Here is a 144,179-nt window from a genome sequence, read left to right as displayed (position 1 = left end):
CCCTCTTCTCCTTTGTCAGCAGCATTTTACAGGATGATCCAAGTATGTTTTCCAATGACCTGCTGGATTAGGCTCTCTGAACACTCAGCACAACAATGTCTCCCCACAGACTCTGTTAGGTTTTAGAAATCTGTTTAGCACTGTTAACATATATATGTGTGGGCATTCAAACATAACTTAGAGAAGGTATATAACCACTTTTGATAATAAATATAGTGATATTAATTATTACAATATGATATATAATATTATATCGTGATAATTATATTTAGGCAAAGGCTTAATTATAGATCTACATTCAGTCATGAAAATTTGAGACACATTCAAAGTGTGTCCTTTTTAATATTTTCAAGTTCTGCAGCCTCTAGGTTGTTGAGGTGTGATTTTCTTGTGGTTTTTTTTTTTTATATAGTTGCAGTCATTGAAAGTATTTTTTCCCATAAAAGCTGGGAAATAGGATGAGAAAGAGACTCTCTGAATGAAATAGTTCATAATTATCTTTGTCATTTTTACCTACTTTATGTTTCTAATTTGCTACATCAAACTAAATCATGATGTGTTTCACTACCAGCAGCACATATTTAGAGCAGGCTGACATTCGCGAGTCCATTTCACTGATGTTCACAGACGTCAATGACCAATTGTCTGAAGAGCCATTCTTCCCACATAAGTATTAAAAAGATAATTGTATTACTCTGGAGATAACAGTGAAAGGTGCAATATATCTCCCTGGAGAGGAAAAAGATATTTCAACCAAAGCTTTTAAGACAATATCCTGAACAACATCAAACTGAATTTAATAATTTAATTATTTAATTTAGGATTCAGTTTTGCTGTCACGGTATAACTGGGAGCTTTGTTAGTACGCTTAATGGAGAAATAATAACAGGTAAGATAGAAAATACTCAGTAGAGAGCAATACTGAAACAGATGCTCAGAACAACACACAGAGCTCCCCTGAAGAGTGGCCACAGATCAGAAGACCCAATCACCTCCTCCCAGCAACAGCTCCATGCAGCTCTTCAGATTCTCTCTCTCCATTCTCATTTCCTTGGCTGCCAAAAAGGTTGCTAAAAATCTTCTTTAAATATAGGCTACTAAACACAGTCAAAGAAACACAATTGAGAGATTTGACTTTTAAAATCCAACTTGGTAGAGCAGGCTGTCAAAATTAATGACTGAAAACACTGAACCAATCTTCTTCACGGATGCTTTTGTATGGTTCACTGGGGTTTAAAAATAAAACCACATGTGACGAAGGCATGCATGTACTGTGACTCTGTGCTACTGTTTACAAGCAATTCAATTTATTCATTGTGATGAAATCATGTATAGAGATATTTCTAAAAGAACAGGGAGAACTGAATTGGAAATATTGGTCTCATTTTCAAGTTCAGAAACTTGGAAAACCTTCTGCCAGTTTGAAGGAAGCAAATATGTAGGACATAATTGTTGTGATGGAGAAAGTAACCCAGGGTGGTAGCAATGCCCTGGTGGAGTTAAATTATGTAGAGGACCAAAAAGTCTTTAAGAGAATGACCCACCATATCCTGAATAGCCTTTCCATCTGAACTTTGTAAGAAAAAATGTATCAATAAATTGCACAAGGAGGGGTTTAATTCTGAATAATCATTTTACAAAAAGACAGGATATTGGGGGAGCCCAGAGAAGGTCATTGGGGACTTATGATGAGCCACCATTTTATTTTTTTTGAAGAGGATGGGCCAAAGTCTGCAGAAAGAAAATATCAGTGTAACAAGACAGTGACTCCATATTTTAGCAGGTGCACTTATGACAGCATCAGTGCCATTTTTCAACACAGGCATGGAAGGTATCAGTGCAGAAAGAAAAAAGGAGCTGGCCAAAGGCCAGCCAGATGGAAAGTAACAATGTAGATAGTCAAATGGAAACCTGAAGAACAGAGGGCAAACAGCACTTATGGATAATAGAGTGATCACAAAGGACAAAAAACAGGGAGATATTGTCAGTCACCTCATTCACCTTGTCCTGGATGAATAAGAATCAAAGAGCTCCAGAGACACCAAGAGAAACTCCAGTGGTCTCAAAATAAAAAAGTGGCTCCTCCTCCAAATCCTCCACCTGACAAACACTCATGGCTGTAATACTCCCTGAACATAACAGTTTTCTCCAGAGTAGCCTCAGGCAGGTGTCTCTCTCATGTCATTATCCTGGTGTGCATGAATATTAATTCAGCAGAATTCAGATAGTCAGACTGGATAGGCATGTTAGTAAGAGCTCCATTGTCATGCCAGGGAAATCTCTTTGACAGAATTCCAGCTACATGAGTTATGAGACGCCAATAGCTATTTTCATGTAATTTCTATTTGTATTTAGATAGGGTTCCTCATTTCTTGTAATTAAGCAGCTTCATTAAGGCTGTTTTCAAAACCAGGTCCTGCCACTGAAAAAAGTCTTAATTATTTCTGCAAACCCGTAGCAGGAACTATATCCTGGTTTTTGACATCATCCTTGTCACTTCCCTTTCTTTCTCTGGATTAATACTTTTGTTTCTTCACTCTCCAGTGGGCTGCTAATACCTCATCTTCAGCTGTTGGCTTCAGGAGTATCCAGGTGGACATTGCTGGCCTTGAACTGTATTCTGGTCCATGTTCATGCTTTCTGCTGGCACCAATCCCTGGTGTGCTCCAAAACAATTCTGAACCAGGAATCTAGATTTTAAATTTTTTTAGATTGATGAGCACAGAGGAACACACTGAGGAAAGCAGAATAAATGGTTGGCGTGGGGAGCAGCTTTGTATGAAATTTCCTCTTACTCTCATGCCCAGCTACCTCCGGAGCCTGGTATGTGTGACGTACTGCTTCTCTCTTTCACTTGTCCCTTTCTTCTGCTGCCAGACTAAGGTTGTGCAAGGAGGAATCCATGAGTACATTTACTTACCCTCTAAATGGAGTTGCCATGCATTAATATTGTTTTGATTTTTTTTTCCTAGTAAGATTTTCCTGAGGTCAGTTCTTAGGGGTAATGCAGCCTCTGTTTTAACTATGTAGAAAAGCAGACACGCAGACACTCCTGATAAACATCCTCTGACCTGACATAAACAGTTTGTTCTGAAATGAGGTTTGTAATTCATGGATGAAGACATTATCTCAATTTTAGAATGAGAAAAGGGACAGCTGGAGTCTTTTCACTGCAGAAGATGTTTTCAGGGGAATGGCCTTCAATTAGTCAAGAGAAAAGGTCTATGCTGGATTAAACCAAAAGATATTCTCTTATCAACATTCATGTAAAGATAATCAATGACTGTTTTACTAAAAACTGAAATAGTGGAGGACACAAAGAAAATTCACAGAAAGGCATTATGAAAAGTTAGGGAGCAACAGCTGAAATACCTGTAATGAAAAAATTGTATAAAACCAGAAGTAGATTATATTAGGGAGCTGTTGGTAACATAGCACCTATAGGACCTGAATTTTAATAAGCCATAACAGAAGGCACCAGAGAGCACCAAGGGAAACAGAAAAAACAAAGTAAAGAGAGTAAGAGCATGAGAAACCATTAGCATATACCACCTCATACACATTGCATCTTATTTTGTGCTGCTACAGAAATACTTTAGCACATCTAGAGCATTTCTTTTTTACAAGATCCCACTAAATCCCATACAAGGTTTACAGAATGTGTTTAGCAATATATACATGGAGCTAGAAAATGAACATGAAAAATAACATAGGAAGGAACATCACAGAAAGGTTGTTCACTGAGAACATGTCAAATGTGGAGAAAAAGCACCATCAGAACCATGAAAATCTTACAAAAACTAATGTTTGGTAACACAGCATCTGCAGTGTTATTTTAAGATGAGCTGGTGAATAATATATTCCCTAAATGTAATGAACACTCCAAATCTAAATTGCAATGGTTAGGTAGATGTTAACTGAAATACTTTCTTTTGTACCTCACAGCCAGATAAAGGGATTAATCAAGAAAACCTATTTCTTTTGCAGAAAGTGAATAAGCACAGCCTGCTTACTAGACTTTATCAAGTTAACAAAAACAAAAGTATAACAGTTGAGATGAACATGTTTTCCTTCCTTAAAGAAAGATGCAGCATGGATTGAGACAGAAGGAGTCTTTCCTTTTATCTGCATTCCCAGCAATCTCTGTGTTGAAGGCCAAAGAGAAAAAAAACCAAAACACCAATAAGCAGGTCTAAAGACAGCAAAGGTTTTGACAAAACAGAAGTAGGTTGTTTTAGCAGTACCAATTGAAAACCAGTGCTTCACAGAACACAGTAAAAGACAATCATCACCAAGTAAGGTTTAGCAGGAATGCACTGTGGCTGAATCATCTCAGTCTTACCTAAATTTTTGTTTTAATAACAGGTATTGAGAAAGAACTAAGTGACCAAAGGCAGAAAAAAAGAAGTATGTTACAGAAATAGTACATCCTTTCCTGCAGTGATGATCTGATCCTTCACCACTGGTGGGAGGAGAAGAGTAGGATGGTGCTACCAAAGCACCACAATTTCAGAGAAATAAGTGAATCTTAATAAACACCTTTTTTTTTCTTTTTTTTTTCACATTCAAAGGATCTCATTTCAGTTTTCTCCTTATGATTATTTTTAACTTTAACCTTGTAAAACACAGACAACCTGCCACAGCATCTTATTTGACATGGAATTAAATGTCTAAAACACTAGTAAAAGCAAACCCAAACCAACAGATACAATGAATAATAATTGCTGTTCTCTGTTTTAGCTTGTACTGACTACATGTGGGGTCCAAAGCCTTACAGTATGTCTACACAGTAATAAGAAGTGTGACTACAACTAATGTAGAAGCTGGAAAACCAGCTCTGCACTGTCTGCATTGGGTGGTAGCCACGCAGACACAGCACCAAGGCCTGGTGCAGCTTTGAGTTAAGTATTTACAAAGATTTGGAGAGCTTGCACTGCACTTCATGCCACAGCAGCAGCAGCAGCACAGCTGGAAGCACCTGAGCCAGCAAGCTCACAGCTGGGACATTTTTACACAAATTGCCAACAGACTTCTGGCATTCTGTAGCATTGACATTCCCATACAGCTTCAGGATTTGTATTCATTTTGTATGGTTTTGCTTGAATGTGAAAAATAAGAGATCTTGTGGCCCATCTCAAGGCAAGATAACTAGAACACTTAAAACTCAAACATATTTTAAGAAGAAATATGACATAAAGGAGTTGAACAGTGGTTGTATTAGACTGGAAAAAAAGACCAAAACCCCTAAGGGAGAAAAAACTGTAAATAATTTGTGTCTTGGTGTTCCTGTTCTGTCTTCCTTCTGTGTTTAATTTCTTAAAGTACCATACCCCAGACATCAATCACATAACACAGGAATCTGGAATTGTGTGCACATGTAAACCATAGATATGGCACAAGACTTTCAACTGAATGTTCAAAAGGTGTGATAGTAGCTCCTGCTATTACTTTGATTAAACAAAGTTGTTTAATCAAATCAAATTGTCCAGCCATCTGCAGTGAGTATTCACAGGGGGGGAAAAAAAAGGTAAAACAGACAGTATTTGAAGGACAACCCATAGGCAAAGGAGAGTAACATTGTTATTCAGTTCATTTTTTAGTTCTAGTGGAAATATACATTTCTTGAAACATACTTCTGTAGCAATTGTTTGATAGGTATTACCCCTAATCTTACTAGGCAGAAAGACAAAGTGATTATCTTTCATGTTGTCTACCAAAGAAAACAAAAAAATTGCTGGACAGGAATCAAACTGAAAATGTACTGTATTTTGATGTTTTAACCCCATAAACTTCTTCATACTTGATTATCATCATATTTGTTTTTAAGTATCTGCCCTTCTATTTTTGTTCAGACTCTAAAATGTTTCAAGTGAAAGACACCTTAAGTTAAAAACCTCAAAGTTTCCATCTACAGAGGCAGAATTAATAACCTCCAGGAGAAATGACTGCCTAATTCTTACCTAATACAGTCCTGGTTATCAGCCAACCAGGGCCATTTTTCACCAGTTGTTCCTGAGACACTACCTTCACAAAAATATGATATTACTAAGTGGACGGGACATTTTATATCATGTGTCACAAACAAATATATCTTGTCAGTGTAAAACACCTCCATGCACACTCCCTTTCCATAGCTGATTGTGAAGGAAAGTGAACACTTAAAAAGAATTAAAGAATTAAAGTATTCTGGAGGGAACAGGAGTTGAAGACAAGCAGGGAGTAAGCAGAGGTTAAAATATGAAAAACTAGCAATTTAAACTGATTACAGTCTCAAAGTCCCAACCTGCTTCTTTAATAGCTGCATGAGACCTGTTAGCCACTTCCTAGGGGGAAACATTAAACAGGGATATTCCATAGTTCAAGCTTATTTTATATATGAGCAAAAGTAAGTTGAAACTGGATGATAGCTTAGGAACTGGCACTGAGAACTCAGTTTTTGGCAGCAACGAGAAAAATATGAATCATTCACAGAACATAAAAGAAAAAGAAGAGCAAAGGTCACAAATACAATGGTGACATGCAAAATTTCAGATGGTCAAGAGAAGATTTCAACTGTTTGTCAGTGTTCTTTCACGGAATTTTATTTCCCACTGGGAAGATTATTTGCATGCCCTTTCACTCTAAATTTTTTAGAGGAAGAAGATTCTGTAATCGACATATGTAAAAATAATTAATCCATTCACCAACAGTAACAAGACAATCCAGGATATATATTATTCTGTTAATAAAGAAAACTTCAGATAGCTAAAAATATTGCACTTAGCAAGTCATGGCTCTAAAGTCAGTGCTGTGAGAAGGACATGGCTTACTCTTGCCTAGCCTATGGAACACAGGAAGGACTGGGGACTGCAACAGTCTGCCAGGGTGAGTCAGAAAGAAAACACATCATGTATGAAAGGTAAGGGACTAAAAAGATATCAGTACCTCTGGGTTTCACCTACATTGTTCAGCTGCTGAGTCCACCAGCCAAGAAACAACACATCTTAGCTTTACAGAGTTCCAATGAACCTTATCAGTGTAGGAAGAATATTTACAGGCTTCCATGAGTAACAGTCTGCAAAGCAACTGCAGAGAAGGCCACATTTCCTTGCTGGGTTTCACAGAGCATGAAAAAACCTCAGAATTCTCTGCTAATTTGTGATATATCAAATCTATTTAACAGAACTAGAGTTTTTTGGTTTGATTTTGGTTTTAGGGGGTTTTTAAGACTTGTGAAAGACTGCTCATGCAGAAGCCAGGAGGTTGCTATGGGATAGATATGTCTTGTTAACACTCAACCTAGCACTCCAAGTAAGTATTTCAGTAGGACCAGGAACCTCTCTGTAAACTTCCATTTCTCCCTGTAGATCTATTGGCTTGGCTAGCAGTTTGATTTTTCAGTGCAACATGTTGCAGTAATCACACTTGGCAATCACAAACGTGGATTAGCATAGCCAAGCGTAGGAAGACAGGGTGCAGTTTCCTGCCCAGCCTCAGGCAGAAGGGACATTTTGCACAGCTGGCATTGGGCATGTTTGCAAAAGCAACATAAACACGCAAAAAGCCCCTCAGGCTTCACATTGTGACACATCCCAAAGTTCAGTCTAGTTGAAGTGTTACCTTATGCCAAATGAAACCGAACCTTACTGTGGAAAGATAAACACCACCACATATTAAGAAACCCAGAACATTCAGTCTAGCAGAAAACTAGAAGTTGTGTCAAAAGCTAGATCAATATCTCTTGCTACAGCTGTATTTCCTAGAAGAGGGAAAAAACGTATGATGAGAAATGCTGAACTGCCTGCAGATTTCCTTTTTGATAACCATTCCCTCTACTCTCTCATCTCTAAGTAATTTCAGCTTTATCAAATTAGAAAGCACCACTGGTAAAAGATCTTCTATACAGTGGATGTAGTTTTTCACAGCTGGTACAGTGATCCTGGATTTACTAGCAATATTTTACTGAGGGAAGAAGAAATAACTGCAGTTCTAGTAAGACTGAGGGAGACTTACTCTCTTCCTTGGTAAGATAACTACTGTTTGAGCCTGCCTCTGACCCATAATCAAACTCTTATTTCAAAACTAAATTTTAAAAGTTTCATCTGAAATTTGACTGCTATATAGCTAACCTTTCCTTTATGAAGGAGCATAGGTTTTATCTATAGTTATTTCTCTACAGAGCCAAGCATGATGTATGCACGAGTAGCCAGTCAATACCGGATGCTTTAAAGAAAGACATAAAAACTAAAGCTGATAGATGATTTTTCATCAAAACATATTCTAGAAGAAAAGTGAGATTTTTGGTAAGATATCTTCTAGGTATCAACTGAAAAATGCAGCAATGCTTTCACTAAAAAGAGTAAATACAAAGTGGTGGGGAGCAACAACAAACTCTGGAGATACTTTTCAGAGAACTGATGAAAAGGGGGAGGAAAAACCTTTGAAACTGCCCCAGGACAACCATGGGAGTATTTTTGGACCAGTCCTGGACAAAACCCATCATGCAATTAAGCAAGATTCCTGGTGCAAAGTGTTTGTCAGTAAGAGGGCCTATGTGCTGTATTTGCAATAAAATTTATGAAACCCTACACTTAACCCTCTTTCTCAGCCCAGTTGTTTGTATATGTTAACGTGCCATAAAGAACAGAAGCTTTTTATGCACTGGGAACTAATGCCAAAGAGTGTGTGATTTCACTAACCCACATTCTGAAATGGAAAGCACTTAGTGAATTACTCAGCTGTTTAGAAAGATCAGCTTCAGGTTTTACCAGCAGAGACATTTCACATGTGACAGTCTCTGAGTCCTTATCCAGTCTAAATCCTTATAAATGACACAGCAAGGAACATACACATTATTTTCCATTAATCTCTTTTCTAAGGGTTTGGTTTTTTCCAGGAAATTTTAATATTGTCTTCTGCTTGTTGCTCCATAGACATGCCCCCAGGCAATGCTTATCAAGGATATGCTCTACCAGAGTACCCTCTTAAATCAGGGTCACTATATCTGTGATATTCTACATAATCACATAGCTCTGACAAGATAATCTACCCAATTATCACCATTAACACCTTCTCAATTGTATTTTTGCCTGCTGGATTCTGTTCTACAGCATAGCATTGGGGATATCCCATCCAAGAAGCAAAAGTGGGCAGATGGGACTACTCTCACCAGCACTGGTATTGTCAGCCAGATGTGTAACCAACACCGCCACAAATGTGCTGTTAAAGTTTTCAATAATTGGTATCCTTTGATATTTCTAAGCTGCTGTAGGAGGCCTTTACATAGAAGCTCTCCAAAGAAAAACTTCTGAGGTCTGCAGTGGGTTTAGGATCAGACTAAACCAACCCTAAGCAATAAATACTCTCTAATTCTGCATTTATTTCACTTACGAGAACCAAGGATAATCATAACTTACGTGAAAAGAGACGTCACTTTTTTCTTTGATTTTTTCTGTTTGTTTTTGAAAGCACGTACAGTTTCATGCGCAAGTTTTCCTGCATGATAAAGAGAACAGAGATTTAATAAACAGACTCACAGAATAAATGAGGTTAGAAGAAACCTCAGGAGGCCCAGCTTCCTCTACAAATCAAAGCTAACATTGAATTTGCATCAGTATCTCAAGGTTTTGAAAACCTCACAGACTCCACAGACTCTCTGCACAACCTGTTCCAGTATCTGACAATCCCAACAAAAGAAAACAAAACACAAACCGACCTTATATCAAGTCAGATAGTCCCATTTGATTTAATAAGCACTACCTCCAGTTCTCACAGCATGGATCTCAGTAAAAAAAAGACTTTTCAAAGAAATGAAAATTCATTTTTAAAGGAAGGAAAAGCCAAGGAATAAAATCTTGTTGTCTTCTTGTGTGTTTTGATGAATAATTATTTAAGGCTACACTATATTTTGCATTTATCCTTCAGTTCCAACACGTCCCTAAAGTGGCATGTGACAGCTTTCTTCTCTTTGCTCTTCTGTGATCTGTCTGCTTTCCCAGCAATCACTTGCTTTGTTCTCTAAATTTTCTACCCTATATCTAAGTTGTAAGCATACTTCCAATTAAACATTAATTCATGAACAGCCTGACAGGAAGCCTTTAATGAATCATGCCAGTATAGCTTTTTCACCATTTCTATTTTCGTGCAAAACTTCTGAAAAGCATGTCCAGTCCCTATGCTCCAACTTTCTGTGACAAGGCAGCACAGAATGCAGAGGGCCCATAAAACCACGGGTCTACCAGGTAGAGCTGATATGTGCAGTCTCCTGTTTCTCTTTCATATCATAACATGAACATGAACCACTCTTTTTTTGTCTCCATTCTATAAACAAGCAGACCTCTGTAGGCCTTGCATGTTTGTCTGTGTAGAGATTTATAAGGTACTGAAGTAATGAGTCAGGGAACTGGATTGCTTCTAATGTCCTTTCAAAACAAGAAAATGGAGAAGCTCAGTTACTGAGGCTCAGTACTGCTCTCACTGCTAGTTATACAGACTATTTAAAAATCCTAAATAGTCTTCTCAAAGAAAAAAAAAAACCCAGCCCTTTCATTATTATTCCATTTTATGTATGTTCTCTTCCATCTTAGCCTCTTAGTGCCCTGATTTTCTTTGGTCTTCAAACTCATCTTCCCTCCCATCTCCTTTTTCAAAAAGGATAGTGTGAAACCTATCTCAGCTTTGGTGTCTGAATTCCTTTTATTTGCCTAAATAGTGTAAAAGGGAAAAAAAAGTAAAAGATGTTCAATAAGTATTTTCTTTCCTGCCTTTAGTACACCTTTCCCTTTAATTTTCTTCTAATAGTTTTAGTTCATTTTCTTCTATAGTATTCACTTTTTCTTTCTCTCAAGGGTGCCTGATCTTTCTGAATGTAATATCATTTTCCCTTTTACAGTATCCTTTATTGCTCACAAGGACGGCTTTTGATGTCTCAGACCTTTTCTCTATAAGTTCACCTTTCATTCTGCTTTTCAGAACTATTCAGCCAACAAAAGTCCAAGCCCCTGTTATTATAAGCAAAAAAACTTAAAAATCTTCATTTTGTGTGTTTGAATTACACTATCATTTTCTCTGAAAAGATAAATAAATATTCCAGATAACTAGTCATAGACTAGACTAAATCTAGCACATCTTTATGTATGTATAACATGTTCTTATCCAAATATATAAGTATATGCAATATCAGACACAGTCATGTGGTCTTACATCCAGATGGCCAACAACTGGAAAGGCTGAGGCCAGAATGAAGATAAACTCCAGTTCTCCTGAAATCATAAGCAAAAGCATGCATTTATCTTCATTTCATGGGGGCCTGGCACTACCTTATTGCACTAGACATTGCTAGAAATATATGCATCTAGACAGCAGATCTTCTATATGTTTCTGCCATCACTCTCTAACTAGCATGGCCTCTGTATGCCTTGCTGAACAAGGACACATACACAGCAAACTGAGGACCGCAGATTTTATATTGAAAGAAATATGGCTCCACTGTTTGTTGTAAGTGCCATGCACTACAGCTTAACAGCTAGTTAAGAATTAATAAAAAAGAAAATCAATTACAAATATATTTCTTTTCAGTAAACTTTGGCTTTGACAGTGAGACTATGTACTTCATGTAGTTTTTAAGTACTGGACATTACAGAGAATAACCCTAATTATTTTTACATATATTTACAGATTTCCCTTTTATGCTTGCGTGTAAGGTAAATGTTTAAAGAATTTTGGAAGGATTTTATCCAATGACTATTTTAAAACAAAATACATAGACAGTCCAGAAATAGAAAACTGAAAGGATCTTGTGAACAGTTGATGGAATCCAAATATCCACATTGTCCAATCAACTGCCTGAAATACTGCACTATGTCCCCCCATGCCTTCTGGTATAGTCAGAGGAATTTTTTAATTCCTTCCTTCTCCGGTGGCCCAGCTTGTCAGGAGAAGTGGAAAATGCTTGCATTCAGTGCAGGTGGCAGCCTAGCACCTAGGGCAAGTCCTGACGGTGGGGGACTCAAGATGAAGAGAAAGGCAGAGCCCATGCCCCCTCTTTAGTGGTTAAATGCTGTAAGCAGTAACTTACTGGTTACCAGTAAGCTGTGAGGTAGGGGGTGGGCACTGACACGAACATGGATAGAGCCTCTCTGCGCATCTGGCAAGCTCAGAAGTCACACCAGGATAGACATCACTCTGCTCAGTGTTCCAGTCCAAGCAAGGCAGGGAGGCAAGGGCAGAGGGGCAGCTCTGGCTATGGGGCCAACACTGATTATTCCCATCAGTAAATTGCTCCCATCAGCAGAATGTGTCACTACTTCAGAGACCGTTACCTGAGATAGTTCTGGGATTACTTTACCACAAGCAGAGCTTTTCAGATCACAGTGATGAACTCCAATGTCCCTGGCTCTCCTAGATCCTCTTTTAAGTCTTTCCTATTAATAGAGAAATAACTCACAGAGTTAATATTTTGTTTCATAATGTACACAACATGATTCTAGGCACTTTAAAAATTATAAAATATAAAAGAAATAATGCACAGTAAAGGAAATAAACTCCCACAAAGAAACCTTCCCTTTCAATTGTGTCATGACCCCATTTTTCCTAATGAATGTGCTACTGAAGATTTCAAGGGCACCTAAGCATGCTTTGAAATTAAGTGAGGTATGTTTTGAATATACTAGTTTTGAATAGATATATCTTGAATATAGAAATGATAACTGATATTGGTAAATCATTCAGTATTACCGATTTTTAACCCTAGAAGTGTAAGTTGGGGGAGATGAGACAAAGCTGGTGGCAAGTAATGGCTTTTTCTTGATTATGTTAATGTTTGAGAGCAATCAGAGTTTCTTCCCAGAAGTCTTAAAGCAAACAATTCTGAGTCCATGTGTCTCCCAGTATAGCCATTTGCTTTGTCATTATCATTCACCTTTTCATTCTCCAAGCTTTATTCCACCAACATCAATACTGTACATTTAGAAGGACAAAGGCAGCTGGGATGTACATTATACACAGTGAATTTATTTATCCAGCCATGCACTGGTCATGGCTAGCAGGTGTGAAGCCTGTAGCAACTACATTGTTTTGTACAGTTCCATTTAGAAAAGAAAGTCCATCATGATTTCCCAGTCTAGCATAGGACAGCAACGTGCCAGGTTACCAACATATAAATGAAACCATCAGCATTTGAGGGTCAAATCAAGGCCCACCGTTCACATCACCCATCTCACTTAACAACTCATCAAAACCACTCTCTGAAGGTTCATCTTAAAAGTCTGAAAAACTGGATGGCCACCCAGGCTGTGTTTTTACTGCACCTCTGGAATCCTGACAGGCAGATCTAGCCCTACCTCACAGTCTCTGCTGTGAGGTGTTCATCTGGGTCCCTTCCAGCAGCAAGCAGAGACATATACACACACACACACACATTCAGGGATTGTGTTGTTAGAGGCCGGAGCAGAAGCGGGCTCAGGAAGCCCAAAACCAGCTACAATAGTGAGGCACTGTCCTGCTGAGCGTGGATCCTCTCCCCTGAAAATGGCCAGCTGAAGATGTCTGGAGATTGCTCTAAAAAAAAAAGTCTATGTATATCTCCACAGTGGCCAGACGTGTGCCTTCTGAGTCTGCATCCCAACCAGATTTTCTTCTAGTCACCAATTGAGTTATTCTTTATGAATTCAAGGAATTGCTTTAGAAACCCATTAATGCTTTTAGCCCTCTCAAGATTGCACTAGGAATGCATTCACAACATAACGGTACATTGTGTGAAAAAGTACTTAATTTATTTTTAAATCAAATAGTTCCATTGACTGAGTTGAGTCCCTGTATTTTGAGAAACAGTGATTAAATTATTTCGCACTGCCATTTTTCATGCCAGTCCTGATTTTATGGCTCTCTGTGATACCCTGTCCTTTTCCAGGCAGGAAGGTGTGAAATTTTACCTTGTTCAGAACATATTCCCTGCTGCTGACTGACCTCATTGCAATTAATCTAGATGAGTTATGAAAAGAGCAGTGTAAATGTGATTAAAACTAAACTTGAATAATGTTCACACCCCAAATTTTGAATTCTAATCCCCTCCAACAGAGCCTTGAATAGCTAAAGTTGACACTCAGGCCTCGCACACTAACAAATAGTTGGACTGTTTGCAAGATTTTCAGGCAATCTTGCCAAGGTGGACAGAAGCAGCTCCAATTCGAAAAGTGCTGATTATATTCACCTCAGCATAGCACTTTCAGAGCAGAGCTGCCCTAGGGCAAAGCAGAGTGCAGATTGCCAAAAAAGCTGGGTAGGCAGATTGCACAGTGCACAAAGGAGATTATGGCAGAAAGGCAGAAGCATCCCTGATGTGAAGTGGGAAGCAATGCATGTGGGAAAGCCTGCCCTCATGAATACACAGCCAGAGTGTTCCTTTGGAGAGAGAGGGAGCTGAACTGCGTGCAGCCTTCAAGATCTGACTTCAAGGACACAGCTCTAGAACTAGGACCCAGAGAAAAAACCCCTGCCAGAAGTTTTAATGAGTAGTATTTTTTTCCTAAATTAAAATTCTAGAAAAGTATCTTGGTTTTATTTGGCATGTCATTATTTTTCTGTAGTTTGTCCCAAGGAATAACAATAATTCACTGTTTTCTGCCAGGACACAATTATTTTTATAATAAAAAAAAATTTAACATTTGTCAAAAGTTTTAAATTCTTCAATAGAAAACAAAAAAAATATATCATTATATGTTGTTACTAAGTGCATTTTTTTAATGAAGATTTATTTCAAAATACATCTTCCATAATAATTAAGGGGGAAAGGCATTTATTTTTAAAAGTCCAAACCCATGGTCCTAATTTAATATGGTTTTATGATGATTGACTTCAACTGCTCCTTTTACAACTTTTACAAAGAAAACCCAACAAATAAACAAAAACCTACAGTGGCCTCAGCAAACATCTAGTTTTGACTAAGTAAATAAGTACATTGAAGCTAAGGGAATCACCTGCATGCAAGATTTAGCTACTTATGGATGTGGTGTCAAAGCTGATTTGTCAACACTTGGAAGAATGAGAGAACACAAGCAACAGGACTACAGAGCAGACGTTCACCAGGGAAATATGCAGGTGAAATGTTGTTTTAAGGAGAAAAAAATTAGAATACATTTTCCACCACCAAGAAAAGGGAAAAAAGTGCTGTAGAAGTAATGACAGAGCACCAGGATTTCCTGCCTATGAGAAAGTGGGAACATTCAACAGATGCCCAGAGAATGCCTTGGGACTTCACATTTTGGTGCCATTAATCATTCCCAAAGCAACAGCACACAAAACATCTAATGATCATCCAGTAATTAATATAGCGACAACTGGTATAATCACAGAAATATGTCAGTTGACCCAGCAAAATACTTGTTTGCAGTTCAAAATGGAATATTTCAAGATATTGTAGTTGACTAAAACTACCAACTAATAGCGTTTAATATTAACTCTCAAGTCCGGAAAATAGTGGGTTCCCTTCAAATTTCCTTGAAAATGCCAACATTTGACAGTGCTGTCTTTTTATGGAAACAGCCACAAAACTGGAGCAAATATCAGATGGTGATTTAGAATCCTATGCACTTGCATTGGAATGGTTTTTTTGTTATTATTTTGGGTTTTTTTAAAGACTAGACTAAGCCATTCTGCAGCTGGAGGCGAAATTCTCACCCTTGATTCAAGAGCTTACTTGAATACCCAGCCTACAAATACTAAATTCTCCAAATTGTCAATAAAAGGAGTCAATAGAGTTCCAGAGAGGGATCTCCTTTCTGAAGAAATTTTTGTAGAATTGGTTTAAGTCTCTCTTCCAATTCTAAGTTCTTTCCCAAGGAGCAAATATAATAGACTGGTGAGACAGTTTTTCCTCACTGCATTTTGTGAAGGTGAGCCTCGATGTTCATCAGGACAGCAATCAGTAGAACTTCCCAGCATGCAAAATTTTGCATTCGTATTTTAAGTTTACTGGTGTGCATTTATAGCATAGATAGTTAGGTGGTATCTGTACCTGGCCCATGACACAAATAGAATTTGTTTTACACTTGTCATCTAGACTTGAGATCAACATTCCATGTCATTTTTGAAATTGTCAGGCACAGTTGTCTAAACTCAGCTGGGAAGTAAAGATGGTTCATCTTTAAAAAAAGGTATATCATTCTTTAAAAAATAAAGGAATTGCAACACATATAAAAAAAAACCACACACAAACCAAACAACAAAATATAATAAAAATGCAAGAACAAACTATCTACGTAAGAGAAATAACACTCTTTTTGCAGATGTGCTGTCTAATGCCAGGATCTATGGGAAAATCCCAAGGGAAACATGGAGGTGGAAAGGCAGAAACATCAGAAGTGCATCTGCCTATCATGAAGCAAAATCACTCCCAGTTCAGACCTTCTTGTGACCCAGAACCCACTCCCTCCTCTGTTATCTTCCCTGGTACTGCTGGTACTGTTGTAACTTTTTACCTGCAGAAAGTCAAGTTATAAAGCTCTAAAGTCTGATGCCACACTCTGGCCACTTTTCTGGTAACAGGAGAAGGCTGCTCTAAACTCTTCTATCCAGGGATGAGTAAAGACCAACTTCACGGCACTGGTGAGCCGGAATATGACACCTTCAAAGAGCATCACATAGGATGGGTGGCTTGAGGGCTTCACGGCCTACACGATTTCTACTCTTTCCAGGTTCCCTTTGTTCTGAAATAACATCCTATCTTGCTTTGTAGAAAATGGGGAGAACATACGGATGAACTGGAATGGCCTGCCACAGTATCAGAAGCTTTGCCTTCATGCTGGCAATGTCCAGTTTGAAGGGGTCTGGTCCCTTTTCTTATTGCCAGCAGAAAGACTGAGAGCGTTTCCTCCAAGGAGAAGGAATTCAAGAACAATACATTAGTGACCTCTTCCAAGCTGAACAGCACACAATGAACTCCAACACAACACAGCTATAAAGTGTTTGGCAAGGAAGTAGTGCCTCAAAAATACAACAGCCAAAGCAAAAATATCAAAGAAGAAGGGAGCTGAATTCCAGGAAGTATAAGAAAGGGCTTGTAACTCAGTGCAGTGTCTTTGATGCAATGGCACTTGGAAGAGATTATACGGGATGCAGCATTTTTCAGAGTCATGATCTGAAGAACCTGACCTGTCAGCACTTTGAGGTAAAGTTAAATTTCCTTTTTCTAATGATTGAGCTATTAATGATCTAGCTCAGAATATCTCTAAGGCTTTGGACCTGGACATGCTTTAAGAATAAAAAGTCTTCATGAGGCTGGTGATAGATGGCTCCTCTGCAGAGAGAGCACAGTTTTTAACTATGATGTTCCACCTAGACAGTGGGTATATCATCCAGTTTTGGAAACTGCCCTCTCTCTGGTTAAGAATATTTATCTTCTCAACCAGGCTGAGTGAGAAAAAAAAAGCATTAAGTTTGGAAAGACCTCTGAGATAAGATCTCAGAAGGAGTATAGGCAAATTTATATATTTTATCATTAATTTAAGCTATTTTATATACTATACAGACCTAATGCTTATTTTTAAGCTTGGTCTACAAGTGAGACTAAGGTAAAATATTCTTCTTTGACTCACCAAACTGAATTTTATTTCAAAAATAATCCTAATATAAAACAAACTTGTAAAATTATTTAACAAATATAACTATAATTATTATGGCATCCCACAGTGACAGGGAGGAGAAGAGAGATCCAGAAGGCAGGAATTGTGCAGCAAGATTGATTTATTTAATTATTTTACAAACTCTTTTATAGACTTTTTTCTTCAAAGTCTAATTGGACAAAGGATCAGCCACCCCTTGGGGGTGATTGGCTAAAATCCTAAAACATCCATTGTCAAAATATTTTTCTACTGTACCATAAACAAAGCTCTGCAAGGTTGCAGGTGTTCATAGTTTACAGAACCCTGCAAATATCTTCATGAGAGAGAAAAGTATCTCACGGGTCTAGAAAGAAGCAGGAAAATTTCTTGCTAACAGCATTTTTGTATCCACATACAATGTTTTTCATAGAATATATGCAGAGAAGTCATTAGCTAGTTAGAGGGATCAAAAGCTATCAATTTTTCTAAAGTTTATTTTTAGGTATTAAAAGCCGTATTATAATTCTTCTCAGTAGCAACTTGTAAATACTTTGGAAAAAAAAAATCAGCAACCAGATCAGATGATCTTGAAACAGAATTTTAAGTGATTCCATTACAATTTTTTCTTGTCATATTTTGTTGTTAGTTGCAAAGGCAAGTAATTGCACATAATTCTCCCTCCATGGGTTATGAAAGGAGAACATACTCATTAACTTCATTGCTGACATAAAGTTATGATGGTTGCCACTCTTACTTCAGAATGGCTCCCTGCTTCAGCTGTGCTTCTGCTAATAAGTTACTGATATAGAGACAGACACCTGTCAGAACTTGCTGCCCGAGACAGTGGTAAAACCATTTCTCTTCCTCTGTGTCTGTGCTGAGCAGCTTCAGAGTTAAAAGGCACAAAGACAGAAAAACTGAACATCCTAGAATTGTATTTTCAAATGTATTTATCAAGTGCAAATGATGACACTGGGGTAACTGTTGTTCTTCTTTGCTTCTAATGCCAATCTTAAAACTTATCATAAATTGAACAAACTAGTTTGGAATAATGGGCTCTAATTTTAAGTTTGTGACTTGTGACTGATTTGCTGGGAACTCAAATCCCTCATTACTCCAGCTTTCTTTTTTGTAGAATCTATCTGGTAGTTCATACCTAATTCTCAGGGCTCTCAGGGTGGGGGAAGAAGATCTGATTTGTAACTTAACCTTCAAGAAGCTGCAAATGATTTACTAAAGTTCTCCATTTTCTTGAAGGAAGTCTCTATAAAATGCAAACTAATGCTGTGTACAGATCTGCACAAACACTCAGACAAGGAGTAAACTTAAGTGGAGCCCAGCTACCTACCCTACAACCAGTTTCTGTCAGAGAGCATTGTAACTATTTTCTTTTTGTAATCCCTTCTTTCCCCACTCTTTGCAAGCTAAGTTAGCTCAAGTATTTGTAGCAGATATAACCCAGGTTCTTTTTGTTACATGATTTTATAGAAACCATTAGGTGATTTGTGCTGTGCAGAGACTGAGTAAAGCAAGCAAACAAACCAACAAAAAAGATGATTTTGTGACGGCTTTTGTGTTTGAAAAACATACCCTGTCACAGCCAAAGTTGCTGAAGAGAGACTGTTAAGGTAACTTCAGTCACAGTATCTTTTTCTAGCAATACATTTTTTGTTTATTAACATTAACTGATGGAACACACTGCATCCAATAAACTGCAACATAGATCTCCTTTTGTGTCTGGTTTAGTTAAAAAGTTTAGAAACAAAGCCTTCTGACCAACTACTGAAATGTAATAATCAAAGATATTAAACTAAAAGTTGTGAAAATACAAAAAAAAAAAAAAAAAAAAAAAGGAAAAAGAAAAAAGAAAAAAGAAAAAGAAGAAAAAAAACACCCAAAAAACCCCAAACCAAAAAAACAAACCAACTCTGCTCTTTGAAATCTTATATGTGGAAATGAAGATTTCTTTCTCTGACTGGAAATGGAGTCATCATAAATGGCTTTTTTTCCCACTGTTCTGAACAACAAGACATTGAACACTTCAAAGCTGTGTTTTTAATGAACTTACACAAAGATGGAAATAAATCTGAAGGGATTCTTTTGTTACAACTTGTGCAGAAAAATGTGGTATGATGCTCAGAGAAAAGTCACTGTGAAAATTCAGAAGAATTACACATGAATTTCCAGTGAGTGAATGGATTTCCAGTCAGGTCCTGCCCAGAATAAGGGGGTTGTTTTCCATCTTCATATTAAAGAGGAGAAACTGCTCACTGGAACTTAAGATTTGGGAAACACAGGGGAGGAAAATTACCCAAGTAAAATGTCATAAGGGGTCTTTTGAGGAAAATTATCACAGTAATTAATCTCATAATCCTCACCAAATACATTCTGTTTCATATAAATTAAATATCCACTTTAATACACAAGTGTTTCCCTGCATTAAAGGTTTTCCCTGAATTGTGTTTTGCTGTTGCTGTGGAATCACTGTCAAGCTCTTCTTCTGTGTAAGTGTTCTGTGCAGCTGACTAGGCTATAACCATCCAGTCTCCACAGTCATTCACAATGTCATGAAGGAATCATTGTTTCAGAAAGGAGGGAGGCAAAAGTAACACAGGCTGTCCAGGAGACCTTGTGGTCTGGCAGCTGGAACTAAGCAGGAGACCAGAAGACACCTAAAATTGCCCAAGACACCTAAGTCTAGGTACATGATAGGATCCCCAAACAGCAGCCACTGGTAAAGCATTACATGCACAGTCTTCAAGAACCATGATAAAATACAGGATGATCTTGAAAGCATCTCTTACTCCTGTTCCCTAAAATCTGCCATTAGTCTAGTCAATGATATGGTCAATGTACAGTCTTAGTAAAGAGAGTTTGTGGGACGTGACACTTGTTTGGCATTATCTGATCATCGATCCCCCCAAAGCAAGGATGGACACATTACCCTTCAGCTTACAGAAATGTACTTCATGCACCATTTTTTGCTTTTCCCCTCACTATCATGATGCATTTCACCTTCAATTTCAATGCCTGACTGGAATTAGCTCCATTATTAAGGCAGGTGGGAGCCAGTGAGGTGCACAGCCCTGACTACAGCAATTTGCACATTGATCTAATACTTCCCAAAGCTCCTCAGAGGCTACAAAATGTTCTGCCTCCTGGCCCATACATAAAATGCTTGTCAAAGTTTCGCCCATCATACCCTCAAGCCTCTCTGTGATGGACAGAGAAGTTCACAAAAAGCTGTACTTACAGTAGAACTAAATAAAAATTAGTGCCTTGCGCAGCAGCAGCGGGAGCTAAAGAAGAACTCTGCCCACATGCAGAAAAGTTCCATGTGAAACCTGACATGAAAGCACACACATTACTGTGTGTATAATCTTTGTATTGAAGCAAGTAGATAGTTTACTCAGATCTAGCATATCCTTGGTGCTCTAAACATTCGTGAGTTTGCCAGCTGTTGCAGAAGGATCTCATGAAGATGAGCAACTGGGCAAGAGAAGAGCAGCTGAAATTCAGTGTCAATAAATGTATGTAATGAGCAACCCTGGCTGCACATGCAGTAACCAATGAGCTTGCTGCTCTCAAGGAGGAGGTCTTATATTAACTGCAGATAGCTCTGTGGAAACAAATGGCAAAACGCTCACCGGTGACCAGAAAGACGACAGAACACTAGAAAATAAGTAGAGCACAAAACAGAGACCCTTATGCCATAGTATATATCAGTAATGTGCTCAAATCCAGAACTATCTGCTCCTCTGCATTCAACAAATAGACTACTACTACAAAAAGAAAAAAAAATTATAACAACACCTCTGTGTAAAAAAACCCAATGGAACACAATTAGATGCTGCAGAGAGGAGAAGGAATGATAAAAGGGATACAGCAGAAGATGATAAAATGGATACAAAGAGCAGCATGTGGTGGATGAATAGGGAGTAGCTATTCACTGATGGTAATTGAAGTGCTGAGTGTCACCTGATGAAAAATATCAGTCATTGGGCTCAAACCAAATACGCTTAACTATTCTTTTCACACAGCAAAATCAAACAGCCTAGCTGCATTAGGATTTTCTTGAATATTAAAACTTATTTCAAAAAACAAGGATTAGGCAAACCAATGGAAGAAAATTTTGTCCTGAACAGTGAAACATGAAGTGATACAAACACTGGCTCAGGAAATCCTTACAGCAGTTTGGAAATCCTACAGTGAATTTATTGTAAAGAAGTAGTCAAATCTACTGCAAACAACTTATCTTTGTAAATTTGCAGGAATCCAACAGGATTACATCTAGAAGCACATGATACTCTGAATTTGAAGTGCACAACTGGTCTTATAATTAAAATCACATTTCTTTTGCTCCACAACTGAAATAAACAGCAGGGGATTTGAAAGACCTCATCAGGACAACAACTCCCACAGAGTGAAGGTGAGACAATTTGAAGGGGAATCAGGAGGAAATTCCGGGATATTATAAAACCCTTTCACTTTATACTTCATATAAATTTTGCATGGGACACAGTTTCAATAAAAATTAATTCACAGCCCAGTAGCCAGGGCATTATTTCAAAAACCCAGAAAACTTCATCCTCCCCTTTTTAACTCTGCTGCTGATTTACTGCAAAACTCCCTCACATCCTTCATGCTTTAATTATCTCACCTACAAAACAGAGATAAAATATTTTACAAAAAACAGACACTTTATTGAGATCTATGAATTAAATACTTTTTTATTGATCATCAGCCTATAAAATAAACCTGACAGAGCAGCTCTATTTTGAGACAATGATGGACTAATTTGAGTAAGCTGGCAGAAGTTAAAGAGAGTGATTAAACCAGCTCTAAAAGGTGCCTTTTACGGAAGACTCTCTACGTTTTCCTGATGACCCTCTTTGCAAGATTTCTAGAAGATTATTCTCTGAGCTTTTAATGAAGTTTAGCTCAATATATATGTTCTCTTTTTTTTTCTGAAAAATTGAAAGATAATAGAAGAAGGAGACTGGTCTCTGTTGACAGTCTGGTTATATTTGCATCTCATTTCCATTATCTATCTTATTGCCCATGTTTTCTTAGGATGACAGCAACTTGCTTGAAGTACTTTTCCAGTATTAGATACTTTAATGCTGCATAAGCAATGTCTTATTTATTCAAGTAAGGCCTTCAGAATACGTGCCAAGATTTAACTTAATAATAATAATAATAATAATAATAATAATAATAATAAGGTTTTGTCCATCACCAAGCAACTATCCAATTCAAGAAAAATTTTATTAGCTACTAAATGCAATATTTTAAGTCCATTTTTATGCAACAATACACTTTTGATAGGTTTTTTCCTAGTTTAAAAAAAAAAATAGTCTGCATGTCTGTCAACCAAGATCTTATTAACACTCGATAGTTCTAATTTTGGTTGAATAATGTAACACTACTGGTGGAGAACAGGGTGGCCTTCCTGATACTGGGTTGATATTTGTGCTGGTTTTAGCTGGAAAAAAAAGTTAAATTTCTTCATAACATAGCTAGTATGGGGCAATGTTTTGGATTTGTGCTGGAAACAGGTCTGACAACTCAGGGATGTTTTAGCTCTTGCTGAGCAGTTTTTACATAGAGCCAAGGCTTTCCCTGCTCCTCACCTCAGCCCAACACCAAGGTGCACAAGGAGTTGAGAGGGGACACAGCCAGGACAGCTGTCCTCGACTGACCCAAGGGACATTCCAAGCCATACATCATCTTTTTCAGTATATAAACCTGGAGGAAGAAGGAGGTAAATGGAACGATAACATTTGTCTTCCCAAGTCACTGTTACTAGTGATGGAGCCCTGCTTTCCTGGGAACACCTGAACACCTGCTTGCCCATGGGAAGAGGTGAATGAGTTTCTTGTTTTGCTTTGCTTGCATGCTTTACCTGTTAAACTGTCTTTAGCTCAACCCATGAGTTTCCTCACTTTTACCCTTCCAACCCTCTCCCCCATCCTTCTGGAAGTGGAAGAGGGGAGTGAAGGAGCAGCTGTGTGGAGCTTAGTTGTTGCCTGGGGTTAAAACCCAACAACATTACACCAAGTCTCTCTAGAGTTTCCTAGTTTTCTGTTCCCCATATACATAAATCATATATAAATCATAAGTATAAATATATAAATCATAAGCCTTTATATATTCCTGTACAGTATGACTTACAGTATGACTTAGCTTTCTAAGAGATAACTCATTCTTTTCCCTGTACTCTAAAAAATATAACCAACTTGGTCATGCAACCTTACTTTGTTGAGACCTGTTGTGGACTGTTTTCAGTTGAGAATATTTGATTCTGAAACATGTATTTACCCACAGAGCCCATGTGATGTGTGTACTTTTAGCCTGCAGGACACTGGGAGAATCATGTTACAATGAAACAAACATTACAAAACCCAGTCAGATTACAGTCACATATCTCCTCAAGGCTCATTGCTCAAACCTTCATAAAAATATAAACCCAGGAAGAGATATGTATTTTGAAAAAATGCAGTATACCCAGGATTGTTTTATGTATCCTTAGATATAAGGATAGAACAAAACATATCAAAGTGCTGATATACAGACCTATCAAGATGACTACTTTTTAGATACAGAAATATACCGGTATGAAACAGTGAACTTGCCATAGTTCAAATATGATTAAAACAAGTGTGTTTATATTTCTTAAGCTGTCTCACATTCCATTTGTCTCCCAACTAGAAAATATAAAGTGTTCATATGCTATGTCAGGACAATACCTGTGTGGTAGAAAATTTATATTTATATGGCAGAGAATGTGGCATGCTTACATTGACAAATGAAAATACACAGAGTCAATTTGAACAGTAAATTCAAATTAATGACCGATCTCAGCAACTGTATATGTGGAATAGACACTCCAGAAAGCCCTCAAAATGAAACAAATTTACCTTACAAGGAATAATAGGCTGAATGCCAAAGACTGAATTAAAGTTTCACCGTGGTTGTTATTGTATGACATGCTCTGGTGAGAGTTCAGCTCCACATGACAAGGGCTCATTTGAAGCTGGAAGTGGTGTCATGAAGAGCACTAAGGAGGAGGAAAAAGTGAAAGGAAGGGAGCTAATTCTAAAGCAGAATAACAACCATCATCCCCTGATACCCATATTGGCAGTGCATAGCCTCAGTTGCCTGAATCTGAGCTAGACCTTATCAAAACTTATTTACCTTAAGATTTCACTGACATTGAAAACGCAGCAGTAGTTTTAAGAAAAATATTGCTTGCTATATCCAGTTCAGTTTTCAATGTGGAGATTTTTTAAATAATGCTGAAGACACACAGTGCTGCATGTCAGCTTGGTAAGACTTTATTAAGCTAACTCAAATCTAAAGACAATGAAAGGCCAACACTGAATTTCTAATCCATTTTTCCAGTTTTTATTAGGTTATAAACATATGCATGAGTACACATAACCTCTCCCAGTACAAAAGAAGCAAAAACAAATTTCAAGAAAGAGATTATGAAGACCTAAAGCAATCTTAAGACATCTGCTTTTAGATTCTTAACTTTAATTTTTTTTTTTGAGGCCCTTAATTTAAACTTTATTTTTTCCTTTTTAAACACCAGCTGGCCACAGTTCTCTCTTGTTTTTGCTCCAAGAAATTTTAGGCAATTTACATATAATTTTCAATCATACTCACTAAAAGTCTTTGAGGACGATCTTTTAGAACTTGTCTTGAAAAGCATGACCAAACTTCATATTATTCTAAAAGCATAACTTAAACGTTAATTAGAAAAATTAATTAATCATAGATTTTAACCACATTTGCATAGAATAAATTATTTTTAGAGTTCTTAATATCATGTGCTTTGTCTCTCCTAGTAGTCCTACAGATTATTGTTACAAATGTGTTGTTCAGCTAAAAGTTCATACAAACCTGATGTGGAAGTAGCTGAACCTGGAATGACATGGCTTACAAATGTACAAGTTTGGGCAAGAACAAACAGGCGGTGCATGGTAAGTGACAGTGCTGGTACCAAATGCATCCCCCATAAAAGTCAATGCATTTAAGTACTTTGAAAATGTTAAAACATTAGCAAGAACAGTAAAGGTGTGTACTGATTTTGGCTTGGGTAGAGTTAATTTTCTTCACGGTAACTGGTAGGGCAATGTGTTTTGGATTTGTGCTGAACAAAGGGTTGAAAATATGGAGATGTTTTGGGTTTTGCTGAGCAGGGCTTACACAGAGCCAAGGCCTTTGCTGCTTCTCACACTGCCACACTGGTGAGGGGGCTGGGGGTGCTTGGGAGGTTGGAAGGAGTCACAACCAGGACAGGTGACCCCAGCTGACCAAATGGATATTCCAGACCATGTGATTCCAGATCATGCTCATTATATAAATGTGGGGAAAGAAGGAATTATGGAGTTATGGCATTTATCTTCCCAAGTCCCCATTATGTGTGACGGAACCCTTTATTCCTGAGGATGGCTGAGCACCTGCCTACCCATGGGAAGCAGCGAATTAATTCCTTGTTTTACTTTGTGTGTGTGGCTTTTGCTTTACCAGTTAAACTGTCTTTATCTCAACCCACAAATTTTCTACCTTTTACCCTTCCAATTCTCTGCCTGATCCTGCTGGTGGGGAAATGAGCAAACAGCTGCATGGGGCTTGGTTGCTGGCTGGGGTTAAACCAAAACAAGGTGATACAAAAAAAAAATTAATAAAAATGTAGAGGCAAATGTGCAATAGCCATAAACAAAAGAGCAAGACTGGTAGAATGGCTTTTTGATTGTTATGACAGGCTTTGGTTTCAGTAAAAAGTGAGTTTTTCCATGACCAGAATCACTAGACCCTCATGGGCTCAGTAGCCCTATTCAAAAACAAACATATGGATTTCAGTGCAATAAGGAACCACATGCACCTAGAAAATATAACAAATTTCTGTTGGAATAAAAGCCATCTGGAAGTTTGCTTTGAAATCATTATGAGAAGGAACCAAAGTAAACTTGCCTTTCTAGCTACTGAGGTCTGTCAGTGCAACTTTGAACAGAAACACGAGTGCTTAAATTGGTTTCTTAAAATCTTAGCTCACCTAAGTCTAATGCAGAGCATTCATTGGAGTTGAAAAATATTATAGTCATTTATTTGTGTGTCGGTCAAAATGAAAATACTTAAATCCTACTGATACAATGTTTTAGTATGCTGGATCTGTAACTTTAATAGAATAAACCTAAGGAATTTACAACAGCATATTGTATTAGAGAGATCTCAAATTCTAATAATTTTACTGTGATGGACACTGTTTAATTTTTGCTCTCAGACTCTGTACATATTAAATTAAAAACAACTGACTGGTGTCGGCAACCCAGCAGGAGAAGGGAGGAAGGAGTGCATTTTTAAGAAACAATGGACTCTATTCAGGGACAGCAGTCTCCGAGCTCCAATGGAGAGCTTAGAGAAAGGAGAAAGTGGGTGCAGTGTTACAGTAAGCAGCTACAGTGTTGCAGCAACTGTAAAAGAAAGGCTGCAAAGCATCAGACATCTTGAATATAGAAAAAAAATTAAGAAGTCTTTTGAAACATTGCAGACACTCCATAACATACGCCGCAATCCACACTACCAGCAAACTCAGAGAAGCAAAGCCTGAGAGCAAGGATTCACAGGCAAGGGGAGAGTTACTTATGAATTCTTCTTATTTCTAACCTGTTCTACGTCTTCACAATTTCCCAGTCTATTTAAAGGTTCTTCCTAAGCAATATTCTAATAAAAGTCAGCTCTTTGAGTTTAAAAGCCATTTTGGTCATTGTCTTTGGGGAGTCAGTTAATAAGTTAGTAATCTATGATAGGTGCACTTCAAAGCTGTGACCAAGACAGTACATTGCACTTAAAAAATGCTTTCTGAAGTATGGCTGTAATAAAGCTGGACTTAGACTCTCTCTAAAAATAGAACTCAAACAAGTTACAAAGGTTATAGATTTCCTTTGATTCTGAAGATCTAGACCATATCATTTCTAGTATCTTTTTTCAAATAATTCTTGCTTGAAACTGGTTGTTAAATTGTTTATGAATCACATCCACTCTGTGACATTTATCAGTTGGCTTCATACAGCAGCAGTGTTCTCCATGAAGCTATGCCCATAAAACAGTTAATCCTCAAATCAGGCGAAGTTTTAACTCAAATAGAACACCACCAAGTAGGACTGAATGTAAAAGAGGATTTTTTTTTTTTTTTTTTTTTTTTTTTTTTTTTTTTTTTTTTGAGGAGTGGAAAGCTGCTAGCTTTTAGGATAAGTTATGTGAAGAAAAAGACCTTAAAGTGGAGGGCTTTTTTCCAGTTAATGATGTATTTGGAAAATTAGTAGTGATTAAAACACCACTGGCTGCAATGAAAATAAATATCAGGATTGAGACTTTAGGTTTTAAAACAGACACACTGGAGAGAATCTGCCTACTGTAATCATTAGGAATCTCCAGGCACAACTCACCTGAACAGAGAGGATTAGATTTTAAGACTATATTCAAATGTGAGAAATTATGTTTTTACTTTCCTAAAAGAAAGAAAATTTAAAGTAAAAAAAAAAAAAAAAAGATAAGAGTATCTCAAGTCAATTACCAAAAAGGCTCTGCTCAGACACAGTAAATGGTGAAGAGTTGTACCTTGCTAACTGATGTCTTATTGGGACAGGATGCAGCCATCTGTTGAACTCCCTTGACTCAGGCAAAAGTCTGTTTACTAGGTGGGGATGCAATGAATGTATTTTAGGTGCATAGTTTCTGAACTGGCCATAACCTCTACAAATGAAACAGTATGATACCACATAAGCATCATTAGTTCCACAGCAAGACAAGTCAACACAAACAGAAGCCTAAACGAGCAAGCAGAGCTAAGGCATGGCATGGTACATTGCTGGCTATCCAGTTAGGATGTTTAATCACACCCCTCATCAGCTCCTGTGCTTTAGGACAGTTCAGTCCTTTGTCATCTGTGCAGCACCTTGGCTTGGGAACAACTCTCACAACTGAAGTTTGCCTGCACCCAGCTTAATACAAATCAGATTTGTTGATGCAGGATTACTGGAGTACAAATGCTTCAGCAACAGCTTTCTCCTCATGCGTGCTGATTCCTCCTGTGCAAGACCTGAACAATATTCCATGCAACACAAATCTCCTGCAGCCCCGTCAGGGGCAGTTGCTGTGTGGTTCAAAAGGGACAGTGAGAAGGCTGGTTGAAAAGTTACCTCTTCCTATCAAGTTGGGAGAAAGTCAATGTCTACAAATCAGGTTGTTTTGGGCTTAATTCAGAAGGTGCATGCACTACCCAGAAGAAGCACCTGTACTGCAGTAAAAACCAACAGTGCAGCCCATGCTGCCACATCTGATTTAATTTCACTAGCTCACATACCAGCAGCTTCAGCAGGAGAGGCATAGTTACCACTGGTGTAAGGACTGCAACAACCACAATAATGGACCTAAAACAGAAGTGAGCACTTTCAGGCGGCTGGACGGCAGAGACCCATTTTGGCCATGACATAAAGGTTTGTGTCAGCCCCACCACGCCACTGCCAGGAGCAAGGTTCCTGTGGGCATCTTCTAACCAGCTTCAGGCAGTCAGGCATGAGCAGTTTGAATAAGAGGTGGGAGATAACTTCGTTTAGTTTGCTTGAAGCAACTGGTTGTCAGAAAAGGGAAGGAAAACCAGTATCAGATAATAAAAACTTCACATTTTTCTAAAAACAAATGACTCTGTTCCTCCTCTCCTAAACAAACCAAAGAAACTGGTGGAGGCCAGCACAGCCACTGAGTGCCACTGCCAGTCCCCTAAGGGCAGCATGTTGTATACACCAAAGCAAAGCCCTTCTTCAATTAGAAAGGGTGAAAATAGCACTTTGTATTTTTTGTGAGATCACTGACAAAATATTTGGCAATAATAAAAAGCAAACCCAAACCCAAACCAACCATGACTGAACTTATCTCACAAGATTTATTCCAAGTGATGGTTCACATTCACAAACCTGATGTGACAGGTGGGACTCCGTGTACCCACCATTTTTCTTCCCCATTCTGAAACCAGAGCTGAGATGCCATTGAGAAGTGAGTCCCAGAATAAAAAGGTTCACATTTCTTTCCTCTTTTCAGTTCAAAATCCTGCACAACTTTATCACACTTGCCTTGCCATCGCTTAAAAACCAGTCCAGTTATCTAAATACCAACTATTATTTCTCCTAAGCCTCACATCTCTACTCTGATGGACAGGAAAAGAGACACCTAAAGAAAGTCATTGTAGATTTTCACAGAGGAAGCTTAATGAAGAACATTAAGAACAAAGTGGTGGGGGCTTGTGGTTTGTTTTTTTAAAGAACGGGACATTTTTAATACACAGCTCTAAGGCTAAGACAGGAGAAATAACTGAGCATCCAGGTAAGCATGAATCATCAACCATATGTGTCAATGGGTTTATTCATCAACAGATACTAAGCTCAGGGGAGTGATCAACAGCCTTGAGGGCAGTGCTGCTCTTTTGTCACACCTCAAGGCTGGATATGAGGCCTGACATTAGCCTTAAAAAGCTCAGCAGCAAGACACAAATGAGAAAGCAAAAATCCTGCAGCCAAGAGAGAAAAACCTTAGCCTCAGCACCCACTGGCTAAGGAAGTGCTGCAGAAAAACAAAGTTCACAAGTTAAACATGAGTTAGCAATATGCCCTTGTGTTGAAGAGGGCTAAACACGGACCAGGATGCCTCAGCAAACAAACCACAAGAGAAGGGATTATTCCTTCTAGTCAAGACCTGTGAGATTACACCAGGAGTCCCATGTCCAGTTTTGGCATCCCCAGGCAAGAAAGAAGTTATTTTAAGAAGGACAGACAATTGTTTCTTCTTTAAGTAACTTCATTGATGATTTTGAGAATTATGGTTGATGTGGAGTGTTTTTATTGAAGCCAGCCTGATAGATGAGTGGGCAGCTGGAACACGTGGCACCCAAGAAAAGCCAGAAAGAAGTTGTCAAGCATTAAGAAACTAACCATGAAGTTGGTTACACACTGGCATAGTTGCCCAGAGATGCTGTGAAATATCTACCCCTAGAGATACTGAAACCTCAGTGAGACAAAGCTATTAAAAGCAACTTCACCTTAGTTTTCCCTTCTTTATTTGAGGATTGGACTCTAAAATAGGATCTTCACAGGTCTTTTCCAATCAATATCATTATGTGATAATAAGCTCAGTTCATTAATACTCTTCTTTCATATCCTCCAGAATACATCCTTCCTTTCAAATAAATGCTTTTTCTACTCCCATTTACTTTCTTTGCTTAAAAAAACCCAAAACCCAACCAACCACCACCAAAAAAAACCCACTAAAAAAGCTAAAACTCCATAAAACTTTTCCCAGATTCTCCTTTTTTCTTTTGCTTCTTACATGAAGTATCAAAACACCTTCTTATATCAGAAAAGTTCTTTGTAATCTTCTTGGTTTTGCACCCTGACTTGCCAACTAACAGCACGTCTCTGACATCTAAGGAATCCATTAGCATCCAGCCAGTTCAATAGGATTAGGTTTCTTCAGAGCAAAGACTAAACTGTAAAGGTGACTTAGCTTGTTAGAAGCTGTCCTTCTATAGATTAGAAGTTATTTTAAGGACAGACAATTGTTTCTTCTTTAAGTAACTTCATTGATGATTTTGAGAATTATGGTTGATGTGTAGTGTTTCCCTTGCTAGCTAAGAAAATAATTCTTCAACAAACTGAAAGTGGGGTTTCTGTTTCAAAAATTCATCTTTCTTTCATCATTGTTTACTGTGTCTTTTGTAACATGGAACAAGGTGTTTAATTATCCCAGCACACAATCAATATAAATATTTCCACGTACAACAATGTCTGCAATGTCATCGTAGAGGAAGTTGAACAATATTCTGTATTACAAACTACTCTCAATTATATCACTACTTTCATCTGCCCAGAACAAATGGTTCTTTTTCTATTAGTAGTTTTATGTTTCTAGAGTTTCTTCTGGTTTGCTTTGGATTTCTTTCTTTATCATTCATTTCAAGTTCTTCTGGGCTACCACTTAAACCAGGATACTGAGATCAGGATTTATTTCCCGCAAAATTATGAAGAGTATTACATATGAGAAAAAATATAGGACAGACAGTTCTGACTGCTAGTAAAGTTGTATTTTCTGTAATATATTTTAGGTGTTATTTTATTTCTATTTCATTCAGTAATTTAAGAACTGAGATAGAAATCTCATGAAAGTTAGGAATGCATTAGGTGGTCAGAGAAGAACTAAAATATGCAGTGTAACTAGTAGACAGGAGAGCAATTAAGAACATCAAAAGCAGTGTTCCTCGGTTCAGACTTGTACCTAAAACTATGCATTGCATAACATTTGCAGATTTTTTTTTTCTATTATGCACTGTCTATATAGCACAGTTCACACAAGTCATTAGAAGGTTCATACACATAAGGTTCACGAGGACATAAGGTACATACAGTAAAATGCTTCAGGGTTCTTCAACTTGTTTTAGCTAAACTACATCTATTCCAGCACAACAAAGCAGTTCAACTGACAATTACAAATTAATTCACCTATATCATGTTTCTCAGGTCAACAGAGAAATTGACACTAATCACCAACTTGCTGCTCCAGCTATTTCACTAACAATAGTAATAAGCTGGCATTACTTTTAACGGAATAAAATCCTGATGTAAACAAACTGTCCATCAATATTTAATTAAAATATAATGAGGAACAGGAAATGCAGTTCTGGGTGCTATTTAAGGTTGCATGGCATCATTTAAATGTTGCTTTGTGTGCCACATCTCCTTATTGACAAGGAAGTGTATGTGACACCTGAGAACAGAGTTACTGAGTTGACACCACACATTTTAATATTCATTCCTCATTTGGGGCATGTTGAGGAAAGAATCATTTTACCCTTTGCATTTCTGCACAGATTAACCATGAACACAAGGGTCTTGACAAAATCCTTAAGAAGCCTGTGAAAATCTTTCCTTTAATGTCCGTGGGATTTTAATCATGTTATGTATTATTGCCCCAAAATGGAGAATATTTTTTACATTTTTTCTCAAATCACATATACTTTTTGTATATTTTGCAAGCAAATTAAATTGTTTGTTTGTTTCACTTAAAAACCACACAAAAATTTGGGAAGAAAGTGAAGAAAATCAAGTGCAAGCCCTTTGGTTTTAATTCATACAGCTTCTTAATGTCAAAAAGTCACCAAAATCAATTTCATCATACAGAAATGAACTTATTTGATTTTATATATTACTTGGGTCAGTTATTTATTGAGTTTTAATGGGCAAATTCACATATTTGGGACCAAAATTAATCACAGAGTAAAAATTTTCATACCTTGCGGGCTTTATACCTCTAAACTAAGATCTCTGCAGCATTACCAATTTTCCCAGGGTTCCTCTCACTCACACCCAAACAGAAGAGTGTAAGTGTAAGGTAGGGCTTTGTTTACATTCTTTCTGTAATACCCTAAAACATGAACCTGGATGCAAAAACATGAAGCAATTATAATATTATTTTATTATTCTGAATAGTCATCAGAGATAAGTGTATCATGTAAAATATATCGTAAATCAGTTACTAAAAAACTGACTAGGACTAAGAAGTTCTTTGTTTATAAATTGTTTCAAATAGTACCTATCTGAGAGCCTAAACCTATCTAACAAGACAAACCCTTTTTCTTACAGAAAAACAAAAACTTCAAGTCACTCCTGCATTATAAGAATTCACCTCCAAAGTGAGTATGGTCAATAAGCCAGCTCAGTTCCAGAAAGTGTGGGAAAATGGACTATAAAGCCAAGGATGGAGAGGTGGATGTTGATCCTGGCAGTGCAGGGCTGCAAGGGGTGACTCACCAGCAAGCACCAAGAACCAGCTTGGAGCCAGTGACACAACACTCACCTGTGAGATTCGGTGATTGAACTGATGCAGTGGGTGAGTACACAAGCACCAGCCTGCACAGAAGTTATACACACCTCAGTTCAGTTAGGGTCAAACTGTAAATCTAAATTATTTCCTTGACAAACCCTGACAATAATAACAAGGAACTGTTTCTTTTCACTCAGAGCAACCCGTAAATGAATTTGGGCTCAGCTCAAGGGCACTGGAGCCACCAGGCTGGTGCCACTGCCTCTGACCAGAAGAGTCCAAATGAGGAATGGGACTGCTGGTTCCTAGTCTCCACTAAGGACAGATTTCAGAGTGCCTTCATATACCTCATAACCTGTACCTTGGGCTGAGCTCCAATACATACTTCTGCTGAGCTCCAAAACATACTCCTGGCTCTTCAACAGATGCACTTAAAGCACCAATTTAGCTTATTTAACCAAGGGAAATTTCTGAAACCACCAACTGCTGCACTCTTATATAACTGCAGATCACCTCAGGCAGTCCTTCCATACCCCAGGTGATCGAGCTAATCACTGAGTAAAAGGAGGATAAAGGAATACACTCTTTCCTTTCAGGTTGTGTTATCTAAAAGGCTTCCAGACTTCCCATTTAAATTATTTTTTAAAATTCAGCTAGAAGTTGAAGTAGTTCTGGTTGAACAAAATTGTATTTCTAGAAAAAAATTACTAATATAAATAAAAATACTTTTCCAGAGACACATAAAATAACCTGCTTCTGGCCTAAAGAATTCAGGGTGTAAGAATTTAAAAGCAGTAATTTCATTACATCATAGTATGTTTTCTTCTTGTTGGGGGTCAGTTGACCCCAAATATCTTAACAAAAACATTTATTCTTAAGCTTAAACCACAACAATATTATCTGTTGTTTCTCAAACAAAGAAGTGCTGAAAATCTACCAGTAAAGTAACGTTCAGAAATATAAATTATGAACTCCTATATAACTTATGGAGAATCTTAAGGAATTTTATCCAACCCCACAAGCTCGTTTCTTCTGAGAGACTATTTAGGTATGCCTCTGACTTCCTAGATACTGACTTACTAAATACCATTTCAAAAGCAGTGAGGATTAGTGCAAGACATCTCCTTCCTTTACAGAGGGTATTTTTTTCCTATTTTTATTGCCACTTACAGAAAGCCAATACAACATGTCACAGCACTACAGTGACAAGGGATCCATAATACTCCTTCCAACTTTATGTGCTTCATTAATCAGTCCCTAAAACAGGATCCATTGAATGCATCTCATAGTTAGATAAATGGACTACCTATTTTATATGCAACCCTAGAAATATGTGATCATCTTTCCTGGATTTTATCTCTTAGCTTTCATTTTGGTCATGCCTACTGTCAATACCCTTCTCTTACTGAAGCTCCGTTTTGTGATACAGTAAGTGGGCTGCTTGCTGCTCGGCACTCAGTTCACAGCATCTTGAAAATTCTCCTGTTGGCTGAGCAAAGACTGGAGAAAGAGGAGGTGAAGTAACACATACATCAGTCCCCAATGTGGACAACACAGACCAGAGTCCTTTCCCTAACACTTTCCCCGATGGCTACAGCTGAACGGTGATGGCAGCAGAATTCATGGTTTTCTTTCCCTATCGCTTGACAGGGAAGAAAACAGGGAAGGTACCTGCAGCACACTGGATCAGGGTTATTGCTTGTCTGTTCTGTGCATTCTCTATTTGATTTTTCTCCCTAGTAGTTTCATCCACAGAAAAATCATACTGCTCATGCCCGCCTTTCTGTATATTACATTCCACGCTCTCAGCAAATTTTAAGACTGAAATACATGCTGATTATACCTTGAAACTTAAAGTTCAAGCCCCAAAAGAATAACATAGGTAAAGAGCATTTCAGCAGTCAGTATTAACTTGGACATGTATATCATGTTTCACCTTCCCATCCTTTTCTGTTTCTCCTCCTCTCCTCCAATCCTGAACTGCTTACATGAGCAAAGAGAGCTCAGATATAATTTCTCTCAAACCTCCAATGCACTAGACATTTTTCAAACTTTTGGAGTCTGAATAACAGCTGTGATTTCATCATTTTTAGTGTTCTACATTTGAATTTCACCCAAAAGTGGAAGCAAAAATTACGATATTTCCAGATACATCTTTGATAACTATCAGCAATGTGTTTGTGCTACATGGGACACAATGATAGACACTGTCCATATCAGTTGCTTAAAGACTCACATGGGAATATGTTCTGGCAACAGTTCTGTTTCACTCGCCTGCCTAAAATCTATCACTGATCTTTGGAACAAAAAACTCATCTGTATGCATTTTCATGTACATAAAACCTTCATCTCATTACAATGCCGAGATAACTGCATAAGTGAACAGACACACTTCAGACGTGCCAGAGTTCTGCAAAATGCAGATTCATACTACACAAAACGTCAGGACTCAGGTTGGATTCACAACCTTAGAAACTGATGCCACAAAAATAATAATTCATTAACTTGGATCAATTTTGGTAGTAGCAATTAAACCAATCCAAACAAAAAATGATAAAATTTTTGCATATCTGCCTCACAACATGCATAAAGCCAATGCAATGTCTGAGCAAAGCAACTGTAGGACTGACATTCAGCAGAAAATTTTTCATGAAGAGGAACGATCTTAAAACTCTATCTTTCCAGTTTATAGAAAGCCAACTGTATTCAATAGGATTCAGGAGCCTGTAGATTGTATGGGGTTTGGATTATAACTTTAGTTCTTCTGGATGCCTGGATACACTGATTCACAGAGAAATTGATTCTATCTGTGAAACGGGTAGAGAAATAAATAATTTTGCCTTTTAACTTTATCTGTACAAGTAAATAAATAAATCCACTGGTTTACGTTACATGTAAACCACCCCCCCCACCCCCCCCCCCCCCATGTCATAATTTCTATTGCTTCTGTGATAAAATCCTTTCTTACCTAGAGATACTATGCCCCCATGGGAAACTACAAAGTCACACTTAGCATGCCTGAAATTTCCCTTTTGACAGGAACATGGGAACATAGAGAGACAGGACTATTCTCTGTAACAATACATGTGGCATCTTGCACACCTTCAAAGCATGAAGGACACATCTGATCAGACGTTTTAAGGCTTTTAGGACTGAAGAGAGAAGACAAACAGCAATCAAAGGAGAAACACAAAAATCACTTCCAGACACAGAGTGTCTTGCTTTTTCTGACACTTGTGCTACATTAATGGTGCAGTAAATACAAACTAAATACTTACAGAAAATACCATGAATAGGAAAAGAAATTGTTAATGCTATGGGAAGTTTGAATTAGAAGCTTTACTTACTGAACAAGGCTTCATCAATTAAAACACTGCTAATTCTAATCCAGTTCATATCTTCAATCTGCTTTTTAGCATCAAGCTACTAAATTATTGTACTTGTCTTCTCACTCTCACTGTTACTGTCTCATCCTCTACCAATTCTTTTACTTTACTCAGTTTGGGAACATGCTCTACTCTTCTTAATTTAGCCCCTATTAACCCTACATCTACCCATGTGTCTGTGTCTCTGCTTCCTTTCATGACTAGGCAGAGCTTTTACATTCTCAAAATCTGTTTCTCTGCTTCCTATTAGTTATCAGCTGAGCAATCTAAACTGTAGTATAGTCAAGCCACTCAACCAAAATTGTTTTTCATGTTTTTAAACTTCCTTATCTGTGTTCAGTCCTCATCTATTTCACATCTTTTTGTGGTTACTGACTGTATGTATTTTCCTGCTATTTTCCATAAACTGCTAGAGCAATGTCCTGGCATGGCTCTTCATTTACTTTGCTGCCTGCCATTTTTGTGGTTGCTTTCCCTACTTGCCACTCATCACATCCTAAGGGACCCAAAAGAAAGTTCTGCTTTCTGCCTGCCAGCAGTAGTTTCAGTGAGATGATTAAAAAGTCATCTATAGGCAGAGAACATGATTTTCTTTCCCTGCTACAATCCCTCTTCATCCAGATCTATCCTGTCCTCTGTGTAGCAGAGCTTGCCAGCATGGCAAAAGCAGAGCACATTCATGAATATCTTGTCAAGGGGAGGAAACCCTTGGGACTTGGTGTCCCATAGAGCACCCTTCCCAGGCCCTCACTAGACAGCACAATAGCCCCATGTAACCAGCCTGGAGCACGCACTCTTCTCATTGAAGTCACCACCATCAACACTGCTGGGCCTGGCCACAGCTTCCCCCACCCTCAGCACAAGGACAGACTTCTGAAGACCTCAGGCCACATTTAAGATGGACCATTCAGCTCCCCTGCTGTGCTTGCCCATCCACACTGCTGTACCCGCAACAGGAGAGGGACAGAGGGACAGCCCCTACATTAGTCACACAAGGACTCAGTAGAGACGATTGATTCTCACTGCCGATGTAAATGCAGGGAGCAAAAGAAGTTTGTCCTTGACAGTAAACATGTTTCTCTTGGTAGAAACAAAGTGGTATTGAACTAATCCTTTTTCCCAGACTTGCTGCCCTGGGGAGGCAACTCAACCTATGAACACTGCTAGCAAGCCAGCCCAGCCTCTGCCACCACACTAATCATCTCTGCACACTTTCGACCAGATCTACAGACTATATCTGAGGTAAAGCACATTCAGGGAAATCATGAAGACAACAGGCATGCCAGGATCCAGTATGACCCTGGTATCTCAAGGAAAGTGAGGAACTCGCTGTTCTTTGCAGACTTTCAGGATGGTCTAGCAGTAGGAGCAAGTGCTTGATACTGTTCCTTCCATAGCTGAAGTCCTCTCAGATCTCAGCCCTCAGTTTTCTTTGCCCTCTGCCTTAGTGATCTCTTCGTCCTATTTTGTTTTGTGCCATCTCAGAGGCAAGGTTAACCATTTTACTCCTCATGATACCACTAGATCTGCAGGTTCTTTCAACAGAAATGTTTAAAAATCCCTTGTAATAATTAAATTATTTCTTTCCCCTTCCCCGCTTCCAGATATTTTCTGAAACATCCTTTATACAGGTTTTCCTCATATTTCCATGTCTCAGTCTCTCTTTCTTTGTTCATATTCTTTACTTCTTCCAGGAAACACATACATTAAGAAAATGAAAATCAAGCAATAACCGCATGCTCCCTTTCGGATCTCTGTCCTTATTTACCTTAGCAACATCCCATTATAATGAATGATTCATAGCTTTAAGAACCAGTCAGTGTAAAGCCAGCTTAATTTGGCCCTAAAATGGACAGATAGATAGTGAAGAATAGTTGGAGGACTAACATTTGCAGAGAGAACAGCTGTTTCTGAAAGAACATGTTTCTCCAAGACTTAATTTACTCATGTGAAGTTTCACTGAGTAGGACAAAAAATGCTCAACATGTGTAAAGTACCTGGTTATGTAAGAAGATGAAAGACTTTCTTGAGCCCAAAGAATGTTCAAAGTATCAGCCACTAAATACTTACAGACTTGTACCCACTGAAGTTTCCAAAGTATTTTAGTCTTTCATGTTACTTTAAATGCAGCTTACTGTGGCCATTGAAGATGATGAAAAACTCATTTTGATAAAGAAAACATGAAGTAATTAGCATGATGTAAGACAGTCAAAGCAACACCTTGTAATGTACAACATATACAAAGAAGGTTTTCTCTGTCTTTGAGAAAATAAAACCACCTTGAGAATCTTAATGTAAGAACACAGATTTTTTTAAAATTTATTATTTTATTTCAGCACTTGTCTTAGAAATTAATTCTCATTTTGTTGCTGCATCTTGTAATACCACTTAGGAAATACTTCAATGATTGCTTCAGAAATAGTTGCCACCCCCAGACCATCAAGGATTTTTACTTTGATGTTAGAGTGTTATGATCACACATACAAAATTCATTGTGTTAATTTTGCTTATCAGCGTATGAATACAATGATCTCCTCTCTTGCAAATCAGTAACTTTATTCTACATACATCATTGTTCAATTAAACAATCTTATAGCACAGTGATGAAAAAGGGGGCGTTTTACTTGTCAAAAGAAGAAAATCCAGTTAACAGTGTATGCTTAAGGAAACTCACAGGTGCCACTGTAAAAGAAAATTGTCACCAACATTTGTCTTCTGCATTTAGTTCCCTCATTAATCACAGTTCAACATGCAGCTCTGAAAAATATGCAAAGGCAGACTGAGAAAAGTCTTTAATCTATTCTTTAAGCAATAATTCTAATACAGTTCCAAGTGTTGCCTCTTGGCTTTATGATCGTGCCAGACTGACATTTAGGGTCAACAGATTATTGCCTTTGACACGGACCAGATAAAACTACAGTGTTCAACCGTGGTTTCACACACCATCACCTACAATCTACGGTCTAGTTTTTGCCTTACATGTGAGCCCAGGACACCACAAAACTTAAGGAATGTCCTAACAGTTCAGAACAATGGTTCATCAAGCCCAGTGTTGCCTCTGCAACAGAGCAGTAAGAGATGCTCTTTCTACAATCTATTCCCTCCTCCAGCGTCTAAACTTAATGGATTAGAAATGGTGGACAGTACTAACCTCCCCTGTGATCTTACTATCCATTTATGAAGCTGCTGCTCATAAATTCAAGCAACTTTCTTAAATCTGCTGATACTATCCATCTCCACTGTTTCCTGTACTAGTAAATGCCAAAAGTTTGTAACCTTCAGCGAAAAATACTTTCTTTTGAGTGCTTGAAATTTATCTACTGCTATTTTTGTCTAGTGTCCTTCAATTCTTGCAATTTGAAATTGATGAGCAACAATTCCAATAACCCTTATGTGTTGCCTTTGTGACAGTTTATTGTTTGGTGACTTCACACCTCAACCTTTGCTCCAAACTGAAGAAGCCTGGATCTTTGTAAGTCCCTCCTCAGTCTGTTTCATCCACTTTATCATTTTAGTTGCCCTGCCCTCTGTTCCTTCTGAAGTGATAGTTTATCCTCCCTCAAGTAAGAAGGCCAAAACTGCACGGTACTCAAGATGAGAGTGCATGAAGATCTTACACAACAGCAAAATGATGCAGACCCTTTTGTCTTTAAAATCCTTCTTGATGATGGCCAAGATTTTTATATTTTTAAAAACCTCTTTTTTGGCTTCTGCTTCAAAATAAGCTAATGGATTTCAGAGAACTGTGGAGGCAGTCATGACAACTCCAAGTGCTCCTTCCTGAGCTGCAACTGCCAGTTATGAGTATATTAAATATTATGTTCCGAGTGTCCCGACTTCATCAGTAAAGCTTTATTAATAAGCCCCTGCCTTTCCAAATGTGCTCTGTCAATGAAATCTTGGGCTGTGAAGAGTTAAAGCATACTTGTATATTTGAGCTTAGCTTCTATTTATAAACAGCCTCGTACAGCCCTCTGATCCCCACAGTCTAGGCAATCTTTATGCAGGAAACCTCTCTCACGTCTTTCTAACCTGGCTCCTTGAAGAAGCAAATCTCAGTTACACTATATCTGCACGTGAGAATTTGCCATTCCATTCCCCAGTTACCTTTGAACCTACTAACCAATTTCAAATACATTAAACAGGAGGATAAAAATCTCCAATGCCATTACATCCTTAAGTTCAATGGAACTAGAAAACTGGAAAGAAAAAAGGCCTCCACTAAAGGACAAGTTATAACATGCAGTGATCCTTAGCAAAAATTTTTCCCAGGAAGAGATTTTCAGGACCTCAATTGCATAAGAAGTTTCATTTGGTGTTCTTACTCCAGCAGACATCAGAAGATGTAGTCATAAGATACAAATCCTTCAGAGACCAGTCTTCATTAATTCTAACACTCACAGAAGCACATATCAATTCGCCTCGGGTAATGACTCACAGGAAGCCACTTAAATTGCTTCATGGCAGGAGAGAAGCCTGGACCAGATGCAGCCTCAGCTGGAGTTGCCAACAGCCCCACTGCTCTAGTCTGAAGATGCTCTAGGATAAAATTTTCTTGTTAATAGTGGAACTAGTGCCCCACAGACCAGGACAGCAGAAGAAAACAAAGAAAAGCATAAGATAACAACTTCTATTTACTTCACCAAATCCATGCTTGTCCAACACAATTGCATCAATTTACAGAACAGTGGTGGGCAGTCACCTTTGGAAAACAGGATTAGGAGTAGGAAGAAAGAGGTGCATTGTCCCATGTTTTCCACTGAGCAGCCTTGCATTGGGAACTTCATCAGCAAATTGGTCAGAGCTCATCTCCAGCATCAGCAAAACCCTGCCAATGGCTGAGGCAGCAGCCCTCAGCCCATGGTGAGTGATTTGGCTGTGCTGGAAGACCTTCAGGAGAGACAGCATCCTCCCCTTCCCACTCTGTCCCAATCTCAGCAGGGATTGAATATCCAGGTGTTAGAAAGATAAACAACATGTCAGTAGAATTGCCTTGTTAAGGTTTAGGGCTTGACATGCTTCAGTGATCTCAGACTTAGGGGGAGGTTAACAAACCTTGGGAAGAAGGATGTCCACCACTGATAGGGGACACACAGAATGCAGAATTTAAGGGCCACAAAGACATCTGGTGGAACTCCCAAGACAGTGAAGAAACTACCAAAGCCAACTCAGCATCTGTGCTGAAATCAGCTCTGTCTGGGTAAAAGGTAATTCTGGCAGGGGCAGATTGCAACCACCAACTCACAGACCACCAACCCAAGAAACCCAGCGACTCAAAAGAAGAGAAACACTGAGCATGCACATTGACTAGCACAAGAAGCGAGGTAATCATTTAGCCAACAGAAGACAGAATACTAATTAATAAGAGAATTATCTTCAGCGTTAAAGTCAAATACACCTCTAAAAGGACACCCGCTCATACGCACATTTTGATAGGCTGACAACAAGTGTCATAACTTTTCCTTGAGGAGAGCAATTCTTTGCTATTGGTTGTAAGTATAAAAGGTTTGTTGTAAGGATAAAGGGGTTTTTTGGTTTGGGTTTATTGGGGGGGGTTTTTTTGGATTTTTTTTTTTACTTTTTTTTAATTGCTGTTGATATCCTTGTTTTCTTTTTGTTGATACCTTTGTTTTCCCCCTCTGTCTGATCAAAACACGTTTTTTCTAAACACCTGATATACCATAATGTACAGTAACCTTCTACAGTATCAACGAAAATCAAGTATTTCTGTCACTGAAGGAACTCGTTTTCTTGTACAGTTACTATCAAAAGATTTAGTTGACTTAGACTTATATTTTCAAATTCTTATTACGCCCTTGATAATTTCAATAAGGTTATTAAATTAGCTCTTTATGTACGTACGTAGGCATGTGAGGAGAGGTGACTGGCACCAGATGATGCAATGCAAGTGGGAAAAGAGAGAAGTTATCAAACAGCAATAGTTTTCCTCTTCTTTTTGGCAAACCAATAACTGGGATGATCTGTGTTAGTGACACTATACTAACGCTGCACCAACATCATCTGATATTTCAAGCTAAATGAAAAATAGGTATTTAATTTCTGCCTTTAGAAAAATTAACTAGAACCCCATAGAATCAATAATTATAATTTTCATTAATTTTATACATTAATCCCTGATGGAGAACAGCATGAACGTTGACTGCATGTGTGTCCTATGACAAGACAGTTGTTGCACATAACAGAACAAGTTACATTTTATTATCCAGATCTGCATCATGTCCTAGCAAGATGCTTTTACATTCAAAAACACAAAAAAGGAAGGAACTGCTAATATGGCTTCAGAAAAAAGCAGTGCAGAATGCATAATCTGTCCCAAAAAGGGAGAGTGATTGATTGGTTATTTTTAAAACAGATAATTTTCATGCAACAATTCAGACAGGTGTCACCAAAAAAAAACCAAAAAAACCCCAAACCACTACATAATTAAAAGAGCAACAGTATTCTCTTGTGGTGGCAGTGGTCTAGGTAGCAGTAGGAATGGGAAGAGAAAGAGACTTGAAAGTGAAAGGCTAAAGATTAAATTAGATTTGTATAACAGCAGCTGAAAATCAACTCAGGACATCATTCACTTGCACAGAGTCTGAAACAGCAGAGGCAAAAAAGATAAATATGGCTCCTGTCAGCTTTAATGGCCTGTTAACAATACGGGGTTTGTGAATTCGGCCTCTTTATTGCTGATGATTTTAGCAGTAGCATTCTACCAGTGAGCTCATTATACAGTCCAAAGTTAACTCCCTCTAACACTTCTCTGGGAGGAAAGATCCAACAGAAACACAAACAGCAGCCAGTGTTTTCAGCTACCCTTCACCTAGTATTTTTTATGGTGCAGTCAAAAGTTTCAAGACATGGTGGAATCACACCAAAAAGTAAAACTGAATTCCACAGCAGATACACTGATTATGCTTTGCTAAAGACCATAATGTGAACACACAAAGTTGCTGCAGAAATCTCTCAGAGTTGAAGAGCCCAAGGATATTTGCTGTACAGCACAGCTGGGGCCCTCAGCAGAGAGGAATTAACCAAAGCTGAGTATAATGCTGTGACCCACACAGTTGGTAAATCCCTAATCATAAAGGATGCACAGCAAGACATTATGAATCAATGAGGCAGCACAGGAAAACATTTGCAGTTGGATTTTATAGATGCACTTTGTCTCTTTTTCTCTAAAATAACAAGACAATCATTCTGCACCCAGAATTTAAAATCAGACTTTATCAGGAACAATATTTTACTAGTAATTAGTGCTAGTGGAAATGTGTGACTCTTTTACTTCTGTTCAAAACATCTTTCCTGTTAATAATCTCCAGATTTTTACATCCTTCACTTTTTCAAATCGCTAATACTTTGTTAGGAGGAACCAGGCTAAAGTGGATCTTAGAAATGGCACAAATTTAAAGTCCTGGAAATGCAATCCTTACTCATGCTGTTGACTGTTCATTAAAAGCAACTCTATTAAAATTTGTCATGATCCTTGGGTGAATTCACCAAACACAGAAGAGCAGCTCAGGGACACAGAGGGTATGTTCCACAGTAAAGAGATTACATAAAGCTATCAGTATACTTAGGAATAACCCTGGTACTGAAAAAACTTTCCCTGCAGTCATGTCAACTTAATTCTGCCTTGGAAACACCTGAGGACAAGAAACACACAAGGAATAACACAGGCAGGGTATTGCAGGCTCCTGACTCCGTACTATAATTGCTACAGCCTTTCACAGGATATAATAATGTAAGTTATTTTGAAGTACAAACCATAAGAATTGGAGGAAGCCAGAAAATCTGGTCGTCTTGTCCTGATACCTGCCAAGATCCCACATCTGTATCTCAGCTCAAAAGGCTGTTATCCTGTGAGCCTATTCCAGAATTGTAAGTTAACATGAATCCAAACCATGGATCTAAACATGGATTAATATCTTTGTTCTCTAGTGGTAAACTGAAAATAGAATAGTTCTTCTTGGCTTAGACCAAGTTAAAAAGCAATATAAATGTAAGATTTTACTTATTTTGTTTACAGCAAGATTCTCATGGGAAATAGCATTTCTGATGCTTGTGATATTTTTGTGTGTTTTTATATCATTTCTCAAAGCTCTCTGCATTTCAGCCCAATCTACCTTTATTTTCCCATTTCCTACAAGATCATCAGAAACTGGCTTTATTCTGTTACAGAATGTCTCTTTGACAAGAGATAAGCTGCAAGTGACAAATCAAGAAAAAAAACCCAGAAAGTTTTGCAGAAAGGAAATATGTCGTAAGGCAGCAGGGACAACCTGATGAGAACACATCTGTGAGATCATGAAGAGATACTTTTTTGTCTGGTTACATAAAATAGCATTACAGTAAGTTACAACGATTGTAAGAACAGCAACTGTATCAGAGTTAAAAATAAGAGCATGATTGCTTGTGATTCCCCAACCACAGCAGACAGAAGAGAATTTAAACTTTTAAGTTTACTGTATGTTCTTACTGCTTTTGTGAAATTCTAGGATATTCTTTGAAAAAAAAGGTAGACTTTTGGCAAGTATGCCTCAAGCAGTATCTTCCCCCTGATGGCCTCTGTGGCACTAGTTCTTAGTCTTGAGGATTGATTTCAAGTTTTAGTAAGACTAATCAAGGTGACCTTTATCAGACTCTAGTTTAAATGAAGGTCATTTAAAAAAAATCTTGTATTGTAAGAAAAGCTGATCAATGCTGACCCTTAATATTCTCGTGCACTGGAATACTAGTTGAATTTACTATTCTGCCTTAGTTGATGAAGTCAGAAGCACTATTTTCTTTGTCTTCCCTTGCTACGTGGATTATTATGCATACACTTAGCTCATAACTGCTGTTTAAAATGCTCACTACATACCTATTTACTTATGGCTGTTCATTGGCTGCACACACAGCAACACAACTTGCAAAATCTTTGTGTTAGGAGCACAGTCATGAGGAATACTTTGTATATGCACTTTCCTGCAGAGCCTTGAGAAACAAATAACCTTCACCTAACTACCTTTCTTTTATATGAGTATTTTCCTTCAGCTCACAAAGTGTATCTTTTTGTTTGCCACCCTGACATCCAAGCTGACTAATGAATGCCTTCATGCCAATAACCAACAAAAACACAGCAAGCTCTCCTTAATCTGCAAGACTGCCACAAACATACGTAAATCTTTCTTAATGAATCCTAATTTGTACTTTTTAATTCTGTTAGAACTTACATGCCATGACCTAAAAATTGCACTTCCCCAAAATAGGACTGGCTTTCTAATTCTGCAAATAAATGAACTAACCTCAAGGCCAAACTGGTGGAGTCAAACGGAAAAAACATCCAAAACCAAAACAACAATAAAATATCCCAACAGAAAACCACCACACATAAACACTGCATACATGGATACATACTTATTTTCCACACATTTTCAGACTTACCTTTCATAAGTCTAAACTAGTGATTCAACCATTTTCTCAAAGACTGACAAGAGCACAATAGCTTTACTCTCTCAGAACAGAGCAGCTGAGAAGGAGAGAGAGTCTTTCAAAGCCTGCTGGATTTTGATGCACACCTCACGGAGCTACAACAGGACCATACAGGAAAGGTACTCGGTAAGCAACTTGTTTAAAACAATTCTAAATTTTTCAATAGGAGGCAGGATAAGAAGCTTTTGAGAGGGGGGGTTAAATATTTTCACACTTATCCTCCAAGTTTACCAGCAAGAAAAAGGAAAACAAAATGAAAAAATAAAAAAAAAAAAAAAGGAGGAAAGAGGTATCCACATCCAACTAAAAGTTACAAACCTATCTTCCTCTATAAAGGAGACTGAGACAATGAGGAGGGTTGTAGCTTTAGTTTTATGAAGAAAAGTTAATGCAATATCTTATCAGCATAAAAAGTCCTGGGTGTTTCTGGAACAGTTGTACAGTAGTAGTGGTATGTTTCTAATAATGTACTTTTAGTTTTACTAACTGGTCAAATTACATTAAAGTACAGCACAGATGGGCAATATTATTTTAACTCTATCTAAACACAGCTGTAAAGACTTTTTTCTAGCCAAGGTACTTTGATATCTACAATAAATTTATTCATGCAGATCTTTTTGGAGTATCATGCAATAAAGAATGGTTTCCAGCCTTTTTTAACCCATGACAGCTGTGCTTCAAACCATACACTACATCTTATGAATTAATCACTATTCATACAAAGTTCCAGTTATGGTTCCTAACTTTAAGAAATGGGAAAGTCAGTGTACACATTTTAGGTTTAGCTTTTTTTGGAAGAAGTTTTTGAAGAAAAATACAGTTACTTTGCAAGATTACGAGATTTAGTCACTTTTATCCATTTCCTGGAGCCTATTTGTCTCACTGTGAGGAGAATTAGACCATTAAAAATATTAGATTCACAGGCACAAGTGAGAAAGAAAATAATGGCATTTGATTTACAAAACAGGAGGAACAGACATCTTTGTAATTACAAGGCAGTACTGCCGAAAATAAGTCAATTCTCTCTACAGAGAGAATACAAAAGTGATCTCCAGAAAATATTAGTTAGATGTGGTTAAAGTGAGGCCCCATGAATAGGCTGGTCATTTAGTTGAGTTCGTATCTTGAAATAAACTGCAAAGCACTTTGCTGTTCTAAATGCTTTCAGAAACTACCAAAATCACCAGCTTCCCAAAAGAACTGTTTGAAACATGACTTACATTTTGTTCCTCCTGCCTTCCTCGTATTTTGTTTTACACCTTCTGTCCCTGCCTGTTGCACAGATTCCCACTCAGCTGAACATCCATTTTCCCATGGATTTTCTCCTGGCAGCATTTGGCAGCTCCAGTTTGACTGTTTCAGCAGAAGGTGAAAGCAAATGGCTGCTCAGGCTCCACTGGGGCCAGAGGGAGAGAGTGGGGCATTTACTCTGCCACAGCAGATGGATGCTTTTTCAGTTCAACCTAGGATTTGGCTTACATTTCTCATTTAAAAGTCCAAGATGCTGCTTTGTGCTAAATAGCCAGAGGGAGGGCTGCTCCTGGAGAAATAGAAAACAAGTAGCTGGTCCAGCTGCACCCAGGATGAGGGTGATAGGAGGTCCTGGCCACCAACACAGCACACTACAAATTTCTCTCTCCCTTCTGATGCAGGGCTGCAAATACAAGTTTCTTGATGCTCTCTTTCTAGAGTTACAGTAGTTAAGGTGTTTAGGTTTTTGCTGCACTAAAAAAAAGCCATCTGGGAACCGTTTAATTTTTCTGACTACACTTGTCAGTAGAAGTGAAAAGGACCTGCTGAAGAAAGTTTTGTGAGATATGAAAGAAAAGCTGAGCTACACGTGTGCAAGTAGTAGAGTTTGGGGTAGCTCAGGAACCTTAAAAAGCATCTGGAAAACAATTCTTATAAAACAGAAGTGAAAACTGTGTATGTTGTTAACTCTAACAAGCTGACACTTGAAGGGAAAATCTCTTCAGAAGGCCCAAAGATAAACATTCATTCATGTAACCAGAATGTAAAAATGAAACAGAAAACCTGATTATGCAAGTGACATTGACTCTTCAACCCACCCTTAGGAGCATTTTCAGGTCATCAGGTCTAATCATAGAATCACAGAATCAAAAATCATAGAATGGCCTGTGTTGGAAGGGACCATGAAGATTATCTAGTTCCAGCCCCTTTCCAAGGGCGGGGACATCCTCTTCTACCAGGTTGCTCAAAGCCCCATTCAACCTGACCTTGAACACTTCCAGGGATGGGGCAGCCACAGCTTCTTTGGGCAGCTTGTGCCAGTACCTCACCACCCTCACAGTAAAGAATTTCTTCCTAATATCTAGTCTCATTCAGTTTGAAGCCATTCCCTCTTGTTCTATCACTATATGCCCTTGTAAAATTCTCTCTCCAGCTTTCATGTAGGTCCTCTTTAGGTACTGGAAGGTGCTATAAGGTGACCCTGGAATTTCTCTTCTCCAGGCTGCACTCTGCTTTTTCCTGATGCCATCTCATATAAATATGTAATGTCAAGCTTCACGTAGAAAACATTTTAATTCATTGAACAGACACGTGGAGGGGTGTGGGTGATATTTTGTAGGTTTTTTGTTTGTTGGTGGTTTTTTTTGTTGTTGGAGGATGGGGTTTAAGAATAAAGTGATTTAGACTCATGAATTGGGGTTCTGACAGATGAACTTTGACAAATTAAGCAGTTTTAATCTACCACCATTCCTAACTCCCCCTGTCATTCTTCTGTAGAGGTTAGCACACCGTAACAGACAGAAATGAATGACTCAATTATTCCAGTTCACAGTGCAGAATATCAGCTTAAGGCGCTAATGAAGGTGTGGTTTGTGCTAAGACATCAGACCATGAACTGAACCTAAAAATGCTGCGCACACATATTTCACCAAGTCTGAAGGGGTGATGGCAAGTTTTGGGATGGCAAACTAGATGCAGCAGCATCTTTATCCACTCAGAAAATGAGAGCAGGACCCCTCAGCCAGATGGGAACACTTCTGAGATGAGCTGGCAACACTTGCATTCTCCAGTTTCCTAACTATCTTCTGTTCATCCCTTTGTTTCTGCTGGCTCACTGGACTGGTTTGTATCTCCTGCAAAAGGCTAAGCAGAAGTCAGATATCCCAAGGCTTTCAGTGGCTGATACAAAACTCTTAAAAATATATATATATAAATTAATCATTTTAAGTCGTTCAGAATTAGATTTTTCTGAGAACGAAACCAGAAATTTACTGCTTAAATCTCTATATCCCTTTTCCTGCTGTCACATTTAGAGATCCTCCATTTTACATAATTTCCAAGTGCATGTTACGACTGAAGGAAGATTATTTCAAGTCTAATCTAACCCTTTCTGATTAATTTCTCCCCAATTTCCTATAAATGTCCCCAGAGAAACTGTAAAGAAAATCAGTGGTTAACAGAGATAAGTTCTACTCGCTTTCAAATTCAGTTACCAAATAGAGAATTCTGATTAAAAAAAAATCTGAGAGGAAATTTAGAAAATAAATTTGTTTGATTTCTATTTTTGATTTCTATACTTATGCATGGCAGTATGTTTAAAAACAGAGATACTGAAATGTGTTAACTTCATAATAAATCAAAACTTATTTTCACCTGAAAATATCCATTGAGCTAAAAAAAAAAAAATTAGTTGGAAAAATCAAATTAAGATGTAAAAGGTGTCAGCAAGCTCCGTGGCATTTCATTCTTCCTCAATATAACTTGTCTGATGTAGGTAAGAAGGAGTTTTAACCAATTTTCTGTAAGACTTAGAAAAGTAAATTTAAAACCCCATGGGACTAGAATTTGTTTAATGTTCAAATACTGAATATCATTCTGCTGTCAGTCCTGCTCAGTCCTAGCTAATCTACTTAGTTTTTAATAATTCCTCTATGATGCTGAATTGTCAAAACCTGTAAGTAGTATCCTAAATGACTGCTACTAGTGCATTCAATAAAATAACAGCTCACTTATAATGCACAAAATCTTACAGGTAATAATGTTAACAGCACACAAAAATCACTGATAAAATATACTTTGTGGGTTTATATATGCTACGTAGAATTCATTGAATTTAGCAGGCAAAACCAGGTAAAAAATTTTCCCTATTCTCCCAAGAAACAGTAGATACGAAAACCACGGCTTTGAAAAGGTAAACTACTCTGCATTGATGGACATATAAAGAAAAGTGGAAAAAGTAGTGATGAAATGGCTGGACCATACATTTGAAGTAAAATAGATTTTGTGTTTGGAATCAAAGTAGAATTCAACACGCCTTGTAATTCCCTTCTTTCTCTGTACCTCTCATGGAATGAGCACTCAGTTAGAAAAGGCAATACTGGAAAGGGTGAAATCTTTAGAGTTGGTTTAGTTGTACCACTATCTCTCAGCTGCAGAGTAGCTTTCCAGGCCTGCCCTCTTTGTTTCCCTTTTCTCTTCTTCCCTTGCACACACACTTCTGTGCCCAGTGCTACTGAAAGCTGAAAGGTCTGCATCTGCTCCCAGATCAAAACCAGTTCCTCATTAAATTATAGCTTTAAACAAAAAGACAAAACACACTAAAAAAGGGAGGAGAGTGATAACTGGGAATATCTGTATTTTCCTCTGCCTTCCTGTCCCTAACATCACCAGAAAATAATAGTTTCCCTGAAGTGTACTTACAAGTCTGAAAAGGAAGAGCTGTGAAGTTTAAGGAGACATCTGAAAAGAAGTCAAATAACAACCACTAAGAGGAGTAAAACATGTTGTTCCATGCACTGAACAAAAGCACAGCTAGTACTTAAGACACAGTAATAAAAACTCATCTTAGGTGCTCATGGAGGGAAGAAAATGATTTTGTACCCAGCTTACTCACTTGGATCAAAGAATCCCCCTGCATCCAGCTCAGACCTTTCCTCAGCCCTTCCTTGGAAGTCTGCTAGCATACACAGACCAATAGATATCTTCATATGTCTCAAGACAGGTTCCAGATCTAGCTAACCTACCTCAGTCTGTGATGTCCTTGTGCACCCCATTCCCTTCCTTCCCAGTCTTCTTCAATTAAGGTTAAGAATTTTAGGGAAGCACATGGGTGCAGGTGATGGACTGTTTCCCACAGTTCCCAATCCTATTCATTCTCGTCATTTTTCATACGTAAATCTGATCAGAAGTGTACTTCTACAAGAGGAGCACCCAGCAGGAGTGATCCACCATCTCTCAGGTGAGTCGTGTTTTGCTTTTGCACCCTAAACTTGCAGATATCTGTCCCCTTTCCACAGCTGTCCTCTACTCATCCTTTAGGTTAAAGGTTTAGCACCTCGTTTTCACTGATCCCCTCATTATGCATTGCTCATAGTAGTTTTAATCTGTGGGTACTGTTCAGACTAGGTTTATTTTTCTCTTCCAGTATTTCACTATTTGTGTATGTGTCATCTAATGTAAGGGTTGCAGTGGTAATTGCTACCCTTCTGTAGAAATACTCAGTAATCACTGCATAAACCTTGCATAACATCCAGAAAGCAGCTTAGAGTTGGCTCCAAGCAGCCTTAATTTACATACCCAAGCATATTTTTGTAAAGCTAAACTAAATGCGTGTTTGTCAGAGAAGTCATACACTCAAAACTACCACGGCCTCAGTCTCTTTTCCACAAAAAAGTTGTCTGTAGAAGGGAGCTGGAACTTACTACCAGGCTGTCAGCTACTGTCAAGCAGAAGCCCTTCTGCCCAGAGAACACACAATAATCCCATTCCCAAACCAAACCTCAAATGAACCTTGGGCAAGATACTGTCCACGTTGCATAACCAGTTATATCCACCAGGACAAAAAGAAAACAAAACATACAAACAAAACCCAAACCCAACACAAAAAGAAATCCAGAAGAAAAAAACATACAACAATTATTTCCCCTAGGATGACTCAGTTCTTTTGCCCATCTATCATCTCAGTAGGTTTTTGGTGATTACTGACATAATACACAGCAAAAAAGAGGCCAAACAGCAAGGCAGAAAAAAATTGCTGATGGAATACAATTGTAAATTATTTAATTTAATTAATCACTTAAAAAATTATGATGATCTAAGTCATCAGAACAGAGCAAGTGGTATTAAGGATCAAACTCTCCATCACAATTAGACAGTACCTCATCATGCCAAATATATTCAGAGAAACTATTTACAAAGGGGATTTAATCAATAGCTGACAATAATAATGCCCACTAGATTGAATAATGTGAATAGCAATATATGCAAACACATGCCTTTGTTTTTTTGGAGAAACAACCTTCTTCAAAAAAAAAAAAATAGTAGGAAAATGACAGTAAATGAGCTATAGTTCCCTCCAGCCAAAATAAATAATAAAAAAAAAGGTTATAAGAGCAGCACAAAAGTGGAACCTTAATTAAAAGCTTCAAAAGCAAATATTAGCCAAATAATAAAAAAAATACATATATGAAAAAAAAAAATAAGTAGAGAATGTGAAGTGTTACAGCATCACAAGGAAGGAAAAAGCCCATGAAGGGCAACAGTGAGAACAAGAGAATTGAAAGTAAAAGTGCACTATGCTCTATAAAACTGAGATGAAAGAAGACAATTTAAAGATGCCTTGTTTTTCACTAGTGTCCTAAATTAACACAGGCTGAAGAAATACTTTCTTGAGTAAATGTGTAGCATAACTTTAAAAAATTATAAAGCTATTCCCAGTGGAAAAAATTGAAGAACACATTTCAGAAAGGTGTTGGTACTGAAATGCTTAATAACAAATCTACTTACTGCAGATTTGTATTTCTGGAGGTAAATTTAAAAAATGTAGGTACATAAAATGGGACTAAAGCAAAACTGAAAGCAACTAGACTCCAGAACTGCGCCTTCTCTGTTTCCCACTCAGTTGACACCTAATCTCAAAGGCATCTAGACACTACGTGCACTTCAGTCGCTGATCTCAAATCCAGGAAGAGTAACTGCATGTCCAGAAGTGTCTCAGGTCTATACAGCAGCCTTTCCCATACCAGCTCTCTTGTTGGCACATCATTCATGCCACAGCTTGAACGAGATTCGGAAACTGGGAGTTCTACACTACTCCAGTTTGCTAAGCAATAGCGTGATTATCGTCTCCGAGTATGCCAAAGCAACCACAACTCTGGGAATGCAACTGGAGCTCTCAGCCTTGCTTGAAGATTTTATATTGAATTTTGTGTTAAACAGGCTTCAGAGAAAATACAGAAATTGACCTGGAAGCAAGGACAGAAAGACCATACATTCCCAGCTGAACTCCAAGAATAGAATTCATCTCCTAATGCAGGTGTCTGGGTTTCCCCTGCAGTCAAGAAGGGGCTAAGCAGCACAGCCAGAGGGTTCCAGACAGCAACTCACTCATCCTACAGCAGACATGTTGGTCAAAGGAATCACTGCTGACTAGCTGACTCCATCACTGGCTGTGGCAGAGTTTTGACACCTGACTAAAATCAAAACCCACTTGCTGGCGCCTAAAGTCCTACCTCTGCTAGGTAATCTACTGTAGATTAATTGCCCCTTGATTCATTCACTCACATCCAGAAAAGGCCCCCTTCCTTGTTGTACACTGGTAGAGACGCAACTGGAGAGGAGAAGTTCCTTATCCAAGACTTGTGTGGCAACAAGTGCACATCAATATAAGATGAGAATTAAAGTTATAATCCTTTTCAACGAGTAATGTAGCAGCGCCAACATTCTCCCTATCCTGAAACACTATCCCCACCTCTTTATTAGGAAAAGATGCATCAGTTGTTTAAGTCATTTCAGGAATGAAGACAAAGCTGAAATCCTCAGCACCCTGTTCTTGAATTCACTGATAGAATGGTTGAGAAGTGCACTGTACTTGTCCAAAATTAACAGATCTAGAGGCTGTCTGGTTAAAAGTGGCATCTGTACCTGAATCAGCTCTCACTTTGATCTGCAAAATGAAATCCCGAGACATTCCTGAATTTGATTCTGAAGGAAGGTTAACTAAGAGTACAAACAGTAGCACTGAGCAAGAACAGCTCTGGGAGTAGCTTTTTCACACACTTCTAAATAGTCTTCCCTCAAAAAAGCATAAAGTGGTTCCGTGGTTATTTCTAAGGTAAGGAAGATGATGATACAGAGGTTTAGTAGATCCCATGTCTGTACAGGACTCTCATAGTCCAGAGAGAAACCCTGACTTTTTGGAGGAGATGTACAAGTTATTTTAAATGAAGATGATAGAGCTGAGTGATAGATGGGGCTTTTATCTATTCTCTATTTTTATGTCTTTATGTAGTATGTATTATATCAATATTTACTTTTTTCTGTATAAAATAAAAACAGCTCTTCTGTCCTGATTAAAGAACTTTCAATAAAAAATGCTGTCAGAAGTTTCAGAATGAGCCAGTCACATAGCTATGATTGGTTCATAGCAGCAATGTATGCTGAATGCATTAAGGGAGAAACATATTGTCTAGGTGAAGTAAAACTGGAAAAATAATCCAGATTGGTAGACATGAATGATCTGTCATCAACGAGCTGTAGAAAGAGGTTGCAGGAAAGGTGAGGGGAAGAAGATAATTGCTTGAAGGATGAGAAGCCAGAGAGTCCACTGCAACCACAAGCTGGCATTTAAAAACTGCTGACTGAGAAGACAATGCTTTACAGAAAGAATTGCCAGACCATTAGCAAAAGTCCACAACCTTTTATAGAGCAGTTTGACAAGATGCTGGGAGGAAAGAAAACAGACAGGAACTGACACAGAATTTATGGTGTAAGGCTACAAGAGTTAAGAGACGCCAAGGAACGGTCTATCTGAGGTGAGCTGGCAAGAGGGCGTGATACCCCCCTAGTGAGCTTCAGCTTACTCCAATACTAGCATGACATAATTTAGTCCACAAATAGTTACCACTTTGGAAGTTCCCAGAACCTTTAATTGTACCTGTTAACATGGACAAAGGTAAAAGCACACTCTACCAGGCAATCAACATTCTACAGAAAGCGTCAATCCCATGCAGAATCTTCATGGCACAGAACAGCAATCTATTTTGCAACCCAGATGTGAAGTTCCTGTTCCACCCTTTGCTGTTAATGGACAAATTCATCAGCCTTCTTACAGACAACATTGTTACCTTTTCAACTGTATGCATCGTCCTTAATAAATCCTAGTGAAAGAGAAAAATAGGACAGACAGCAAATGAAAAGATGTAAGGCTTTTTTGGCCTTTCTCAACCCAAATTTGTTATAGAAATGCAGTGATCCATCTCTTCACGCCAGAATATTTTATATTAAAAAAAGTCTAGTTCTTTATCTTTATACTATGAACATAGAATACAACATGTGTACGACACTTGCTGTGCCACGAAGCAAGGTCATTTGAGGCAAGGGCTACCAAGATTTAAAAGAATGTCATTAATGGCCATCATCAAAACAGAAGAATGGAGTGTATTGTTTAGTGTGACAAATCAGACTCCAGTCCTGTCACCTATAAACAATGTTTTTCATAACTTTCTAGTACATGTTTTTCAGTGATTTCTGCCATTCCGTATGCAGAACATTAATCATATACAGTAAGTTCCTTCCTCCTCATTGCAGTTGTTCAGTCTCTGTCCTGGACTCAAGGTAGCAAATTCTTTCAGCACTCAGAGAGAAAAACAGAGAAAGAAGTGTCCTACAGGAGAAATAAGGATAGATTAATAATTGCTAGAATACAAACAAGCAAACCCAGCCCTATTGACAGTCATTATCAGTCACAGAATGCACTACTTTGACATTTTTAAAATCAGTTACTGGGCTGTAATTCTGAAACTCAGACTAAGTTAAATACATTGATATTAATAAAATATAACAAAGTTTTTATGTAATAGTATTCCTTTGTAGTATGCATTTATTAGCTAAGAATATCTCACATTACACAGTTTTGCACAAGCATGGGATAAAGAATCCTCCCACACACATTTACTGAGGCAGGATGAACTTATGGAGGAATATTTACTCTGATTCTTGTAGGAATAAAATCACAGTCTAAATCTATCTTTTCCAAGTATTACTAAACTTTATCACTACACAGAATTGCAGTATAAAAAATGATGGACCAGTATCTTTTTAATTTGAAACACTTCATTGTGAATGATAATTACTGATCAGCTTTATGAACAATGCAATGTCACATTCAATGGCCCTCACAGACTCAGCTGGATAATAGATGTTGATATTTTCATGCTGGGCTAAAATAAATGCAAAATTTCACATGACAACACAATAGAAACTGATCCTAGCTTACAGTCTTAAGCTATTAATTTTTTGAAAATGCCAAGGAAGCCTGCCTAGTACATCAAAATAGCTTGCAAAGCACTACCATGTGCTCCCAAGGTTAATAAATTCAAGTTTGGCCACTTATTTTCAAATTCTGAATGGTACTAGAAGGAACTCACTTTTCCGCATTTAGACAAATCTCTTTTTAGAAAGTTCAAAGAAACAGAGACAGCAATTGGTGAAATGAATCCATAATTAAATCAAGACATGAACTGTAAAGATTTTTTATTTTTTTAAGGATGGAAAGACATTTAACAAATCCTCTTGTAACTTAATGAACATCTTAAAGATATTCCTATCTGATCAAATAATAATAGCTCAGCTATCTTTGTTTGCTGTGTTTAAAGACAGCTGTATATGAGCAAACTTAATGGCTGGACAGCTTTATCTATACTATGCAATTTCTAAAGTAAACAGTTTTATTTCATGCCAGAAATGAGCACATTAAGAGCAGAAGCCACAAATGTTTATGAATAAAATCAACCATGAGTGAAGAGATGTAAAGACAATTATCTTTCTGCTTTGCAGCTTAACCTTTAAAGCAAATGTCCCACCATTGAGAAAAAAACAGATCACTTTTGGGAAACAAGAAATTACCTTCATATATATAATGATATTATCGAGCCGAGCAAGGTTGCCTGCATCTAAGTGAAAAATAGGGGCTTGTGGTGCAAAGCAACAATTTCCAGCAATTACAGAGATGCAGGGTCCACATCCAGCTTCATGAATGCTGTCAGCAGCCAAGCCCTTGCTAGAGCTCCAGGAAGCAGCCTTAGACACAGTTGCATGAATACAGTCCCCAGAAAGCTGCTTTAAAGGACTGAGCAGGACATCAGACTCCTGGAGCATGGGGACACTGAGCAGCTGCTTTGTAGAGAGTGGCCCAGCCTAGGGCCATCACTAAGGGCTGGTAAGACATTTCTGCTGAGCAGCTAATATCCACTGGATTGGGCATTGGAAATGCAACAAAGGTTGGTTGCAGGCTACTGATAAATCCCCATGATCTCACCCAAAATGATCTGAAGAAGCAGGGATTAATTTGGGTGCAGAGGGTATTAAAGAGGGCTGACAGGCTGCAAGGTACCCCCATACTCTAGCCATAGCCCTGCAAGACCTGGAGGTCACATAGGAGTGGTGGGAAGGCTGAGCAGCTGATCCATGAGGGACAACCAGCCAGGAGCCAAGAGCAACTACAGCACAGGCAGGGTCCGCCCTCACTGTGGCACAGATCCCCAGCGGGCAAGCAGAGCAAGGTGGCTGAGAACAGCACGATTCACCAGCAGACCAGCAGTCACCAGACAAGGGCAAGGCAGCAAATCAGGTCTGGTGTCAAGCTGGGAAATCCAAATGACAGATTGGGAGTAGCAGAGGACAGAATTCTGCACAGACACGTGCAGCACAGCTCAGGCACAGAGGAACAGTGGTCGGGGCCGTGAAGGCCCATTAGTGCCCTCAGGGCCCAGACACAGCCCAGGTGCACAGGGAAGCAGACAAATGTCATCTGAAACATTCTACAATCCACAGAACAATAATGTTTCTGGATTGTGGCTCAGTCCTTTTTTTGCTTGGTTGTAAGAGAGTGACCACAATACTCGGAGACACTCTCCCCTCAGCTTCTTAACTCTTCTAATTTATAGATTCTGCTATTTAGCTCCTTGTACAACTACTGTTCCACCATTGCATGTGGCACAGAGATACAGCCTGGACTGAGTTCTTGGAGAACAGAGGAAAAACAACAAACCTGAGTTGGTTCTCAGAATGAACAGACTATGTTCATTTTTCATGAACTTCAGAGACATGCTTAGACTACAAACTATACAGTGCTAAGATAGTATCTTAATTGATATACCTGCTTTTGCTTTGAAAAAATGCATAGTGTATTTAGAGAAAAAAAGAAAAGAAATTCAATACAGTATTACAATGACAGTCAGAGATCAAAAATAAATTACAAATAAACAAATAAATTACACGGTTAGGCAAAACAGCCACTATGCACATTGAAAAGTTTTCAAAAGGGTGACATGTCCTGCCACCATTAAGCCACTGATAAATAGCCATTCAAAAAATTCAAGAGTCCTAGATTTTATTTACATGGCAGAGTTTACAGATTACTTGCATAAAATAAATACTTCTATTCACTGTTCCCTGTGTCCTTCTTCCCTCTGACCCAGAAAGTTATAAAGATATGAATGTCTGTTCAAAGGCAGAACAAACCTCTGTGGTTTCTGAACACCCAAGCAGTAAATAATCACATCATACTTAAGAGCACAGAATGGTGAGCAATTGTTATGATAATGGTGGATACCTCTGAAATAAGTGAAATTTGTGCTGTAAGAACAGGTTCTACGCTGACACATGTTTACTCAGACAATTTTTCTACCCCATCCAAACTTTACTTAAATGTTTAATGTGTGCCCCATCAAAACTCCACTTAAATCTTCAAAATATGTATTAAATAGTAATCATGAATCCTAATGCTCTCATCCACTCAAGTATTCACCTTTTTTCAAGAAAGGTTGAACATAAAAAATTAATTCTCTGATACTTTATATGATTGACAGCTCATTATGACAGAATTCAGTTGAATTTCTAAACAACTAAAGTCTGTGAAAAAGTATTTCAAGAGATGATGAGAAGTCATACAAAATAACACAAAAATAGTTGTCTTTTCCTGACAATTCAGTGTTTTACAGGAGAGACGGGGCTCCCATATGCTAGTTTTTTCTTTCTTTGTTTTAATCTTCCTTATGGAGTTCTGCTATTTGAAACACACAGAAGCATACCAGATTTTTAACTGATAATTGAAGATTCATTGGGCTGGTTCCTACCTCAACAATGCCAGTCTCTAAAAGCATAGAAGATACTTCAAAATGAATTCCATATCATTCAGGTTTGATTGAACTTGATTAATGTGATAACCTGAACTTTAAGAAAGTCAATGCAGGCATGTTAAGCCACAGTTCTCTTCTGAATCTGAAATTAAGATACCAAGTTCCATGGCAAAGGTGGAATGGGAAAGAATAGTTACCATGTTTTCAAGGGAAGAGCATGCGCTACTGGCCAGCTCAGCACAGCAAAGGCACAACCCTGACTGCTCTTTTCCCTTTGTCCTAACTATTAGAAAGGCTGTAATTAAGTCTACACTCTGAAAGAGTAAAACAAAGTAAAAGTTCCCTACACCCTCCTTTCAGGTATCCACAAGGAAGAGCTCTGTTTCAGTCTCACATACCATGATAAAAATATGGGTTTAGAAAAAGAAAAAAAAAAGAAAAATAAAAAGAAGATGTTCTCTAGAGCCTTGTCAACACAAACGTAGTAGAACTAGGGAGTTGGTTTGCATTTCCATATGTAGTCAAGCCGCAGAATGAAGGTGTTACCAAAAGCAAATAACTGTGGAAGTTTTTGCCCAGATTAAAAATGTTGCAGATAACATGAAGATTTGCATTAAAATGTCTGGAAAATATAATTTTATTATCAGCCTATAGCACAAGAAATGCTGAAAGGGGACTAGTGTGACTTTTTCATTGTCTCCTGCACAAGAGATCTGCAAAGAAGGTCTCATGTAAGAGGTTTGTGGGAACCAAAGCAAATCTGTCAAGGTCACAGGTACAAACATTTTAGAAATCTCTGCACTTTTCTTGTGAGCTTTGCCCCTCCTGTCCTTTCTCAGATTTCACCTCAACTCCTCTGTAACTTCAGACTATCTGTTCTGGGATATATGGGTCACCCCAGCAGAAGTCTCTGTGTTAGGTAACCTGATTGTCTTCAGCATCCAGAGGAGTGTCATACGAGAGGCAGATGGACAAACTGGCTGATTTTTTCACTGTGTTGCCTGAAGAATACAAAGCAGCAAATGCAACCTACAGCTCCCAGTTTGTATTCAAAATATCTACAGCCTGATTTTTCACCGGAAAGATTAGATTAGCTTTCATAGAACAACATAAAAAGAACTTCAGTCCATTCCTCTGTCATTACAAAAACAAAAACCAAAACAGCCAAAAACCCCAAAACAAACCAACAAAAAAAACCAGAAGAGAATTTGACCAGCCTGTTTTCAAAGACATACAGTGAGAAGTAGTTCCAGAGCCCCACTAGGCAAGCATTTCCATGTCTTCAGGGTTCTTATCATCTAATCTGAATTTTCTTTTCTGACATTTAGGCCCATTGGTACCTTTCCCAGACACAGTAAACAGTTTATTTCCTTCTTCATTATTAATAACAGAAAAAGAGTTATAACATGAGTTCATTACTTGAGACAGGAAACTACCGACATATGGTACCAGAAAGGAGGAATTTTTAATAAAACATAAAGAAAAAAATATATCAACCATGATAATTGCTCAGTTTTAGAAGAGGCTATATTAATAGCATAGAAATTCAGCATTAGAGAGAGAAGAAATGGCTCAGCTAAATTAAATATTCTACAGCTGTTCAGTTTGGACAAATTTCATGTAAAAATACTTAAAAACCTGGCTGATGTATAACAATTAAATTACTATCTCTAGGAGCTCATGGAAAAACAAAATATCTAGGGGGAAAAAAACATAGGACATATCTTTACAAAGGGTGTAAGGAAAGATTTGGGGAATTTTTGATTAAGATAAATTCCTAGAAGTCCTAAATTCTAAGTCTTAGAATAAAAAACATTGTAAGTGCAAAGATAGCCCAAAAAGTAAATCACAATTAAGACAGGTTCCTTCTATGAATAAGTCACATGAAATCAAAGTTATGTGCATCTTTAGCAGAATGTTGTGCCCTGTGAATAGTGGAAAGGCAATGGAATTTATAAATTATAAAGATTTTGGCAGGATCTCATGTTGAATTTTCACAAGGTTGTGAGGCAACCAAGATCAAAAGCTGCAAAAGGTGTGAAACTGATAGTCACAGTACTGCTAACAAGGCTAACAAGGCTCCACATTAGTCTGCTCGGTATTGTTGGAGATTTTCATTAATCATCTAAATAATGCAAGAGAAAGTCTATTGTTACTAAATTCAAAGATGTCAGCAAACTGGGTTGTAGGAATGAATGGACTCGGAAGGATCTTAAGATATCGCTATGCAGTAGTGATTAATATCCAGTGGTACAGTGCAATTCCTGGGATGGCAAACCTCAGTATAAGCATCCTTACTACGCTAATCTTAGAAGCATTTAGAGTGTTACAGGAGTATTAAGTGGAAACTGAAATATAATGAAACAGGCATGTTAGTTTCTGTTTTACACAAACTGCAGTGGAAGGAGGAAAGTACTACAATACAAAACCACACAGGATTTATGTTGCGTTTCAGGCTGTTTCCAAAGTTACAGCGTAAAGCTCTCAAGCTCTGATGTAATATACTGGTCTAATCAACAAAAATGAGGCTAAAACAGAAATACAAGGTCACAGCAAGCACTTGGAAATGGATTTAAGTCAGGCTTAAGGATACAACTCATTCTTATTCACCTTCAGAAGTCTACTGAACACAAAATTACATCTGAGACAGGTGCCTAGAGCACCTTTATAGCCAATAAGCAGATGCAGGCACATCAAAGTAGAGTTTATCTCATCCTAGGATACACACCAGACCATGAGTCATACCCTACTGCTGGACTCTTCTCTCCATGAATCATAAGGGAGACTGCACCACTAGCTCTACCCAGGCATCTGAAGTTAAAGAAGTATTGTCTTGTCCTCAGTATTCAGGCAGATGCTCTGAATCATCCATGTTGTTAGAAGAACATCAGAATGGTGACACAGCTCTGGGGTTTTTTTAAATCTAGGTTACTGCAAAACAAATGAACACATCAGGCTGCTGTTTTCAGCCTAGATTTCTGTTGCCAGTTAGGCGGAAACTGGTACAAGGAGGTCATGTAGAGTCGTAAATGTGCCTTAATAACTCTGAGCTCATTTTTTCCAAAGCACACAGCTGATGTCCTGGCCTTCTAAGATTTCTGTGGTTTCTACAATTACAGATGCTGATTTCTGTGCTACTTTAGGAAAAAATCCCATGTTTGATCCCTTTCTCCTACAGTTCACTTCTCTATCAAATGGTTTGGGAGAGAGCAGCATTCTCGTGGCTCTTTTTAAGGTGGTTAGGACTGCTCAAACTCTCCCACCATTGATTTCAGTAGCACTGAAATTTCACTCACACAGGTTTTGGGCATGGATGAATATCGGTGTGATGTTCAGCATTGTACAGAGACGGAGAACTCAAAAAAAGGGAGTCTTCTCCCATAGCTCCTCTCTAATATACATTTTCAGTAGAGACATACTGCTGGATGATTATTGTCACAAATTTGTAAAAAATTATATTAAAATGGGCAATAAAATCACTCAACAGCACTTTAGGGTGATCAGAATAAAACAACTGCCACCTGTTCTTCAGAAAGTTACCTTCTCATGTTATGCCCATTTGCTACTGATATCCACTTTCTAAATAACTGCTTAATACCGTGTACCCAGAGGTAAACTTAGCTAGTTCTTCCAAGCAGGAGGTTTGTTGCTATTCACCAATACTTTGGTGTTGGTAGGGGAGACAAGACAACACTCTGTATTTCAGGGGTAATTGTATACATATCCCTTTCACTCCATACAAGAGCTACTTCCAATTGTCATTGACTTCAAGACCTCAAAAATCCCCAACAGTGATTTTAGAGAGAAAATTAAACATACCACATCATCGTAGTTCAGTCATGTGCTGAAGAACTGATGACAACTGTGGCTGTAAATGTAACACATAAAACATTACCCTTTGATATAAAGGATTATGGAAACCTGAGTGAAATTCAGGGTTACAAGTCAAGCTTCACAAACTTTTGCCTGATTTTAAAGGCAAACTGAGTGACTTCGTAAAGGATCATGAACTTAACCTTACAGACCGTACATACAACAGCATAGTAAGTTACATGACAGCAAGTAGAATGCAGTACAGAAGCCCTTGAAACATCCAGGAGTGGGTTTCTGAGAATGAGAAGGTAAGGCTGTGCAATACTGGGGCCATAGTTCCAGCTCTGACTACTTTATATTTCTTCTTTGGCAGCAGATGTTTTGGCCTTCATGGGAGGCTTTACTCCCAGACAATTTCTCTTTGATTTAATTTTTTCCCTCATTTTTCTAAAGATACATATTTTTATGAATGTTTCAACCTTAGATTTATTATTTTCCTCACAATGGCCCATTCTTCTCAGAGGCATGAATTTCTGAAAATCAGATAAAACCCCAATATCCATACTTTCTGCACTTAGGGAAAGAAAAATCTAGCCATGTCACCAGATACTACTAATGCACTATGTCAGCAGAATACATGAAAAAGGCATGATTTTGAGTGCCTGGAGGAAATGGTCCCAAAGGACAAATAAATGGTTTCTTCCCCTCTTTTCTGAAGATAAGTAGAGACACGATTACAATTTATAATCCCTGGAAAGCATAGGTACTGGGCTGCTAATTTCCCAAGGCATTATCACTCATATCCTTGGCATAGTGGCAGAAATAAAGAGCTCTGCTGTGGGTTAAATATTTGGGGTTCAGTGCCATGCTGCTAATACAGTCCAAAAATCCCCTGAAGCACAACATATACCCACATGAGGAATTGGTTTATTTTTAAATTGTCCCCAATACGGTGCTGCTTTCTTGCCTTAATTATCACACCTAGTTTTCAAAGACTACAATAAAAGAACTTGAAGTAATCCTGAAATTGCTCCACACACAAAATTCAGTCTTCGCAAAGAAAGATTCCAAGACTCCCAGGAAAATGGAGGTCACATAACAGTCCTCCAGATATTAATCCGACAGAGAAGAAAAAGTTTGCCTGTGTATGCAGACAAAAGACTGTTTACCATCAATTGTCCCCTCTTTCAAAGCACAAAATGGAAATTGAAAAATAGGTTTCTGCACCTAATGACCAATATCTAAGAGAATATGTTATGCCACACTTGCCCAATTCTTTCTCATTTAGCATTCCATACCTGTTGTAATACAAAATAGCCACCTGAAGTAACTAGACCTTCCTATATTGGAGGTTATTGTTTTTCTAAAGGTGCTCTGCTCTAAGAATGAGTAGGTAAAAAAAAGTAGAAGAAAGTAAATGCAGATAAATATTGAAAAGATTATACCATACCAGTACCACCTAATCAACATATACACTTTCAATTATAATGATACAGCTTTAATTTGGATCCACCTTTGCACATATCCATGCATAAATATTTTTTCTCTTTTCAGTACTTCTCAGAACTCAATTCAAGTTAGCAGAACTCAATTCAAGTGACTAAACTTATCCATAAACTTATCCATAAACTTATCCATAATGGTAATAAACTGTTAGTAATTTAGAAATAAGATAAAATAATATTATTTGCTTCCGAAGCTGAGATCCCTTACAGAATCCCTCCCAATTTTCACATTCAGTAATTTCCTTCATCATGAAATAAAGAGCTTTGAGAATACCAGAAGGGAGAAAATCACAGGTATTTTCACACAGATTCCGTCTCTGATACTGTTCCAATTTCCCTTTGTATTACAGACATTTTTACCTCCATAGTAAAGTAACTTCATGGTGGGAAGGGGAGAGAAGCATTCTTCCATTACTTTAAAGGTCAAGATGGACTTTTAAAAGCTGTATTACTTCATGGAATTCCAAAACTGGCAAATATTTTCTACTTTCCTCACTGCTTAGTATAATAAAACAGTATAATAAAAAATACACATAAATTAATTAAGTCTTTTGGTAAAAATGCCTGGGGCAATTTTTAAGAAAGACAAGTTCAACAAAAATGAGATGGTAAAAATTAAGTGCAATCACAGCTTCAATATCCCTGCCAGATATCTAACCTCAAATTTGTTTCAATCTTAAACGCTTAGAAACTTTTGAGAAAGTATTTTAGCCTTTTTCTCAATAACAAAGTGAGGGTAGCTCATTCTTTTATTTAAGCCTCAAGCACCTGTTATATTAGGTACTGGAATAATAAACTTCATCTAGATATATTGCAAGAATACAGATCTGGATTCAGCCACAGCTCTGGATAGATCAGCTTAAACATGACAATGTCACAGAGCCAGGTTCAATAACCTGGCTCAAGAACTGGGATGTGATTAGATTATGGTTAGGCTTTAGTCCAAAGCCTGCAAGAAGGAGCCTTTGACTGAGTAGTCAAAATTAAGTAGAATCTGTATTCCTAATTCACTGTTCATCTTCATCTTCCAGGGAAAAATAAATAAAAACAAAAGCAAACAAAGAGACAAACAAAAGTTCTCTTATAGTCTTTGGAAAAAAAAAAGAAAAAAAACAAACCTGTAGGAAAAAAAGAAAGAAAGAAAATATTATTAGGATAAAACTGACAAAACCAAGTTTGAATCTTTTATTATTTAAGTTGAAGAATTGCTAACAAATGCATATGATAGAGTGACTGCAGTTGCACTGGCCAGTTAAAAAATGCAAATCTCTTCCAATAGCAACTAAACACATTCTGTGAAGCACTCAGTTTCAGGAGCATTTCTCTGAATACATTTTGCAGAGGAAAGGGAAAGTAGAAATTTCTAGACATTGCCAACAAAATTACTGGCATTTCCTTTCTTTCCTTTAAGCTTTCAGTGCCTTGGGTTTTTAGCTTCACATCTCTTACTGGTGATGCTTTGACATGCTGCTGGTGAAATAATTCAAACCTAAGCTTGAAGAAAAAGCCTATTTCAGGAGTACATGAATAAATATGCTGATTAAAGAAAGATAAATTCTATCATTTCCTTCATTATTATGGATTTCTGCAACAAAAAGGAAAAAGAAAGGAGCAATCAGGGACTGATTTTAAAATACAGCACCCTCTGACATATGACTAAGCATCTCTTTTCTGCTGCTCGAATCTTGGGTAAAGGAAGAAACTCAGAAAAATTCCCTGTGATCTTTCAAGCTCATTGTTGCCAGCAGCAATTTTTCCTGCTCTTATCAAAACTTACTGTTAAATTAGTGTCATGGTTCTGGCCAGGACATGTTTAATTTTTGCAGTAGGCAGGAGGGGGCATGGCCAGGACCTTGAGGTTATTTTATACTGCATAATGCCATTGCCAAGGACGTAGGGAAGAGAGTCTCTTCTGGGAGAAGGGGCTCCTTCTGGTCAAGTAAGCATGATAGAGAGAGAAGTGGGGTGCAAGGATCTGTTAAACCATTGCTTTTCCTATTTCACACGTTCCCACTCTTCCCTCCCTGGCCTTGGCCCCTCCCTCGGTTTCTCCCTATTGGTTTCCATGTCCCAAGCCAACCCAAGGACTGCCCCTCGGCCCCTGACAAAACCATCCCACAACCAGACCAAGCTGTCTTTCCACCTCTGAACATTGGGGGGACAAGATGTGATTAAAGCCATCTCAAACCCTCATGAGAGACCCTTCTCTGCCTTCTTTACCACCACTGCGTTGTAACGCTGCCGGCTGCCAGATCGCAGGGCTGTCCCAAATGGACTCTGGGATGCGACTGATTGCATGGCCCGAGGAAACCCTCGCTGAGCTCTCAGGGAGCAGCAGCCTGCTAGGCAGAGTCCAGCGGTTACAACAGTGGGGTAAACTCAATCCTGAGAATTTTGAACGTGAATCCACTCACCTCTCCCTTGGACAATTTTGTTATTAATATTTTTGCTGTTACTGTTTGTTTTCTTATCTCGTTGCTGTTTCCAGTAAATTGTTCTTATCTCAACCCATGATCTTTGCCTTTTGTGCCTTCGATTCTCCTCTCCAACCCAGCACAGGGGGGAGAGGGAGAGGGGGAGTGAGTGTGGTTTGGAGAGTCTTAGTGGGAGCACTAAATTGGGGAATGCCATTCCTAAACCATCGCAGTTAGTCACATAAGCAATGCAATTGACACGACCTCTGTGAAGTGACATCTGTTGCAAGACAGAGCCTGCCTGCCCCACACATCGCTTCAGCATCAAGGGCAGAATGCTTGTGCTGCAAAGTGTTAATGTTCCCTCTTTCCTTCTGAAAGACAGCATGGTGAGAAACACAGTCAAGCTCTGGGAGGTGAAATGAGTCATACAGTGCCTGCTGCTTTCTGCCTTTGTTACAGTGAGATAAAGGTCAGCAATACTAAGGTTTAACTTACACCATAAACAGGCTCAAACACATTCTATTGTCACCCTTTTATTTTTTCTTTTCTTGGTTATAATATCATCCTTCTTGTTAGAGCAGAAATTCTTACGTCAGTCCTGATATGAAAACAAACAGGAAACCAACTCCCAGAAAAGTCTGGAAGAATTAAAAAGCTCACAGATAATTTTTTAATGTCATCTTACCTCAAACAAAGGTGGCCCTGGATCTCAGGAAAATATTAGGGAAAAAAAATAAACCGAGCATAAAATACTGTCAAAAACCAGTTGATTATCAAATATATCAAACTATTAAGTGAAACACCAATCTTTCCAAAGCTTTTTCATGCTTTTATGTGACATATTTATCACTTCTAATAATGTCAGTACACCCCACCTCCTCAAAAGTGACCAGTGAGACAGCATTCAATGTACATCTGCACTCAGTTAACAGCTTAAATGAGAAATTGCTTACTCATGTCTGCCTCAGAAAACTGAATGAAGGATCTTCCTCGGGGCATGATCAGCGATTCCTCATTGATGGGCAAGGAGTTCCAGGTCCCTAACAAATGCTATGTCTGTCTATGTGGGTATTTGCTTCTACAAGATGAGGCTGAGGCGTCTTCTTTAGTGCTCTAGAAATGCTCAGAAAATAAATCTTCAAACTAGTGTTGTTCATCCAACAAAAAAATATAAACTAGCAGTTCCTGTGCATGCTTGGAGAGAAGTCCAAAGGTCAAGGAACTTGAGTAGAGTCTTGAGGGCAGGATAGAGTGTCTGCATAAATGTGACAGCAGTACTGCAACTAACACTATGTATGATATGCAAATTTCCTGTTTTCAGTGGAGGATTTCTCCTTCAAACAAGGCCAAAAATTAGAAGAAGGGGAAAAAAAGAAAAAAAAAAGAGAGAAAGTGAGAATAATTCATCTTTCTAGTGAAACTCCAGGATGGTCTAGAGCTGGCTGAAGGCCGAAAACACTTTTCAGTAAACAGAATCACACCAGTCATGGTCAATGCTGTAAGTATTGCCAAGAAGAATCTATATCAAATGACTGGGGGCAAAGTGTGAAATAGAACAGGAGAACCAGCTACTCAGATGACAGGGACAGACTGGAGCAGAGGTGGTATTTCCCTGATGGTCTGAGATCCCATGCTGTGGAACAGAAGGATGACGTCACCTCAGCAAGGACCAGTGAAAGACAGACCAGGAGTAGGTTCAGCCAGTATTGGTGGAAAAGCCTTGGTCAGGGTTGCTCTTGGCAGCACAAGGAACACAGAGAGGAATGGGATTTCCCCCAGGTATGGTAATGTTTGCCTCAGCCTGGCAGCCTGAAGCCACAGAAGGTGGGGAAGCACAAGTCAGACTCTGAATCTTACAATCTCCTGTAGATGCCAGAGAGGCTGAAATGTCCCTGGGTCACCGTACAGTTTTAAAAGTCTATCTTTACTGACACAAAACTACTTACTAAGTATGCTTAAACCATCTTGATCCTAGAATTAGGATTCTAGATATGAAATGCAGATGCAGCAAGTATCTGCAAGGGACGGTATCCTTTGCTGTTTGCCTGAATTTACACCCCTGTTCTCACTGCTTACAGTTCTTCCAGACTGACACTATCTGCAAGGAGGCCAAATATTTTTGACATTGATACACCATTGTTTGAGTCATACATAAGAGAAGTTCTCATGCCTGCAATTCACCCTTTGTCTCCAGGGCCTATTCAGCTTTTCATAAGAATCACACATGCTATGTTAATAAAGTTCGGAAATTCCATACTCGACATTTTTTTTCTAAATTACTTCCCCACTGCTCACATGGCTGCTTGCTTTGGTCAGTTTGGGAAGTTCATGCAATCACAGCCACTAAATGAATGATGCTGTCAGAGCGTAATGTGGACAGAAAGCCCTCCAACTTTCAATTCTTACTCAATAACCTACAAGTACTTTCTTCTTATCTTCCAACTTGACAAATTGGGGGAAAAAAGAGTGAGTGAAGATCCCAAGTACACAGAAAATTTTAAGATCGTTCTGTGAAGCCAAAGCAAAGCACAGCATGCATGCTCATTTAGTTTCCAAGTAGCATGTTTTCCTAGAAACACAGAATAGTACAGGCTTGAGATATCTAAAACACTTGCTCAAAGCAGGTCTCATCAGATGAGGTTGCTCAGGCTGTGACCCACCAAGCCCTGAAAACAGTGGAGATTCTACAGTCTTCCAGGCAACCTGTTCCTGCATGTAATAACATTCATGGTAAACAATACCATTAATGGTAAACAACTATATCTAATTACTTTCCCATTTTTCAGCTTTTGTCTTTTGCATATCATCCTACCATTGCACACCACTAAGAGGACTCTGGCTTCATCTTCTCTATATTTTCCAGTTAGTCAGTTGAAGGAATAGGAAGATCTCTCCCAAGCCTTCCCTTACCTAGTCATCTCCTCATATTTCATGTGTTCCACTTCCCAGGCAATCCTGATGGCCCTTCAATGGACTCATTCCCATATGTCAATCCTTTATTTTGGGAAACCCAAAAATTGACACCATACTCCAGATACAGTCTCACAAGTGTCAAGAGGTGAAAGATCCCTTCCCTGGAACTGTTGGATATATTCATGCTGATACAACCCAGGAAGTGATTGGTCTTTGGTGCTTTGATTGAATGGAATTTTTTTCTTAAATTAGTTTTATTTCTGTTCTAAATAGATTCCAATTCTATTTCTAAATCTTTAGTTCACTGAAACTTAAAATAATACTTTCAAAGTCTCTGCACAGGGGTTGTCAGTGTTTTAAATACAGTCAGGAGGAATTGGTGCAATTTCTGCACATACTTACACCTGAGTCTTTGTTTATAACCGAGAGTTGTGCTAGTTTTACCAGCATGATTCTACATCTTACTCTTTGGACACAAATCAGCTTAAGAGCATTTCAGCAATTAAACTGAAGGTATTTTCAAGCCACTGCCACTAGACTGACTTCTTACCTTAGGGCAAATGAGAGTTAAGTTCCAAGAGGTGCTGAGTAGAAATTACATTGACAGCAATAAATGCAGTGCACACTGGTAGCAATCCCCCACCACTCCGGACCCATACAATAAACCCTGTCGTGGAAGTGCAAAGACTTTTCGAACTAGTGATACTTTTCAAATTAGTAGGGCATTGCCAGATGATGGCTTAAATAATGACTTACTTTTTCACACAAAAAGGCATCGTACTCATTTACTTCTTTAAGAATAGTAGACATGAAGATCTGTCACATAGAAGGAAATTATGCTTTTTTCTGAAACCACTTTAATAAAAACAAAGACATTAAAGTTTTATACTGAACATTCTAAAATGCTGAAGTATTAATTCACGGTAATAACTCCTATAAGCATTACTGAATTATGCATTTTAAATTACAATTTTCAAAAAATGGCAGTGGGTATATTATAAAACTGAAAATAAATTTCACAAAACCTATTCTAAGTATTTTCTATGCAATGATTTGTGTGAATTATTTAACATTTTCATTAACATTGTCTGGAAATGTACAAGTTTATCTGACTCCTATCTTGAGATCCTTGAAATGTTAAAGGACCTAGTTCTGCAAGTTTTCCTGCATAGGCTGGCCACTAAATGGACACATACACATTTCTAGAACTCAGGATATTCAGTACTGAAACTACAAACTGGTGCTGAATGTTAACACCATTTGAATTGCACTGTATTTACATTATGCACTGTATGTTTATTTTTCCATACTACATTAAAGAAAAACACAAACTCATAAGCTTTTGCCTGGTTTTCATACTTTTTCAGAAGCATATAAAATTTAGGCTTAGAAATGGAGACAGAATTCTATCAAAGGAAGGTGTTCCTCTAAAAATTCAAGTATATCATGTGCCCAGTTAAGAAAGAGAAAAGAATAGCATTTCTTAGTGCAGCATCTGTTTTGAAAGAGATATGGCAGAACAAATAATTAAATCAGAAGTATTCAAGCACCAATTAACATTTGACTTGAACTTCAAGTAAAGATTTAAACTACATCTTATGTTATCAGGACCATCCAGACCATCTCTAATACATGAGGGAGTGAGACACAGACAGATGATAACAGCCATTGAAAATTAAGGCTGCTTAATTGTTTACTGTTGCAGTGGGGATCCTGCAACACGCATATATCAAACCAGGAGTCCCGTGGAAAGGAAATATATATGGACAGACAGATTCTTGATAGCTGTTTCAGAGAGATGTTTATTTCTCCAGCCGCATGGCCGGAGCTCTGCTGAGGAACTGTTCCAGTCACAGGACCAAGGGTCCTTCTGCCCGCGCAGGGAACACAAACCAACCAATGGGAACGAGGCTGAGCAGGGGCAGGGAAGCCCCGTGTCTGTGCCCTCAGGGCCCCCTCTCCCAGGGCTACACGGCAGGGGAGGGACCCCAACACCTCACCCGTTTTATTTTAATAAAAGGAGAATGAAAACAACTGGATAAACATAACAAGAACAGTTTCAAAACAAAACAAGCCACCCTCCTGAGTCTTTAAATGTCCAAACAGATTCTCTGGAACATCTTAGGGCTGACAGAAGGGAGACAGAACTCTCTGAGCATGCTTTGTGGGGAAACTGAGGCAGGAGAGGGTTTAACTTCTTCCCTCCCCCTTTTCATCCCCCACTCGGCATTGGAAAGGGATTTTTGGGGAAACAATTGGCAAAAGCATGGTTTTGTGAGGGAAACCATGGATGAAAAAACGGATTGGGAGTACACTGGGGGTAATAGGATATAGGGTAAAAGGGAAAGGTGGGATTAGGAAAGGGAAACTGTAGGGGGGGCTTACAATGGAGATACTGTCTAACATGACTACGATTTTTTGCATATATACTGCCTTTTACAGGAACACCATCAGGCCCAGTGACCTGCGATGCTTGTAACCCTTTTCTCCCTAGTACAATATTAAATTCCACCACCTCTCCATCTCCCAAGCTTGGGATGCATTTTTCAGGGTTATTCTTTTTAATAGCAGTTCTATGCACAAATATGTCTTGCTGGTTGTCACACCTTGTTATAAAACCATAATTTTGCTTAACATTATACCATTTTACTATCCCTAAGGTCTTAGTTGCTATGATCTTTTCCTTTTTCCGAGTGGCTGCTGTTTTCTGTCTCGCTGCGTCTTTGTTCTCTCTTTCGGTCGCTCCCGTGTTGGAATTGTCGGGGCTGCTCGTGCCTGCGCGCTCTTCCCGGGGTCGCGTTCGGGGCTGCGTGGGCCGGGCCGGGCCACGCCGCTCAGTTCTCCGTGCGTCGCCTCCTCTGGTCGCAGCTTCGCTGCCGATGTCGGGCGCTGCACCCACGTCTCGGCCGGGCCCCCGAGCGACGACTCCCCCGCGCCCCGCTCCAGCGCGCGTCTCGGCTGGGCGCGGCTCCGTTCCACCGCCACCGCCGCCAGCCGCCGCCCGCGCGCCGCCCCTCTCGGTCGGGCATTCCCGGGGCTCGCTCCACCACGCGCTGCACAGGACCGGGCGGGCACCGCCGGGTCCCGCCGCGCCTCGCTCCGCCACCGACACTGCGGCTCGCGTGGCTCCGCCCGCGCACGGGAACTGCCTCGCTGCTGCTCTCAGAGCGCTCGGTGCACGTGGCCTGGGCCGCACGGTCCCTGCGCCAGGATTCCCTTCGCCAGGACACAGCTGACATTGCTCAACAGTCTCGGTAACTAAATAATATTCACGAAAATATTCTTCCATCGGCATATATTTTGACTCCAGTATTAACTGTGTCCAAACGGTTTTCCAAAAGCCCTTGGTAAGAATTAAATCCCAAGAAACATAGAAAAAGTTCTTAAACAACCATGCCAGGAAGTGTTTCAGTTCTTTTTGAGCTTGAATCAAGCTAAAATTTACAAATCGTTGTTCAAGAATCATTTTAAGTTTAAGATAAATGTCCATATGCGGCTCTGAGAGCCAAGAGTCTTCCCACGGTTCCTCCATAGTTTAGATATGGAATAGCAAAGCAAAACCAAGAAGAGGAATCCAAAGTTTCCAGGGTTTACTCACACAAATCAGTCGCTTAGGGATCGGGGATCGTTCTGCTCACAAATCTCCACCATTTGTTGCAGTGGGGATCCTGCAACACGCATATATCAAACCAGGAGTCCCGTGGAAAGGAAATATATATGGACAGACAGATTCTTGATAGCTGTTTCAGAGAGATGTTTATTTCTCCAGCCGCATGGCCGGAGCTCTGCCGAGGAACTGTTCCAGTCACAGGACCAAGGGTCCTTCTGCCCGCGCAGGGAACACAAACCAACCAATGGGAACGAGGCTGAGCAGGGACAGGGTAGCCCCGTGTCTGTGCCCTCAGGGCCCCTCTCCCAGGGCTACACGGCAGGGGAGGGACCCCAACAGTTTACATCAAGTAGAAGGCAGTTGATGGTAAAATTTCCACAGGAATTTTTGACCTAGATATGCAGAGGGGAACTAGGTGCCTCAGTGAGCCATACTAGATGCTGAAACATTCTTAGATAGATCCTTTTTTACTGGTGAGCTTTGCTGATATCTAAAACCTCTATGCACATATGCCTCTATCAGTTAAAATTCAGATCAGTTAGCAGCCAGTAATGAGTGCTGCTGATTATGCTCACAAATTACTTCAGTTTGCTACTCTAAAACCCATACACTGACTGGGAAAATAAACAAAGCTCAGGTTTTCCTGTCCCAAGTGAATCTGCCCTATAAACCCAGTACATCCATTTCTCTTTTTCCAACATTAAACTTTCCAGTTGCTGCCACTTCTCCTTTTCAGCAGCTCCCAAATAAATGGACTGAATTGAGCCTTTCTAATTAACACAAGTGAATAAACCCCAAATATGGGATTTTATTGCATTAGCTTAAGATATGCATATCATTTTTATTCACAGGGCTACAAAAATTTCCATCTGGCAAAAACCAGCTAAAATGAGGGAGAGTAAGAAGTGTTCACCTTTGCTACAACTCAGCAGACATGAACAATGCAAAGCATTTTGTATGGATTTCTCAAAGGATATATCAAGAACTATCTTCGGCATGCTGAAGATTATGAGTAAGGCTTAATTTGGGGTATTAATAGCTATCCTGACAATTTCATCTCTGCAAATCTTATTACTGTTACAGGAAAAAAAAACCTCTATATCCATTTTGCTGAGGCATTAGCCTAGAGCTTCATGTGGTGAGAGGTGTTTCTTGCTTAGAATTTGAATTAATTTGCACAGTACGTATTTTGGGGAAAAAAAAAAAAGAAGAAAAAAAAAGAGAGCACACTGGTTTCCAGCTTTTTTATGAGAGAAAAGAAATAAAGATTCTTTTAAGCTTTGCCTTTACTTTTGCACTCATATGTTACAGGTACCTGTATGTAACATTATGTGGGGGCACATTCAGTATTACCACTTAAATATTTAACTTCATAATATGCCTATCTATACAGGATGTCTAAATGAGGAATCTTGTACTCACAGTATGTCATTACACAAAATCTCACTCGAAATAATTCTGCCCACAAATCTGTAGCTGTAGAGATGGAGAATAGGAATATTTCTAAATGAAACTCCATGTCAATGTCAACAGTTTTCTACTCATTAGTGATTGCTTATTACATGATTTCATATCTTATGGTAGTCCAGTTAAAAGTCATAATCTCAAACCACAAATGCTTGATGTTACAAAGATAGGGGACACAGATATAAATCTGTAGAAGAACCTGTGAAACCATGAAATAAAATTACATATTTTCCAGAGAAAATGCCTGTGACCCACTAGTATTACAAAGAAAACAAAATAAATGAAGTGCAAAGGACCTACCAAAAAAACCTTTGAAGATGTTACAATGCATTGACTCAGTGAAGTAGTACAGGCTTATACTACAAAAGACCCTCACACCCTAGTTGGTAAGAAGCTCAAACTCACCCAAATCAGGTGCACTAACATCCTTGATTAGCATAACGTGGAGAAAGAAAGTGTCAAAAATCATACTGAAGCTATTTTTTAAACTATTAGATCAATAAAATTAATGTTTATTATTTCTTTCAAAGTTGATTACTGCAAGGAAAAAAAATCCTTCAGTACTTATATGTAAATATGTTTTTAATATAATGCCTAAATAAGAAAAATTATGTTACTATTCTCTCACAGTAATTCTACACAAAAACTCAAGTTAAAATATGAATAGAATCCTGTCATTTACATTTTGTACTCAAAAGGCACAACAATATTTATTCTTAGCTAGAAGTCACTCTAAGTGCAGTCATTGCAAGACTTAATACTACGACAATTGTTCAACTAGCAGAACAGAATAGCAGCAGGAGTAGCGTTACTACCTGAAGTACAACAGAAAGCAGGGCCGAGAGAAACAGTCAGTGTAAACATATGTCTCAGCTATTATTCACTCATATGTAATTCCAACAATGCACTGCTTTCTGTGCAAGACTTTCCAGAATAAGTACAAAACTAATATTCTCACTAATAATGTGGAGCGCAGGCAGATCCTGTTTTTGTTCACTAGCTATGCAAATTTGCCTATTGTAACATCACAGAATGCCAGAAAATTATGGAGAAAGGAAGGAAAATAACTGATGCCAACCATGCAGCATATAACAGAGCAAATAGAAGAAATTCATTTTGTCTAACTGCAGGATGGCAGCATTGTGATTGACACCATTTAGTTGGTTGCTTAGCACTCAGGTCAGCAGACTGAAATTGCAGTGAGAAGACAAGACTAGGCATTTTACCATATGACCACAGTGCTTCTATTTCTGTTGCATTTCTTCATTGGAGAGAAGATGTAACTTCAAGGTTAGACCTTTCTATAAATATGTTGGTATGAATAAATTTGTACCTTTGATTCAAATCAATAAATCCTTCTAACTCTTTCCATGGTTCTAGAAAAACCAAAGCTTCTAAAACTTTGCAGATTATTTCTTGAAATAAAAGGATGAGATTCAGGCCAACAGGTTGGGAGGTTTTTTGTTGGTTTGTTTTGTTTTTTCCTAATGGTTAACAAAACCACAAAGAGACAAGAGACTAAATCAATGGTAGACACTAACATGTCCTCAGTAGAGAATTTGAATTGAGGGAACTAAAATCCAGGTTAATTCAAGACAGAAAAAGACCAGCTGTCAATATACCAGCTGCAAAGAGACAGATGTCACAAGAACACAAGTTCTTTGCCATAGGTGAAGCTCCAAGACACATCCTGAGGAGGGGCTATGTCAGAAATAGAAAGAAAAAATAATAAAATAAAACATTCAAGATAAAGGTAACTCCATCTTCTTCAAACAGACAAAAAAGCCCCAAGTCAGAGGTGATGGAAGAAGAAATTGGTTTCAGGCTTAGATGCTTAAGATAGATGCTAGCCATTTCCAAGACGAAAGCAACTTTCTTCCTAGCAAGCATAAATAACAGGAAAGAGAAGCTCTTTTCTTTTTAGTGGGACAGAACATGCAGTTTCATGTAAATAGCACTTCCTTCAGATTCTTTCTTAAATTCCAGTCTCAACAAGTGCTAGGTGAGCTACACTTACCCCTATCACTACTGTCTTAAGATGGCTCTTGACAGCGACCTTGACAGTCCATGGTAGGTTAAAATCAGACAAACCTATACCTGACAAACTTTCTTAAAGCAGGAAAGGTTCATATGAAATTCAGTGTTTTTATTCAAATCTTTATTTTCTCATCATTTCCTGGTTTTGAGGGACCTATTGTAGCTCCTGAGAAAACTGAATGAGTAGTAAGATCCTCTCTGACAGCTTCCCAAGGACACATTTTCCCCACATACTCTTAGTACAAAACATACCAAGGATTTCATCCATCTCTGACTCAAGTGGACTCAAAGGTCACCATAAAGATTTAATTCAAAATTAATACGTGTCCCAGCTTTAATTCTGTAGTCTAGTCAGGTGGAAAACCTAGAGCAAAGTTGCAATACAACAGTTCTAACTCTATCACAAATTACAGTCACTAGACATTTTTCTCAATGTCTATATGTAATCATAAAAATTTTAAGACATTTTGGTGATGTATGACACTGATTAGGAATAAAAAACATATCACAGAGTCCTGAAAACCAGAGATCTTTGCAGATTATAGAAAAACAAGTCTTACATTCATTTAAGCTTTATAATGCACTTTTATGATGTCCTAATTACATTATTTACTAACTTTGAAACAACTTTGATTTTTTCAGCCTTTCTTTCAAACTTTTCTTAAACTTTCCAGTCACTACTAATGGGGCTATTGAAGAAATGGAGAAAGCAGCCCAGGCACCCATCCAGGGAGAGAGTACCAGTGGAGAAACTTCCAGTCTGGAATGGGGACTGAAAGGAGGACATGTACTTCTCTCACTGTTTTAGAAATACAAAAACGACACGTGAGACAAAAAAATGTAGTCAGTGTCCTATCAGAAAGCATCGGAGGCCCATATCTGCCTTCTCCACACTCCTGCAATTGTGAATGAATGCATTTAAGCAAAGACAAAATTGCAAAACTCTCCTCAAGACTATCCAGAAGCTGTAGCCCTAGGATTTTTTCCAGGCCCTGTCAAGGTATGTACATACTATGTTGTTCAAATTCCTTGATGCAGTCCATATTTCATAAAATAAGTTACTTACCTACAACTAGAACTCTTCAAAACATTTACATATACATGCTCCATTTATGGGCAAACTGCAGTTCCTAGGATGTAATTTTCATTTTTCTTCCAGTGACTGCCCACATCCATGTCCACACAGATAATAGTTTAAAAGAACTCCAGGCTCAGGTATCAGGATCTTGATGTCCTTCATTGAGGCACTAACTGAAGCATCATCCTACCAAGTCATGTCCATAGTGAATATCTCTACAGAAATGCAGATCTTTAAAGACTGGGATTCAGCTCCAAAGATGTACTAAGTAAATGCTGTGATAGAAGAAATTTTTCAGTGAGGTCCCAGACAGAGCTTGAGCTCTAATGGAGCATTTTGTCAAGGTGCAAATTGATTTGGCTGTGTGAAAATGGATTTTCCTTTGGATTTGTAGATATTAATACAAACAGAACTTCCCAAGTCTAGGAGTGAGCACTGTAAACATAATAAGAAAGCGTTCTCTTAAAACCAAAGTTGCAAGGTGTGACTTCACCCTTACAGGAATTAAATTTAGCCTTGAATATTGTCTTTAGGTGGCAACAGGCAAAAGAGAAGCAAAGACATAGGCTTGGCGTCAGAAATACATCTGAGATGCACTCTTGACACCATCTGATCCAAGAATCTGAAAGTCTAACCATTTCTTCTCTGTATTTATCAGAGGGGTTCCCTGTCCCAGGTTACTCATTTCAGATCCCCATTTTGCCAAAGGATGTTCTCCTGCACCTGAAGAAAAGCAGCAATCCTGTACCAGTTTCTTATCATTGAACATAACAGTATTGTCACCATAAAACATGACAACCTCAGAAGCAGATCCAAAATGTTCTACAGGCTCTGAAACTGCATATTCATGTTGGGTTTTCATTCCCCTCAGAACCAGTGTCATCCTTCTGGCTGCTGAAATAGTTCACAAAAAAACAGAAGGCCTGTGGGGGTCTGGCACATCAAACCAGGACTGTGGGAGATGCTGAAAAGGGCACTGATGCTTACTGATGCTGGCTTGAGCTATTCAAAAATCTGGAGTGTATCATTGTGAGAACTGATGTGTTTGATAGAGATGATGCCTGCCTGAAGAATGGGTGGTTCTTTGCCAAATTCAGCAAAGAATCTGAAGGCACAGTAACCCTGAGACATCATAAAAGTACACTCCATCTTGAAACATAGTGGGGATAGAGCAGTGACTAAATTATAAACCGCCTTGTAGAGGTAGTTTAAGGAAACTTAAATATCAAAAAAACATGTGAATGTGGCTCTTGGGGATAAGGTTAAATGTTGAACATGACAGTGCTGGGTTAACCATTGGACTCAATTAATTTAGAGGCCTTTTCCAACCTTAACAATTCTACGACTCTATGATTCCATCATCTCCACTGAGACAGACATACAGAACTGGAACACAAATCTGTTAAGGTTGTAGTTCAAACTGGAGCCACACTAACACTCAGAGGCAGAATAGTGTTATTTAGTGTTATGTGTTATTTAGGCTGTACATGCAGAATGCTGTACAACTGGAAAGAGATGCTTCCTATGCCCTCCAAAGCTACCTTTCCTGCATTCGTCACACAATAAAAGATTGCCTACAAATAATACATGGAAGATCATCTAGTGCAGTACAAGAACCTAGGAAGACAGTTTCCTTCTTTCTGGCTTAATTTAACACAGTCTAGCATACTTTGTAATAATTCTTTTCACCCAGACCTGATGTTCTGTAAGGAGAAGACAAAGAAAGCCTATTACAATCCCCAGCATACTTGCTGTTTTGCCTCAAGGATTAGACCACTTTACAAAAGTTTACTTAGCTAATATGTTAAAATCTGTCAATACCTGTTGAACCTCAAAGATTAACTTTCTACCACAGGAGGAATAATACTATTGCATGAGGCTTACACTTCATTTTTTTTGTCATGGGCATTCTGTGGGAGTCATGAAGTACTTGTCCTGTCAAATGAAGGTATTAAAAAAATGAAATTCTGGGAAATGACCTGCAGATTTAGCAGTCATCTGCCTGCACTGATAATGGTAGTCTGCAGTGTTAAGAATTTACAGATTTTAGAAAAGTATTTTCTCTCAAAACAGTGGTATTGCTAAAAACAAAGTTCACCTAAGTGCATATAGAGAGGAAGAAAATGTTGCTTTAGGTTTTAGCAATGGCAGAGCTATAAAATAAGTTATATCTGTATGCACTACAGAATGAAAATAATTCACAAACAATCCCCTTCACAATGATAACCAACCACCAAATGTCAAACAAAAGGCTGGAAATCTTTATTGAATCAGATGCTTGTCAGTCTTCTGACAAATGTGTCAGCTATGGGCATTTTAGTCAGCAATTTCAGTAACAACCAAATGGCCTTTTGTACACTGCACATGAAGACAGACTTGAATTGGCACAGAAAATAATAAATCCCAGGCTTTTGAACCTTTAATTCTCACTCTTTTTTGGACATGTTGGAAGAGATAAATGGGAGCTTTACTGATCTTCTTCCTCACATTGATCCAGAATGTAATTTTATTCAAAAATTTTATAAATTGCGTGCCTCATTTAAAAATCTGGAATCAAATGTTGCCTTCCAATGTAGGTCATCAGCACAATTCTCAGACAACTTCAAGACAGCAGGCAGTAGGCACAGCATAACAATGCTCACAAATAACTACCCAATGGCAAAGACATGCACACTGTATCAAAACCTAGTGTGAGGGGTGGGTTGGAAGTGTTCAGACCCAGAATGCTCTGAAGCTAGGTGCTTCATAAATATATTGCTTTGGGCAAGGCATACGTATCAGCTGTATTTCTGTGGATAAAACCCTGCTAATCACAGTCTGCTTAAAAAAAATCCCCACAACAACAACAAACCCCCACAAGTCACCTTTTCTCTCCAAAGAACCACAAGGGATGGAGTCAGAGGAGGAACAAATTCAAACCAAATGAATAGTCTGTTTATCAGCAGTAATTCTGCCAATTTATTGAAATTATGTCAAGTTTACTCCAGATTCACATTGCAGCTCTGATGAAAATATGGATGTACAGAACTCAGCCAAGAAAAAGGTGCCAGAAATCTTATTTTCTAAAGTAAATTTTGGCACTTTTGATAACCCTGATTCCTGACATTCATGTGTCCAGGAAACAAAAGAGGTGGAGAAAAATGGACCATTTCAAACATGTATGCCAATTATGATTATCCAGAAGTACCCCTCTACTGACAGGCCAGCTGGCTGCTGTTTCATTACTCAACACCTAAACTACTACTTCATATGATCAGTGTTTTAAAGGGAGAGCAAATAAATCTCTTGGGAGCGCTAACATAATGCTGGCAGTTCTTAGCAAGACTTATTAAAAAACAAAAGCTTCCAAAAAAAAAAATCTGGGAACACAGAGATTACATACTGCTCAGGTTTATTTCCAGATGGCCCAGAAAGGATCAACTTGCAAGTCCAAAAGAGACTTGGTTCAAGAACTCCTGCTGTCACTACCGTCAAACAGTGCGCTTGTGATAAATTGTCTTAAGAGTTTCATAAAGACTGCTATTTCTTACATTGCAGAGAGGAACTCTGCATTACATTATCTTTTCCCTGAATCTCTTAGAAATACTGAATGTACATTTAAAATGACTGAGAAAAGAAAGAGAACTTATGAGTTTTTAAAAGTATATATCTGCTAAAAAAAAAAAAAGAAAAAATAGTAGTAATAGTAGTTACTGTAAAAGCTGCCTGTTGACAAATTTGAGTCCTGTAATTCAATTTGTTCAGGTAACACTAGAGTAGTAGTATTAAATCAGAAACCTAACTGCACTTTTTTAATTTTTTTACAGAATTTGGTGTCTCAAATTGTTTTTCTTCTTGTTTTCTAAAATAAATTTTGCAGCTTACATACAGTAAACTGATAGTAGTTGTAAAATTCCATTAGGGCAGAAATATATTGATTTGCTTTCAGGACACTGAAGCTGAGACAGGAATGCACAGATGTCCGCTGTAAGTCTTGCTATCAAAACTACTTTCCTTCAGAATGTCCACCTATTATAATTAGAATAAATAGCATATAAATAGAATTTAATGCCATTGTGAAAGACTTACAAATAGAGTTGCTTTCCTCTTAACACAGATGAAAAATTCAATAGATGAACAGCTAAACCTGAGTATCAAGACATAAAAGCCTTAAAAAATCCCACAACAAACTGTCCTGAAAAATAAAAATAGTATTTCAAATTACTCTCATATCCCTTTTCCCCTTCACAGCATCAGACCTTCTAGAAAGGAAGATTTTCAGACACCAAAGCTAAGCCAATATTAAATTTGTAAGTAATAGAAGACTCCCAAGATTAAGAAGCCCCCAACAACAGCTTATAATTATCATTCTTTAAATATTCTGAAAGAGGCAAGCTGAACATCAGAGAAAAAATAAAAAAAAACTGTGAGAGGAGGAGAGAATTTATTCAGGCTGCTCATCAATGTACAAACACTAATTGATGAAGGCAGTGTACTGATAGCCATGCATTTCAATGCATGCTTCTAAACAGCCATTTATTCTTATAGTTACTTATGAACTTCATCAGAGCCTGACTTCAAATGCCATGTTAAATGCTGTATTTCAAATGCAAAACCAGAAATGTAAACAGTGGCCCAATAAAGATGCTGATTTATAGGAACTCATCATGGCCATGATTACTTCCAAAAAATCTACAAATTCAGATGTATGAGGAATAATTTAAGATGGATAATAAATGAGCTAAAAAGCCCATTAAAAAACAAAACAAAACAAAACAAAAACAACTTCCTCAGGATTGGATTTTTTGGCTACCTATTTTGCCTATTTTGAAAAGAGACTGTGGGAGTTAAAATAAACACTGAGTCAAAATAATCAGGGACAGTGGAGAAAGATTCTGAGGGTGAAGAGGCAATATGACATTTTTTGACCAAGCACACATCACAGGAAAAACAAGAAACACATTAGTCAATTCAGGAAAAATGTGGAAGAGATGAAGAGAATCCATTGAAGGCCTGGAAATACCATTCTGATCCTGGGAAGTGACATCTGGTTTACAGACAGCTCTGAAAAATGTACTTCTTACGTTAAGTCATCCAAATGTTTCAGTCTATGAGTGAGTACAAATATGAAATACCTGAGCTGACCTTTTTTCTGCACTGCAACCTGTCTCATCTGTCACTTGAATGTGAATATAATGTATGTAGCACACATGAATTATTTCTTTGAATAGTTTACTATCATTTTCATTTGGATTACTATGATGCTGATGACACTTCATAAATTTCAATGATTCTTTCTCCAAACCTAGGGGTTTGATCACAGTTTTTACTCTTTGTGTTGCAAAACACAAAAGATAGAAACACTGTCTATGCCTGTTCTGCAAAGAGATGCAACGGAGTGTAATGTTGTGGTTTGTGCCATAACTCAGCAGGTTGAGAGTTTACTGTTTTGAAATAGTTATCCATATACCCACATCACCTAGAGCTGTTACCTGATCTTTTTCTGCCTTTTTCCTTCAAAACAGCAAGGAAGTCCTAGAACATTTCTGAACTGCTACAAGCCTTAACATTCAGTCAGCGAGTGCAATAAAATATACACACAAAACATCCTTCTTCTCCCTTCATGCATCTTCAGTTTCTCTGATACACACTTAGAGCAGGATAAAGGACATGCTCTTCACATTAACACATTCAGAAGTACTCCCAAGAACAAATGGTGTTATCACAGATGTGCAATGTATCATCTGATGGGTTACTGCAGAATGACCTGTTTTGTGATGAAGAATTAGGTGATACCACCCATTCATCTGGAAGTTTTCAGTATAGTTTCTGTTTGCAGTTTTCCTTAGCCATCATTTTGATGAATTCAACCTGGGAAAAGGCTAATACAGAGAAACTACCCAAGATTTTTCAAGAAATGGTGAATAGAAGTTTGAACAAAATGAATCACTTTTAACAAGTGGAAAGCTTCAAGAAGTAATTTGACATTTTAAGAAAAGGTAGAATCAAACCAAGACAAGACCTTTCATGTCACCCTAGACAATCCTACTCTTACAAGAAGAGGTGCAAAGCCCAAAGGTGGTATGTGTAACAGCTGAAGCAGGCATGCCAAGGAGTGGGCAGGCTGGAGGTTCAGAAATCAGCAGTGATCATATGGATCTGAGATGCAATGACTTTGCACTCCCTAATGCCAACCAAAACCAGCCACCACTGCAGGCATCTGATATTACCACCAATTCTTTGATGACTACTCTTCACAATTAAAAATAATTAATTATAACATGATGCCACTCTGACAGGCATGATAGAAAGGGAACAAAATGAAACCTTTTCCTCTGATGGTGAAGGCCTTATGGTGGGAAATAAACAGAAAAAAGTCAGAAAACATAGTGAAACAGATGTGTTTGCAGTGATCTCTGAAGTCAAACAGCAGAACCTGCCCCAATACTTTAGATTTCCATGCCATCCAAGCAAATAAAGCTATTCATGAGGGAGTCTTTTAGTTTTGCTGAGGTGTGCCTGAGAATATGAAGAGCAATTTCAGTTAAAAGGAGAAACTCATTGTATTTTGTGTACTTACAGATTTTATTCAGGAATATTCTTAGTAAAGGGATTTGACTGCAATTTCTATAGTTAGAGGGAGTCTTTGAAGCCACTACACAATACTGTGAGGTAGATAATCAAGTAAGATTATGATTACGTACTATTTATTCTGCAATCTAAAAACCATATGATTTCTTTAAAGAGGTCTAAATGACAAGCTGTAAAAAAATGCAAAAATTTGATTAAACACAAAAAAAAGTGTTCAAGATCACAAATCAGGGTTTAAAAATTATTAAAACAGAGGACATGGAGCTGTGAAGACCAGTCCTGATTAAATACTATCTTTAACACACATTTAGACAGGAAAGTCCTTTGCTCAGGCAGGAAAATAGTATTTCAATATGGGCTGCTAAGACGCCTCCTTCATTTGTCCTTCATGAAAAGACTACCCCTTAGCTTCCCATTTGGATTTCTCTCCTATTCTTTGGACACTACTCCTTAAAACTAGGGTGCTTTTCTTAATGGTTATGCAGGTCAGGGATCTTCTGTCAACATTCTGATAAGGAGTTCACTTACACCAGTCATGCACACATATTTATCCTTAGATTGCAACAAGCATTGGTTTCTGATGAGTAGAAGTGGACTTGCAGAATGAAGATCACAGGAACTAGAGGATCTATTGATTTTGTTGCCCACCTAATTTAAAAGAGGGCATGTAAAAAAAACAAACAGAGATTTGAGCTTCTTGTTCTCCTGTTTTCAGGTACGAAATGAATAAAGGTCATGCACACATGTTAGAAAAGATGTGCTTTTTGGACAAACATGATACCAGTAATGTCAATGTTGATGATTATCTATGTTTAAAGGACTTTATGGAGGGCATGAGAACACTCACTGCAATTAAATGAAATGGATGAGAAACCTATGTTTTTAAAAAGGCTTTTATAACACATAGAGCAAGTAATAAACAAGTTGCAATAAGACCAAAAAATCAGACTTATTTCTACTATAAAAAAAGAACAGAAAACTCAAAAAAGCCTTCCAGCCCTCAGAAGATTAGTAGAAGGAATTGGAAGGAGAAGATCATCTTTCCTATTTTAAGTTTTAATTAATGTCCTTCTCATAAGACAAACAAAGAAGCTACATTACTTATCATGTTGAAGAATATTCTAAAAATAGACACATCTTTTTCCCTAAAAACTTACAGCCAAACTAAGGAGCAACACAGAACTTACCTGATAAGAGTTTGAAGACCGAATATATCTGTGTTTGCTTACATATATTTATAGACACTTTACTTTAGTGTCCACCTGTTCAGAATAAGGTTAAGGGCACAAAGTTATGACTACTCACTCTAAGTCTATTCTCTGACAGGTTTCAGCATTACAGCTTGCAGGCAGTAGAGGACTAGATACTGATGAGATAGAAGATGAAAAAATATCTGTCAGGCACTGTTTTATGCAAAAGTTGTATTTTATCATAATTTCCACATACACTCTAGACTGTAGATGCCTGTAAGAGTACTGCTGTCTTTGCATCAGATACAGTGTGCATACAGTGTGCAGATACAGTGTGCTATCCTTTCTTCAGATACAGTGTGAATCTGCTAAAAGATCTACGCTTCACATATAAAATCCAGGGGAATCAGTTCATATTTAGTTTTCTGTTGATTTATAATATTAGGCTTTCAACCACAAGTTAAATGCAGTAATCCTTGGAAACACACTGTGAGAAGGAGGGTGCCTACACTGAGCTTAATGCTCAGGTCTGTGAAGGGATTAACCAGAGAGGTGCTGGGTCCCAGTGACTCCAGCAATGCAACAGACACAGATCACTAAAAAATCTCACAGGGAGAGTACAGGTCCCTGCAGTGAAATTCAGAGAAGTGCTAGCACCCTGGGCTAAGCACCCAAGTCAAGGCTACAAGGAAATACATGCTTCTACTTTGAACACATACCTGAAAAATTTGATCCTGGGTGTACTCTTTAAAAATAGAGGGGGGGAAAAAAGTCAAAAAAAAAATCTGGCAGCTTGGACAGCAAGGATAATTTTTTTTTTAAATCACATTCAGAGCACCTATATCTAAGTGGATCTCTATCTATTTTGTCCCTCTCAAAGGTGACTCACAGATTACACATACAGAGAGAGAGATGAGCTTGGGATCCCTCCCACAGGTATTCCCAGTGAAAAGATCTTCGGCAATGCTTACATATAGATATATTCCCAGTGTGGACATATTTATAAAGAAAAATGGAATTTTGCATTCTCTCTAGAACAGGGAAGAAGAGAGTAGTATGTCTAGTATTGATGACCTTTTTTAACTACAAAGAGACTTCCTGAAAAAAAAACCTAAGACTGATTAGACAAAAGACTAAACTGTGTGTGTTCATTTACATATGCACACATATGTATGTGTGTGTGTGTGCATGTGTGTGTGTGCATGTGCATGCATATTCATTTTTCCCCTATATGCTAGGGGAAAATAAATGCAATAAAGAAAATCTCAGTTTTAACGTTACTCAGAACACATTTTTCTCTATGCCCATGGCAGAGAGTAAAATAAGTAACCACAGCAAGCAGGAGTCTGGCTGGGTATTAGAAAAACAATAAGAATATTCAGGCACAAAAATCTGTGGCAGAATCACTAGTACTGGAGACAACCTAGAACAGATCAGCTGATCATGTTAGCTTAAAACAGACGGCTGAAATCCACTTAGAGGGGGAAAAAATCTATTAGGGAAGGACAGTGAATTATTTGGCCTCCTGAGATGTGTTCTAGCCCTATCTTTTTATTGATTATGAAGGAAACACAATGCTGAAGGAGAGCCTTGCTACAAGAAACATTAGGAACACTTTGTTTCTGTGACTGATTGCTAGTTTTTGTGCAGTGGTAGACTTCAGAAGTGAGGTTGTATGAATGAAAAATGTTGGTTTAGCTAACCTGGAGACCTCTTCTTGTGACAATTTGTCAAACATACACAAAACTTGCAGCAGGAACTGGAAAAACCTAGTCATGTGATCAGATAGCCTTAAATAACTTGTGTGTCCACAAACAGTGACCAAGTGTGCCTATGTCTGCTTGGAATGTTGGCACAGCACGTAATATAAGTCCCTACTCTCCACAATTCAAGCAGTTATGAAACCAAAATCAGATCCATTGGCTAAGCCACAGAATCCTCCCTAATGCCACCATACATGAAATAAATAAGTGTCCATTCTCATGAACAAAGTGTCTCCATTTTGAAATGTACCCCAGGGAAAGTCTCCTGGATGTTGTAAGCATTGACAAATCTAGTCTAGTCACATTTTCAGTTTTTCAGCCCTACTATGGGAAATTTATTTGCCCCTGAAATTCACCATTTGCTTTCTGGGTACATTATAAGTGCCTTCAACTAGGCACAAAGTATAAAGTGTTCTAAGATTATTAGATATATTTTTATAAAGCAATGTTGATGTTATTCACATTGTAGAACAAAAAAGTGCAATTCATTTTTGCAGAAATATATCCCTTTCATTAGCTGGCAATCTGACTGCCCTAAACACACTTGATCTGAAATTATTGTCTTTTCTCTTGAAGCCTGTCAGAGATCAAGAGATATTTATGGATGATTTCCAACACCTACTCAAAGAAAGTTATTTTATACAATGTTTCTGCTTTAGCTGGAAGAAGAGACACCCATCTTGTCTAAAGCAGATTGTGCCACTTTTCTCTATGCTCCTCTGTGTGCATTGATGAGGAAGTTTTGCTGAAGTCCAGCCTTAGGACATCTCTTTCCTCCAGGAGCAAAATGACATGTCTAACTCAGGGCCATGAAAATAAATGAGTGCAATATCTAATCTGTTTGAGCTTCCTCCTGCATGGATAAGGGATTGGTTATGCTGATTAACATGAAGTGTCCTTAGATCCAGATTTTGTAGTAAGCCTTCTTTGAAAAAAATTCACTTTACTCCCATTGGACAAAACAAGATACTATATTTTATTGGGGAAATTCATAGAAGAATCTGTTTTCACTCTGTTTTTTTCTTCAGTTTTTATGTCATATCTTCATTGTAAAAATCTCTTCTCAACCCCATTTGTCTTCTGATATCAGTGGCTATCCATTTTTCCAAAGCTGACTTGTTTTGACAACCTAACTGCAAATTCCTTCAGTTGTATTTGTGGGAACTAGTAAAACCTAGTTCTCAATGGTCATTTAAGATTACTGCTTTTCTAAATAATCTAGGAAAGTGGGAAGTAAATTTCCTTATGTCTAATATGGCTTGGTTTTTTTGCATAGGGAGAGATTTCAAGATCCTAATCTCTTTAGATTTCTTTTTAAATATTTACAAGTAAAATGAAGGAAAGATATGATTAAACAATGAATCAACAACATCTTTAAGGCATCTGAAACTTTCTCTTAGCTCCAGTCTTATGCACAGAATACGAAAACTTTAAATTAATTCAGCTCCTTGCCTCCACGTTGTATCCAAAGTAAGGACAAATATCTATAAGGATAAGTACTACCACACCCAGCTCAAGCCTGTTTTATGTTTTTACCCAGTCACAGCTTATACTTTATAATGAAATGCAGTACAACATTAATGATACATGTTCTAATAGGACTTGGAGAAGTAGTAAGCAAAATTGCCTGTGACCTGCTGCAGGGGTAGAACAAAATCTAATTAATTGCTTATTGAAACTGTTCATGTTGGTTATGCATAAACAACCAGGATTTGCATATACATTCATTTTTCAGGTTTAATTTAAGCCCAACAATGACTCTCACCAGAGTATACAAAAATATAAAAACTATATAAGGTTAGATAGCAAATAGGATAACTATGGTACATTTCTGGATTCACTTACTGGTAAAACAACCAAATAGAAACAAGAAACCTGTCATAGAGTATTTGCAAGTTGCTAATTTAGACACAAGTTTTATTGGCCATTGCTCCAGCAGTAGAAGCTATCTGTAATTAATAATGCCTAAAACATACTGAGAAAATGAAAATTAATTTAATAATGAGAATTTCCCTAGCAGCTTTACATTGTTTTATCCAATAAGTCCAAAAAAGTGCAAATAAGACTTTAAAAAGTGAGACAAGGTAGATCAGGACTTGATCTGCAAAAGTAAAATAACTAGAGGAATGAGTGAAAAAGTAGGTAAAATATAAAAAGAAAGACCATGAAGCAGCTCTAACTTAACAAAAAAATGTGAAGTTAGTCTACCTAATAAAGACCAGGTGACGCAGCATTTTTGTATAGATTTGGAGTTTTTTACTTGTTTAAATATTAACAAAGTAGAATAATACAACTTTCATAGCAGTCATCAACACCTCATTTGGTAGGAAAGAATAAAAATATTGCAGGAACAAAACACTGAACTTTTTTAGTTCCAAACATTATTGTATTTTAATAGGCAGTCAAAATATGAAAGGCAGTTACATGAGCACTTATCATTTATACCGGTTAGGCATTGTAATTTTTATATTCTGGATCCATATAATTAGGTAAGGAGTTGTAAAATATAATCCCATGCTCTGTGGCAGTGTGATTAGGATTAAGTACACAAACACCTTTTGCATGTTTAAGTGTTAATTATTTCTAATTACAAATCAATTAATGCATTTCTATTTTGTCTTTCAAAAGAAAGGACATAAAAACTGTCTTTTTCTATTAAATCAATATTCTATAAAATCTTTTTAATGCTTATGTATAAAAAATGTTTTGCCCATTTTTCTTATTAATATCTGTTTACATAAAGAGCCCTAGTGCACCTAAAAATACCACTCAGGAGAAAAATGTAAGATTATAAATGACGCACCATGCCCTACTACTCAGACAGTAGCATCACATATTTTCATGTAGTGGTTGCTTAGAATATTAGTAACACTTTGCAAATCACAGCTTCTAACAACAGTCAGCAACTGGCAGGCACTGTCAAAAAAAAAAAAAATACAAATTGACAGCTATCAGAGCAGCAGATGTGCAGTTCAAAATCTCTGATTTCCTCCAGCTGTATTTTAAGGGGAGAAGACTGTTGAGAAAGAAGCAACATGAAAAGCTTCTCTCCCCAAGCACTAAGCAGACAATCCGGTTCCTTTTGAATACTCTGCAGCACAGTACATCCAGTCTCAGCCAAAGCTGCAGCACTGCTATCATCTATGATACCAGTGTCCCTGTTTAGGCATGTCAGAGCAGTGGCACTCTGAAATCTCTTGCACATGATAACCACAATGTACACAAACTGCTTCTGTGTGCCTGAAAGAGCACCTGTACTGTTTCCTGTTAGTTTGTCTCTCAATGCTTCTTAACACCAATGAACAAATAGAAAATTTAGCAATAGGCTAGAAGAACTTGGAGTTTGATGTAAAAACAAGGTTCAACAACCTGTAAGAGCCTCCAGAACTATTGTCTTTTATAACAGTTTGCAATCCCCAACACCTTAACATTCACTGAGAGGGTTATTTATTTATTTATTTTTCTCACTATAATCATACAATTGATGAGTGTTGTATTGCCTTACAGTAGTAAAATGAAAACTTTATTACTTTTCCTATGTTTTGATATCAAAGCTTGGCACAGCAGAATTTACTAGTGGTGGAGTCATTCTTGATCACGACCCCACTGCCAGAGATAAAATTCACAAGCAATTTCCATTCCTCTTCCAGTTTTGCCCACTTCAGCTCATCTGCATGGCAAGCATCTTAACATTTTCTGATGAGTATAACTTCCTTATGAAAACAAAACCTTGCAATTTGTTACATGTAAGGGCTGTGAAATTCTGCTGACCACATTTATCCTTCTCTGCAATATTTTAAGACAGTTTGGAACAGGAGAACCATCATGAAACACATGCCTTAAATTGACATGGCTGAGACACAAGAAGTTTCAAAACTCATTTACATGTACTGAACTGGTGCATGCCTACAAACAACATTTGACAGGCTTGGCAGAGCTTTGCCTGTGCTCTCTTTCCAGTCTCTCTCGCTTTCTGTTATCTTCTGTGATATCTGATGCAGGCTATTGTATAAAATCAAAGGGCTACAAATATGGCATACAAAATATCTGAAAGCAAGCAACTTACTTGCTTTTAAAGTAGGCTGTGCTATTTTGTTTAAAGAGAAAGCCCTTACAAATCAATCTTCTCTTCCTCTGCATGGGAAATAGACATGGTTTTTTCCTTAACCGTGTCAGACACCGAAGCTACAGACATTCCATTAATTTCTTATTTAGGTTTCACTGATAGGCCCAAGAAGATTCAAAAAACAGAAGAAATGTTCTATGTAGATAGAGATTCAATTGCCAGTATTTCCTGGTCTGGATTTTCTTTACAATGGAGCACATAGCTCCTGCATCTTCTCTAAGACCATGATTTGGATAAACAGCAGAGTTTCAGTGATTATTCAGTCAAAGGAAAGGCTACTCACAGCTTGTTAGGATAAAACAAAGGGCAAAGGGCACCTAGCCTCTATTTTTTGCTTCTATGTAGAATGGAGACACTCCCAATTCCAGCACATCCATTTAACAATGTGAATTACATTATGTGAGTAACACATTTCAGCAATACAATCATTCCATCCTTACTGAGGGGAAAAAATAATTTAAAAAAAGAGAGATGACACATCAGACACTAGTTAAAATATCCATCTAAACCAGGTTAGGGCATACCAGTGGAACAGCACAGTCTGTTTTCAGCTTCTGCATTACACAGGTCATAGGGTCTGGCTGTGACATGTCTTTTGGAACAGTAAGTCTCAACTAAAAGACTTTATATGTGACTTTGACACAGGAGAAGATGAGTGGTGGGGAGAAAAAAAGAATTTCAAAAATTGTGAAAAAAATGGAAAAGGGATTTGCCAAAGGACCAGAGGAGCAGAAGGTGAAACAGGCAAAAGGAGAGAAGGTTATACACCAGGAAAAATGTAGGTGGATGAGGAAGGAGCATCAGCCAAAACAAAGCACTGAGAGCTGGTGAAGGATAGATACAGGTGGCATTTATTCCTTGATACAGTGCAAGAACATCTCCAACATGCTGAAGGAGTTCTCAGCTCAAGAACCTCATGCTGCATGTAAGGCACTTCATGGCGGGCTGGCATATTTCTTGGTTAGACCATTATGGCTGTTCCAAAGGGCCTCCAGTGTCTGAGGATTAATTTCCTCAGAAAGATACCTAGTTCACGTGCATCATGAGCACCCTGAAAACTAAGATCTCTGTGAATGTATTTTACTGCTTGATAACAGGCTGGTAATGTATACACAGCCTCAGAGAACAAGATCAATATTCATCTGTTGTCTGCTTAAAATGCTGACACCTTAGCACAGAAGAAAACCAATGTAAATTTTTGGAGGGGCACATATTGATGCACTCCCTAAACAATTAACCCCAATGTGATATTTAATGGCAGTAAGTTTCTTAATTGTACAAGAAATTGCTATAGTCTTCTAATCATGGGTGGATACAGGAAGATCTCTCTTCATACATTAGTTAAGGAGACTCAACCACAACAACCCTAAATTATGTAAATATAAGTATTATCTCAGGAAACATTTGAAGCCTAATTGGAAGGTTTAAATTACTTCAGTAGTGAGGCTGAAAATCACTCAAGCATGCTAAATAAAAAACTCTTCACTCACTGAACTGAGATTCATGCTATTGTTAAGGCAGAACTATGAGTTGGATGTTGGCACCAAGTCATTCAAAATTTTAATATGAAAAATCCTTAAATGCAAATATGAGAAATGCAGGAAATTCTTCCTTCAAGGGAAGTGTTTAAGGCTGTATGATAAAGTATAGGCACTGGTTCATTTTCCAACAATTTCCAAATCTGAATATCTTGTCCTCAAAATATCCTCAGATACTTGCAAAGCCCAAACCAGTAAACTCCAATTGCAAAATTTAAACATGGTCATAGCCAGGGCCCGGAATGAAGATCTGGCAGAAATTCCATGCTCCTGACCAATTTCAGAACATCAGTTTGCCAGTCTAACGAGTTTGTTCACCTGGATTCAAAAGACCAGTGAAGGGAATTAGAAAATATCACATTAAGAATACACTTTCGCTTTTATATTGTGTTTTCAAGAAAAGGATGGAGATTCATAGTCAAGGTATTTGTGTTAGAGAGCGACAATTACAGTGAGCTCCCGAGATCTCACATAGCAATAAATAATACACCTAAATGAGGAAATCCTGGAGGTAAAGTGATACTGTCATAGCAACTGACTGCCAGAAAAACTGACCTGTCTTTTGCAGCACCAGCTGCCCAAAACTGAAGAGAAACTCCAAGATACACCAGGCATATGTCTCTCATGCCCCTGAACAGCCAGAGACATGCAAAGATGAATAAACACAGTAGCATTTTTGACAATAGCCTAAATGCTGTTAAACACTTCTGCTGCATGAAGTACAAATAGCTGAATAAAACACAAACCATTTTAATTTTGACTCTAGACAACAAGCTTCAGAGCACACACTGTGCACAAACTACAATTCCTAATGCTTTACAGCTGGCAGTGAAATGATCATTTGCAATAGCCACAATTACAGAACTATTCATTCATTAGGCAGAGTCATTGTCAGACAGTTATGAGGAAGCCCTTCCTTTAGCGGCAGGGATTTTTAAAAGTCTGGAGAGCTGACAACTCTCCTGTTTCCATAGAGTGTTTGGGAGCTCCACAAAATTTGGAGCTCATGAGCCCAAAAACAAGCCTCTGAGGAAGCCACCTGGAGATTCTCCAATTTATTTCCTTTCCCAGAGAAACACTCCTGCATGCAGAATTCCCACGGAGCTGTATCTTGTTCCTGAGCCACTACATCACACTCATGGAGGTGAATCCAAGACAATAAAGATATAAGACAAAACAAACCAACCTGTCTCTCTGAAGATGTTTTAATTTTTTTTTTTTCTTAGAAGGCAAAACATGAGTTTTAAAGCCTCATTAGACACAGGAAGACTTGAGTCTGAGCTTTTCATATTCTAGAATGGAGATTTGCACTCTTGATTAGAATAATGTTGCTGTTACCACCTCCCATCCCTAGTAGTGCACATCAGTTCCTGATTTTTTTCCTGAAACCCCTGCACAAAGCCAGCTATCAAATGTAGGTATGCAACATTCACTTTCACATATGACATTGACATATGCAACAGATACTAAAGCACATTAAAACTGCTTCTATAAAACCTGATTTTCCTTTCCAGCATAATACCAAAACCACTGCTTTTTTCTTCAGTTACTATCAGTTTCTTTCACTTTGTTGAACTCTGCCACATGTGGAAAGATAAATTATGTATTGATTTTTTCCTCTGTTTAATAGCCTCATGAACAAAGAGGTAGCAGTGTTGAAAATGGTGCTTCTGGGAGAGAAGGGACATCACCTGCAGAGCATTTTGAATCACAGCTCTCTTTTGGGTGTTTTTTCTTGAAGTTAACAGACTTATCACCACAGCAGCACACTTTCAGAAAGTGCATTCTGCTGATTGCTCCTCAAATTGGAGCAAAGGAGAGCCATATGCATCTATCAGTATAGTTCTTCTGCCAACAGTACAGCAAAACTAATGGTCCTTTTCTGCCTCTGTCCCACTCCCTTTGCTCCTTCATATATTTTATGACAGCGCACCATTCTCAGTGTTGTTGCTTTGTGGCTACTCCCATACCTGGTATCTTTTATGTGCTATAAAAACTATTCTCCTAGTAGAACTGCCCCAAGAAATGCATCACTGGCAATTCCAGCCTTAGGTGAGCAATCACTTCACCATAATTCACTGTGCCATGCACAATTATAACTACAACAGGTTACTTCTTTACTGAACACTACAAATCTGTCAGCTATTAGTGGCAGAGTTTTCAGCAAGCAGCAGTCAAACAATATTTCATTTCTCTCCTCTTCAAGCATGTTTCATGATGGTGAGTTAATGTAGCTAAGTTAACTAACACCATGAGAGTAGTTCCCTCAAGGTATTTTGTTATTTTTTATTTGAAGTCCCCAGTCAGAATAGAGATCAGTGATGCTGGAGGGTGTGCAAAAAACCACAAACTGTTTATTAAGACATGCTACCACTAAAGAGGCACCACAGATTTTTAGGCTCTACTTCAAAAATGTACTAACAATGTCAATCATCATTTGGTCCACAAATTAAATAGTAACAACTATTCCAGCAGGAGCACTCCATTTCTTATCAACATTCAGATTTTTCCTTCTTGTTGAAACATAAAAAACTCCAAATGTTTCACAAAGCATTATTTCAGCTATCTGGATTTCTGAACAAAACTAGCAGCAAGACAAAGACCTTAATAGGGTAAAAAACTTTTGCTAAAACCAATATAGATACTCAGTTTTTGAGAAAACAGCACAGTACATCAGAATTTTATCTCACTGACAACATTCTACATATCATGTTTGAATATTTTTTTAAGTAAAATGTGTGGCTACATAAAAGAAAGAATTTCTGTCCAAAACAAAAATCTTCCCATCCAAATATAAAAATTAATGGCCACCCCCTCAAAAAAAAGTCAAAAAACCTTCCCAGAGGCAGAAGCAAAGTTAGGTGACCTCAATGAGTTTTTCCATCTCTATTTAGTGTTTGAGGGGGTTTTTTTAAGTTTTGAATGTCTGGATTTTTCAAAATATTTTATTTAGGTAACTTCCAATAAAAGTCATGTAAGAAAAATCCACAGCAAGATTCAAAGTTCTAGTTGAGGAGGACAAGCATTCCCATTTTGCTCATTAGCTCCATTTTTAATTGGAGGTACGTGGATTCTTTTCTCGATCCTCTCTGAAGAGGTGCCTGCTACCTCTCTCATTCCTCCAGAAGAACCCTAAGCAATGGTCTTAGTCTTTCCCACTCACCATATGTGAAGGCTGTTCAAGGGGTCAGTGACAAAGCAACCTCCAGGAGTACCAGGGGTACTGCATTACTGGTATAATGCATTGCTGCTGTAATGCAGAGAGCGTTACATCCAGAATGTCCTAGCCCTGGAGGCGTGGATACCAATCCAACTGGTCAGAGGGCCAAACTGACACTCCATGTTTCAGACATCTCTTATTGCCCCTCTCTGCAGGCTACTGGCCTCTCCTCGACCTCCTGTTTCTGGCATGGAGTGATATATTACCCTTGCTTTTATTACAAGTAAACAAAATAAACAATCTGTTTAAGGTTGCAAAAAATCCTTTCAATCACCAAACCATTTTCTTGATTTCTCATTCAGCTTTTATTTATTTTTTCATGTGCTTGTTTTCCCATTTCACTTCACTGCACTGGGTCCTAAACCCTGCTTCAGCAGCTTACTTGGGCAAAATATAGACACACACAATTCTACCTTACAGCCTTCTAGGGAAGAGATTGCAGTCCATTTCTCACAGTTCCTCAAACTCATTCCTCTCTTCCTTAAAGCTCAGTCTCTGTCCCATAGAAGAGTTTATGACTCTGCTGGAGACTTTACAAACTGGGCAGCCCCCATCGCTTGAGCTCATCACAAGCAAGAGCAAACAACACCCACTGCAAAGCTCTGTATGTGTCACCACAACCTCACTCACTTGTTTCTCCAAAGAGTTCATTTGAGGATTTCCTTATCACTTACAAGAAACTTGTCTATAATGTGTGGGAGATTCTGCCTTAGGCACTAGTGGACTTTGAACACATAAAATATTCTGCCCATCCTAAAAAAAAAAAAATAGGATGATTGTGTCCTGAGCTAAACTAGAGCCTGTGCTCTGCGCTCTACACAGAACAGAGCCAGCTATCATTATGCATAAAGCAACTTCAGAAGCAAGGCCAGATATTTTATCTTTGTGAAACCATGGCTACTGGTAACAAAGACATAGTTAAAGTCTAAAGCCAAGACATAACATGGAAGAAAATGGTGTGTCCAGTGGTGTGTTGGTGTAGAAAAAAAGAGGCCAAACACATCTTCCTTTCAGCTCCTGCTCCAAAACTTCTGTGCTCATTACCCACCAATGGTCACTGGCTTTCAATGGAAGGTGTAGTAACTAGCATATGTCTTCAAATTTAAAGGTTTAAGACATCTAATTTCTATGCAGTCAAGAGCTGTTCCCTTCTCCCTGCTTTAATTGTGTGGATTTTTTTCAAAATGAGATTGTAAGGCCAGTGACACGGGCTCTTGTCCTTCTGGAGAAAGCCGGATTTAAGGTCACCCTATGGCACATTAGGATCCTCCCCCTGAGGAGAAGATGTCTGTCACAGGAGAGGATTCTTTGTTACAGAAAGCAGAGATGAACCAGAGCCCTCAAATGCCGATTCTGCTCTAAACTCTGGATCTATGGTAACATGTGGGAAAGGATTTGTGGTCTGCATCAAACTGTTCGAAAATTCAAGAGTTGCTATTCTAATCTGTCATTTTTCACCCTACATGTCCACTCACCCTGCATATTTCTAAGGGTCTAAATTACTGTGACAATGCTCAAAATGCAAGGTTGGCCTTCATTTAATCAATATTATGTGTATTAAAGTGTTGTGGTACTGAACTCTTTATTTTAACAGTCATCAACATGACAGTTGATGCCTGTGTCGTGATGGGTTTTTTCTTCTATTTGTGCAAAAAAGGCTGTTTTATAAGTACAGCAAAAATGGAGAAAAGATAGGGAAACACATAGGCTGACAAATCCCTGAACGCAGAGATTTATCTATAAAAAAAAACCCCCAAACCAAAACCAACCCAGTAAAGTATTTGCGTCTTGCTCTTCTTCCTGAAGATACAAAGGAAGATGTTATCGTACTTGTACTGGCAAATGTAAAACTGTAAAGAACGTCCACTGATGAGTTTAGGGAAATGTTCTGCACTATTTTTCAGGTTAAAAAGTACTTTGCTCCACAAATATTTGAGTGAATGGCAAGGTATATCCAGTATGTAAAAGCAACATATCTAAGGGTCATGGAATTAGCCACTAGGAAAACTATGACACGTTAGAACACAGTAGTACAAACGCAATTTTGGTTAGGTTATATAAGTGTAGACCCTACCACAATTCATGTGAACCACAGCTAGAAGGCTGAAAGCAAATCTATTAGCACTTTGTTCTTCTCCACTTTTAGAGATCCCATATCCAGTTCAGTAATTTAGTTTAAGTATCACTGAAAAATGATGGACATTTGTTATGACACAGTTTAAAATTATGAGATTCCAAGAGACTCACTACATCCATCACCATGTTAAAAAAATCATTTCACAGAGTTTCTCGTTGACCAATTACCTGTGTGTTTCATGTGCAACATGATTTTACCTATTAGGGAACTACTGAGTGAGAGGTCAACGCCAACACAAAACAAACAATCCTACAGCATTAAAGCCTAGTTTACTTTCATTTCTGTTAAGGTTTATAATTGTTTCACCAGGTAAGCTGGGGATTTTCTGCTCCCTACACCTGCCCCACCTCCTCAGCACTTTTCAATATCTTTTAAATCCAAGAAAATTATAAGACTTAATGCAACAGTAAAGGCAAACATTTCAATATGCAGAGGTCAAGATAATATAAGGTTATTGTTCCCAGAGCAATATTGATTTTACCACACTGAATGCACTTAACAAATAATTGTATGCACGTATTACTATGGCAACAATGTTACACAAATCACTCAGCATAATCAAGCAATTACTACTATGGTAACCTTTATATTTTTTATTTACCTGACATTTTGTATCTATGTGGTTTAATTCCTGTATTAAAATAATTTAAATTTCCTCTGCTTTATGTTACAGTTTTACAATATACTGGGGCTTACTCCAATACACTCGACTATTTGCACTACCAAATATGGAGAATTTGGGATGTTTTTACTAGAGAAGGTAAACTTTAGGAGATTTCACAAGTTTTCAGTGACAAGTGACTTGAAACTGAGAGTGAATTACCAATGAAAATTTGGGGCGTTTCTGTCAAAATTTGTAGAAACAGTTTCAGAAACTCTTCTGAAATTTTTAAAAAGTTCAGAATATGTTCCAAATTACAGCATTAAAAGCACCTCAAAGCTGAAAAGACATATAAGGAATTCAAATTTCCATTTAATCATCAAGAGTCAGATACTTCAGTGTAAAAAAAGGATACAAAATGCTACCAGTTCAGGCAAATTAAGTAACTAATCTTTCAAAGAAGAACTACTATACAGAATTGGCATCCCAGAAGCCCAGATTCAAGTATTTACAAAAAGCTCTGAAAAACAACAAAAATCACCATCAGCAAACCAAATACAAGCCCAGTTATATATCCTCAAAACTAAAATCATATAAATGGGATGTTCCTGATAACAAAGCACAAATTTGCAAAATGTTCATCGTCTTACAGAAAGGAAAGAAGAAGGAATTATCATCTGTGGAAATCCAGTGAATAAGTCCATAATACTTACAAATACCCACTTCATTGATGAGGCTGTCCTGCTTATAGTTCTTCAGTGCTGGTGCTATGGATGGCTTCTAACTTTTTAAGAATCTACTAAATGTTTTGCTGAGAAACAAAGGCCAAATCTTCAGTGAAGATGACTTAGATACCTTCACAGCTGATGTAAGCTGACCCATTTTACTTCTCTCCACACCTGTTTTTTGTCTCAGCTGCTGATGCAGTAGCTCATATCCACTAAAAGCTCATATCCAATAAAAGATCTGATGAAATCAAGCACAAGAGAATGCAACAGCACTTTCCCTCCCTGACACCACTTGTGGCTTTCTGGAGATGTCTGAAAGATGGGCATTTCTCTCTCCTCCCACTTCAGAGTCACAATAGCAATAAATTCTGATCTACAAATACAGAATGGAATTGTGATTTTACAACATATTCCAGATATCAAAAATGCAGCTGTCCCCCAGCCTGTTGGTGACCTGTTCATACTAGAGGCCATTTTTTTTTTTGTAGTTTGTGAGCCACAAAATCATCTGGAAAGCCAAACATCTGAAAGTCATCTGCTCGCAGAGAGCACTGCTAGGCATTCCCCTAGAGGTAATATTAATCCTGCTTCAGGGTATGGATCTTTCTAATCCCAAAATCTAAAAGCTATGGAAGTAAACCATGTATCCCTAAATAAAAGGAATATAAAAGCGCCGGAACTAAGCATGAATTGAATGTAGGACAAATTACACTGGAGTTAATATTTTAATTCAAACTGTGGTATTTTACTTTCTTCCAAAGCTCAGGTTTTACTCTCTTCCCTGATAAATCCTGTTGGTCTGTCTTCTCTTCCTCTATTTCACCTGCTGAGGACTTTTGAATTAAGGAAATATTAAATGAGCATCTTTCCAGAGCTAGACTGCATTACTTCAGTTTGGCAGAGAGATTTCTTTACCAAGAGTCTAGCATTGAAAGACATTTCTGCATTTTTAAGGCCTGAAAACCTATAGCTGGCCTGACCTATGATGATTGCAGAGGAATTTTGATCCACATCTATTTAACAGCATGTCTGAATTAGTGAAATCAGCCAATGAAGAAGGGAACACTAACACTAAAATTTATATGTTTTTTCCCAGAAGTTCTAAAACATAAACTCAATTAAAAAACCATTTCTCAACAATTTACTGCAAAACAAAATATACAGGTTACTAAAAAAAAAAAAAAGTGTTTCAATTTAAATTACTAATGATTATGCATCAGACCAAGAATACCTTAATTAAATCCATCTGCACATACCATTTAACTCAAAAGTTTAATAAGATGTGCTGGGTCTGGCTGGGATGGATTTAATTGTCTTCATAGAAGCCTGTATGGTGGCGTGTTTTGAATTTGGAAATTTGTGATTAAAAGCTAAAACAGCATTGATAACACACCAGTGTTTTGGCTATCACTGAGCACTGCTTGTACATCAAGGGGTTTTTAGTGGGGTTTTTTCTTTCCTTCTTCTCACTCTGCTCCCGCAGACAAGTAGGCTGGGGGCGTGAAAGAGACTGGGAGCGAGCATAGCCAAGACAGCTAACCCAAACTTATCAGAGGGATACTTCAAACCATATAACCATGTGCACAACAGTAAAAACTCAGCAAGAGGACGAAGGGAGAACCTTTGGGGCTATAGTATTTATCCTCCCCCGGAACTGTTAGGCATGATGTAGCCTTGCTTTCTGGGAAGCCACTAAACCTCTGCCTGGTGATGAGGAATAGTGGGTGAACACCTTATTTTGGTTTGCTTCTGCTTGCAGCTTTGTCTCACCTATTAAACTGTCTTTACCTTGAGTTATCTCACTTTTGTCCCTCTGATTCTTTATCCCCCCCACCCCTAGCTGGGCTTAATGAGAGAGTGACTGGTGGAGGCTTAGCCTCCAGATAGGGTCAACCTACCACATAAGAAAAAATAAATCGAATAAATAGACTTCATTTTATTTCAAAGCAGACATACGGGATTATAGATCCCAGTTTTAGATTGGAAATGTTATCTTGATCAAGTTATCTGAGATGGAAAATAGCAGAGAACCTGTCCAGCCAAATAGGAAGAAAAAACAGACTTTTAGTGTCATTCATCAAATTCATCAGGTCTGATAAAGGCTCAAGAAGACATTATCTGCTTCCAGGAAACCCTAATCATTAAAAAAATTAATTAGTAACAGGCAGAAAACTAGAATTAAGTGCAGAGGAAAAAGGTTTCCCTGAACATTAACATACTGATAAGGAAGAGGAGAAAACTCAGAGGAAATAGTGTAAGAACAACATGTAAACAATTCTCTGTTAAAATCTCTCCTCTTTCTGGCTGGCAGAAACCTTTTTTTAGAAAAAGGCTATGGCCACAGCTGGAGGGCTTTAGGAAGAAAACTTTGTTGCATGAGCGCCTAATTGATTAATGCTAAACAGCCACAGTATATCTATTACTTCTGCTGCTGAAGCTTTGCTCTCTATTGAAAAACACTTAACACTCTGTTGCCAGCAGAAATCAGTCCAGTACCTCAGAACTATTTACTCGCAGTTTATTGTTATTTAAAAAACCCTGAAACAAATAAAACAACAAATCCTGAGCACTCAACAACTTGTATTTATACGTAGGCTGAGGCCTTTGTTCGTAGCTGATGCATGTGCATCATACCTTCAGCCATATCTTCATTCAGATCTAAGCTACAAAATGGATAGTGCAGTGAGAGCACAGACCCTACCTCCCAGTACTTTGCAGAGAGAAATATTTATAATAACTTCCGCCCCAATAATGAGGAAGTTATCAGGCTTCTGAACTTCGTCATTTCAATATCTAAATTTATAAGGGGTGGGAAAGGAGCCCAGAAGGCATGTCAAGCACAGGGGAAGGGGAAGAAGGAAGAGTCTCAAAAAATGTTGCATTGTTTGCTAAGATTAACAGATCATAGCAAATAAAAATGGAAAAAGCACTGGAGATATTTTTTACAATCCTCATATTGAAGTCTGGCTCTGATCCACTGCACTGCATACAGTGAATAAAGATATTAAAAATGTGCATAATTTCGAGCATTTCGTGAAAAATTAGTATTGGCTTCCTAGGAGCCACCCACTTCAGTGTTGTTCTCCATGAATTTTGCTACATCTAACTGTTCTAAAACAAATGAATCAAGACATGCTCTTGGGTGTTCTGCAGCTTCTCCACTAATTAATTCAGACCTTTCTTCACTTGCATTTGAAAGAGAATATGAAGGTAAAAGTAGGGTTTGGGGACTTTCGTCTCAACAGCTTGTCTCATTATGCAGCTGAGTGTGATTTAACCCATGCATGTAGTCAGCAAGCAGAACAAAACTGCTGAGCACCCACCAATACTGCAGAAATCAATAGAAACTTCAGTGACATTGTGACTTTGAGACACAGGTCATCCTTCTTCAGAAGTCTAGTCACAGGTAGAAGGGCCTACTCTGTAGCTGTGTAAAAAGATTTCTTTGCTGGTGGGTTTCTTCTGTTTTATATCCAGAAGGCAGAATCAGGCACACGATACCAAACAGGCCAAGTCCCAGGGCAGGGCAAGAAGGAAAAGAGAAAACCTCTGTCTCAAGATGAATGGAGTTCAGAAGAATCATAAACCCATTTGCACACACAGGCAGCAAATCCACGGGTGGCAGAGTTATTCTATGAGCAACACATCAATTAACAATGCAAATTAACAGGCCCAGCAGAGATTCTCAAAGAAAAAAATCCTTCTGTTATCTAGCTTGGATGAGGATGGAGTGTTTGGCATTCAAGAATGGTGCAATGGAGATATCCTACAAGGCTTGTCCTTACTCCATCCGCTGTTAAGCACTGCCATCAGAAGGGCATGAGACATGCATGATAGTCATAGTACAGGGGTCACAAGCAGTTTCAAAGCCAAAAAGGCCAGTCTGTACAGCCCATCTGCCTTCATCATTACTGCCAGAGGTTGAGATGTCTCTGTATTACTGAGATCAGTACTAAAAAGGCAGTATGATAGCTGACCTGTTTAAGGGAAAGCCCTTGCTTACCGTACAAGGACTGTGGTTAACACTGCAAAATATGTGACATCATCAAAGTGAAGAAGTCAAGATGGAGGTCTAAGATCTGAAGGCATTAAATGCTGCTTTTCAGCAAGTTCTCCCAGGTTTGGATTCCATCCCTTTCCCAGCACAGGGCTAAACTGAGAAGCAGGAACACAAAATGCAGTAGATCCGCTACGCGACACAAACAGCTAGCATATGCCTCGCATGGTAGAAAGTACCTGTCAAACAAAACTGAAAGGTATTTTCAGCAGTGTCTTCAAAACACTCTGTTGAGACAGAAGATGCAGAACCCAGTAATAAGTTTTTTCAGAAAAGCTGGAATCCATTGCTTTTAGAGGAAAATAGGAGTGGATCCCCAAAAGACCCCCTAGAAAGACAACTTGTGGCAGGAAGCAGCAAAAGAACAGTGGTTGCCCATGGGTCTGTGTGTGTCCATCCCACCACCCCAGTCATGAGCAGGGCAGCTGCAGGGCATCAGGGAACCCTGGGCACTGGGCACCTCCCTGGGGATGGAACAACAATGAGCTGGGATGTGGGCCCAGCTTGGTGGGGCCCATTACTGGGCAGAGCAGGACAAGGAAGGGCTGTAGTGAGCTGGGCACCAGGCTCTGCTGGGGCATTGTTAAGGCAGGGCTGGGCAAGGACACTCAAGGCTGCTGGCACCCATAGGGCCACCACAATTTGCACATCACCATCAGCAAAGACTGTAAACAAAGAGCGCATTGCAGTTTTTGGTTTAAATTTTCCAAGTTTCACAGCTACCTAATAAAATTTTACTTGCTACTTGTAAACCCTGTAACACCTCGTTACAGGTCCTCACATTTATTTGTTTTTCTAGTAGAAGAAGTGCACCAATTTACAATGGCTTCAGTGAAAGGCAAGGTCTCGTTGGAGACTAGAAGCAGAAAAATAGCTGTAAGGCTGAACAAGGAGTATGTGGGCTGCTGAACGAGACAGGTGATTTAGCAACAGCAGGCACAAATAATCCCAGTGTATTTAATGTCATCTGTCTCAGTCTTCACTAAGGTCTACCATACCTCTGTGATTAGTGAAAGGGGTCATGAAGATCGACCAGCAGTCCATTAGGACTCAGGGATTAACTGAGAGAATTCAACCCACACAAGCTCATGGGATCCAACAGGCTGTATCCTTGCAAGGCTTTATCTTTGAAAGCTCATAGATATCCAGTGGTCCCACATGACTGGAGGAGGACAAATGTTGTATCAATCTTTGAAAAAGACAAAAGGTAAACCAAGGGAACTTAAAGTCTCACTTTGATCTCTGGAAAAAAATCACAAAGCACAGTGTCATGGGTTAGCATAGCTACGGAAATGATTTTCTTGCAAAGAGGTGCTTACAGCTTCCTCTATGACCTAACAGAACCTATCAACTGGCTAGTTTGAATATTGACAACTTTTTAAGACACTTTTAAAAAGCTTGACACGCCTCTGTGGTCCACGTTTAAGAATGGACAAACCCCAGGACAGCTCTCTCTTGCTTCCAGCCTTGGGACAGGTAATGGAGCAGAGCCCATGCAGCCCAGCAGAGCCGGGACGCAGCCATCCTGGAGCCGTGTGGGCCTGTTCCATCCGTGCCCCCCCCCACATCCCTGTTAGGTGCAGACGGCGCGGCCTGGCTCTACACCCCCCCTCCAGTGTGGCCGAAGATTCAGCTGAAGCTGTCTGGCAAAGATGATGTGACCAACAGTGATAAGCGAATTCCAGCTGCAAGGCCCGAGTGAGATTAACCCTTTTAGCGCTGTAAGTTTTCTCCAGAACAGATGGAGCCTGCAGATATTAATCCTCTTCCAAGTCTGAGGAAGAGGGAAGGTGAAGAAAACACCATAGAGACACCGAAGTCAGTAAAGAAGGAAGAGCTGAAACCCTGAGGGAGGAGAAAGAGGAGATGCTTAGAAGCTGAAATTCTGTTGTAAAGCTATGGTGGTGATGGACTATGATATATCAGAGTACCTGTTGTACTTTCATGAAAGCATGGGGGGTTGGAGCGTTCAAACTGTACTTGTAAGCAGAAGTACCTGTGCTGAAATAAGCAAATGCTGAAATTTGATGAGAAGTTTGAACAGGGAGAGATGGAAGTGACGAGGACTCTTGCTCCAAATCGGAAGGAGAAGACCTCTGTTCCTAGAGATGCTCCCAGAGATAGTCCTAGAGATGAAGAGGATTCCCTTTTGCTCCCAGGGAAGGGGGAGGGCCTCTATTCCTAGAGATGAAGATGCTCCCAGAGATGGGTAAAGAGAACTTATGTTTCTGAACAGCTCAACATTAAAATGGTACCCCATTAGCTGAAGATTGGACCCTTGAAAGCAGTTGTGGGGAAAGCTGCAAGTTGGGAGAAGGGACTCTCACATGCGAGCAGAGAACCATCCCGGGTGGCTGGCTCGTTGTGACACTGAGCCATGGGAGAACTTCTTGTGGAGATGTCTCCATAGCATGAGCAAGAGAGACTCCTCTCCCTAAGTGAACTGAACAAGGTTACTATAGAGGTGGTGAACTGACTGAAAATCTCAAGGGTTGTCTTTTTACATTGTCAGTGGGAGAAGGGAGAAAGGTGGGGGGAGGAGAAGTGTTCTGAAGATTTAATCTGACTTTTTTTTTCCTTCCTTTAGGTCTGTTAATAAACTTCTTTATATTCTTTTAAGTTTTGTGCCTGCTTTGCTTTCTCCTAATTCTTATCTCACAGAAGGTAAATAAGTAAGTAATGAGTATTTTGGACCAAACCACTACACTCTAGTTGGTGTTTCTGCCTGGGATACGAACTGAACCCACTACACACAGTCAGCACAGTCAATCTAAGTGTAGATGACCATCTACTTAGCGTGGATTGTCATCTAGGATAAAATTACTAGATTTGTGGATAAAGGAAGAGCAGAGGATGTCATTTACTTTCATCTTTAGAGATAAGTTTGACTCTCACAATATTCTTATATGCAACTTATGATATTATGATCTGTATTGGTAGGCAATTAGATATGAGAAAACCTGCTTGAATTATCAGTCTCAGAAGACAGTAAATAGCCCATCCTACTGTATCTGGAGGCTAGCAATGAGTGGGGCACCACAGAGATCTATCTTGGGACCTGTCCTTTCTAATATACGTATTAGTGACTTGGAGGTAAGTGGTCACACACACTTTCATCAAGTTTGCACATGCATCAAATTAGGAGAAACACCTGATATGATTAAGAGCAGGACTTTCTTAAAAGGGATCTAGACAGACTAGAGGAGTGGGCCAGCAGGAAATTTATAAATTTCAAAAATGAAAAATTCAAAGTCCTGCACCTGGGAAAAAATAAGCCTTTGCACGAAGGCAGGCACGGGAGTGACAGGCTGAGAAACAGCTGTACTGAAAAGGATCCTGGGCAGACAGCCAGAAGTATATCCTGGCAGCAAAAAAAAGTCATAGCATCCTAGGTTGTATTATCATAGCTAGTATAAAAGCACCTCATAGACCACATCTCAAATACTGCAGCCAATTTTCCCCTCTCAATACAGACATTGATGAACTGGAGCAGGTTCAGCAGAGTTCAGTGGAGAGCTACTTAGACAGTCAGAGGTCTGGAGAATTCACCCTTTTATTAGAAACTGAGCTAGTTTGACTTGCTCAGCCTGGAGACAAGGCTTCAGAGGAACCTAGCTGCAGCCTTCTAATATCTACATGGAGGTCACAGAGACGATGGAGACAGGTTCATCAAAATGATGCATGATGGGAAGAAGACAAACAGCAAGCATTTCAAATGAGAGACTGAGACTGGACGAAGGGAATTTTTTTTCACCACAAGGGCAGACAGTCACAGGAACAGGTTACACATAAGAGTTGTGCAGTCTCCTTCCTTGGAGATTTTTAAGTGTACAAAGTATATAAAATTCCAGGTAGTCTAGTTTGAGCTCATAGCTGATTCTACTTTGAACATGAGGTTGGACTAAAGACCTGTTTAAGCTCCTTCCAAAAGCAGTTATCCTATGATGCTATGATTATATTATCTGTCTAAAACATAAGGTCTCAAAATCTCTCTGCATTAAGGCTTTGAATTTCGTGCAAGCACATCTTTTCCAGAATATGCTACATCATACATCCCCTTGACCAGTCAAAACTGGAGATCACAGCTGAATCACAGAATCACAAAAGCGTTGAGGTTAGGAAGGAACCTCTCAGGATGTCTAGTCAAATCCTTCTGCTCAAGTTGGGTCAGCTAGAATAGGCTTCCCAGGGAAAGCAACATATGCAGAGAAATTTTTCACTCACTCTGCTATTAAAGTAAATTCCTCTCCTCTTCAGAAAGCCTTATCTAAAACAAAACAAAGCAAAATAAAACAAAAAGAAAACCCAAAATGCCAGGGCATCCAGTGACTTCTTTACCTGCAAAAACCAACACAAATCAATCAATCATCTCATCTAAAGAGCAGCAAAAATATACTAAGAATTCCTAACAAACTTGGTGAAGTCCCAGGACTGTGAAAGTCTGACAGAAGATGATTAAAGCAAAGACAGTATATTCTATGAAAACAAAATGGAACTGGTCTCAGGCAAACTTTCAGAGGCTTACTTTCTTTTAACTCATTGAAACATATCTGCAACTTATGTAGCTGTGTTGAGTAGAGCAACTGGAAATAGTGCTATGAATCCCCAAGTTGGAATAGTCAAATGCTGTAATAGCAGAGTAGATCAGGATTTTTTGAATTTGAAATGTTACCTAGGACTTGATAAACATTTGTGCATTTGTCTTCATACATTCTGAATGATAGTTTCTGCTCACCTTAATATAGGCATAGGAGAAAGTAAAAATGCAATTAATTAAACAATATGGAGGTAGGACTTAGGAGTTTCCCTCAAGTTACTCGGGAAGGTGAATTTTAAATATACTATAGAACAAAATTCTAACTTGCTATATATTGAGACAGTGTATTTCTCCCTCAAAAAGAGTTTCACTTTCTCCCCTGAACTGCCAAATGATTTACTTAGCAACTGATTAACTTTTAATTTCATGATCTCTAGCCAATATTTCACCTAAAATAGAGAAAGTTATCATTGTTCTTATTAAAGATCTGGAGATTTACTCTTTTGCTTTCATAACTCAAGGACTATAATTACAATTGAGATGTCAATGAATTCTTCTGTATCTACCATGTAGTATAATATTTCCTAAGTGAATAATAAATACAGACTTCATATTACTCCTAGGATTCTCTTCAAAGGCAGCTAAGTTTCCTAATCTGTCACTTTACTACTGGAAAAATCTTACCTTGGCCAAACAAAGACTAATCTTTAGCATATATGTAGTTATCTCTCTTCCTCATCAAAATAGAAGTTATCTGTACCAATAAAGTAGCTTATCCCTGCTTCTGTCCTCTGGAAATGAAATACCTCTGCTGCTGCCAGTAGAACACTGCATTCATGTGCCTTTGTCTCAAAGAGATGATATATTTTTTCCACTAACTCATATTAAGATAAAAGGGAATAGATTTTCAAGAATGTGAAGGACAAAAATTTAATCGGGAACACCCAGGAGATATTTACCAAGTGAAAACCATCCGTGACCAACCCAACTGCCTTCTATGATGAAATGATGAGCTGCATGGACCAGGGCAGAGCAGTGGGTATGATACACTTTGGCTTTCAAGAGGCTTTTGACAGAGGCTTCCACAGAAGCTCATAAAGCTGAGAAACTATGGGCTGACTGAACTGTTAGATATGTTGAAAATTGCCTGGACATTGGGCTCACAGTAATCAATGGCTCAAAGTCCAGCTGGTAGTCAATAACACAAAGAGAATCAGGGAGTTTTTCCTGAGTCTGACATTGTTCCTCATCTTCATCAGCAACCTGGGTCAAAGGGAAGAATGCACTTTCTAGGAAAATGCGAGGACAGTACCAAATGGAGGAAAAGTTGATGCACTGAGTGGTAGTTTTAATTCACAGCAGTCTTGAGAAACCTGTGAACTAGAGCAACAGGAATTCCCAAAGCTTAATAAGCAGAACTGCAAAGCTCTACACCTGGGGAAGAATAATGTCATGTACAAGTAGAGCTGGAAAGCGGCTGCCTGACTCACAGCCCTGCTGAAAGTTCCAGGGACCATGGTGGGTGCCAATGTGAATATGAGCCATGGTGCAGTCTCCTTGTGAACCTGGAAAGCCAATACTGGGCCACATTGAGGAAGGTGCAGCCAGCAGGTCAAAGGAGCTCCTGCACTGAAGAGACTGTGTCTGGAAAGCTGTGCTCAGTTTGGGGCTCTGCTGTTCAGGAAGGATGATGAGGAGTTGAGTAAGGTCCAGCAGAAGGCTATAAGGATGGCCACCACTTGGCCCCATAGAAGAGATTGAGAGAGCTGGGCTTGTCTAGTCTGGCAAAGAGAGACATCTAACAACAGCCTACAGCTGCTTGAGTGACTATGGAGACAACCTCTCATCAGATATGGCCAATGGCAAAACAAGGGCCAACAGGGAGTGGCTGCACTTAGGAAGAGGGAGGGACATTAAGAAAAAAATTCTTCACTGGAAAGATAGTTGAGCACTATAATATATTACTCACATAGGTGGAATCTCCAGCCTCTGAGGCTTTCAAAATTGTCACGCAAAACAGATCTAGACTTGCTAACAGTCCTGCTTCAAGCAGAAGGATGGACTTGATGGCATCCAGGGGACACTTCCAAATAAAATTTTAATGATTTTGTGAAAATTTGTGAAACAAATCACACTGCTGAGTGCAATTTGCTTTTTACAGTAATGCTTAGAAGGGTTATGAGGTTCATGAAGTTTCTTGAATAAATGTAACCAATTAGAGTAAGGACTAATCCAAAATGGTAAGACCTCCCTTCATAATACCTACAATGGAAGCTGTTAAGGACAATTCTTCACCTATTCAGGAACAGCAAGCATTTACTGAATTACAAATCAACATTGAAAGGCAGTTTTCCATAGGCAGAATGTGGCCTAGACTTTAATCAAAGAACAGCATGAAATGCCATTCCCCTTCTATAAAGTATTAAACATTTTTTTGTTTTTACAGTCACAGCACCTTCAACATGAGTGCCGAAAGTGTCTAATATTTGTTCAGAGAAAAGAATCATGAACATTATTCCGCCAACTTTTTGGCAGCTCTCCCATGCAAGAATTTTTTTACTTTTTAAAAATGAGACTGAAAAGGGCCTTCCACCAAAAAAAAATCAAAATAAAAATAAACTGCAAATTAAAACAGTTCATTTAAATCTGTGAGAAAGTAACAAGATACTGAATTTTGCTCATGTCTTTCAATAAAAATATGGCACAGCGTTGCATTTCAACTGCCAAGAAGTAAACATATATCATTGTATTTGGTTTCTTCTTCCTGACTATGAAGGAAACCCCTGGATACGATGCCGGTCCTTGCAAACTCTTGGCTAAAAAGCCTGCCTCCTACCATGCACACTATTTAGTATCTGCATATGCCAGTATTATGCCAAATGCATAAGTGGTTTTTCCTACTATTGGTGAGTGTTTTCAAATAACAAAACATTATAAATTTGTGTGTAAACTGCATTAATTTGTGGGATACACCTTATCTCCTTCAGCAAAACAGTTTTCTTTTTAATTGTTGTGCTTAAATCAAGCCACTCATCTTTAATAAAGCTAATGAGCTACTTAGTACTGCTGCTGCAGCCATTCCGTTGTGCTGACTTCTATAGTATATAAAGCAACATATTGAGAGAAAACAGGAATAAAAAAACCCACTTGTCGTGGAATTACAAAATGGTTTAGAGAAAAATCCTGGGAACTCATAGAGAATACTCAGAACTCATAAAAAGGAACTGAATTAGCTGCATGTGCCCATATCAATGAATTAAAGGCAAGGCAAGGGCTTGAATACCAGCCTACACTTATCCGTAACATTTAATTGCTAACATGTATACTCCATCAACAGTTGGCAATTAATATTCTCCCAGACAGTGGGAGATTAAGTACAGTCTGTAGGATAAGAGAGGTCAGGGACAGTGTGTTGTGAATGCATAAATGCACTATGGTCCATTTTATTTTCTACCATGGGGACGGCTCTCAAGTCTTCAAGAAAGCTGTTCAGAACAAGAATCAGCATTACACGCTCCTGTGCCCCAGAATCAGAACGGATATAAAAACCACAGATTGTATCGGATAGCACCAATGCAACCAGTTTGTCCTTACTCCAGAATTAGCTCTCCAGTGCTCTTTATCCTTCAGTGTACATTCATTATGACACTATACTGCTCCCTCAAGGAGCAGTGAGTACGTCTGGCATTCACTACTGTAACCCCAGCTCACAAAAACATTCTTGATAAGCCAAAAATGCAGAGCCTGGATACTGTACTGCTGACAATGCAGCCACAGCAAGAAAGAGCCAACCTCAATGGGTAGAGTTTTTAACCAGTTTCCATTGTGGCTTTCCTACTGCAGCAGTAATGTTGACAGTACCTGAGCTAAGCAGCTCTGAGCTAGCTCAACTCGTTCACCCCAGCTGCAGCTGCTACAACACAGGCATACCACAAAGTGCAGATTTAAAAGCCAGGGACCTTCAAAGGTTTCTCTCAGCTGCTGGCCAGCCCTGGAGTCCAGACTGGCTGGAGCTCACAGGACACACAGAGAACAGCTCACAACCTGCCCTTGTGAAACAGAAGCTGGGGTGATGTGAAGCCCCCACAGCATTGACAGAGATCCTCAGTGGCACCTCCTCAGGCCCAAACTGTACCCAAATAATGAGCACACCCAGGGGCTCAGCCCCATAAGTGAACAGGCAGATGCAAGATTCCCCCCTCTACCACACTAGAGGGGTTTTCTCCAGTGATGTTGGGCAGGGGGGAACTAGTTTTAACTATGTGGATATGCAATCATACAACTTCAGCAGGAAAAGCACTACATGTCCTCCCAAAACAGAACATCTAGGTGAACATGGTGTACCTTAAAAAGTAGTGCAGCACCCCCACCTAAAACCCATATGCTTGAGCAAGTCTGAGTAGTAATAAAGGCAAATTTTGTCCATGAGACTGCTAGGAACAATCTAGTTCCTGATAATATTTCTATAATCATAACAGAGAAAGACTTCATGCTGTATAATCCCATCAAACCAGTGAAATTTGGTAAGCAGTACACGACTGGGTTTAACTGCTTTGAAAAAATATCCAACCCCGCTAAGCATTTAAACTTCTGGTCCTTAACACCCTGAAGAGCTTTCAGGGTGATGCCTTCAATAAGTCATCTCCTGAAGTTCTGATAATAAAGTTTTTATTACTTTCCTGTAAGTAGATTAAAACAAGTTATGCCTCTGAGTTAGGAACGAGCACCAAAAGTGCTCGATTTTTTTTCATATTCCTTCTAATAAAATAAAAACCAGTTATTCTATGCAAAAATGGGGGAAAACTGCAACACACCTAGAATTGCCATTGGTATCACTGCACTTGAGTAGCAGAGTCTACTCAACTGTTTCACTTATAATACAAGGAAAAAGAAAAGAAGAAAAGCTACATTTCACTCAATGGAGATTGGTACCCCCTTTATAAAAAAAGCCCTCTCTTTTAAGGTGACATAGAACTATTTTGTTAAGTCTTAAAGAGCTGCCTTAGTGAAACATTAGTTTCTCAATTGGATCAAACTAATTTGACTTAAAATAAGTGGGAGGAATGGTTTAATTAGCACTATTGAATATACTCTGCACAAGACTAGATTTTCTTCTCAGCATCAGGCAGAACTCATTAAAAAAGAGAACTCAACCTCTTGCTCACAATTACCTTTGATAGACCAGCACTTGAGACAATTTTCTAATTGCAGAAGAGGAGCTGCACAAAGCTACCATTCAAATGCACATATTAATTTAGTTTTATTTTCTGCTCAGCCTTCCAAAACTAATTATTGAACACTGAGGTTAGGAAATTGGAGAGTGAACCTCACGAGGGATGGGGCAGGAGGGCTCTAAAAAAAAATTGCATTTGAACCTTGAAGGGGAAGGACAGTTTTAAAAATAACTTGCAAGATTGCATAAGAAAAACATGCCCCCCAAACAAGCCCTGTAAAGGGCACACAGTTCAGCATTGGTTTTGTCTTCACACAGCTGCCTCAAGAGATTGGACAGTTACACAGCAAATGACATTCACTTCTAAAAATAAAAGTAAAGTTAAGATAAAAGTAAAGTTTTGTATATGGAAAAAGTAGAGATTTGACATAAAGTGACAGGTTTTGAGCTGACCATAACTACCTAGAAAATACAACTCAGATTTGCTCTGTGGCAGCCAATAGAAGCCATGGAAGCAATCACTGAGATTGCCTCTGATGAAGAGAAAAACAACATGCACAGAGAGAAGAACAAAAGGAAGGTTTCCTGCTCTACATTTGTTATCCAGAAGGCACACTCTGACCTCTTAGTACACACACCGCAATGTACATACAAGAAACTCTATGGAGCCAATGTTTTAAATTAAATCTTAAAACAGACTTTGTGAATGTAAGGAAACTACTGTCACAAAACATGTTTCATCATCAACTAAATGGCCAGGACAAAGTTCATATATCAGTGTTCCTGCTGGGTACCCATAGTCTGGATCCTATCTAGAGGAAAGGGCAATAGACTTACTAAAGTCACCATGTCAACCAAATATTTCCTATTGCACAAAGAAATGCTTACACCAAGTTTAAGACTTGTTTTGACTAGGCTTAGTGCACAGCCAAAGATCAAACTAAGGACCATTAATAGGACAGAAAGGAGCTTGGCAGCACTTCTGAGAGAATCCTCAGCATCTTCCAAGATAACCTCTAAGTCTGCAGGTTTTCTAGGGAGTAATTTCCACGTTGTCTTGCACAAAGGAATGCTTTCCCTTGCTTAATCTGGCTCTGTCCTACTGTCATTCTATTCTGTAGATCTCCATAAACCCCAGTAACTCCAGCTGCATCATAGATGGGAAGCTGCTATCAAGAAAAATTATAAACGCCTTCTAAAAAGGCCCCTTTCTCTCTGCTAAATCACTTTTGATAGCACCTTGACGTATAACTTTATTGACAATAAATTTTTGTTCCACTGCATAACTTTAAGAATTGTTTTCTCGATAATAGAAAGAAAGAGTTAATACGTAACCATGTTCATTATCAGGTGCAGCAGAATCCTGCAAACAGTAACAAGGGTACAAAGACTGATGAGAGGCTCAGCACTGTGGCTGGATGATACCACTGGAAATCCTCAGATAGTCTCATCGGAGCCCTGCACAGGAAACCTGTTTCTCAACAAAGCACTGCCAAAAACCCACTCAAATTGTATCTTGTACCTTAACTGCCCAAATTAGTACAAGACAACAGAAACCTCTAACAATATACTACTTAAATTTTAGCAAATAATTTTGTCAGCCTTAGACAATCAAAGTATTTTTCATTTCACCTCACTAGTTCTAGTTTTTCTTTACCACACCTTTCATAAAACCCCCAACCAATCAATTCATAAAATAAGAATAATTACACTGTCCCATGACAAAAACCTTGGATTTACCTGGTAAAAATAACTACTATACAGGAAACGTATGGTTTGATAGTATTTTCATTTAGTTTAGGATATCACTCTTTTAGTTTCATCCCTGATTGGGATGAAAGAAATCCTATTCAGACCAACATGACCAACAAGAGAAGCAGACTTCTTTCTCCTCAGAAACAGACTTGGAATCAGTTAAGCCAGGCCTACGCTTTTGATATTCTTCTCAAATAAGAGACTGATTTAAGAATTCCCAGCACAGAAAACCACAAGAAGAATAGTCTTTACTACTGAGGAGAGTAAGATTTCTTCTTAAATGAAATATGGAGAAAACACAATTTAAGAGAATCCTAGCTGTATAAAAAAAGCAACGTGTTATGAAAAAATCACAGGAATTATATTTAGTGAAATGCACTTTTAATAGCTGCAATTAAATTATTATGAAGTATCTTAAGGTGAGACTTGAATATAAATGGAAAGAAGCAAGATTAAAATCTAAATCACAGAAATTACTATATTTTATGGTGTTTCACCAGAATTACATCTAGGAAAACAGTGAATTACACAATATGATAAGCATAATTCACATGAAGATTTTCTCTACCAATTTAACCACAAAAGAACCTTATGGTAGACACTAAATAATAGTCTCTATTATAAATTCAAATTTATCTGTAGCACCCAAATGATTAAAATTAATATGATTCAGAATTGTTAAAGGACGACATTTATGCAGGATTAATATAAGACACACACCTCAGAAGTCAAAATCCATCATCACTGAGTCAGGTCAATGCTGTGCTTCAGAGCAGCATACACATAAAAAATATTCCCTATGAACATAAATGTTATTACATGGTTATCGCTGTTGGGGGAAAATACTGGGTTTTCTGTAAATGTGTCTCCCCTTTGCCCCAACAAATGAGTAAAGACACAAAGAAAAACATGTTTGCAAAAAAAAAAAAGAAAAGCCCCAGATGCATATAAAAAAAAATATGATATGAATCTTGTCACATGTAAAGGCCCAAAGGATTTCTTAGCTCTGATGAAGCTCAGAAAAAATCCTTCAGTCTATTAACCTCTTGCAGAGTAAAGAACACTAAATGCTTGAGAAGCAATCAACATAATTTATTTGGGCAGCACTTCCTGCAGTCTTAAAGAACATTTCTACTCAAGACATAGAAGTATCTGTTAAATAATGGAATCTCCAAATCTTGTTATTCCTCCTTTTATTTATTTATTTTTAAAATCTCTTCATCTCTCCTAGGAGTTTTCCCCACACTACCTTATATGGAGGGCATTTGTATGCTTCATGGGCATTGTAAACTACGGACAACAGCAGGGAGGCAGGCCAGACCCAGGGTCTTCAGGCTGCCTGGATGTAACAGTGTGGCATCCCAGTCCATGTGGAAAAGTCACAAAACACGGCGGAGAGGCGTAAGCAGCACACTGGAGACCACACGAGGTTTGGCTGCTGAGCACTGGTAGGAACAAGAGGGCCAGAGGGATGAACCTTTCATTGCCTGCTGCTCCAGCAGGCTCTGGAAGTGCGGGAGCAGCTGCCTGTGGAGATGCATGGGCACTGCCAAGGCCAGGAGGTGCTTTAGCCTGTCCTTGGTGAGTGTGGTTGCCATGGGTGAAGATGCCTGCCCGTTCCCTGCCGGTGCACCATCAGTGCTTTGGGAGGGCTGCCTTTCACTCATCTTTGTATCCTGCCCCAATGCAGCTGGGGGTCTGCACTGGAGGCCAACTCTTCTCTTGCACCTCTCCAGCAGGTGGGGATGCTGTGTGAATCCACACGTACAGGTAACCACGCTGACCACCAAACCATGGCCAAGATGCAAAGAGTAGATTTATCTCGTTACCTCGCTAACAACGCCAGGTGACAGAGACACACGGGGCCAGAGGCTCCATTTGGCTTAGTGAATCCCTGCAAACAGAGACACAGGGACACAGGCTCTGTTCATCCCAACCAAGGGCATGGAGGGCCCACTGCTGGCCCCAATATATCAAAAAGCTTCACGCACACACAGCTTGTCACAAGGCTGCCTGACACAACTTCAGTACTGCCAACAATGTCAAAATATTATCAGCTCTCTGCTAATTAGTTTTCTTTACTGCCCAACCTCCAAATCCAGCCTTCTTTTCTCCATATATAAGCAATATAAATGGTTTGTGATATGAGGTAAGTCCTTTCTAAACTTCAATTTGCACACCTGCCTGGTTGCTATCCCAAACTTTCCTGAGGGTTTTGAGCCCTGACTTTATCCCATCAGTTCTGACTAAACCTCAACCTCAATTCTTCTCCAAAGACTCTTCACTGTGTTCTCCCAGGTCATGGCAGGCCTTAGCAGAACCTCCAATTCCCTGCCTTCGCTAAAATTGAAGGATAGAAATTGTCTTTGTTACTTGCTTTGTTACTTTGTTACTATATGGGCTCCCTAGACTGCTCAGCTATTTCTGCTCTTTTGCTTGTGCTCCAGATAAGAGCACAGGACGGAAGGAAGGAAGACAGATGAGTTCAGCATGCCTCTGTTGCAGACTTCACTTGATGCTTCTGCCTCTGGAAGTTAGCAAGCAAGGCAGCAGAAGGCACTTTAACTAAAAAAAATTAAACTAGATTGGCTTCAAAAACCAAGAGACAAACTGAAGGTCCTTGTTCTGATTAACATCTCATAGACTTAAAAAAAATTCAAAACACTGACAAGCTACCCACCTCAACCAGATATTCAGGAAGCAAGTGTCAAATTTAGGTCTTCTCAGGAGAAGCAAGCAGGCTCATGGCGGGACACAGAAACATAGCCAGAAGCAACACTTCATGAAACACTTTCCACACAGATCTGCTTTCATCCACAGAGCAGTGCTGTTCAGTGGCCTCCCTGCCTCTGGCAGAAAAGAGTGATAAAAGAAATAGCACAACATTCAAGAAAAGGGGGGAAAAAAACCCAAACCACTTAACAGGGCAAAACTAAGATATCTGGTGAGAAATGCTGCAGAAGCAGTGCCCTGAAAATTGGTTAAGATAATTTCTTCCACTGTGTGCTGAAGGGCAGCTGTCTGTCATCTTCAACAAGGTGCATATAATGGCTGCTGCAGATACCATTTTTTAACAGTAAGGTATGGCTAGGTCAGGTGTGGCATTAAAAACAAAAAAGGGTAAGAGGGAAGGGGAGTGGAGTTCAATCATATCAAATATTTCTGTCTCATTCAGTTTGTGAAGACAATATGTGCATTAAATTTCAATACGGCACCTAAAAGTTGGGGAAAGAATAACTGAGGAAAGACAAATTTTAAAAGGGCAAAGAACAAAAGAGTTAAATTTTTGTACAAAAACTGAGCTTGCTAATGCCTGTGTAGAAAAAAAAAGTCTTTTGTTAAAGATAGCAACAATGGAGTCCAATAAATCAATGAAAAGGGCAACTGGTAGAGAGTTTACAGAATTTAAAATAAAAAGAAAACCCACACAGGGAATTACTCCCTGAAAACTGTTCACCATTTAATACTGTGTTATGTACAAAATATGCCATTAAAACTTTTCTAAGCTATCTTTGATTCAATATCTGTATCATGTAGCTTTGCATTTGTGGATATCTTTAAGAACTTTATTTTGGAATTTCTAAAATACTAGTTTCTAGTGTTTTAATTAAACTTCAGTCAAGTAACAGAACTAATCTCACTTTTCTAAAACACAATGCATATCAATATGCTGTATACATCATTCCTTTCAGTTAGTCAATCAGAAAGTTGGGCATCTGAAATGTGAAGTAAACATACATTTGAGATAAAACTAGAATTGGTAGATTTACATTTTAGTCCCAATGCTGCACTTCTGTACTGTGATCTTTTGCTAAAATATACTAGTATTCTCCCTGTTTTCAACAGTATGTGCTTCATTTCACTTTTAAATTTACTGTTTACTCTTGTAGTTCAGAAATAAAGAATATAGAATTGTACAGGAGCACTCTGAATAAATTCAAGATCATTTCTTGGTGGAAACATGGAGAGAAATACAATTGTTGGCTTCTAAGAATGGTAAGCACCTCCCTTTTTTTGGTGGGTTGACCCTGACTGGATGATGGTTACTCACCAAAACTGCTCTGTCACTCCTCTCTTCAGCTGGGCAGGGGAAAGAAAATATAACAAAAGGCTCGTGGGTCGAGATAAAGGCAGGGAGAGATCATGCACCAGATACCACCACAGGCAAAACAGATTCAGCCTGGGAAAATTGATTTAATTTATCATCAATAAAATCAGAGTAGGATAATAAGAATAAACCCCAAATCTTAAAAACACGTTTCTCCTGCCCACTCCTTCCTTCTTCAAAGGCTCTACATCACTCTCAAATTCTCTATGTCCTCTCACCCATTGGTACAGGAGGAGAGGGAATGGGAGCTGTAGTTACTTCACCACATGTTGTCTCTGCCACTCCTTCCTCCTCAGCAGAAGGACTCTCCACACTCTTCCCCTGTTCCAGTGTGGAGTCACTCCCATGGGAGAGAGCTCCCCACAAACTTTTCCAGCGTGGGGCCTTCCCACAGGCTGCAGTTCTGCAGCCACTGCTCTGGCATGGGTCTCTTTCCATGGAGTGCAGTCCTCCAGGAACAGGCTGCTCTACTGCAGCCTGCAGGGTCACAAGTCCTGCCAGCAAATCTGCTCCAGCAGGGGCTCCTCTCTCCATCGGCCCACAGGTTCTGCCAGGAGCCTGCTCCAGAGTGGGCTTCCCACAGGGTCACAGCTGCCATTGAACATCCACCTGCTCTGGTGTGGAGTCCTCCATGGGCTTCAGGTGGATCTCAGCTCCCCTGTGGAACTCCACAGTCTGCAGGGGGACAGCTGCCTCACCATGGTCTGAGCCAGGGTCTGCAGGAGAATCTCTGCTCAGGTGCCTGGAGCACCTCCTCTCCGTGACTCAACCTGGCTGAGGTCTAACTCATGGGCAGCAGCACACTAAGAATCTGAGATCTGAGTTCTGATTGCAGTGTGTTAATCTAGGATGGAATTCTTATTCTTTTATTCTTAATAAAAATTAGTTCTCAACAACATTCTGAGTAAAGTATGATATCTGTTTCCCCCCCCAAAACAAAGTTGCTTCGATGCTTAAGTGATTATGGTGTTCAATGTGCTCTGCCATTGCTCTCCTTTAATCTCTCTAATCACTGTATGCACATACACAAATTGTTCTGAGACTAAAAGCCCTGCAACTAAATGCTGAACCATTCCAATGCTCCTTGATAAATAAAACACAGACACACTACAACAGATGTATTACATTTGGGTGGCCAGAAAGATTCATTCCTTTGCTGAAACCACATTTTCTAACAGAATGGCCCCTGTGCCATTATACAAGTAGTGTAAGTACTTCTGGAAAATAAGAGTTTGTTCAGGAAGGAATGAAACCACAATATATTAATGAGTAGAATGAAAATAGCAAAAGGATTTCACATTATGCTATGAATTGTAACATTTTAATCTGTTCTGCTAACAGACCAGTGTGCAAATGGGGGACAGAGGGATGAGTGTTTAGCTTTGATTAAAAGACCCCTCAGAACAAACTGAACTTTGCAAATGTATGTGAAACAGCATGAATTTTAAAAATATATATTATTTAAGACACAAAATTCAATTTATCATGCTGCCTGAAGAATCAACAAAGTAGCAGAGTTTCAGACTAGTTATTTTTAAAAGCTGTAAATTAAAATGGCAAGAAATAACCTCTGCTACAAATACAGAAGACTTGCAAGGAGCTATTTCAAGTAGGACAAAAAAAATTACATTTTGTTAAAAGGAAAGAGATCTCATATAACAGCTAATGAAAATGAAAACTGTGACCAAGGATGTTTGTCTCTTTATTAAAATATACAAAATGGATTAATAACTATTTAGGTTTTAGAAACTGCAATTTTAATACTCCTGTGATCTCTTTCAAAACCTTAAAGGAATGCAAGCTTAATAGTGCTCCTCTGATCAAGTTATGTTCAATTACACATGCATGATAAATCCATTCATAGTTAACATGGAGGAATGGACTAAATTCTGCCTAAATTACAAATTTCAAGCTACTGCTTCTGCATGTTAGAGATTTTAATTTAAAAATATCCCTTCTTGATACCAAAAGTGAGAAGAGCATCCAGCTAAACAAGAGTAGATAAAAGAAATTCAGGAAAGAAATAAAGAAGGGGGGGGAAAGGTAGAAGGAAGCAATCTATTAAAATGCTACACTAAAACACTATGCAAGTAATTTTCCCAGTGAGAAGATCCAAGAGAGAACAGCTGGGACTGGAATTAAAAGCAACCATGTCCTGCTCTGTGATAAATCTTCTATTAGCTTTGGAGGCTTTAGAGCAATATAAAGGGCTCCAGAATAGTGGGAAGATAAGAATCCTCTTGTCCAAAGCCAAAACCAGAAGATCTTGCAGATGAAAGTGCTGGTGAAAATATAATTGCAAAAGGTGGCAGATTTTTACATTTTCAGTAACACTCTTTTTGCTGAAATAAGTTCTTGTCACACATTTGGATCTTTCACAGGAATGAAGAAATTTTCACGGTGGCACCATGAAAAGTCCTGGTGTTTCCAGCCAGAGAGCTCAAGAAATTTATGGAATTCCTGCATATTAGGAAGACCTAGACTTATAGAGAAAATTGACACTTATAGAGAAAATATTTCTGTTGCTTTGAATTATTTATCAATGAACAGAAAAAATAATAATAAAAAACCCCAAACCATTTATAACTATCAGTTTTATGTGTGTAAACACTTGCTTACCTCTTGCATAAGAATCTCCTTGTATGAAAAAACAAACAAACAGAGCCTTGAAAAGGATGAAAGATGAAGCCTTTGCAACCTCATGAGAGAGCAGCCCTCAGGAGCAGGACAGGTGGCAGCTCAGCAGAAGCAGCAGGTCCAGGATGGGTAGGGAAGCCAGGTTGCCATCCAGCAGAGGACACATCAGAGCAGACCTGGGATAGACTTCTCCACAGCCACCACACTCATTTACTAGCCAGGTGCTGCTTCCCTCAGACATCCAGAGCAGGAATCTGGTCTCATTGGCCTCTTTTCTCAAAGAGATCTGGGATGAAGTCTCCAAGCAGCACTACTAATGTGCTATTTGAGGCTATTCCCTGAGAATAAGGTCTAGCAAGAAGGCTTCTGGCAATACCTCCACTGCACACCCTTGTAGAAGGGCACATTAGACATTGTAATCCCTTGGTTCAACCATGATGCCTTGGCAGCTGCAAAATTCTTGGCTGCATCAGTATTGACAGCAATTAAGTCCCATGAATCAGGTGTAAAAGGCATAAAACAAAATACTGCAAGCAGCCACGTTCTTTCATTTTTCCTCGCAGGATAGCTGGGAATCTCAGCTGGCTGGAACTGCCTACAGAGCATCCCAGATGAGCCAATTTCAACAGATGAGCTGTTCTGCTTACTGTTATTTCACTTGGATAATGAAGGTCCCAGGGAGGTCAAGATTATGCTCTCAATGACTTTGTAAAGGAGAGTTCAGGCATTATTTTAAAGGCTGCTCGTATAGGTGCTACATGTGGAATTGAGTACTTGGAAAATGCAGAATGAAAGAGAGTTGTTTTTTTCTAGACAGATATATTGCAAACTCAAAGCATACCATGGCACTCAGATAGAGTTGGCTGACAGGATATTTTCCCTAATGTGCACTTCAATAAATTCATGTACACATCAGAAGAGACTGACAGCGTTTTCTTTAGATGAATACTTTAGTAAACTGCACTTAGATAGAAACACAATACACCAATTACTGGGGAAATTCTTGCCGAAATGTTTTAGCATTCATTTTGAAAAGCCTGGCCATAAGAAGAAACAATGAACTCATACCAATTTATAACGTTTGAATTACACTGCAGAATCTCTTGGGTATCAGAGCATTGCTGTATAACTGCATAAAGTCAGACACCACAACTACAGAAACTACAATGCACTGTTCTCTTTGCATCATCTCATTTATTGCATTTCAGCACTGAAAGTCAAACAAATGGGAGCACTAATCGATGAAGTGACAATGGTAATATATCTCTTCATGTGACTTTTGAACAGAGTACCTCTTTAATGATTAAAGGCTCTCAACTTCACTGTTACTCAAAAAGCATGTATGAGACAGTACATTAATTGTGATCTGGAACTGTCCCTGTACACCAAATACGTGTCTGTTTTATAATTCGCTCTGAACTAGCTAACAGAGAAAGTAAAGTGTATTATGCAGCAAAATATCTAATTTTTTTAGAAGTTTACACTCATTTACTAGCATTATGTCAAATTGATAATTAAGCCTGGAATAACAGCACAGCATTACTGGGCTGCCAGCCCAAATACTGTTTAGTAGATAGGCAACTAATCTGTATGTGGCTCCCAACTGTGCTCCATCAGACAGAACTCTGGTCTAAAACTCAGGACACCTGGGTTCACCTCCTGACCTTTGGCAGTGCACTTCACATTAATGTAGAACAAAACTAAAAATTTTCCACTTTTGAGAGATAAGATTAGAAGAAGACAGGCTAAACAGCAAGTAGGCTGCTATACTTCATTAGCTGAAACACCCTTTTTCACTTCAATATAAAATATCACCCAACATCAGACAATTTCTGCACTGCAGCTCTTCAATTCCATGCTTCAATCTCTTACAGCTTCTGCTCTTCCCACTCTTGCATTCAACTCTAACAAGGTATCATTCAGTTTTTCTGCACCTCTCCCTCATTCCAGAGGAAGCCTGACTTCTTCCATGCACAAGATGGAAAGATTTTTCTCCTGCAAGTCACCCACTGTAGTCTCCTGTCTGTAGGATAACTACACCCTTGGTTACAGGACTTGGGAATGCTTGCACCAAATGAGTCCCCTGACTGCAGGAGACAGAAGGATGGTTGTGTGGCTAAGGCAGTTCAATGCCTTCCTCAAAGACCTGACTGATTTGGTCTTTACCTCCTCAGTCCTGGAGCTCTCAGGCTTCAGCAAACTAAACTTCTCACAGCTGATCACTGAACATTCTGTGCATCCATTTGCTGAGACACAGATTTACAGAAAAGCTGATCGTGCAAAAAGGTACATCCAAAATCACTAGAAAGTACATTTTCATAAGAAAAAAAATTTAAATAATTCAAAGTACTGTGGGCATTTAAAAGAACATACAGAATTAGAGAATGTGACAATTTTAGGTTTAAATCTCTTTGTACCTTGCTTCATGCTCTGCAAAATGAAGACAGATTATTTCCTCTCTTAGCATATTCTTTTCACTGCATCTCTGTGATACCTGTGAAACTCATTCTACAGTAGGAAACTTAGTTTTAGAAATTGTCTCTTCGGGAGGATAGTTAAATTATTCATTATATAAGGAACCAGATGAGGTATGGAGGGTTTGCTATATATTTTTTTTTTTAATTCTGGCCATTCAAATATAACTATCAGTGCAGAAAATGCACTTCTGTTCGCTGAATATTTTAAGGTTTGTAGTTCAACATTATCCTAATGCTGAACTAATTTTCACTTCTATATTTCCTAGTTTTTTACTACTTATACTGCCCCTTTGCTGTCCTAGAGCTCAGCAAGCTTTATATCACAGGAAAAGAAGATATAAAAGGACATAGAAATAAGAAATATTTTTGGATTATTAGAAACTATTGAGTTCAGTTGCAAGTTCAGATTGAGCTTTCACAGTAACTCACATTTTATGTGCTCCTACTCATCCCATCTCAATTAAAACTTGTACATTTGCCAATAAAGATTTTGAGATCAACAGTTCATTTATCACATTTGCTTGAGTTACTCACTTTTAAATCATATGCCCATTCTGGATACTTACCACACAGCAATGTTGGAAGGACTGATTAAAGACCATGGTTTCTGTTGCCAGTGACAACTATGATAAAAGTGCTTAAAAGAAGGAAGAATTGGATCTAGTGCCATGAAAGTAATGTGCTGAAATATAGGAAAGTGTTTAAATCTCAAGATGAAAGTATTTTCCAACATGACAGATGCACTTGCTCTGATAAAAATGAAATTATAAAAGTGTAAGCCTGGCTTGCTAAACACGAATCCCGTGAGTTAAGGAAAGACAAACAGCAATGTACTTGTTTAAAATTAAAAATGTTAAATATTCCAGCATCCAAGAACCAAAAAGAATATTAGGTTTGCTTATAGTTTTCTAAAGAAATGTTGCCTTCATTTTCAGAATTGGCATGAAAAGTAATTATAGGAACACATGGCAGGGAGCAAGGAATTAATATGCAAAAGGAAACAAAAAAAACCCAACAAAAAAAAAGTGCCCTGCAGGGGTAAGCATTCCTGTGATCATACTGACAGAGTAGTCCAAACCTGCTTGCTCACTTGCTTCAGAAAACTCAGTGCTCAACTGCGAACTACTCTTCCTTCTTGCTTGAAAGACTGAAATGTTTGAAATCTAGCTCTTACTTTTTTTGGTTAAGTCGGTCATGCCTTAAGCAGCTGCACATCTTAAAGAATATAAACCTTTCATCCACTTTGGCAAATGCTCAAATTGCAACGACTGAACACTTAAGCAAAGAGAAGAAATCAAAGAATTACATCTGACTCTCCAGGACAGTTTCCAGGATAAAATGAAGTCCTACAAGATTAGGAGAATTCACACAACCTGTTCAGGGAAAACTCTCAAGGTATTTTTAAATGAACGTCCTGAATGAACAATGTTTTATTTTATTTTTCTTTCTTTCACTGTAGAGTTATCAGGAGAGAATAAAATACCCTCACCCAAGAAAGTGCACATCTCAGGCATATTTTTATTATTCAAATAGACATTTTCTGACCTACACCCTCAGTTTCCTATACTTAGCAAAGTTGCTCATGGCTTCGTTGAAGTTTCTGCTTGCATAAGCATGTGGAAACAGCATACTAGGAAATTTATGTGGCAATAATAGCTATGGAAGATAGCTGAAAACCATCCAGTTACAAATTCCTGATTTTAAATGAAGCACATGGCATCTTGGTAATCAGGTCACAACCACAGACCGTTTAAAGAAAGGTGTGCCTATATGCAAGTTTTTCTGTGTGGCTGGTTGGTTGGTTCACCTTTTCCCACAACAACAAAAAACCCCTACCTCAGATCCCACAACTGGTTAAGAAAATGCCTATTTTAATAGCTACTCTTTGTTACTGTCTATTACTTATGGACAGAAGTATGGTTCTGACTGAGTAACAAACTCAGAAAAGCAAGTGCTCATTTATCAAGTTTTTGGGACTTATTTCTGGTGAGAGGATTTATTGTTTGTCAAATAACATATGGCAGTGTTAGATTTTTTATTCATAGGTCCAAATATACTTTTCTAATGCTGCTCTTTTTTCATCTGCCAATATAGCATTAGTTATCCACCTCCATGCTCAGGACTTAAAACTATGTTTACTGTACTGGTGAAAGTTTTTGGCATAACATCAGTGTGAAAGTACTCAAATATTTATATGCCAAAGACCTGAAGGCAAATACAGACTATGATTTATACTGTGGATGCAATCAACATGTCCTTAATTCCATGTCAAACTGCGACCCAAGTACCCTTGTGGCCCTTCTCTCCTCACCCCTCCAAGCTATAAATGAAGAAAACCAAGCACATGGACCCAAAGAAGTTGGAAAGGAAGAGCAGCACCCGAAAGCCCCCCTTGCTTTTAGTCCAGACAGACAATGTTTAAGAGTGTATTTAGACAAGTAACTGAGCTATTTGAGCAATGTGGGAAAAGAATCTCTTGGCAAGGATGAACTGCATCTACAGCCAGTAGAATTCGCTAGTAAAGTCAGTATAGATTAGATCTACATATCCCTTTCTTTACCTCTCAACTTTATTCTGCAGTCTCCAGCAGAGTCTTATACTTTATTCAGATGTGAAATCATCTCTTAAAAGCTGGACTGAGCAGCCTGATAGAAAAGATGTATGCTTGGCTTGGATCTCCTTTTTGCAAAGGAAGCGTCTGGGACTACCTGCAGCCTCTGAGGAATTTGGCCAGCTTTTAAAAACTTAATGCGAAACCAGAAGAGAGGAAGGAGGAGGGAAAATGCTTTTTTTCCCATGTGGTTTGACTAATACATCTCAACCCAAATTTCCATCTTAGCAACAATTCCTGAATTAACCAAATTGTAGCATTTTTGAGCAAAGCAGAAATTGGGAATCATAGGAAAAGTAAAACTGCACTCAGAAATTGTAACTGGAACTCAGATCCCAAGAGAAGCTGAGATGTCCAGAGAAAATTCCTACAGAGTGAATTGTTCCTTCCCTAAATACCCAATTCAGCAAGCAAATAAAAATGCAACATAACACTCTAAATCTTCTCCCTGTTAAGATGTTTCTTCAAGATTTTGATGTTGGCTTTGGAGAGAAAGAGGTTTCTCCGATCTCATTTTCCTTCTTCAGATTATATGAGATTTGTCTGTTTCCCAGTCAACAAAAGGGTCTTTCTGGTAACATGAAATCCACTGGTAGCATGCAACAAGCAAATGAATCACATTCATATGAGTGTGGTTTGATTCAGGCTTTTGAACTCAGATAATAAGTAGACCTTAATCCTAAAGTAACAAAACCCCAAGGATTTTTCTATTTGGGGAGTGGAAGTTTCAGCCAAGGATCAATGAATCAATGCCATTCCCAGGTAGAAAAAGGAATCATCAGTTCTTTAAGTCAGTCAGGCCTTTAAAAGACCATATGGGATCTCAAAAAAAACAAAACAAAACAAAAAAACCCAACCAACCAAACAAAAAACAAAACCCTCTTCAAAACCCACCTCTTATTAATTCTAGAAGTTCTAGAAATTCTTGAACCACAGATAGATGAACAAATCCCTTGTAACTTATTCACTGCTAACACTGTGTCTCTGGATATTTAAAAACATGTCCACGCAGGTAAATATACACATGCAAAAGGTGTATAAATAATATAATTATTTACATTATTATATAAATAATACTCTAAGTTATTTTTATGTCCTACATATTTTGAAGATATTCCCTTCATCAAAGCAAATCTGATGTTTTGTCCTGGAGAAATAATGCTCCAGGAAAGGTCAAAATGCCCTCTCATCTTGAGCATCAAGTTTAAATACATTTTTCCAGGTCTTCACAGAAAAAAAAATACATATCATAAAAATATATTTATTGTTCTGTTTAAAAAATAAATAAATCTCAAATTTATTTGATGTGTTATCCAAATAAATGATTAGACTTTTGTAAAAAGGCAAAAAATGAGATTTCCCAGAATATGAGTGTGTAATATCTCAAAATAGCTTTCTTGATTACTATAATTAGCATTTTCCAAATATCTTTTCTTATATCTCTATGCTTTTACTGACAAATCTGGACAAGGAAATGCACAGTTAAGGACATAATCAACAAGAGGAGCATCAGTAGAAGTCAGACACTTAACAGGACTTGGATCTCAGTGCCTTAGATGTCTAGCTCCTGCTGAAAACAAGGTCAGGCATGGAAATTTGTTCAAGAACATGTGACAGGTTTCTTAATATAGACCTAGACCAATATACATATACAATACATATATGCCATATACAATATGACAGCATTTTAAAATACCTGATTAAATGAACATTCTTAGCCATCATCAGCACAGAAAGGTAAAGAATTAAAGTTTACCTTATATCTATTTCCTACTCACACCTCAAGAGAAAGAATTAACTATGCAGTTGAAAAAATACTTTGATATAGAACTGTTGCCTTTTACTCACATGAAAGGAGAAGGGGAGATTTTGAAAGAAAAAGGAATGAAGGAAAATTTTAGTGCATTTCCCATTATACAAGAAATCAATGTTCAAACACAAAGAAACTGCTTGGCTCCAGCATGTCCAACCCTACCATTACAGTGAAGTGGAGAACTGGGGAAATCATGCCTGTTCCCTGCCCACAAACCATGTGCTAAGTCCTCTTTAGCTTTCTCAGGGACTCACACACTTTGTTTTACAGTGTACAGACTCAGGAAAATTGGTCGTATCTGCCTTAATGCATGGGTTAGTATTCCACCTTCAGCATGGAATTGTATTTATCTCCCCAAAGCTGGAAAATAAAGCTAATGCTGCAATAAAACATATCCAGATACAAGCTGTTGTTTGTCTCTACTAGAAAAAAAATTGAAGCAGCTCATAAAGTAAGACTTGGGGGGGTTTACATAGACCTTGATCTTCCCTTTCCACCATATTCTCTCCTTTTCATATCAACATGTTAATAAGTGCCCTGGATTGCTCATCAGAGTAATGGTCTCTGCAGATAGCTCAGAAGTAGTTTGAGATAACTCAAAAGCAAAGGAAGCATTTTACTGAATAAACTAACAATGTCCAAGATCTTTCATTATGGGAAACATTGGGCCATGTAAAGGTTCACATCTAACAACATCAGGCTTTCTGCTCCCTTCATGTATAAAGTATTATAGCTTCCTAATATTTGTATTCAAGACAAATAATATTGTGGAATAATATTTCAGCTGTGGGGCTATTTATCTGCGCATCAGATTTTTTTTAAGTTCAACACAATTGAGTAGTGGTCAACAATAATCATATATATTGGTAACTATGCAGTTATGCAACAGCTTTCTGAACGTAAATCAGCAGACATGCAGAATCACCATCGATGCCAATCACTAGCAGCCTGGTCATGTGTTTGTCCCATTTTAAGTGGCACTCTAAAGGATGCTGAGCTTAATGGCTGCACACTGAACCTTGCAAATGTAGCACAGAACATTTAAAACAGAATTGTAACTTCAGCTTGAAAAGATGTTGGAGAGTGAAGGCAGTGCAAGGTTTACATAGCCATGATCTGCTCAGCACAGACTTTAATGTTAACTTGGTATTCCACTGCTAATTTTACAGCACCAGCAGTGCTATTCAGTGCTCTTAAATTTATGGCTGATAATTCAGCACAAACAACTAACACATTCATTTGTTATGTTAGCCAATAGAAGAACAGGCAAGTGGGTGTACTTAAAACTTTACAGAACAGAGAACCCTGATGTCATAAAACACCTTTATGTTCTTTTCCAAGAGAAAAGGAAAAGTAAGTCAAAAGCCTTAACTGACCTTGTGAATGCAAGATCCCATACCAGGAATTACAGAAGCCTACATTTTTTTCCCCCACACTTACTAAAATGTAATTATGGGCTGTAAACACAAATATCCATGACAAGTTGAAAGCTGAACTTTTTAGACAAATAAGCAAAAACCCCATAATACAAAGCTATATAAATGCCACTAATATTGGTACTAGTTGCATTGCTTATGTTTAATAATTAACTAAAGGTTTGAATTGTAATTTAGCTTTAATCAACACAAGCTTTAGGTTGGAAAAATACTACTGAAATAAAGAGGGTTGGGATTTGGTTTTGGCTTTTTTTTTTTTTTTTTTTAAGCTTTGCTTATGTTGTCATATTTATTACAGAAAGCACTTTACCCGTTTCAGGGCTGTTGGTGAATTTCAATCGCTGAGACAACAGAGGTTTCTAAGGAATTTAAGGTAAAATAGTGCAACTTATGATCCCATGCATCACATTTTCCCCACAGGGACAATATCAAAAGTTCAGTATCTGCCCGTGGGGTTTAACTGTGATTTGTAAAATGTTCATGGAATTTTTTAGAAATTACATTTTCTTCAGTCTTCACCACTTTCAGACTCTCTTATACAACAACTTTATTTTTATGAAGTTAACTACCGTTGTGAGCTACAAGCCAATCAAATCTACTACTACTATGACAAGCTAAATTGATCAGCAAAGGCCAGAAAGCACATTCATCACACAGCTACTGGTTTGCATTCCGACACCTGCATGATGGTTTGATATTTATTCTTCTGGTCCATCAGCTGGCACAACACGCTGCACAACACAAAGGCTACGTTCTGCATCTAGACTGTTGTGGCAAACATAATTAAGTATAAGCCTTGTTTGGCTTGACCCTCAACACACTAAATTCAATACAATATAGAGACATACAACAGAAAGATGGCTCAAAGAAGCATCTTATTGAAATAGGCAGAGCAATTATTCAGCACACAATCAGCTTGATAAATTTATATGACCTATCAGAGCTGTCTCTTTAGAAATGGAAGAATTATGGGAAATCTGGAAGGTAGTGTAATGTTGAAATAATATTATTTTTTTAATGTAAAAATATGCTGGATTTCTATGCATTAATCTAATTGGAAAGCTATGCATGTTTCCTTTGTTTTATGCCAAAAATATATGATTGCATAAGAGCTATTAGCCATTACCAGAAGACATTGTTTTCACAGAATACGTGATGATACAATGTGATGATACAATGACCCCATCTTCCCCTGGTCAAATCATAAACCTTTTAATCTTTCCAAATACTTCAGTTTTTTAACTCCCTAAGCACAAAAAATTGAGGTAGGTCTTCTCGGCCTCTTCCCATATTCATGCAACTATTTAGAGAAAAGAAAGATGAACCAATTTTGGGGAAATTTCAAAAGAAACATGACACCAGTCTGAAACTACATGTGATGAATCTCAGACCATACATAGCCTTTTGTGGAATTTAGACATTTCTGAGTTATAAAAGATATTCTCCTAACCTAACGCTATCGTTTATACAAGCAATGCTAATGTGTTATGCTCCTCAGAAATTAGTTAGTGGTGCCAGACAATGGCAACTCCTGATTTGGCTTGCAAGTGTGGGTGTCACAGACATGATTTTTGAAATGTAGAGGAACTTAGGAGCCAAGTTTCTACTGGTGTCATCAGCTTCCTTGAAGCAAACAAAGAAGATGAAGAAATGAGCTCTACAAACACCTGAGGGAAGCATTTAATGGTCTCCACAGACTCATAGTATGGGTAAGAGAAAGCAGAAGACTGGAAAGTATTCAAGAGAGATTTTTAGATGAAAATGTAAATGTTTTGGAGAAACCAAGGTATTTTGGAAGACCGCGATTCAGAATCTAAGCAAAGAACACAGGAACAAATAGGAATAGAAATTACAGGAAAACAGAAATACACTATAAAAACCCAGGAGTAAAAAGGATTGTAGGAAAGGCAAAATACAAATAAAGAGACAAGTCTCTCTGCTTTCCAGCTGGAATGCTGGCTGCAAGCAAAATAAGAATAGGGGAAATAGGGAAGCTAAATCAGGAAAATGAGTTTGCTTTCCAAGTATAAATTTACCCTTTCTCCCCAGCTCAGGAACACTGAGGTTTCTGAAATCCCATTCCTGTCCCACAAAACAGTGATCAGAAAAATCCAGCAAGAAAGCTGTAGGCTGGGTTGAAGATGCTCTCAACATTTGCAGCAAGGCAAATGATGCCTCAGGCAATAGCACTGCACTGGCAGAAAACTAAATGGAAAGTGCTGTCTTAATTACCATGAAATAGATATGCTGTGGGAGTCAATGCCAGCAAGATCCTGTCATTCTCCAGTCCTAGGCAGTTACTGTGGTTCAGAGCTGAGTGCATCTGGTCTGTCTCATGCTAACCACCACTAGTAAATCTTTCTGCACACCTTTGAAAAGAAAACTCAGTTAGAACATTCTAGGTTTTTGAAGAAAATCTCACTTAACATTTCAACAGGACAACTTTCAGCTGCAAAGAATTTCAAGGACCTTTCCCCTCTCCATGACAATCTTCAGAAGAAAAAACAATAGCTGAGTTGGGCCAAAGCTCCTGCTAAAATCGGAACCATTTCTCTTAACAGAAGACTACATACAACAGACAAATGTAACTACAAAACAACAACAACTAAAAAAACCCCACCAATAAACACCAAAAAAACCCCACCAAACCAACAAAAGAATATAAATGCATTTGGCAACCTTTTCTGTTGGCTCACTCAAATTCCTTGCTGGACATAGCACACAGTCTTACCAGTGACTTCAACACCTGGCAAATGGCCACTGCCCTCGAACTCTGCCTGGTCTGGTTGTAGCTGTCCCATTGTGTCAAGATGCACAGCAATGCCACAAGACACTTGGTTACTGACTGGACAAGCTGGAGGCTCCTTAATAAAAGGCAAACTCAGTAAAGGAGGAAAACAGTAAAGAAATGTAAGAAGAGAAGGGCAGAAACTTAGTAGTTAAATTCCTATTACCTGGAATTCAATAAAACATCAGTGAAGTGGTGTTAGAAAATCCATCTTAAGAAAAAAATCAAAGTAATTAAACAAAAACTGTACATGCATGAATTATGTAAAGACGTCTATCATCAGATTTTGCTGGTAACAGATCCGAATTTATCTTCTGTACATTTAAGGAAATAATCATATATTGAGGCAATGGGTTTTGCTTTCCCAGATGATTTTTTTCCAGATACTAATGTTTTAATTGAAGGTTTGTTTGGTAAGGCAGTGCTTTTCCTTGACTACTCAAATTAATCCTGAACCGGTTCCATTGGGCATGCAAAATTTGTAAAATATGGTGCATTTAAGACTGAGTATTGGTTTTCACCATTTCAGTTCATGTCAGTGGGAGCTGGGGGGCTCTCACCCCTTCAAAGCAGTTCAGACACAGCTCTCAATAGAAGGTGAGGATTACTTCCAGCCTCTCTAAGTACTTGACAAAACATAGAGCTCATGGTGGTATGTGAGACTAAGCCAAGTACAACATTCAACATACATCATAGTCAACACGGGAAGATGCTTGTCTAAATATAATCGCCAGACCATTTAGTGCTATGCCTAAGCCCAGTGTCCCAAAGCTCCCCTGCTTTCAAATCTGCATGGCCATGTGCTCCCCACATATCCCATGGTAACGCAACAGTATTAAAGAGTGGGCAGCAGAAACTTCAGAGCAGATTTTTAGATGACTAAAGCAAGAGGCTTCCACAAAGCAGACTGACAGAACCCACACCACAAGTGTCCTGGGTTGCAGTGTATTCTATTACCATCCTCAGGAGCCATTGAAACCAGGTGGGGCAGTGTTTCCTTGCCTCCTCCCCCCAGACTATCTTTCTGTTAATTGCCCATCATTGTCCTGCTGCCTGACTCAGAGATAACTCCCTCCGGACTATCTTCTGTTAATGAGCCTAATCAACACTTTGCCTCATGACTCATTACCCCATTGTGAGATGCTCCATCCAGAGGGAGGAACCAAGCATCCCATCCTGGATATAAGCTGGGACTCTGAACACCAGAGATGCTTTTCCACTGGATTTCCAGAGGACAGAAGCTACACAGCCACCACTGGACCTTCTGAGGAGGAGCAGACCCTTCTTTTTCTACAGGATTGCCACTTCGGGAGGACTGCAGCCACCATTCTACCAGACTGCCACCACCACCCTGCCTAACAGGGTGCCAGGTTGTATCCTAACTCTGTCAGTTTAACCCAGTGTTAATCCGCTTTTATTGGTTTTTTTCTTTCCCCCTCCTTTTATTTCCCTATTAAATTGTTATTCTGACTTGGTGTCTCCCACTAGTTTGTTTTCAAACTAGTGCAACAAGCAATGGTTGCCAAAGAAATACCTGTAACTCACGTTGGACATGCGCTATCCAGATTTTTACAGCAGTCAGAAGGTACCATGGAGGGTTTACAGCTACTGTAGAATCTCCTTTAATGCTTATGGCTCCTGAAGAGGATGCTTAACCTTCGATACCCTTTGTGTTCTCCCCTCCTTTCTGCAAGTACCACCAGAGTTTACAATGTCCAAAGAACTGCCGACTGAGGCCTGAGGACATAACAGAGGTTCAAGAAAAAAAATTCATGAGTGCATAAGAAAAATGTTGGACTTTTATAGAACAATTTCAAAGATGAGTTTTTTAAAAAATAAAAGACAAAAACATATGCAAGTAGTTAAGTATTTGCCATTCTGCTTTTCTGCAGTTATTTGCCCACAGCTGAAATTCTGGCCTTTAAAAAATAATCAGCTTAAGAACTTCAGTATAATTTTATCCATACTTACATAATTAAATTCAAGACACATGAATAGTAATTATATTTTTTAAAAATAATAACTAATTACTCTCCTCTCAGACTACAAATCAACAGGCATAGCACTATCTCAGTAATCATCTGAATACTTTAATGGTTTATTTGAAATGCATTCACCTGCCTGCAGTTACATAAAGTAATCGTCTATCTTCAACTTTTAAAATACACTAAACTAATAAAATAAAATAAACACAAACTCAATATTCATACACATTATTGGCAGTTTGCTGAGTTCAGATGATGATCCCTATTCACTTTTCCAATAACCTCAGACTTCTCTCTTTATTTACTTATATGCATTTTTCCACTCAAAGACTAAACATGCTTCAAATGTTCTGATGATTGCAAGAAAGTATAGAACATTAACACAGATATAACTGTCTTGTGACATCCATTTTGCTAAAAACAGATGACAACTCTCTGGCTAAGCTCACATCTCCAAAATACTACTAAAAACTTTAATTTCTGGTTATATCAAAGACTATCCTCAAGCATACTAAGAAAACAACAGCTGCTGTTATAAAATTTGCATTATTTAGAAGATATTGTGATAAGCTTCCATCATTCCAGGGAAAAAGCCTTAAAGTTCTTATTTTTCTCCTCATTATAATGTCATCCTTCTTTTTTTTTTTTTTTTTTTTATGGTTATTGTCCATTCACTTTTTCGAACTGAACATACTTTTTGAAAAAGTACAAAAAGTAACTTGACAAAAATTTAAAGGAATCTCATGTGGAAGCTGATATTTAAACTTCACCTTTTTTTAAGTTGCATCCATTGATTTTTCTGCAGAAAGAAAATCAACAACTCTCTCCAATTGTTGTGCTTACAGGACAGCTTCACATTAGACAGCAAAATCACCCTGCTGAAATTGCTCTTCAGAAATAACAACCCTTTGTTTTCCTGTACCAACATCAAAACAGAGACCTTTTCTTATGTATCAGATTTGAATGCAGTAAATTATTTGACGTCCATGTGGTTTTACAATTTCATGGAAAATGAACTACAAAAAATGCAACTGAACAGGCAATGGTTGAAATCAACTTTTTGCCAGGATATATATACATAACCTCAGATCATTGCTGAGGCAGATGGTTTCCTCAACATTTCATTTTGGAAAAAGCTATTTATCAGAAGACTAAAACATGAGGTGATAGACTGCATGAATACTTCTATTTTAGAAATACCTTTACACTTACTGCTTTCCATTGAAAGAAAAACAATCCAAAAAGTGTAACTGCTTGAAAACCTTGCAACTACAGACTTTTATCAATAATTACAGCAAAAATATGACTCTGTAAACAAATCCTCATTGCTTTTTCATGATGTGCAAATGCTCAATGAGAAAGTCTTTGTCAGGATGAGCAAATTAAGTGAAAATAGTTATGCTACAAATGGATTCACGTAGGAACACTTCATAAGAAAAAGCAAGCACTTGAGCACACAGGAACTGAGCTGCAAGATTTATTTTCAAATTATAACCTTCTTGGTATTATTCTGGTTTTGTTTTCTTATCATTTAGATTGATGTGACTAGCACACTTACTGCACTCTGAAATTCTGTTTGTTTCACACAGTCACTTAATTGCCACAATAACTGCGATTTGAAATGTTAACATACTTTTCATTCTTTCAATTTTTACCTCAAACTCTCTTCCCTTTAGCATCAGGGTTTATTAATTTTCAAATAACATCCATCTTCAGAAAGCAACATCATGGTTTTGAGGGTCTTTCAATCACAAATTTTTAATTCAATATGTGGAAAGGAATTGATGACTAACTGTTGAAAGTTTTCAAGTAAATTACATGAAATATGAAATACGTCATTCACCTTCTTGGTATGAATGCAAGATGCAAACTTGTGTAAATAACAAACAGGCACCCTAGTTCCATCTATTGATCAAGCATACTCAAATAAAATTTAGCACTCTCTTGCCTTAAAAAAGACTAGTGAGATATTTGATATTATTGCAAATAATTTTGAAGATGAACTAACAAACTTTTCAATTAATTGCCACAAATTACAATGTTTCCAGCATAGCCCTACTATAACACTGTAGTAGTTAAAGTTTTGTCAGGTTTTAGTCCCTGTCATCTCAAAGCACATTAAAAAAATAATATATTTCAAAAGGGAAAGAAAAAATTTCACATATTTAAAATATAGTGGACTACAATAAGTATATGAACATGGTATTGCAAGTTTCCACTGTGCTACAATAGAATGCAGTACTGAGTTATGCATTGCAAGAGAATGTAAAATAAAACCCATCATAAAGGACTGCATATTAAGAAGCTTTAAATAATGCTCCATATTTAAGTTTTTATATTGACTATTTTATGCATACCATACGATCAGGAGATTGAGATAATTTTTCCAGTTCAAACATACTGCATATATTGGTAGTCAGAGCTATATGGATTTAGGGCATGATCCAAAGTGACACTTTCCTGGACAGCAACATATTTGTCTGTCTCATTTGTCACTTAAATCCAAAAAACCGAAAAGGTTTACTATGACAGAAACAAAGCCTTAGTGCTGCCTAAAGTGTTTATAGGCAGAAAATGAACAGGCTTGGTTAGAGCATGGTACTAATAATGCCACGGTTGTGGGTTTGATCCTTTTATGGACCATTCATTTGGGAGCTGGACTTGATGATCCTTGTAGGTCCCTTCCAGCTCAGGATGTTCTGTGATTCTGTGAATCTCCTCACACAGCTTGAACATGCAGCTGGTGCAGCTCTGTAAATAGCCTCAGGAAGAGGTTTGTCCTCATCACTAGCAGCATCATTAAAACATGAGACCTGGACACAGCAAGGAGAACCATGCCCAGTGTTGGCATTGACCTTTTCCTGCACTCCTCACCCACAAGGGGAGTGAAGTTTTGAGGAATAAGTGTAGTGCAGGTAGCTCTGTGTTCTGGGTCTCTCCTCGGATTACACTATTTGAAGGATCTGGACGTCTGAGACTCTGTTGAGGGGAAACCTGGCCTGACTGTGTGGGTGTGGAGTGTGTAGCTGAGAAAGGGCCTCAGTCCCAGTCAGATGGTGCGAGAGTGACTGAAAGCGTGATTCCTGCATGATCAGACAGGGAAGTTTCCTTAACATAATGGAGGACAGTGAGCAGACAGCAGCTCCTCAGTTGGCAAATGCTGGAGCAAAGCCTGTCCAGGGTGCAGAAGTTTCCATATCCCTTCTGTACCACGATAATGCATGGACAGCCCCGCATTGCTGAAAATATGGGGAACAGAGGGGACATGGGGGGGTGAGAGGAATTTACTCCTCTGGTGGCAGAAAAGTTGCTTCATGTTTGGTTAGGATCTTTCTGCCAAAGCTGTCCTTCAGGACTGGTTACTGCGATATGGGATTCCCAATTTGTTACAGTTTCATTGAATCCTGACAGCGTAATTTGACGACTTTACTACAGCTCAGTAGGATTCAGCAAAGCTGCATGTGATCATGTAAATCCCTATGCACAGCAGATGTCTTCAACCTTGATATTGAGATCAGCTTCCATTTCAATAGGCCAAAGGACAAGCAACTGTTCAATCAGCTAAAAGCCAGCAAATATGAAAGAGTAGTAGGTCCAGACCAGTGACACTTCAGGGGGATTTATCACTAGGAAAGGCTAATTAATACCTTGACTCCCACCACCTAGATTTAATTCAAGAGATAGAAAGCTAATTCTACTTTGTAAGTCACAAGAGCACTGCCAACTATAAATGTCTTGCCAATAGCAAGAAAAAGGCTCTGAACTTACTGTGACATTGCTAGCCAATTCTGCAGCATGCACTTAAGGGAAGGCTGAGCCCTCTCATCATGTCTTGTAGTATTTGTAACCACATCTCATGTTTGGATTTGGCCTGCTGACACACACCCAGTTTGCTTCAGAAAATACCAGGAGACAACAGTTAAAAGAACTTGACCCTTCCAGAAGAGGCAGATGCCCAAGTGAAAACCCCTGTGTGAGCAAATGGGTTCTCTGCAATTGTTGGATATGCACTGAACTGAGGGTTTCAGCTGCTCTAGCATTTTTTTTTTAAATACAAACTATAGGACAATTTTTTTTTCAGATAGATTTTATCAGCATAATCAATTACTATTAAAGCAGTCTTTGGAAAAGACACTCCCTAATGCATATAGATAAAATAGATGGTGTAAAAACTCTGTAATAAGGAAAACACTTTAAATAAAGAGATACACATTTCTTCTCTATCACTTTTCAATAAACATTCTGAAAGCAGCTACCACAGAAGCTTCTTGCTCTTCAGGGAAGATTTAATGTTTCTCAGTTCAGTTGGCCTTTTTGCATTGTCCATTCCACTCTTGGCCCTGGCTGGAAAAGCATATTGATTTTTATTCGATCTTAGGGCTCTTGCTGTACCAATGTGGCATGACAGATCCACAGGCTGAGCACTCGAGTGTTACTAGGGCTGCATAACTCTGCCCAACTGCCTGTAACTACTGTTCTCCCCAGCATCTTTTCCTATTTTATGTAATTCTAGTGGTATTAATTACATTTATTAACACATTGAACAAAAGTAGTATTCTGCATAAGGGGATGCAGAGGAAAGTCTTGCAGTCTCAGGGCTGGGGAAGAGTTGTCACTAATCTTTCAATTAGGGGGAAAAAGCCCCCAACCAAATAATTCATGTTACAGTGTAGATAATGGTCTCAAGCAGCCTTTTTTATATAGCCATTCTGAATTGCTTTTTTATTTGGCAAGACTGGTCTGATTTTGTGATTGCTTCTGTGATTCAGTGATCAGATGCAGAAACCAGCAACGCTGTTTACTGCATTGTTTCTGCGCTAGCAAATTTTGACTATGTTTACTTAACTAATAGATAAAGTATTTGATTGCCAGGGTGGAGGTAGTGTATTTGTTCATGCATTGCTCACTATGCATTTTCCTGCATATGGTAAAGAAAGTATGTTGTCTTGAGTTTGTTCATATTTAGAATTTATGTCAAGTTGTTGCCTCTTATTTTAGAAAAATAAGACAAAGCAAATAATCTAGCAAGATTCCACGCATGATTTCAGCAGCCTGTTTTTCAAGTGCTGGTTTTGAGCTGGTTAAGCTGATTACTTCTCAACCAGAAGATCAAGAAAGTAACTGTACTTAAAACTAATGCTTATGTCAGGTAAAAATGAGTTTGGGATTGTCACGACAGAAAGTTATAGTAGCAAGAGCTATTGATGAGTCACACCAACAGAAAACTTTTTCATTCTATTTTACATGCCATTTTGACATAGGATATAGTTATTAAGGCCTAACGAAAATAGTTCTTCTCTCAGATCATCTCATTTGTACCCATGAACAAATATAGAAATAAAAATTAGTAGTAGGAACATGTAGGTTTACTAATATAGGCCATGACAGATCTAATGACTTCATAAGAATCAAGTTTCATTTATGTTTAGTGAAGTGGCCTCAGGGAATTAAGACACAGCCCATGCACAAAGGTTAAAGAAATTATAAGGCAAGTATAACAGTAAGATATAAAAGTCACAACACCTATACTGGACTGGAGACAACTTATGTTTAATACTGCCATTAACAAGAAATTTAAGCCTGGAACTTTTCTGTCACAAATAGAAATCACCAAAACAGAGAACCAGATCAAGTCTCACACAAAAATAGACCAGGATGTAGTACAAAACACAAAGTCGTACACTTCAATAGAAATAGTAAGTTTAGCTGTGAAGTAGCGTGTCTAAACAATGACAGAAGTATGCAAATGCAGTTAAAAGCAGTAACTGTGAGACATCACACCTAGTAAGAACTAATAAAAAAGTAAGACCAAACAAACAAAACCAAGATCATGAATCTGACAGACAAAACCACTGTAGGTGCTGTATCTGATAGTTGTAAGCAGTGAGAAAGCACTACATGGCATAAGTGAGCATCTGCCTGCTCCATCTCTGGCTCCATCCGTTCTGAAAGTGCACAGGTACTGCCACCCTGAGGAGCAGCAATTTGAAAAATACATTCTTCCAGCTGCAGACACAGGCATGCAGTTGCAGGCTTCATTTTAATCACAGCATTGCCACCAATTACTTTTGTGGTCTCGAACAAATTAGCTCTTTGCTACAATTTTTGTAGTTGTAAAGGGTGAAGATAATATGAGCCAATCCTAAAAAAGTGTTTCTAGATTTATTATTCAGTAGCGGTTTGAAAATGAATACTGCTGTATAAACATTGCATTTTACTTCAGGGCTGAATGCAAACAAATAACTAGCATTCCAACTGCTATCTTCTACATCTACTTTTATTTCTTTTAAATACATGCAAACAAATTCCCTAAAGTTAATAGGCTTAACACATACTTACCGAAGGGAAACCTAGAAATTTCTTTCTCCAACCTAGAAATCTCCATTCGGTAGCATTTAGCTTAGGCTATTACCAGAGTATTAGTACCAGAAGATTATTCTTATATTTTCATTATATCAAAACATTATGATACTTTTAATGACATCTAATAGAAATTATGCTATCATAAGGACCAAAACTTGGTTTTCAACATTCCCCCAAAAGGCAAATAGGTGAAGTCCTGCTACTCCAACACTCCATACCAGACCCAGTATCAACCCCTTTAGACTAACCTTAAGCCACAGGTCTTGGTGGAAGTCTTGGTGGAAAATCGAGTCGTTCCTAACTGTGGTCCTGACAAAAAGCATTTATATCAGCAACAGGAATTTAAGAGAAAGCCTTCCCATCTCTCCTGGTACAGGACCTTTGTGCTGCTGAGAGACTTTCCAAAGGGGAAGCCCCTCAGGTCAAGAGCCTTGCTCTTAAGTTTGTGCTGGAGAGGAAGGATTCCAAGGTCTTTCCCTCCAGTGAAGGAAACTTTATAAATAGACTATACTAGAAACAAACAGCAGTGTAAAATTAAACCACAATATTCTACCACTATTAGTCAGAGAGTAAAGTGGACTGAATTTATCCTTTGCTTAGCAGAGTTCCTGAAGTGGAGGAGAGAGAAAATTCAGCAGTGCTAAAGCAGTCTTTATAAAAGTCTATGAAAAACATTGATGCTGTGTTCCATCATGCTAAGACAGCCAGCTTCAGGAAATCTCCAGCACCCTGAGCTTGCTCATTTCAGCACCTTCATAGACTCTGAGGATTTCTTAAGCAGACCCTTGACTGACACTAGTGAAACTAAAGCTGAGCCTACTTACATCAAAACATAAACCTAGCAGGTCTCAGTAGGCCCACGGCCTAGACAAAGCTGGAAAGGAATGTGGTCATTTGCACCAGCAGCTGAACAGCAAATAAACACATTCTGATGGATGAGATTGGGGTGAGGGGATGTTTATTCTTGTGGGGGGAGATGGGATGGGGTGTAATGATCAGGGAGGAGCTAACAATAATAAATGCAAAGCAAAGTTCAATCCTTTTATTGGATTATCTGCTGTGGAGCTTCAGCTCCAGTATCCTGGCTTCAGCACTGCTTGGAGCACCCCAACAAGAAAGCAGCAGCATCCACAACACTGGCACTTACAAGCTCAGACAGTGAGTGACCTGCATATCCAGCACCAGGAGGGAACACTGTCTCACCACAGAAATTAAGGTGCTCAAGGACAACAAAACATCTCCTGGGTATTATGCACAGAAATGGAAATAGACTTGTATTGCCAACATAAAGTCTTCAGACATACAACAGATTAGAAAGATGAATGATCAGCAACATCTGGTTTTATGCCTGTGGAAATGAAAATTTCACCAGTTAGACTAAAACAATACTAGAAAATTGATCACTATTGATGACATACTGTGAAAGGGATTAAAGGCAGGCTTCAACATCTCATCTGTCCTTACATATGCAAATATGACCCAAGTGGAAAAATGTCCCCACTCCAATCATCTGATGTTCACGCTCTCCCAAAGTACAGACAAGCATGAGGAAAACAGCTATAGACAAAACATGACAGATCCAGCATCCAGGTTTCCTGTGCATGGTGAGTGCTCAGACTGCTTTATTTTCCTACAGTAGACAAACAATCCTGAGAGGAGTGTTATTTGATCAGTGTTTTTATTATAATAAGCCAACAACCTAATTCAGAGTGTATGCCTGGGAGACTCACAAGAAGGAGTAACTTTTTCTAAGCAACTTAAACTTGTTAAGTCAGTGTGGATCTAACCAACAATATATGTAATGCTCTCTGGTAAATAAGAGCCAGTTGCTGAAGCTGACAACTTTTTTTGATATTGGAAGTTGTTTCCTAACATTTAATTTCCAAGGATGATAAAGGTAGCTTCCATTTTAATTCTGCAACGTTGTCACTCTAAAGGGCTGTTGTGTTTTGGGTTTGGTTTTTTTTATTCATTTGTGGGGTGGAGGGAAGGGTAAAAAATTATCTGAATTGTTTATCTATTTATTTACAGAATAAACACTTCAAGATGCTCACTAGTTGTATTAGCTCAGCCAATAATATTCTCCTACCAACATACTCTTTATCAGAACAACAACTGTAGTTAACAACTTAGATGAAACCAGAAGGCAGCCTCTGAAGACAGCTTTAAAGAATAAATTTCTTTTAAAGCACCCCACACAGTGCTGTTTTGCTCCTAGTCTTTCATTCCCTGACTTTGCTTGACACATCAGGCTGCTCACTGAAGTTAAAAGTACCTCAATGGCAGAAGACTCTAC

At 38.4% G+C, this 144,179-nt stretch overlaps 1 protein-coding gene across 1 annotated transcript in view; it reads right to left on the bottom strand.

Moving 5' to 3' along the window:
• Positions 1 to 141,049: 141,049 nt before the first annotated feature.
• ATPSCKMT (ATP synthase c subunit lysine N-methyltransferase) overlaps positions 141,050 to 144,179 on the bottom strand; it is a 19,315-nt gene continuing 16,185 nt past the window's right edge. Inside the window, exon 5 of the mRNA XM_048312034.1 lies at positions 141,050 to 144,179. This exon is cut by the window's right edge and continues 7,683 nt beyond it. The gene's annotated coding sequence lies outside the window, so the exon portion shown is untranslated.

The sequence above is a fragment of the Corvus hawaiiensis genome, chromosome 1 (genome assembly GCF_020740725.1).
Source record: "Corvus hawaiiensis isolate bCorHaw1 chromosome 1, bCorHaw1.pri.cur, whole genome shotgun sequence".
NCBI classification, from domain to species: Eukaryota; Metazoa; Chordata; class Aves; order Passeriformes; family Corvidae; genus Corvus; species Corvus hawaiiensis.
Note: the sequence above shows the minus strand (reverse complement) of the source record. Positions and strands in the feature narration are given on the sequence as shown.